Source organism: Mustela erminea, chromosome 6 (genome assembly GCF_009829155.1).
Source record: "Mustela erminea isolate mMusErm1 chromosome 6, mMusErm1.Pri, whole genome shotgun sequence".
In the NCBI taxonomy this organism is placed as follows: Eukaryota; Metazoa; Chordata; class Mammalia; order Carnivora; family Mustelidae; genus Mustela; species Mustela erminea.
In genome coordinates, this window is record NC_045619.1 from 138,190,566 (window position 1) to 138,334,744 (window position 144,179).

Here is a 144,179-nt window from a genome sequence, read left to right on the forward strand (position 1 = left end):
TTCTGTGATTTAGGAAGACACTTACTGTCTTCTGCAGTCGCATCTGTATCTATAAACGTCTGCCTTTAACAGAGATACCATAAAAGAGCCAGTGCCATCCAAAGGGTATAAGATTGTTATTGCCATTGCTGGTGGAACAATCATTATGAACATTCTCGAACATAGCTGTCTAACTGGTGTTCTTAATAGCAAGGGAGGCCAGGCATTCTGAAAGTCTTCCCCACTACCCCGCCACTCAGTCCTGGGTAGATCATGAGAAATATACTTGGCGATGGATGGCTGGGCTTGAAGGAAGGTCACAAAACTCTCCAAACAAATAAACAAAATAACAATAATGAGCTGAAACCAAACGTGGAAATAGAAAGCTAGGTTGCCCTGGGAACGAATTCTCATGCCAGTTCCAGGAATTGGATAATAAGCCTGAGGCCCTTTTCGGGGGCTGGGAGAGCTTGAGCTGAGACGCCATATTTCTGCGAGGAAACGAATACAGCCGACATAGTCCAATTTCTCCCTGGCTCCTGACAAAAGAGAACATAAATTCTCCATGAAGGAGAAAGCACCCCTGATTGAGGCCATTGGTATTTCCACTGACTAAGAGGAAGCAGACACGAGTTCCCAATCGACACAGAGAAAAACAAACCACCGTAAATGATAGCAGAAACAACAAAATCAGATTTAGGCTTAGATTTTGGTTTAAATGTAGAATCGGGTTTTAGGTTTGCAGATATTGGATCAAAAAGACAAAATATGAAATACCCATGTATGAAACGCTTAAAGAAGCTGAATGTTTTTTTCAGTTAGCGAAAGTGAAAGAGAGAGAGAGAGATTGATTATCAAAATAAAATGACTGGACAGGTGTATAATAGGCCAAACAGAATTTTAGAAGTGAAAGACGTGGTTAAAATTACAACATTGCTGGTTGAGTTAACGAGCATAGAGGACACCCCTGAAGAGTGAATTTAGTAAACAGGGTGACATATTGAAGACATTAGCCAAAATGCAGAAATCTTAAAAGAGAAGCTCAGAAAAGTGGAGGATGCAATGAGAAGGTCTCCTGCAAACCTGAAGTTCAACACCAGAAGGAAAGGCAAAATGGAAGAGAGGCAAAATCCCAAGGGATAATGGTTGAGGCTATTTCAGAAGATGAAAGACATGAATCCCAAAACTCAATGCAAAACAGCCAAATACAAAAGGAAGAGATGAATCGTCACAAAATTGTGGAACAGCACAGAGAAAGAACAGCCCTTTAAAACAGTGACAACGGGGGCACCTGGGTGGCTCAGTGGGATAAAGCCTCTGCCTTCAGCTCAGGTCATGATCCCACGCATCCTGGGATCGAGCCCCACATCGGGCTCTCTGCTCAGCAGGGAGCTTGCTTCCTCCTCTCTCTCTGCCTGCCTTTCTGCCTACTTGTGATCTCTGCCTGTCAAATAAATAAATTAAAAAAAAAAAAAAAAAAAAAAACCGTGACAACAGACTTCACAAAAACAGAGGACCAGAAACCCAGTGGAGCCTACACCCCAAACTGCTAAGGGAGACTAGCTAGTCACCTGGAGTTTTACATTCAGCAAAACTATCTCTCGTGGATGAAAGCAAAATAAAGGTATTTTTAAGTAAACAAGAACTGAAATGGTTTATCAGCAAAGACTTTCACTAAAACTGTGCCTTCTAGACGTTCTAGACTGAAAAATCCACGTGCAAGCAACTGAAACAGAAATCTACAAAACAAGACTTCATCTAATTAGGCAACTATTATACATTCTGATTTCTTAATTTCTATTTTATCTCTGCTTTTTAAAAAAATGAATAAGGAAAACAAACGGTAAAAAGAAAAAAAACACATAGAGAAAAAGAATAGAAAAGAAGGGACAAGTAGAAAGCATAAAGATGGTAGAAATATAATTTTCCAAAAGTGACTCAAGAAGAAATGAGAAACCAGAATTGTCAGTTAAAGAAGCTGAATCAGTCCTTTGAAAGAGTCCCACAAAGGAACACAAAGCATAACAAAAACCACCAGGTCAGACAGATTTATAGGTGAGTTCTAACAAATTTTCAAGGAAGAGAACATTGAATGCGTACCAAAACTCTTCAGAGAAGAGGAAACAAGTGAGCAGCCTCCTCCCACAATTCTACCAAATGAGTCTATCTTTGAACAATAAAAAGCAAGACAAGGAGAGTGTGACAAGGCAGTTCTAGAATTATCAATACTGAAAAGTCATACTGGTGCACTGTGCCAAGAGGAAGAATGAAAAGGGAAGAATTGTAAAACATAAAACTGATGGGACCATCTACACAGAGAACCGAACCAAAAATATTGACAGATGAAGAATTAATAAAAGAATTAACAAAGAGGTTACAGGAAAGATCAATTTATAAAAGTCAATTGTATTTCTGATCAAAGGGAACATTATATATAAAAGCTCACACCTAGGAATAAATCCAACAAAAAAAAACTGCAAGACTTCAAAAAAAAAAAAAAAAAACTTGACTGAAATGCATTTAAAAAGCCGTAAAAAAAAAAAAAAAAAGAGAGAGAGAGAGAGAGAGAGAGAGGTCCATGGAGACAAATATCATCAAGATATTAATTAGTCCTGAATTGATCATTAGAGTCAAGGTAATTTTAAACAAAATTCAAACACCATTTTTCAAGGAATTTGACAAGTTGTTTGTAAAATGTATAAGAAAAAGGAAAAAATTGAGAATATCCAAAACATTATTAAAAAAAAAACACAGAAAAGGGAAAAGCACTTTTGATATCAAATATCAAGATTATTATTAAGAAAAATAGCAATTAAGACTGAGTGCTCCTGGTGTGGAGATAACAAACTGGTCAATGAAAGAGAACAGAAACCCCAGAAACAGATAAATGTTTACATAAAAACTCATAGGGGTCAAGTGGCATTGCAGTTCATTGAAGAAATAATTCAATAAATGATACTGGCCTAAGTATTTATGCATATATAAAATGTGACACATATTCCATACCTCTTCTTGCCCATAAAAATAAATTCCTAGTAGATTACAAACTTAACTAAGAAAGACAAAATTTCAATCAGAAGAAAATCTAGGAAAAATATTCTTATGATTCAAAATTGGGAAGTTTCCTTAAATATATCCCCCCCTCAAAAAAAAAAAAAAAACAAAGAAAAAACCCACTAACCATATAAAAGAAGTATATACTCCATTGTAAAAGTGAAAAGTAGATATGAACTTAGAAAAGAATATTTTGCACACACACACAAAAAGAATCAACAGGTGTTTTGAAATCCAGAATATATAAAGAACTCCAGAACACAGGAAAAAAAGATGAACAGGCCAGTGAGGAAAAATGGTCGAAAGACAGAAATAGGCACAAGAGAAGAAAGACCAACAGACAACCTGTTCCGTAAGCAGGACCACAATGAGATGTTATTTTTACATCTATCATGCTGGCAAAAATTAAGAAAATAATAGGAAATATAGAACATTGATATGAACCCTGATACTATCCCAAGTACTTATGCACATGAACATAGTTTAATTTTCATAGAACCCTTAGAATTCTGCCACCATCCCCATTTTACACAAAGAAGAGAGGTAAACAAAGAATTTTAAGACCTCATCCAAGATGAACAGTTAGCAAATGCCAACGGCAATTTGGACTTCCGTTTCCAGAGTCCACACAACCACGCCCACAGCAGAGGTGGTGGGAGTCTGGGAGCAATCGGAGGGCTTCACCCCTGCTGGTGGGAATTACATGAGGGCCACCTCCGTGGAAAACAATTCCCATTATTACCTTGTGAAATTGAACATCTGCAGACCTTACAACTTCTAGGCAGGTATCCAAACGGAGCTTTTACCCACGTGTTTCTGGGAACATTTGAAAGCCATTCAAAGCACCGTGGTTTGTTCTAGAAAAAAGTAAAAACTGGAAGAAATGTCAGTCAATGACAAAATGAGTAAACTGTGATATCTTCCTACCAGAGAACACTTTGCAGTGGTGAAAATGAGCAAATTATAGCTCCATGCAAAAGGGGTGATGAATTGTAGATGTACGTACGAAGCAGAAGGGAAAAAACAAAATTCTGTAAAAGACTAAGTGTGGTACAATACAGTATAGTTAGTGTAACTATAACTATACAAATACATATATATGTGTGTATATATATATAATATAATACAATACAAAAGCAAGATTATTATTTAGGTTAAATATATGTGAAGTTTTTTTTAAACTATTAACAGAGAAATGACAAAATGCTTTTGGGAGAAGGGAGAGATTTGTATGTGATCAGGAAGAAGCATAGATTAGCTCAGATTTTTGGTATCTGCTTCTAAGATTTGTTTTTAATTTTTGTGCTTCATACTTACATTACTATCCATGCAAGTAACACATAATCAACACTTGTTTAAGCACCTCTGTGTTTATCACATGGTCTTAAATAACCTATTCTTTTTTTAAAACCATCTATCTTAAAACTCACTAACACGTGCATGATTTAAAAATTGCAATTTTAATCTACATTGAATACTTGCTCTTATAATACAATAACTCAAAGAAAAGATAGAAAATAATGACCAGAAGCTTAGAAATAAATTCACAGTCTTGCAACTCAAGGAATCTGTAAGCGATACACTTAGGAGTACAGAATTTTCAGTGCGGGGTGTCGAATATAAGGTTCCTTCCTGCACGCTTAGAACAGACACATTTTAATGAACTATTTCTGCAGTAGAGGTTAGCTTCTCCTCTGTTCTGAGTTAGTGAACAATATTTAGTTGTTTTGAACTAAAGGTCCAATCGTTTTACGCCTTACCCTTAGAGTCATTCAGAGTCTCCCTGTGTTTGTGTTTATGGAACATTCAGTGACTGTTTTCCATTTGGGTAGAGGAGTCAACTTATTCAACTCACATCCACACCAGTCAATCAGGGCTGCTTGGCAGGGAGCAGATAAGTTTCTGAGCAGAATGAAGAATTTCAGGAGATAGAGAAATCATGATTTGGATGAGAAACCACTGACTCAAGATAATTAACTCAAACTATGTGAAAATCAAGATATCACATTCCTAAAACAGGTCGCGTCGAGCTGCTCCCAGATCTACGTACCAGGCTTACAGCGTACCTTTATGGAGGATTCTTAATCTAAAACTCATAAGATAAATTTAACTGGGACCCAGGGCTTCTTGGAACGCAGCTATTCTGCAATGCCAACACCGCTCAAGTGATGCCGGTTGACAGCTTCCCTGCCTCCCTCCGTGAGACACAGAGGGAGGAAGGCCCTGCGTGGGAAACATGCTGGCCAGTCAATGCGGAGTAAACGTTTCTTATCCTCTCATGTTCTCTTTCATTTTTAGTGATTTGAACACTTTTCCCCATCTCTGCCTAGGGTACTGTCTCCACAACCCAGGCCTGCCCCTTCCTTTTGCAAGGTCAAAATCTCTGTTCAAAGATTAGATTTCAGTTTAGACATACCCTGCCCCACTCCCTTCAGGGATTGTCACAGAATGATCTTGTGGTGGCCTCTGTGTGTGCCATCAGATATCCCCTCAAGACTGAAGAATGTACCCCCAGCTGCTAAGAGCACAGTTGCAGGCCTTCTCTTTGGGAATAACACTGCTGAAGAAGACCTCCCATGCAAGGTCACTATCTTGTCCCAGCTCTGTGGTTCCGAGCTCCCTGTGGGTGTGGCTGAGTCACCACCTCAGTCCCTACCTCCCCACCTCCCCACCCCCTTGGCCTAATCCTGTGTCCTCCCTCTATCATGAATGTGGGTCCCGAAAGCACGCAATGGTAAATTTCACATTAATATCCATCTCAGAGTTGATGCCTCACATCACTCCACATGCCTTTTCAAAGTCCGGAGTAAGTATCCCTCCTACATGTCATTAGTTCCCTATGTTTACCAGTCACTGTGCTCATATTTTAACTGCAAATTGATCCCTCTGTCTCCTTATCAAAACCATCAGCTTCTTGAGAACAGGAAGCATACCTCATTTATATTTGTATCTCCAAGACCAAGAGCATATTAGGTGCTCAAGAAATACTTTTGAAAGAATGTGTCAATTAATTAAAGGTATAATATTTATGCTTAGGAAAATATATTAGTTAGGGCAAGGCTTCTTGCTATAACAATTAAGCCCCGAATTACAATCACCTAATACAACACACCAGGTATTGGCCAACTTTTTGGATAAAGGACCAGATGGTAAATATTGTAGTCACTGAGGGTGATAGGGTCTCTGTGGCAAACACTTTACTGTCATAGTGCAAAATCAACCATAGACAATAAACAAATGGGCACACTGTGTGTTCCAATAGAACTTTATTTACGAAAACAAGTAGAGGGCCAAATTTCTATCCCACTTCCTCACAAGAGTTGATCAGTTCTTACTCATGTCATCATCAGTACAGTGTAGTGTCATTGCTTAGTGGGCATCTTTCCTCCTTGGGGTAGTTTGGAGTCATGTTGCTTCAGTTCTGTGGCTCTACCTTTCCCTGGCATCTAAAGTTCTCCTTTTCCGGCTGTTGGCAAGGGAAAAAGAGGCAGCTGCTTCCAAAAATCTTTGCCCTGGAAATCAAACATGAAACTGCCACTGGTATCTCATTTCCAAGAATTCACTGTATGAGCCACAGCTGATGCAAGGGGTCTAGGAAATGTAACCTCTGGCAAAGCAATAGCCCCCCTCAACCATCACACCATATTACCAGGGAAACATGGATTTGTGGTAGGAGCTAGTTGTCTTGTGACAGGAGGGCAATTTCTCCATTTTAATAAAACAGTCCTAAGTGGATGTTTCTATTTCCTCTTCTCTTTTTGTTCTAAGAATGTGTACAGTTTTCGTGAACTATATTATTCATTCATTTATGTATTCTTTCATGGAGACTCAGTGATGAGCCCAAGACTCATGAACACCCCACTCTTAGGGAATAATATTGTCCAAAGAAATCCAATAATCACACCAACATGAACAACCAAAGCTAAGAGCAGTGGTAACCAACTTTCGTTTTGGTTTTGTGCATTACGCAAGAGGGTATCATGTTGAAACATATATCAGAAAGGCCACTTTGGCTCCACTGTTGAAAATAGCTTGGGGACTGCACAGAGTCCAGTTAGGGGACATTATAAAAGTTTCTGGTGGAGGTGATGAGATAATAAGGTGGCTGTGGAGACGGAAAAAGTGGATGGATCCAAAGATATTAGGAAGGTGAGATCAAAAGTATGGATCATTCCATATGCAAGAGTGAGGGAAGGAGAAGAATTAAGGGAAACTGGTGCCATATGCTAAGAACAAGTAAGTTCAGGAGAGAAGCAGGTCTGGGGGAGAAGACCAGGGTTCAGTTTTGGACACGTGGTGTTAGATGCACCTTTGAGATATTCAGGTAGAGGAGACAGAAAAGTGACCGTTGGCTTTAGCAACATGAATATCACTGGCAAAGTGTTTTAGGGAAAGCTTACTCAGTGAAATGATGAGATTTGTTTGAGGAGATGGAGAGAAGGTGAGGATCCATGGACATTGAGTATAAGGAACACTTTAAAAGAAGTAGGTGGAAGAGAAAGAAGTGATGGTGAATTTTTATATTACAAAGCTATAATCATCAGTGCAGTATGGTACTGGCACAAAAACAGACACATAGATCAATGGAACAGAACAGAGAGCCCGGAAATAGACCCTCAACTCTATGGTTAACTAATCTTCAACAAAGCAGGAAAGAATATCCAATGGAAAAAAGACAGTCTCTTCAAAAAATTGTGCTGGGAAGATTGGACAGCTATGGGTAGAAGAATGAAACTGAACCACTTTCTTACACCATACACAAAAATAGACTCCAAATGGATGAAAGACCTAAATGTGAGACAGGAATCCTTCAAAATGCTAGAGGAGAACACAGGCAGCAACCTTTTCAACCTCGGCCTCAGCAACTTCTTCCTTGACACATCTCTAAAGGCCAGTGAAACAAAGGAAAAAGTGAACTATTGAGACTTCATGAAGATAAAAAGTTTTTGCCCAGCAAAGGAAACAATTGGCAAAACCAAAAGACAACTGACAGAATGGGAGAAGATATTTGTGAATGTCTTATCAGATAAAGGGATAGTATCAAAGATCTATAAAGAACTTCTCAAACTCAACACCCATAAAACAAATAATCCAGTCAAGAAATGGGCAGAAGACAGGAACAGACATTTCTCCAAAGAAGACATCCAAATGGTCAACAGACACAGGAAAAACTGCTTAGCACCCCTCAGCATTAGGGAAACACAAATCAAAACCACAATGAGATACCACCTCACACCAGTCAGAATGGCTGAAATGAACAAATAAGGAAACAACAAATGTTGACAAGAATGCAGAGAAAGGAGAACATGCTTACACTGTTGGTGGGAATGCAAGCTAGTGTAGCCACTCTGGAATACAGTATGAAGGTTCCTCAAAAAGTTGAAAATAGAGCTACCCTAGGACTCAGCAATTGCACTACTGGGTATTTACCCAAAGGATACAAATGTAGTGATCCGAAGGGGCACCTACATCACAAAGTTTATAGCAGCAATATCCACAATTGCCAAACTATGAAAAGAGCCAAGAGGTCCATCAACAGGTGAATCGATAACAAAGATGTGGTACATATATACATAATGGAATATTACTCAGCCACCAAAAAAAGATGAAATCTTACCATTTGCAATGACGTGGATGGAATGAGAAGGTATTATGCTAAGCAAAATAAATCAGTTAAAGAAAGACAATGATCATGATTTTACTCATATGTGGAAATTAAGAAACCAAATGGAGGATCATAGGGGAATGGGAGGGAAAAAATAAAACAAGAGGAAATCAGAAATGGAGACAAACCATAAGAGACCCTTAACTCTAGGAAACAAATTGAGGGTTGCTTGAGAGGAGGTGGGTGAGGTGATGGGCATTAAGGAGGGCATGTGATGTAATGGGCACTAGATGTTCTATGCAACTAATGTATCACTGAACTTCTGAAACTAATAATACATTATATGTTAATTAAGTGAATTTAAATAAAATAATTTTTTTAAGTGATGGTGAATTTTTGGAGAACTGAGTATAATTCAACGTCAGATCCTGTTAGAGGGGAAGATGTTGAACATATAGGAGAAAGTAGGGATCATCAATAGTAGAAGTTTCCTAAGAAGATGCAAAGGGATGGGATACAAAGCAAAGTCGGGGAGGTTCGTTTTAGCTGGAAAATGGGCTAAAATCTGTTGAACTGGAGGGAAGGAAGACAAATAAATGCAAGTAGAGGAACTTTTCACCTTTGAGTACCAGGACAATGGAGAAATTGCCATTTGATAGCTTCCACCGTATCTATGAAGCAGGGATCAAGGTTTCCAGTTGAGGAGAAGGAGCAGCTAGAGATGGGGCGGGGAGAGCAAGGATGACCAGAGCAAGAGGGCACGTGATGTAATGAGCACTGCGTGTCCCCTCTAAGAGGGAAGAAGACTTGAAATAATTATTACGAGAAGTGGGACAACAAGCTGACCCAGGAAACATAACCAGGTGGCAGAACGGTGACAGTCCATCTGAGGTTAGGGACCCTCACTTACCATGCCATCAGTCTGGCCCATTCTTTCCTTTCTGCTGCAACACTGGAGAACAAGGTCCCAAACAAAGTGACCAGCAGAGACAAAATGAGAATATCTAATCGCCAGATGTCCAGTCCCTAGATATTTTGCCCAAGCTCCTTTCCCACTTAAAGGCAGAGTGGAGGAGAATGACATATTTTGAGCGGGGACATCTGCTAACAACCCAATTCTCACAGCCACCATGTGCAGTTAAGTCCTACATCCATTTTACAAGAGAAGATAGAAGATGAGTCTTGGAGAGAACCGTGTAAATTCAGAGCCAAAGCCCACGCTTTTTCCACACTGCCATGCTGTTTCAAAACAAAGTGAAACCGTGTGTGGATTTAATCACACCTCCAATCCCAAAGAAATGTCAAACCAGCTGCATCCGGAAGTTATCTAAGTTTCCACCTTAATGGCATGCTAGCAGGTAGGCTCTTCTTAAGACTAAGGAATTAATCAAACTTCACTGTATCCCTGACACTATCTTCTTTCCCCCAGAAGGGTCTCTGAACTGAATTCTGTCCAATCGTTTCCCAAATACTAACCGATCTCTCTCCAAGATGCAAAACTTTCCATTCACTTTCACAGAGTATTACAGAATTCATTGCTATGATAACTTCATAAGCTAAAGCTTCATAAAAACAGTGAATTGCCCCTCTCCTCCCCCTCCCATCACGACCCCCCACGCTCCTCCCCAAACAAAGGGGAACCATAGCCCTTGTGGGAGGTTTTTAGGAAAACAGCCGTGACTACATTGATATAGGTCAAAAAGCATTTTCACTTGTGCTCCCCATTCTGGCCATCCAAGGGTACAGTGACCTCTGGGGGACTGAGAAATGACACAAGAGAGTCCCTGGATGGATCGTGGTGATGTACCGTGTTTGTGAGCACCTTTTTAATTAAGGAGAGGACTCTCAAATGCTAGCGCTGCCTAAGGGATTGTCCCTTCAGTGTGTTTTGACTTAGACGCATCTAGAATGAAACATGATTGCTACTGTTACAAACTTAGAGAAAATCGAAGGTGGGAACTACTTGCTTTAAGTGATGGTGTGGAGAGACTGTCTCAAGCTTGAAGAGTTAAGATTGAATTCTTCTCTCCAGAAATCCATTAGTCATGCCCCTCTCTAAGTTTTTCTCCAGCAAACTTACCCAGGAGTTCCAGCTGTTGAAGCAAAGATCCCATGATGATGTGTCCTTGGTACCATGGTGCAGATGGGCAAGCAGCTCTAGTGAAGGCCTGGCCCCACCAACATCCTAACAACTTTGAGACTTCAAAGGAACTTAGACATTGTCCTTCTAGCCTAACACCCATCAGAAATGAAAAAACAGAGACCCGGAAGGAGACAACGATGCGTCCACGGCCACAGGGCTGATTAGCAGCTGAAATGGACAAGAACCCAGACCAGAAACTGTTACATGCTATTGAAGGAGACATATGTTCTGAACAGAGAGTAGCAGATGAGCAGGAAAGGGTCGAAGAGTAATTTATGACTCTGAAAATGACTCTAAGGAAATTAAAGAGAAAACTTACAAATGGAAAGCACCAGCAAAAGTTAAGTCTCTCTTCCTGACACGATACCCATAAGAAACAAAAATGTAAAGGTGATGAGTGTTAATATGATTGTGGCAAGCCAGGTGTTCAGGCTAAGGTAAATATTCCATTTTTATCTGTGGAAAATGGTCCGAAAGGGGAAAATAAAATGCCTTTTTCTTTACTCCCACAAATGGGACTCATACTTTTTTTTTTTTCCTCTTCAAAGGAAGAGGAGGAGGAAGAGTCTTTCTGTTTAAATAAATGTTTAAAAAATTCTCTAGGGTGATGAACCTGAGGGCCATTCCCTCCTCAAAACAGACCTGTTGTGCGTGATTTTTAATACATACGGATGGGCTACCCGGAGACATCACTTACAAATCCATCAAAAACCTACTGAAATCATTGTTGAATGACGCTGAAAATAGTATAAGGTTTTAACGTTTGATTTCTGGTTCGTTTTTCCTCAGTGAGGAGCCAGACCACAGACATTCCCTCATTATTTCCCACTCTCTCGTGTGTTGTGTTGTAACGTGTTCATGATGAAACAGTACTTTCCTTTCCCATTAAAAGAAACCTCTCATAAAAGGATTTAAAGGGAGTTTTACATCCTAGAGTCCAAGCCATGAAACTATTTATCTCCCTGCGAATGGACCCATCAGCTTGGCCCAATAGGTCGCTCCAAAGACACTGAAAGTGAACACAATTTTTTATCAGAGGGTTAAAAAATAAAGATGTTGAATCACTTGTGCCCAAGAGGTGAGGATTGTTGGACCAGACGGTAGTTCAGTATCTAATTTCTTGAGAAATCTCCATACTGTTTGCCATGAGGTATCTAACGTAATCAGATCCATAAAAGCAAAAATGGTGGCTGCCAGGATCTGGGGGACAAGAGGAAACGGGGGCTTCCCATTCAGTGGGTATAAAGTTTCAGTTACGAAAGATGAAAAAGTTTCGGATAACTGCTGTACGGAATCATGCTTATGGTGAATAATACTGTATTGTACATTTAAAAATTTGTTAGGAAGGTAGATCTCATGTTGTGTATTTTTTTATCACACACAAAAACCCGAAATTACTTGAACCAGGGATAAGTGCAGTAAATAAAACAAGGAAACCTATTTGAAGGTACTTGGGGGCATTCGTGTTTTGAGAACTTGGCTCAGTTAGTTTGAAGCATTCAGAAAGGAATCTGAAGTCAAATTCACACAAGGAAAAGCTTGTTTAGTCTGTTTACTTAATGTCAAAGGCCATAGCTCTTGTTGCTCTGAAGTGTTCTAGATGGTTCTCTAAGAGGTATGGTTTTCTGCTGTGAGGTCACAGGTGGAGCTATTTCTACACTTGCACTATAACTAAAAGTCAACACTGGGGACGCCCAGCAGAAATCGGAGAATGCAGACCTAGTCGGTCAGAGACCGAACCTAGATTATCTCCCCATCATGCGTCCAACGTACCATTACCGGAAGACCATCACGCCCGAGTCTGGTCTGTGGGCAACGCGTCCCCTGTGGGCCATTAATACATGGGATGAATAAGCTGTGTGCTCCCCGCTTCCCTTTTAGAACAAGAGGTTTCTGGCTTTATTTCTCCATCTCTGGCCCACGCCTGATAGGAATAGTTCCAGTGGCTAAAAGGACATTTACATTTCTCACTGATGGTCCCTTTTTCAATAAAATAGTCCTAAGAACGCATTTTCACCCCCATGAGATTTAATAAAGTTCTTTTTATGTTGGATGGGGAAAAACAAAGGAAAGACCATCAAACGTTTTCATTTTTTTCTGCCGTGGTCCTAAGATGGGTGAGAGAGGATAATTGGCAGGAAGGCAGAGAGAGAGGAAGGCAGGCAGGGCCATTCACAACTCATCTGTGCAGAAGTTAACAGATACATTTCCAGGAAGCTGATGGTTGCTTGTAGTTTGGCATTGGAGTTTTTTGAACGAGGGAACCAATCTCATCATTTTCCTACCACATGTCGTCTGTAAGTCTGTTTAAATGTAGGAAAGCACCATCAGGCTCACGCTGGCCCTTCTCTCCAAAACTCTCCAGTTCTGTGTAGGCAAGAAGTCATCCGTCTGACATGGCCTGAGAAGAGTCCTTCCTTTTGGTCACCTTCCACAACAAGGAATCTTCATAAATCTTCAACTGGGTACATTTTAAAAATTATTTTAGCGGGGGTTAAAGAAAAGCACTGGGAATTGACTGTGGGATAACAATGCACCGTCCTCACCCATTAAATATCTCACAGCCTCCATCCTGGCCAGTCCCCTTCTTCCCTCATCCGTGAAGGACCAGTTTGTTTCTCTCTGAACTGACCAACCTGTGTTCCCACCAGGAGATGAGCCTCTCGACTTGGGGGTAGAAGGTCCCGGCAGGGCTCCCAGCTTTGCTGAGTGACAGAAGAGGCAGGGCCGGCAGTCTCCCAGGGCTGTGCTGGGGCTCCAAGGAGGCAGGTGACGGGAACACCCCCTTGAAGGCTACCATACACCTGTGCAGTGATGATGGGGCCTTGAGGATACATTTCCAATAAGAAGCAAATAGCGGAAGACGTCTACCCTTTTCCATACCGATTTTCATCTCCAGGGCACGTGAGGTGGTATCCCACTATGTGAAGAGTTTGGACCCAGTTTTAAGAGGCCTGTATTGGAATGTCGCTGTAAGAATGAACACACACACACCGACACACCCCACAGAGACACAGAAACGCCAGGTTGAGGCATGGCCAAGAGCATGAGCTCCTGAGTCAGACGGTCAGAATTTGAATCCAAGCTTTGCCACGTCCTTCCTGTGCCTCCGCCTCCTCCTTGCAAAGTGTGGATCATGACCTCACACACCTTACAGGCTGGCAGGGGAGCTGCGGGACTGGGCAAAGCCGGGAGAACAGAGTCTGGCCCTCGGTAAACCGGAGGAGGGCAGCCCCCGCCCCCCCCACTGCTCCGTGGCCATGGCCGTGAGAATGGCCGACCCAGGAAGTGCTGGAGAAACAGGAGCAGAAAGGATGAAGATTCCCTGCAGCCGTGGGGAGCCCAGCCCCGGCCCCTGGCTAGTGCACCTGTCCGGGACCCCGCCAGTACTCTATAACCCGAACGAGTCTGGACCAGGGGGTCGCTAAGGCCCTCTCCAGCTGTTAAGAAGCAGGCGATTTTACTGTAGGTAGAGATCTCCGCGCAGAAATTCAAACTCACACACTGGAACTCGGCTGACTGCCTTCTATCCCTTTTTTCAGAAAAAAAGGGGACCACCTCCGGACTTGAGGCATCCCTCCCCATTCCCGCACCCACAGTGCGGAGGGGGAAAGAGACGTCCCCCTGCGGCCGAGAGCTGCAGGAGCGAGTCCTTCTGCGGGGGCACCTTCGGGCCGCGTCCGCGGGGGCGGCGGCCGTGCAGCCGGGCTGCGGCGGGGAGGGAGCGGGGCGCCGCGCGGCGCGTGGGGGCGGCACCCCGCGGGGCCCGGCGCTCGGTGCGCCCCAGGCCGGGGGAGGACGGAGCTGGGAGCGCGGGGCCGGGGCTGCAGCGGAGCCCAGCCTGCGGCTTCCAGCACGCTCCAAGCGGGCTGCAGCAGGCCGCGGCTCAGGAGTGCAGAGCTCAGCAGGTTTCTGCAACTGTTTTGACGATGCTTTTGAGTGTTCCCATCACTACCGAGATGCTGCCGCTCTCCTCATGACCACAATCTATTAGCTCCAGTAGCTTTTCAGCGACTCGGCCTCGCCGCAGCTTCCTGCTTACCCTGCGCTCCTGGGGCGCTGCCAGCCCCCCCTGCTCCCCCCGCCCCGCGGGGACCACGCGGTTAGGGGGCGATGCCACCCCACCCCACCCCACCCCACCTCCACCGCCCAGCGGCCTGACTCCCGAGAGCTGTTTCTTTTTAAAATGATCATCAGAAGCCCCTTGTCACCAGTTTCTAACAGGGCCGGGGGCGCGCAGCCCTCTTTAAGAAAGCAGAGCATTTGACCTTGTGCCCATACCAAGGGCATTCAGGCCGGGCTGCCCGGATCCAGGAAGGCCAAAGGCATGTGAGCTTCAGGAAGGGGCTGGCTTCATCCGGCCAATAGTGAGGTCTGGTGTGTAAGGTGTGGTGCTGACCTCTCCACTAGATATGTCTGTGGCTCTTTGGTGAAGAATTACACTTTGGTGTGTGTGTGTGCGTGTGTGTTGCATGTGTGTGTCTCACACAAGCTGGAGGGGGGAAAAAAGATCTTCTGGAAGATACATTGTAGTTAGTGTTTTGGCCCTAACTGGGAGGAATTTCAAAGAGAAGACTCTGAAATGGAAAAAGTAAATTCACTGAAAGAGGGAATACAATTTGCCCTAAAACACAAAACTCCAGCGTTTCACGGGGCTGGCCATGGAACAGACGCCGCCTCTCCGGACCCGGCAGGGGGAGACGCGGCGTTGGAGGGGCCGCCTGACTTCCTCACCTGTTCGAGGGGGTTGGGAAGAGGACAACCTAAGTCATCACTTTTGTGTGTGTGGCAGTTGAAACTACAAAGGCGACCAAAAGGAGGTCTTATCCGTTTCGCGTTCGCTTCAGTTGGGAACAGCAGGTAGAAAGCTGCAGTTTGGTTTTACTTTTCACCACGGGGAGCTATAAATAGACGGGCGTGTGTGCGGCTTTCTGGCTAAGTTACCTACACTGGCCTCCAACCTCACAATCCAGGCGGCTCCAACTCCCACATGACTATCTCGACTCACAGCCCCCGCCCGGACATTTTCCACAACACGTGTGTGACAAGAAGAAATGGCGAGTGTGCGTTTTGTTGTTATTTTTGTTTGAGCTTTGAGTTCTAGATGTCTTCCACCCACACGGCCAACTTGGGGAGCCAGGCCTCCTCCTCCTCCTGGGTGCCTCGAAGAGATAGTGTTTGTTGAAGGAAGAAAACCTTATGGTCTGGTGTGTTCCTTCTCCCCGTGTCCAAAAATACACCGACTTTCATGTTGTGCAACGATTCACTTGGTGTTCTTCAAACCGACCTGATAGGACTGGACGGCATGGACCTGCCCTCATGCATGTTCTCCAAACTGCCTTTATTCCCCTCATTTGGTGGAGAAAATTATTTTCTTGTTGTGGATGGCAGTCTGGGTATCACATGCCCTCATCAACACAGACACACACATGCTCACACGTGCGCACGCGCACACACACACACACACACACACACACTTTTTTTTTCTTACCTTTTTTTCTAATTCCACCAAATCTACCAATGAAATACCAATTGCTCTGGCTGTCCTATAATTTTGTCCACCGCCTCTCCTCCCCTTCCCCCCATACATCTCCAGTTTGAAGAAGAGTCAAATGCTCAAAACTGAAGTATATAGGCCAATCCATGGCTCTCTTCTCATGAGGTTCTAGAACCTCTTGGCCTCTGATATTTTGGCCATTCATGTTGAACTTCATGCTTGATTCTTTGTTTCAAGTCCATTATCAGTTAGCACAGCTGCTCGGGGCCTGACACTGATGTGGTCAGGGATGGTTCACAGGTCTGAGCACTACAAGCCAGTGCCTGCCTCTCAAGGCCATGACCACACACGTCACTACCCGTGGCTACAGTCTTGGAGAGGTATATGTTGAGAGCCACGGAAATACAGGGAGAGAGGAATTAGGGGCCAGAAGCCATCATTTGGACAAAAAAGACCATGTATGGAAAGTTCCTAGAGTATATTAAGTGCTTGGAAAGTGGTAGCTTTTACTATCCTAAGCCTTCAACTCCTCCAGCCTTCACCAGCCTGGCCAGGGCCATCAGATTCTCAAGGAAAGTGCTTCATCTTTTCCTCTGCGGGGTTATCACTGGAAAATATCCTTAAAGATATGGTCCAATGAAGCTCACATTTCTAGGTAAAAGCCACTCCAAAATTTGTTCTACTTTACCTGGGTTCAAAGACAATTATTAATCAAACAGACTCCCACATAGAATCCTCTAGAAGGAAGTGAAGCTAGAAATAACTCTCCTGATGTCTAAATGTGTTTTACGGGGATCACATCTGGGAACTTTGCCTGACAACCGCCCCAGAAACTGGAAGATGCTGAAAAATTAGCAATTATTCCACAATTGCTCGCTTTTCCTCCCTCTTGCCTGGCTTGACCCATTATTTGACATTCCCTTAACACATCCCATGTGCAGACGTCTTGACAATTAATTAACTAACCTTCACAAAACTCCTCTGAGGTGGACGGATGAAGGCACCATGGCTTTATCTCCACTTCGCAGGAAACTAAAAACAGAAAGGTTATGACTTACCAAAAGTCACACAGCAAGCTCACAAAAGGGCCGGGATGGGTACCGGGTGACTTCCTCCTCCAGCAGAACCCCCGTAACTCTCGTCCAGAGGAAATCTTCCTGACTCGCCACAAAATTCAGTCCGGTTGCCTAGACCAGGTTCAGCTCTCTGCGACTTCCTAGAGGGAGTAGCCTGGGAGCAGGCTGGCCAGGAAAAATAGAATTCAATTGAACTTAATAGGCAGAGAATAAGGACACGGAAGATGGTCAGTAAAGGATCTTTCGTTTCTCCAGCCAAGCTGCCAGGCTGTCAACTTAATCTGGCATTGCGGGGACAATGAATGCAGAACGATCCTCGACTAGGAAAATGTTAGGTTCCTGGTACTGCTGTCAGAGGAAAACAAAGACTTCTATAAACAAAGGCCAAGGTGTCTGGGGGCTGTTCAAGACAAGTTTACAGTCAGTTTCGAAGTTCGGGCTCCTCAAGTATTTTTGGCAGCAGCTCACGGCATTGTAGAAGGCCCTGTTCAGGCCACCGACTGTGTCACAGTCGCAACGTGACTCTGGTGGTGATGTATGGCTTCCTGTCCTTCTGTAGCTTGGATTCCATTCTCTGTCTCTTTCCACGTTATTCCTAAATTGTGCTAATGCTTGCACTCCTTACGTGAACGCCACAGTCCAGACTGTTCAAAACACCTTTCAGGACGATCGAGTTGCCACAGGAAGTCATTGCTCTGAGGGAACAATGACAGGACAGATTATTGCTTCACAGCATCTAGAAAGATTCCTGTTTGGTAAGAGGCCGTATTGTTCGATTATGTGTGATCTGTGAATGTGCTTAGCCACAAGAAGGCAACGTCCCTCGGAGACATTATACTTAAATCCTCTGACATTGAAATGTCCTCCCAAATGCAGAGCCAAATATAAGAATGCGATCTGACATCTCAACACAAACACAGTGCAAAATGGCCCCAGGATGATAGCGCATTATTTTCCTGCCTTGTAGGGAGCTGTGCTTTGGGTAGCCTTTATGAATTCGTAGGTGAGTTCTTCATTTTTTTCCCTTACCTGTCCACAAAGTCACATTGGAATAGTCATCTCTTCAGTGCTGGAAGATAAAACATTATTATTATTTTTTTTAATGTTAGGACTGCTAGGATGAACAGCAAGAAACAGAGAAGCCCAAGGCAAATGAGGGCTGGGGGGAGATTTCAATCTCCTACGCACGAAAAAGCAGAATCTGTCCGGCTCCTAGCACCAGCCACAAATCTAACCTCACTATGTGTAGTTCACTCGACGGAAAAGGAAAGTATTCTAAAAATTAAAATTTTAACTGCTGTCCAATGGGGTTACCCCAAAAGGTCTCATCCAAGACAAAATTTGAAGCTGACTTTTTTTTTCCCTAAGTTACCATTTTTGTTAAACTTTTGAGTTTTTTAAAAGGCTTGGCTAGGATATCAAAGCTGTCTTAATGTCTCAGATCAAATACGCTAAGTTCTGTGTTCTTGGTTCTGTTTTTCTCAATCTAAGACCCTCCTGGAGAATGATGCGGAGTCATGACGAGAAAATGAGGCCAGAGTAGCCAACAGCCCCTAGGAAGGGCCGGACTGGGATCTGAGACCCTCAGTCTCTGAGGGTCGCGGGGCATCTGCCTTCACGGTCATTTGGGATGGAAGCAATAAGGATGGAGAGGCTATAAGTCATTGCCTTTGGAAAGACCGGAAGTTAGTGGGGATGGACCGGGAACTCTTGGCTTGGAGACAAGTTTGAGGTGGATACACAGAAAATCATAGACAGAGCTATATTCATGACTTTATAGTAAATCATTATAACCATACACTTTATAACTTTCATAGGATGACTGTGTTTTTTCTGTGACACAGCATCCAGGGGACATCCTTTGGAGATATTGCCCTTAATCACTTCCTGTTTCGTTTATTTATTATGCAAACTTCTGATGAAGTGAGTGATTACATTTCCTATTATTTTTTCTGGCCTCCATCATATTTTTATTTAACACGATCACCACCTCTAATTGTAGTTCAGTGCTACTCCCTTCAACCTGTGGGCCTTTTACATTCCTTGGATCAATGACTTGAAAGGTGGGAAAACTCCATTGTAAACTCATTTGTTTGATTGTGGGTTTTTTTTGTTGTTTTGGGTTTTTTTTGTTTTTGTTTTTGTTTTTGTTTTTTTAAATTTCACCTAAGCACAAAGCTGCTTTCATACACCCAGTACTATCTGTTGTTTTTTCCCTTAATCACAATACCACCCTTTCCAGCTCCAAACCCCAGGCTCTCTCCTGAATATGGAAAAATGGGGGACACCTGAGCGGTGTCTGTTTCTTCTGGCTTCTCGCCCCTCCCCCCTCCCTCATCTCTCTCCCTAAGGCATTGGGTTCTCATCTAGCAGCTTCTGATTCTCGTTTTTCAAGATTGGCACCAATAGAAAAAGAGCTTATGAACACTAGGCTAGATTTTTATCCGACATGGGTTTTCTCTAATGGGGAGTGGGGTGGAGGGAGGCGACGGTGAACCACAGAGGAGGCAGGAGGATTCAGGACGGGACGCACCGTGAATCATGAGCCATTGTTCGGTCCTAAGGCGTATTGAGAACCAGGTGATAACAGCCATTAGATCAGACTTCTAAGAAAGTAGGCCACAGACACCTTGTCACCAGTGCTCCTCTGTGGTGGTCCCTTTTATAACTGTCCACACGTAGGAAGGATCTTGGCACCTCTGGAAGCCACACTCCCAGCTTTTAAGCAGTTAGGACCCCTTCTAGCCATACACTGTTCTATGTACCTGAAATGACTGTGGAAACTTGCCCTGTAGGCAACCGTGTTACCCGTTCCCCCATTCCTTCCTTGATGGGGCATTAGGACTTACCTGGTTTTCTGCTTTTTCCCCATCATCCACCAAAAACCCCTGGGATCCCTCGCCTCCAAAAAGCAGATTCAGGGGGGTTAAGCCTCCTTTTCCTACTCTAGGAACAGCGCAGGGTCAGGTGGAAAGTGAATGAAGGTCAAGAAGTGAAAGAATCTAATTCACCAGGAAAACCTGAAAAATTTGAAGAATAGCTTTTAAAGCATATGGAAACAATGCCCTTCTAACTCTGGTTTCCAGCTAGAAGGAGCCCACTATTTTCGTGAGGTTACGAAAAGGTCAGTGTTTTTAACAGACATTTCTAATGCTTCCTTTCCTGATTACATCAAAAAGGTGTTATGATTTCGTGGAAGAGCTGTATCTAACAATATTTATAAGGCCACAGAGGCCACTTTGGCAAGATATATACAAGTAGAGGTTTTTCCAACCCAAGTCTGAAAGTGTGTGAAATGTCGCCAAGTACACTTCCGGGGTTTTCTCAGATCGTTTACGAATTTCTTTGACCCATTTTATTTAATCGGAATCCAGCTGATGCTTTCTCCTAAAGCAATAAAATATGGTCAAAGAGGCAATCCACCTCAACTATGCAAAAGTTCGAAAGCTGATTTAGAGCATGAAACATCCAAGGTTTGCAAGGATACCCCTCTGCTGGGAGATGGGAAACTTTATAGTTTCTCCCATTTTAGGGTAGCTTACCATTTTCCTAAATGTTCATAAACTGAAGAAATCCAATTCGAGCTGGAAACGCGCAGAGGGGAGGCGTGGACGGGAAGGTATTTTGGGAGGTGTATATAAAAGAAGGGTAATTTAAATGAAGGATTCAAGACTTACTCATTTTGAGAATAATACAATGTCTTTCCTCAGAAGAGCTCCATTTGACTTCTGCCTAAGAGTGATGGCGCCATGACTCACTCATTTTTCCTGTTCAAAGTATCACCCTCAAGGCAGTGAAGGAAAGCAGGATCCTTTCATGAGGACAGAAATGATGGAAGAAAATGAGCAAATGAAAAAGATTTCTTTTAGTAGGTGAAATGGTGGAGCCAACTGATTTTTCTGGAGTCTACCATCAAATGGATGGTGTTTCTTTTTTTTTTTAAAGACTGTCTCTGCTTTTTGTTTCACTTTTTAGGTTTTCCTTTCTAATTTTTAAAAACTTAGTTTATTTTTTAAGTAAACTCTATACCTGACGTGGAGCTTGAACTCACGACCCTGAGATGAGGAGTCGCACAGAGTGAAGCATCCAGGTGTCCCTGGTGTTTCTTTTAGTGTCCATAAACCAATATCTGACATGTGTACACATACCTACACAAAATGTACATAGTTACAAAAGATTGCTTGCCTGTCATCTGTCACCTGTATCTCAGGACCTCACGTACATGCATATTTCAAAACCCTGATATAAACAGTCCACAGAGGGCCTTGAATATTTTTTTAAAAATCAGTTGCTTACGATTTAATTAGGACACAACGTGTATAAATGACATTTAGGATTTTAAAAACAGCTCGTTACCAAAGAGTACGCAAAATATTCTTATTTGTGACTTTGTGGTGAACAATTTCCTGTACTTTCCCTACCTCTTGGGGGGTTAGCATTTTAAAATTGAATGAGGATTCAAGGAAAGCTCTGGGCGTGTTTTACATACATACACGTATCATCCGTTTTAATGTGCGTAGTCTCACCTAGCACGTTATTCAGCAGACCTTTTCATTTAAAAACTTTGTGCTTCAATGAGGGGGAGAAAAGTCACCTTAGCAAACAATGCTGATTTCCAGATGATTAATTTAACTTTGGGTCCGAGGAGCTTAACCACCACCATTCCTGTGTCCCCTATCAGCTCGCCCTACCCCCCCCCCCAGAAAAAACCTGGGGAGCGACACTAGACCTGCATCCATCCCTCTGTCTGTCGCATGGAATCACTGTGCGGGGAGGCGAGTGGGAGAATCCAGAGTAAAAACTAAAAATCCGAATTGGGGTTATGGTTTGAACAGCAATGAACTCGACTGTACCGATGGCGATATTATGGGTTCCTGTGGAGCCCTAGAAAAATCCCATACGACGACTCCTAGAAGATCTTCAAGTGGGGCCTCGTTTGGGTCTGTCATCAAATCCAGGCAGTGGACGGCTCCTAAGGCAGTGTTTCGCCCTCTTGCTGTCGGTTGGCCTCTGTCTGCACGTCTGCGTGCTTTTGGGTTCCACGACTTTTTGGGTTCCTTTACCCTGCAGCTCTGGTTTTAGTGCTCTTATTACCCAAATGCCAAAATGGAAATTTATTCGTCTTAGAATTTGTGCCAAGAGTACAAACATAACTTTTACAAGCTCAAAAACATTTTTCTATGAAACTCATCAAGCGGGAAAGCGATCGCTTGTCCCCCTCCGTCCATCCGTGGGTCTCTTTCACACGCGGCGTTTTAGCCAACGTTCCCATATAGATTTCTCTGGCGGAAGCTGTAAATCCTACCCTCGTATCCCTCGCGGTGGGCAGACTCGTTGACTACACGGATGGTTTATGGCTTTCGACTTGGAGCAGGATCTACAAAACAGCCCCCGACAAACTTGATCACCGGGAACTGCCGGCCGCGGGGGCGAGGGCACCACCGAAATGGGAATCTGTCTGCTTTGCCTTCTCTGGGGCATTTCAAGTTATTAGGCAACACAGCTTATTTCCTTCCTTCCACCCAAGAGGTATTGTGAGCGAACAATGACAGTCCGGCTCTCTATTCATGTTTGAATCTGGCCATTGTGTGTCCTCCTGTGTATGTGTCTGCCTGGCACCACCAAAGTGCGAGATCTAATGTGTTTCTGGACACGGTTCAGCTCTGGTTACCTGATGGCAAAAAAACACAGGGCGGCGGGGGCAGGGGGGGACGGGGGCAGCGTGGCGGGGGACAGAGCTGGTGTCCATTTGTAAGTCTAACGAAGGACATTTCGCTTTGCCTCTTTTCGCGAGCTTTCTTTATGTGGTGAAACAAGCCTCTCCCCCCCCCATACTGAATTGTTCGCTCAGGAAAGATTCTGGCTCTCTTTTCACACTCAGGTTGAGTATCCGGCTACGTGCCCTTCGCCTTCTCCTAGAGCAGCCTGCCAACCGACGTAGGGCGTCCTTCACTGCGGGAAATCCATCAGGGAGAAAATATATGTATTTATTGTAACTTTTAGACATACAGAAAGGAGTTCAATAAATGGATTTAATGCTTACTCAAAATTTAAGAATCCATTAGGAAGTTCAGCCTTACGATGTCAGTGCGATACATTTCAGACCGTAATCATACTCTTTCCAAACCCCACTTAAAGTAAACCATTTATTTTTTCTACTTTTCCCACAAGTGCCTTAATGTAGAATTTGGATACCTTTCAGAAGAGACCTGTGAGGTAATGCATTTGAGAGACATAACAATATTTATAAAGTTTGGAAAATCTTTTGCTTTCAACGAATGGGGGAAACGATCTTTGGCTTTGGCAGAATGGGTAATAATATTGATACTAAATTTGGTTGTTTCCTATGACTTTCATAACAGATGTGGGGAGTGCGTCCTCATTATCATTCTTCAGTGGTTTGTAAGGCAAGGCTGGAATTTTAAGGGTTCATGGCACATTATTATAGTGCTAAAAAAAAAAGTCATGTTGTTCTCATTTGGCTAATATCGCCTTCTTTCCTTTGGTAATACAGCCTAAATGTTCATGAAATAGACAAACGAAAAATGCCTAACATTGGTCCTTGTTTTGCGTGTGACTTATACACTTGCCCCGGGGTGGGGGCAGGTAAGAAAAAGAACCAGATTAGACATTCACATTTACAGTCTCTGCCTGTCTGTTGAAAAGTTTACAGCAGGAGTCAGAAGTTTCCTTGAGTCCCAAGGAGGCATCTAGTCTCAAGTGAGCGAAGATAGGTCAGGTCTCTGTGACTCATTCAGTCCCTGGGCTGCTGTCACTGAAGGAGGGGACTGCAGCGTGAACACCTGTCCAGGAGGAACCAGACTTGAGATAACCAGCTCATTTCACACAGACCATTGTCCAGCCATCAGATGGTAATTACTTTTAGTCCCCATCAGCCCGGCCTGGATGCCAGCCAGTGGGCTGTGGGTGGAAGGGTCTGTATCACATTTCCATTCATCTGAGCCATCCAGTCTCTTTCTTGCTTGTTTTCAATTACATTGACATGGTGGCTTTGGCACATAGTAAGTAAATAGCAACGTATTCAAAAAGGAAGGTCTGAAAGCCAATATCTGAAAGATACTCTTGAGGTTTCAATGAGGACAATGAACCTGGCACAGAAATTCTGGCATTCTGACCCAAAGTCATAAAATACAATTAATTAAGTTAATTGTGGTGAATGTGTAGAATATTTCATGAAAGCCAAATGCAGCACAAGAAAGTCCAGAGAGCGGTAGAAATGTTACTGGATTTCCTATGAAATAAATAATTAGTAAATTCACTAAAACATTGATTAGATCAGAAAAAAGGCTAAGAGAAGGGTTGTGAGATGTAGTTTCATTCTTAGTGGGTTTTTTTTTTTTTAAGATTTTATTTATTTATTTGAGAGAGAGAGAGGGAGCGTGAACAGGGCGCGGGCCAGAGGGAGAGGGAGAAGCAGACTCCCCGCTGAGCAGGGATCCTGACGAGGGCTCGATCCCAGGACCCCGGGATCATGATCTGAGCCGAATGGAGACGCTTAAATGACTGAGCCATCCTCGTGCCTCTCATTCTTAGGATTAAACACCTACCTGGACAGAAGAAAATCCCCCTGGACAGTGTTAATATTCTAAAACTTCCCAGCGTTCATTGGAAGATGAATTCCCTTTAGCACGCTTCTCTTGCTCTTTCCCTGGTGGGCATGCATCCCTCTCTCCTTCTGCTCACATCCTGAAGTTTCCCACACCAGGACTAATACCCACAGCTTTGCATCCTCTCTTTATATAGTAGAAGTGACCAACATTAAAATAAAGGAACTACTGTTTTAATACACGACCCTTGTGTTCGATTCAACATCACTCCCCAGGCAGACCTCGTCATTTACCGTCTCTTCCTCCGCCTTGAATTCAGCCCTTGCGAGCTTTTCGTCGCCTGCTGGTTAACCTTCACCCAGCTCCCATTTCTCTTCCCCTTCTCCTCTTTCAACGCACAGCAACCTGAAAGTACTAAATTTCAAAATACCAAATACACAAGAACGCTATTTGCTTTTGCTTTGTCTTATCTCGTCCCCAAGCATGTGCTCTGGGATGCGAAGAAGTGTTTCCTGCCTTTGTAAAATCTTTTGAGAGAGTTAATTAAATATTTCAGCAAAATTTTATTAAAAGGGAAGGTGCAGGTATCTTGCTGGGCACCAACCCCAGGAAGACATTTACGGCATCATTTGTGTTCTCAAGGAGGTTAAAGTCCAAAAGACAGAGAGAGATACTTATGGTAAATAAATAAAATATCCCATGTCCTGGGTGCTTTCATGATATTCTAAAGAGAATGGGGGAGAGACATAGAGCTGGAGCAAATACTTTTCATAACGGTATTAGAAAACGATTTCCAAATGGCTGAAGGGATCTTGAGGGTTGAGTAGGGATCACCAAGCAGAGTGGAAGACGGGGTGAAGAACCCAGAGATACAAAGCTGCAAGGTGGGTCCCAGTGGTGGTTTGGATAGGAAAGAGGCCTTACGAAGGGTCTGCCTGGTGCGTTCCGCTAGGAAATCTAGACTTCTTCCAGTAGTCCACAGAGAGTCGTGAAAGGGTTTTAAGTTGAGGAACAAGAGTGATCAGATAGTTGTTAGTAAACGACCCTGTACCAGCACTGGGTAGAGAGAGGATGGTGCTGGTTGACCCCATTGAGGTGCAGGTAACACACGACACGATTCTGAAATACAGCTATGGCAGTGGGACCAGAGAGGAGAGGCTGGAACGAAGTACATTGTGATCTGCTCACTGACCGGATGCCACCACACGAAAGTAATGTGTACACAGATAAATGATGTGATATTTTTTACTGTTTTGTTTCTAAAACTGAGGCAGAAGTGCCACTGACGGTGAGAGTCCGTGCTGCCCTGTGAGAGAAATGAGAACACAGAAGTCAGAGAGCTTGAGTGTGAGTCCTGGCTCTTCCACCTTCTAGCTTTGCTACTTCTGATGACACATTTAGGCAGGTTGAGCCTCAGTGTTCTTGTCTGTAGAATGGGGAAGTAACGAAATATATTTTACAAAATGACCTGACACCCCATAGGCATTTGCATAGTATTACTCAAACTAATTATCTTTTGAAAGAGGGCCCAAGAACACTGCCTCATAACTACAAGGCCTATGGCTGAGCCACAGGATACTAGGAAAGAGTCGAAACAACCGGTCGACCAAGTTAAGAAGCAGCCATGAAGACGAGTGGCTATTTAGAGCTCATGCAACGTGCAGTCCATAAGATAAACACCACACACTCTATGCTCTTTGGTTATAACCACAAACCAGAGGAAAAATCCTCACACGGGTATAGGGTGAAAACAGCAGCTGGGAACTACACAGAGCTTTTTGGTCCCACCTGCATGAAAGCTTTACACCCCATATTACTTCATATACACGGGCATCTTCGCACACGAACGCCGTGCTTGGTAAAGACACTGTGTAGAGATCATTACAAGTTCAAATTGAATCAACTTTATCTGATTTTGACTTTAAAAATAAAGGTCTTATTTTAATTCAGAATGATCATGGTGTAGTCACTGCCTATAGACACAGACACAAGACTGATTTAAAGACCATATTACACGTGCGTTTTCCCTTGAATATTTATACATAAACAGCTTTCATGATCCATATCAATTAATGCAAATTGATCAATCCATTAAGCTAAAACTATAAAAGCATTAGTGCTTATCATGTGCTTATTAGGGATCAATTAAATGGTTGATCTTCATAAGACTACAGTTCACTCCCCAGTCCTCACAAATAATCAATCAGCGAATATGTATTGAATTCACTGTAAGCAAAATGCTATGTTAACTGAGGATACAATGATGTGTGAGATGTAATTACAGCCCACAGGAGTCTTTGATATAAAATGTAAGACAGCTGCCCAAGAAGTGATCATTATTTGAGCCAAAGGTAATGAATGCTAAGCACCAAATGACAAGGTTGGCCAGAAGTCCTGTAGAAATTCAAGAAAGAAAGAGGAATCCAGGGGTCAGGATGATCAGAAAGCTTTGTCGAGTGTGAACAATGATGAGCAGCTTTTGCATGTTTGAAGAGAAGAAAGAAAAAATAATACCCTTGTGACATCTACTATAATCCTATAATCCCACTCCATTCTAGACAACTATTTATATAAACAAACAAGCAAAAAACAAAAAACAGAAATATTAGGACAACCTCATGGGAAGCTGGAGTTCTTGCTTCATCACAAATAATGGTTAATATTTTTGAGTGCTAAGCATGCGCTAGGCCCTCTGCTAACTGCTTTATCTGAATTGTTTCACTTAATCTTTATGATAACTTAGGGGGAGTTGTCGTTAATAATCGCTTTCAGAGATGAGTGAAACACGGTCTAGAGTTACACAGCTACGGTGGTGAGACCAGGCAAAACTTCTGATCACTTGGCTCTACTTCTTGCACTAACAGTATGAGTTTACGGAGCTTGTTTATGGCCTATTGTGAATGACAAAGTAGTCATTCACTCAAGAATTTATTGACTGCCTCTAATATGCCAGACACATGCCAGATACAGGAGATATAAAGATATCTAGACAAGTCACTGTGCTTATAGTCCAATGGTGAAGACAGAAAAATAAACAAATTCTTAGAATACAGAGTGAGAAGCCCCCAACACAGGAGGCCATGGAAGGCTTATTCCTCTAGAATAGGGAAAAGTGTGAGGGAAGCCTATCTAGAAGAGATCCAAGTGACTGATTTTAAAGGGCTCACCAGGCATACATAGAAAGACATCTTAGGAACAGGGAACAACAAGTACAAGGAAAGAGAGTTCAGAGAGAGTTGATGTGTTTGGGGGAAATATAGCATCATTCAAATGGCGAAGTTTATCTAAGCAATCCCAACTCAACCCCACAAGGCCAAGTTATTCGAGCCATTGCTTCGCAGTCTCTCAGTTCATAGCAAAGCTCTGTAATCGATATAAAAAATATTAATTTTACATTATTTTCGTGTCAGATCTTCAAAATCTGATGTGATTTTATATTTACAGCCCACCTCAATTTGAACTAACCAGTTTCAAGTGCTCAATATTAACAGATAGCTGATGGCTTTCATATTGACAGCTGAGGTCAAGGTCACTCATATGTTACATATGTAGGTGTGATTTCATGTCTTAGCTCCACAGTTACATTGAAAGCTGCTTGAGAATTAGAATGATAAGTCAAAGTTAGAATAAGAAAAGCAAGTAAAATTCAAAGAACATAAAATAAAACAATAAAGATCACAGAAGAGAATAGTGAAATGGAAACAATTGTATAATAGAAAAGACCAGCAAAGCCAAAACTTAGTCCTTTGAAAAGACTAATAAATTCTGGCAAAAGTGATCAGAAGAGATTGAGAGAGGAGTGACAAAAATATGTCATAAATATAAAAGAGAGCCCATAACAGATTCTGCAGACATTGCAAGGATAATAAGACATTATGAACAGCTTTATGACAATAAAACTTAAAATCTAGATAAAATAAATTCCTAGAGAAACACAACTTTCCAAAACTGACCAAAAAGGAAGAGAAAATGTGAATGATTCCATTACAAAAAAGAATCTATAATTTAAGGAAATCCCAGACCCAGAGAGTGCCACTTGAAAGGAAGAGATCTTATCACTCTTTTTAAATGCTACATGACAGTAGAAGAGGCAATATCCCCAAACTCACCCTTGAACCTAACATGATGTTGATATCAAAGCACATCAAGGACATTTGCAAGAAGGAAATTTGAGAGCCAATCTAGTCCTGGTCAAGATATAAAAATCTCAAACAGAAGATTAGCGAAGAAACTCCAGAGCTATTTTGAGAAAATAATACAACACAACCAAATAAGATTATTTTAAGAATGGAAAATTGGTTTAACATTCAAAGTCAACCATGGTTAATTCTTCACATTTACAGAAAAAAAAAAAAAGTGTTTCATAAAAGCCAATATCCATTTGTAGTTTTAAACTCTTAGTAAATTCTGGAAAACAGTATGGAGGTTCCTCACAAAGTTGAAAATAAAGCTACGCTGTGACCCAGCAATTTCATTACTGGGTATTCACCCAAAGGATACAAACATAGAGATCTGAAGGGGCATGTGCACCCCAGTGTTTTTAACAGCAATGTCTACAGTAGCCAAACTATGGGAAAAGGCCAGATGTCCATCAATAGACAAATGGATAAAGATGTGGTCCATATATACACATGCATATATATATATGCATATATATATATGCAAATGGTAAGGTTCCATTTTTGATGGCTGCATAGTATTCCATTATATACATATATACATATATGCATGCATATATATGTATATTATGGAATACTATGCAGCCATCAAAAAATGGAACCTTACCATTTGCCATGACGTAGCTGGAACAAAAGGGTATTACGCCAAGTGAAATAAGTCAATCAGAGAAAGACAATGATCATATGATTTCACTCATATGGGAAATTTAAGGAACAAAACAGAGGATCATAGGGGAATTGAGGGAAAAAATCAAACGAGATAAAATCAGAGATGGAGATAAACCATAGAGATTCTAAATGATAGGAAAAAAACTGAGGGTTGCTGGAGGGGATTGGAGTTGGGGGTTGGGTAACTGGGTGATGGGCATTAAGAAAGCACAGGATGTAATGAGCATTGGGTATTATGTAAGAATGATGAATTACTGAACTCTATTTCCGGAACTAATAATACACTGTATGCTAATTAATTGAATTTAAATAAAGAAAAACTCTCAGGAAAAAGGGAAAAAGGGAAACTTTCTCAAACTGATAAAACAATTCTACAAAAAAAAAAAAAAAAACATGGAAGACAAAATCTTTCTCCTTGTAATCACACACAAGCTAGAAGTGTCCAGTATTACTACTTCTGTTACATCTTGCACTGAATATTTTAACCAATGCAATAGGGCAAGGAAAATTAATAAAAATCGGATTATCAGAAAGATAAAAACTAAGTTGCCATTGTTTACAATCGGATTCGGTTTGTAGAAAATAGGAACAATCGGCTGATCAATTATTAGAATTATTAATAGAGCAAGATTATTCTGTAAAAGATCAATACACAAAATCAATTATATTTCCTTATGCCAAAAACAACTAGGAAATTGAAAATTTTTCAGAAGACACTACTTATAACAGCAGGAAAACATAAAATATCTAGAAATAAATCAAATACACATATGCATATATGTATGCAGAAATGTGTTTACATGTGCATATATATGCAAGATATCATTAAAAAGAATTTTGGAGGCTTAAAATAATGGATGAATATACTACACTCAAAAATTGGAAGTCTCAGTACTGTAGCAATGTTATTTCTCTTCAAATTAATGAATCCATGGATTCTAAATAAAAGCAATTTGAAAAGCCCTACAAGATGTTTTGCAACCTTGATAACGTGATTTATGAATTCTATGAAAATGCTGCAGGGGCACCTGGGTGGTTCAGTGGGTTAAGCCTCTGCCTTCGGCTCAGGTCACGATCCCAGGGTCCTGGGATCAATCCCCACATCGGGCTCTCTGCTGGGCGGGGAACCTGCTTCCTCCTCTCTCTCTGCCTACCTCTCTGCCTACTTGTGATCTCTGTCCATCAAATAAATAAATAAATCTTTTTTTTAAATGCTGCAAAGATGAACATTGTGAAGCATCCTTGAGTTTTGCATTCCTCCTTTCCATTCCATTCAGTCTTTTCCATTCACTTTGGACATTGGCCTAATATATTCCACAAAAAATAAGAGAGGCTCTAACCTATGTGAAAGATCATCCCAACGTGTATCCTAAGCTCACATTTGGGGGCCCCAAAAGAAAAATAAGCTCCAAGAAATTGACCCTCTGACCTATACTTTCCAAATGAGTGGCTCTCCAGTGGAGAGCTCCCACACACACTTTCCGTGGCATTTGTGGTACGATTTTGAGTCTGAGAAAGCCACTGCCCTCTAAAAAGCTGTCTCCCCCTTTCTTCCTCTTCCTGAATCTTCCTGTGCTGGAGATGTCAAGGCTCAGCCAACTTGATTCAAATGCCTTAATAGGCATGATGGCAGTAAGACTAGCTCCCCAAAGACAAAAGGACACAAAAAGGGAAAGCAGGGGAAGTCTACAAAACAGAGTGAGACGCAACCCACTGTCGACCTTAGCCACAGTCTGTTTCTGCCACCCACACCAGAAGAGAAAGAGCTGGGCTGCCTACTTCATGCTTTACCAGTAGTTTCTTATTACTGTAGAATGAGCTGTCTCTGAACAGATCCAAACCTTATAGGGCAGATGACTTTTCCTCTGGTTATTCATATCATCACCATTTGTTATGCCTAGACATGGCCCTCCTAATTATTTTCTTTCTGGCTTTGTTTCTAATATGAAGCATTCAGCCAATTAAGAATATTGTCACCCTCACTCCACAGGACAACGGGGCCAAAGAGTTGACCTCAAACCCTGTCTAGTGTCACCTTCTCCCACACTGGCATGTGTAAGCCAACCCTTGTAAGGGGAGCTGGTAAGAATCTGGGGGAAGACTCTCTTCAAGAAAGTAGACGTGAGGAGAGGAATCTGGGTTGAGATTTCATGGCAATTTGTGGTCCGGAATGAGGACTCCTCTTCTGCCCCACTCCCGCCCCCATCAGATACCTTTTGCTTCTGCTGTACGGTGTCCCAAGCAATAGGAGGGGCCGTGGATTTCTGTTTATGGGAAAGGGTAAACCTAGCAGTTCCCAGCAGGACTGATGGGTAGTTGGGGGAATTCTAACTCCCTTCAGTGTTATTTTGAATCCGTCCATTGTTCACAGATTGCCAGGCTGAGCAACGTCTAAGCCATGGCAAAAACCAATGTTATGTTCCAACTCTATGAAACCAGCACCTTCGGGATATATGATGTGCGGTAGCTCTTTGAAGAAGTCCCATGGCCCAGTTTGAAAGACTCCATAATGGTCAGTCAAACACTTCCATAGTGACAGGAAAAGGATTTCAAAGTTACATAAACTGCCTACTCCATCATTACGTCTAAGAAAGACAGCCTCTTTCTGCCATTTACAGCTATACAGTGGGATTCAGCATTTCTGACTACTGATCGTGTTCCTATTACAGTTTTTTCCAAAGTGAAAGCATTTTCCCTAAAAGAATGTTATGCAGCATTGCAGCATTGCCTACAGTGGCCCAAACTGGAAGATACTTAGCAGCATTCTCTCGATTTTTACACAGATTCCAAACACTTTCCCATTGCCTCCTACTTGTGAATGGTTTTATTATTCTTGTTGATTAATTTATGTGGCTAATTACCAAACTCCACTTCAGTTTGGGAAACGTAGACTCATTTTTTTAATGTTGATAAGGGGAGAATGAAATATATACACTTGGAAAAAAAAAAAAGTGTTTGAGGCTTGAGTGGTTAGCAACCACAGTTCATGACTTTTCTCAATCTACACTGGCTTACAATTAATATTCTCTGACAAAACCAGGCAAGGAGGACTCTATTTTCATACAGTGATCTGGTCCTTTACGAGACAGGTTTACCGTCAATCTTCTTCAACCAATCACCTCTTTCCCGACCAAAATGCCAGAGACCTTTCGGGTTGGTAGGTAGCAAACACGCTTTCAAGATATAACAAAACTGCCTGCTTTTCTTCTTAAAGAAATAAGGCTAAATTGCCATGCTGTGTAACTAGGAAGTGGAGGGGAGAAGTGCGTCCTGCTGCGCAACTTTTTAATCCTCATAGAAGTCAAGATCAAATCCTAGCCTGGAAAGACCAAAATGCAGCCCAAACCGGCCATAGCTTGACATCCAAAGCCAAAGCAGAGAGCACCTTAGTTTTAAAGCAGTGTTCTGGAAGTCTCCTAAATCGCCTGAAACCCCATTTTTTCCTGCCTCGGAAGATTAAGCGTTGTGTCAGTTCCTATCGCAAAGTAGAATCTCTACTTCCAAGAAGTCAGGTTATTTCAAGCCTGCTGCCATTGCCTTGCTGTGTGTCCAACCCTGAAAGCAAACTTTTCTCTAAGAATTATCTTTTGAGAACTCTTGTACTTATTCTTTTCAGACTATTTCATTATTTTACTTAAGTCCTTACTCTATTGACTACCCTAGTGCAACCCCACCAGCACCATGAGGAAACTGTTAAAGTCATTTCACACCACTCTAGATAAAACAGTGCAATTTCTCCTTTTGGATTGAGTTATGGGCTAACTAAAAATTTCAAATCCATTCTTTGCTTATTTTAATAAAATATCACTAGTCTCTGTATACAGTATACAATAAAATCTGTGAATTATTCAAAAGCTATTTGTCAATTTCTAGATTAAGCTGACCCTTTGGGGCTTTTTGTTTTTGGTTTTATTGGTGGTGGTAGTGGTATTTACCTTTTTGGGTTATTTTAAGAATCCTTTAAAAATGGGCAAAAACTCTAACTTGAAAGCATTTGATGCTAAGCCAGAACAGCAAATTTAGGAATCTCCTAAAAAAAGGCAATGCTGTGAGTCAGGCATTAATCATCACTACACTAAAATGGCCAAATTCCACTGTGCTTCTCAGAGAAATGCCACCATGCTGACTGGTTGACATAACCAAACTTCCTCAAAAAAAAAAAAAAAAAAAAGAACCATGTTGATTGCATTCACCACCGCCCTGTGGCCTGGACACCTGACACCAAAGTTCTCTTCTGAAATTCTTTGGTGGTACTGTAAAGACAGCCCATCTTAGGACAAGCCTGTGGCTATGTGAATGCGTATCTCGGAAGAAATGGGATTGGAATAACTAACCACACACCATCTCGCTGGGACCAACGGCACTTTTCCTTTACGTTTTGAGGGTATGGAGGTATGTGTGTGTGCACTTTCTCCCTCCAAAGGGTTGGCACTCTCTTGTGGCCATGTTACTGATAGATCCGGGCACTTTCTCACTTGAGATAATAACAAAAAACGATGTGATGCTATTTAATAAACAAACCCTAATAAACCATGTAAATCCCAAGAACAGGGCCCAACACCATGGTGTTCCTCCAACACTTAACTGGGATTTGCTCCATGGCTAAACACAAAGCACCTAAGCCAGCTAAGTGGCTTGCCGGAGTTGTTCTGCCCAGATGACATCATCACTTGGCTTTCCCCAGCGCACCTCTTTCGCTCTGGCTCTACTGGCTTCTTTCCATGTAAACATGGCTTGATTAATGCTGCAGGAGGACTGTGAATCACGTATTCCACTCTTGTATGGGAAGTCAAGAATGTCAATTTTTCCTCGTTCTGAGCACAGAGCATTGGGATATTTAATGTGGCCTCCATAGCAACAGCATGGAGACCGCCTGGATGCCTCGCTGCCAGCTTCGCGACACATTTTATGTAAGAGCAGCTGAGGGAAGTCCTGCACCTCCACACGAGGCCGCATTCACGGGTCTGACCGTTATGGCCAGATCACAAGCACATGACAAGCCCTCCCTTTGATGCTGAGTCAAGAGGAGTAAAAAAAAACAAAAACAAAAACAAACAAACAAAAAAAACAACAAAAAACAAAAAACAGTCCTCACTGTGCCTCCAAGAGAATAAACAAGATTGTGACCACGTAGTCACAGATGTTCAGGACTGATCAGGTGGGACCTTGTCCTCCTCGGGTACCTTTTACCACCCCCAGCCTCCAGCCGGCAACCCCACTGAACATATCTGATTGCTAGATCAAGTAAATCCAGGCGAGCCGCATGCAGATTCTCTCCCAGCAGAAAGAAGAATGCCATAGATGTCCATCTTCATAACCCTTTAACAAAAAGAGTTCAACTGATGGAAACAGTCCAGAAATGACTTGGAAGAATTCGTGCGGGTAGCCCGGAAGAACATCCCGGGGCCAGGCTGGGTCTCGCTGCAGCAGGTGAAACGCTTTAGTCCGTCAGCTTTAAACGGTTGACTGGCAGGTGTGGGTTGGTTATGTAGACTTGGTTGTTGGGTAACAACTACTCCTGATACATGAATTGCTTCTCTGTGATGACTAACCATACAGCTTCCGAAAGCGGAACATGACAAGTGTTAAAATAGCAAACTGATATGTGTTTACTACGGTTTCCTCCCTGCTTTGCAAAATTAGGAAACTATAAAGCATTAAGAGGAGACTTGCTTCTTCATTCCTCCGAAAAATATTTGAACATGGCAGGCATGCACCACACATTTCTTGAAAATTTTCCAAAGAACTGTGTCATTTTCCATTTTGATAAAGCCAGGAAAGGAGGTGGGGTTTTTACCTTGATTCTTGAGGTCATTTAAACAAAAACTACTCAGATCAGTCCAAGGGAGGAAGTGAATTTTCATGTCAAATCCTGGGTTAGTATTTTTCTAATGAGAGTTACCCCCAAGCTTGCATAAATAACATGGAAAGGTAATGAGCAAATGTTCCAAAGTTCGCAAATCACTTTAGTTCTTTTAAAGGGCCTGAAAAAGGGCCCCTGGGTGGCTCAGTGGGTTAAAGCCTCTGCCTTCCGCTCAGGTCATGGTCCCGTGGTCCTGGGATCAAGCCCCACATCAGGTTTTCTGCTCAGTGGGAAGCCTGCTTCCTTCTCTCTCTCTCTCTCTGCCTTCCCCTCCACCTACTTGAGATTTCTGACTATCAAATAAATAAATAAAATCTTAAAAAAGGGGGGGCCTGAAAATTTTATAGTTCCCATCCAACAACACACACACACACACACACACACACACACACACTCACACACACACTCCGCTAAGAATCTAGGAAAAGGTCATTCAGAGGAAGGATTTTAGTGATCTGGACAAATCAATTTAGAGTCCACAGGCTTCTAAAGAATTTATAAAACAGGCCTGGAAACTTGAGTCGCCAATCTAGCAAGACAGAATTTGCTTGGAAGTTCGGGTATCAAATGAGTGAAGATGACAGCAATGCTTCAAACACCCCACCCATTCTAGAAGCAAAGAGGCAGACTGGAACCCATGGGACTTTCGGGAATCCATAATCACACCTGTAGAATTGCTTTGCACTTCCTCACTTTTTTTCAGGGACGTTCATTGCCCCATGTCCTGTCTTACAGATAAAGCGGCTGCAAGGGTCCATCATCTTGGGCAAGACCCCAGAAATACACACACCCCCACTGCGTAGCATCTATTTTCATGGTCCTGCTGCAGCACCGTTACGGTGGTTTCATGGATGCAACCAAAGTGTTTTCCTGCATCAAATTCCAAAATTAGAGTTAAAAAAAAAAACTGTAGTTTTGTTTTTTTTTTTTAAGATTTTATTTATTTACTTGATAGAGATCACAAGTAGGCAGAGAGAGGCAGGCAAAGAGAGAGAGAGAGAGAGAGGAAGCAGGCTCTGCCATGCGGGGCTTGATCCCAGGACCCTGGGATCATGACCCGAGCCAAAGGCAGAGGCTTTAACCTCCTGAGCCACCCAGGTGCCCCAACACAGTTTAGTTTTTAAACATGCTTCCTCTCCATGATTTCTTATGGCACAAAATTTATAAGAAACTTAAACTAAAAACTTGTCCATAACTCAGAAATCTAGAAATCCGAAGATAATATATTTTTAAAATTTGGCTTGTAGACAGGTTTCAAATCTTCCGGATAAATAAATGCTTATGTGTATATACATGTATAAATACATATACGTGTTTAAAATGTAAAATAAAAATTTCAAATTTTACGCACTGAAGCCATTATATAATGTGACTGAGAGTTTTTAGAAATTTGAAAAGTCTAGATACTCACCTTCTCTGATGAGTTCAGGTTCTCACTTTCCCCATTTGTATATTGGTTTATTAATGAATTCTCTGGACTTTCTAATTCAAAGTCAATGATTTCTAAAGTCATAGAGCTCAATGTATTACTTAGGTTTAGTTAGGCTGCATTTAACAAGTTAATTCATAAATAATACTGATTTTTAATGAGACACAATTTATTTTTCTCTCACCTAGAACCAGGTCCAAAAGTAAGCAGAACAGAGGCTGGTACTCTACAACCATCAGTGTCCCAAGCTCCTTCTATTTTGCTTCTCTACCAATTTTAGCATTTTGCCAAGTGGCCTAAAGTGGCTGTCAAGCACCAGCCCTTACATCTGCATCCCAGCCAGAAGACACAAGGAACTAGGAGAATGGACCCCTGGATTCCTTCTCAGGACTCATTATCTAGGATTTGGACAGATAGCCACACAAAGTTGCAAGGGGAGCTGGGAAACATCATCTTTATAGTGGATGACCACATATAAGGCTAAAACAGGGCATTCTGATTTGCAGATATAAAAATAAAACCATTTTTTAAAAAGACAACAGCAACCTCTGCCACCAGTATTGAATATGTGAAGAGCTAATATCTAAAACTTTTTTCTTAAAATATTAAACGTATGTTTATTTCAAAGTTAATGCCAGGAGAATTTGGTGATAAATAATGTATATATATAAATGATTAATAATGTATACATATAGAAAGTAATATATAAACCATGGGTGTATATCATTGCATCACTGTGGCATATTCTCATTTTCCGATTATTGCAGCTAAGAATTGAAGTACAAACAAAAGTCTTCCTTTTATAGTGAGAGTTTAGAATAATTGGAAGAAAATACAAATGTAAAGAAAATGGGAAAGAGGCAGACTTAGTCATTAGTGACGTTGGTTCAACAGTGAAACAATTATGGACTTGAGTCTGACCTGAGTCCTGGCCTTGGCCTTCCCACAGACTTGCTCTGTGACTTTGGGCAAGTCATTCAACCTCTCTGATTGTGGTTCATTGTCTATGAAATGGATATATGTGATGGGCTTGAGGGGTTAGTGCCTCCAAGAAAGTAATGAGCCCAGGCTATGCAACAAGGCGGGCCAGAAGGCCCAGAAAATGACAGCAGCAACAAAGTTCAAAGGACCCAAGCAAGGCAGAATAGAAACCATAACGACCTGGAAGAAATTATTTCTCATATATATTAAAACTTCTTTTAAAGCAGAAAAAGATTTGAACCAATCCCTTCGTCTTTATATCAAAGCTCAGAAATTTTCATATGTGTGTGGTCGAAGAAAGGGGACATTCCCTACAGCCTAATCAATCTTCCTGTGACTGGCTTTACCATAATTTCTAAAGGAAAATAATTACAAGACCAGAGACTCCTCTGTTAGTACTAAATTGGGTTAGGAGTGCCCGGGTGGCTCAGTAGGTTGAGCATCTGATGATTGGTTTTGGCTCAGGTTGTGATCTCAGAGTCGTGAGTTCGAGCCCCACGTCAGGCTCTGCACTGGGTACAGAGCCTGCTTGGGATTCTCTCCCTCTCCCTCTCCCTCTCCCTCTGCTCCTCCCCTGCTGCTCACTCTCCCTTCCTCCCTCCTTCTCTCTCTAAAATAGAAAAAATTTTTTAAAAAGGCAAAAAGAGAGCTAAACCGGGTTAGAACTAAATACGTGGTTTTGCGCTTCTTTCTAAACGTTAAGGCTACTTTTAAGTACACACATCAATGCTTCAAAGACAAATATTCAAAACTTTGGGAATGGATAAAGGCAGGATGTGATGATCGCACGTAAGTGTATGTGGAACCTGTCGACCCGTGAACCGTCTCCATCTCTGCTCATGGATTGTCCGTGCAGACCAGGGGAGACCTAGCCCGCAGAGCAATCGTGATGAAACGGGGTTTGCTTGCTTGTTTTTCCCATAGTTTCAAGATTTTCTCTGCTATCGCTTGTCCTTGAGTCAGAGAGCTCAAGTGATTGAATCATGATGATGTCCCTTAAAGATACAAACAAACTTCCAACCTTCAAGGCGCTTGTCCTTGGACTAGGAGAGGCCCCTCCGTGAGTGACTTGGAAACATGGTGAGCAGTATTATGATGGACAGGACAGTTCTGAATCGATGGTGAACTGTGAGACACCTAAGTCTTACCTTCTGCACTTATTTCCAAGAGGCACAGTCTTCCTGAGCCTTGTTTTCTCATCTGTAAAATGGGATGTTAATAATACATATAGGTTTGCTTCACTGTCCGAAGCAGGACAAGAACTCACTATTTGTTGGCATGTATATTATTATTGTTGTCATGGATGATATTATTATTAGCGTGATTACCCTAGAAAGATCCAGAAGGAGAGACTTGACATTACAGCGTACCCTTGAGCTATGTGCTATTGCTAAGGAGAGGAGTCATCTCTTTAACCGTGACTGTTTGACCACAGAGGACTGACCCAAAAAAACCTTGGAAGTCTGGAGGTTACAGACCTGTTAGCTCCTGCATCAGTACGGGCTTGGCATAAAAGCCAAAGAATAAAAGGTTTGAGAGTCCTCCTTAAATAAAGGTCTCACCATTCGTTGGATGTTGGGCAAAAGAGGAGGTGGAGTTTTGACAGGTTCCTTCTTGTTCTACACCCAAACCTCTCACCTACATGAGCCTCTGGATTTCTAAATATAACTTTGAGAAAACTAATCACACATTTTCGGTACGGATGAATTACTTAGTTTCCGTATTAATCACACTGAGCAAGTTAACATTTAATCATGCACCTTGACCATGACCAGCCCTAAAAGCAAAGCAGCCGAAAACAGTTTTCCTCTGAAAAGAAGATGTTTCAGCCCAATGGCAAGGGATAGGAAAAGTCTGTATTTATAGCCAAGCCTATTCAATAACTCAATTTTTCAGAGACTGGTGTTCCTTCTTATAAGGAAGTCAGTTGCTGTTCTCAGGCCTGCTCAGATGGAATGGTTTTTTTGTCATGTTAAAAGTATGAGTCAGTATTTCACCCACAATAGCCACATTTCAAAACCAGTGGGCAGCTTTTAAGGAGCAGCTAGGAACTCAAAAGCCGGGTACCCAACTTTCAAGACTGATCACCTTTGTAAGTTTACAGCTAATTAACTCAAAAACTTGAAACACACATTTAAATACCGGAACATTTCAGAGGTTTTAAAAGTACTTGCTCCTGGGTCTCTCGGGCACCTCTCCTCTCCCTCCCCACACACCTTAAACCCCCACCAACCTCCTACCCTGGCAAATTTCTACAAATCAGTTGTCACAGAGAACTAATTTTGACAGGGATGCTTGACGTGGTGGGCTGCTGAGTCATCACCGGGAGCTTCGGAATGTACATGGGGGTGTGTGTGTGTGTGTGTGTGTGTGTGTGTGTTGTACGTGTGAGCACAGACTCAGAGATGCTTGTAGTGGAAAGTGACTCAGAGAGGCAAAGAGGGAAAACGGCCACTTACCAGCTTCTTCTAAAAATATCTAAGTATTCTGCACATATCATCAGCCCACAAACCACCACAAGCATCCTTATCATCATTATCAGTGACTGAAGACAGCCCCCAGCTTTGATCCCATTTCTAAGGATGCACACTGGCCTTTTCTTCACTCATCTCTTTATCATCAAGCAACTACCTGAGGTCGGGTGCTGGGTGGGCTAGGGATGGGGGATGCTCTTTCAAACGTGGTTCCTCCCCTCCAGGTGCTTTTGTCCCATTGGACCAGACGGTTACTAACCAAATTATCAGGCATGTAGGTATCGCACTGCAATTGTAACAGAGCCAAGCAGAGGTGTTGGTGTTGCTATGGTAACTTAAAAAGAAGGCTTTGGCTAAGGAAGGTTGATGATGACTCCCTTGAGGATTTGATTCTTGCCTGAAAGACGAGTAGGGGTTAAATGAGGGAGATGGGAAGATGACCACAGCAAAGGCTCCAGGACAGGAACAAGAGTGGGAAGGAGGGAAAGAGAAAAGGGGAAAGTGATAGGAGATGAAGTTGAAGGGGTGAGTGCAGACCACGTAGGGCCTGATGGTCTCATCTGTTTGTCCTTTATGTAAAGACCAGTGGAAAACCACTGAAAGTTTCACACACAGTTGTAGCCCGATTGGAGTTAGGTTTGGAGAACATTGTTCTGGCCCCAATATAGAAAAGGATAGAAAGAGAAAGCAGAAGGAATCTTAGCTGTAATAAATGGTCTTAAGAGGTTATGGTGGTTTCTTTGCTGCTTCGTGTGCCCTTGATTCCCCTATTCATTCTCTGTATTTTTATTGAGCACTTACTATGTGCCAGACATTGCACTAGGCCTGTGCACAAAAGCAGAAGTTCAACCTGATGCAGTTTAACTTTAAAGAATATTCCATTTACCCCAGTAGTGCATGTACAGAATTATTAGATCAGAAAAAGGAAGAGTTGGGTAGGGTTCTCTGGTCCAAAACCCTTGCATGGAGTCCAAGCTCGCAGGCACAGGGAGGATTTTACATGATTTAAAGAGGGAAAGGAGAAGTAAGATTCCAGGCACATATCCACTGGTACTTGCCACTGATGCGCCACGTTACCTTGTCAATGAAATTGAGAATGGTCCTCAAACTTCTGGATTTTCCTCTGCATTACAACATAACCTAGGGCCACCTCCCGTGAATTCACAGTTGCCAAAACTAAATTATCATTTCTTTAAAGTATTACACTTCTGTGCAGTAGGTTTTAAAATTTTATAATGTCTTACCAAAGTGGTATATACCCATTGTTTCAAAAGTTAAATGTAACTACAAACCCTAGAAAAAGAAACATTACCCTTTGCCCCAATCCTTTCAAGGCTGAGTTCCATTTCCTGGAGGCAACCGCTTAAAATTGTGCAATTCTTCTGCTCTTAGTTCTAGCATTCACCTTCATTTCATAAAACATTGTCATCTCTAGATTTTCCGTTTTTAGTCATCACCTGTTTTGACATCCTATTCTGAAAAGATTTTTCCTTCCAAATTCACCCTCTTCCCCCCCCCTCCTTCCAAGAAAGTCACATTATAATTTTGGTTCCATCAGAATTTAGTGTCTACCTCATTCTAATGCAAAAATGTTCAAAGCTGAACCACAGGAATGCACTACAATTGCATTTTTTTTTTTCTTATTCAAGTTTTTCTTTTTCCTAGAGTTAATTGTTGCCTTGTATTTCAGGTGTTTAGTTTTCTGTGAACCTGCTCTAACTCTGATCTGTCCCAGAGAATACCAAAATTTCTCTCATAATCTTCAAACTCATAAGAACTTAATTTTGGGGGTGGGGAGACATCCCTCTTGGGGTACACAGTCTTCCTGATCTTATCTGAAGACTCTTTTGACTTCCCCACAGCTGACAGACTCATGAGTCCCCTGGGGGTTTCCTCCCCCTCTTGGGTTGGTCCCCCTTTCCTGGTTCCCAGGCCTTTGTCTCTTGAGGTATCCTCACTTTGTTTGCTGAACACCTGCTCCAGGAACACTATGGGGGGTGGAGAGTAACACTTTTGAGAACCTGCCTCTCTGAAAATATCTCTGTAATATTTGCACATTCCAATTTACCACTGAGAAAGACCCTTCCAGACGATCACTTCATTTCGTCCTCACCGTAGCTCCACACAATCTTCCCATTTCGTTTTGCCCCCTGAGAGAGGTAAAACGACTCCCCAGACCCCATCGCTCGTCTGTGAGGAGAGTTGTCTCTGCCAACACCTCCGGGAACAGCCAAAGGAAGCTCAAATTTGGGGAACACACGGCGGATGCTAACAGAGTGCATGAATTTAATCAATTCGTTAAGAAGGCACCTGCTAACCAGTACATTATACATTTCTTTATAAGACTTTACCAGCAATGTGATGGTGTATAGAATTAAATTTGGTCTCATATGCTTAAAAATGTTCATGGTCCAACAGCATTGAGGCAAAAGTGTTTAGGAAAAGGCAGTTTTGTGAGCAAATTATGGGATCAGTGATGACGATACAGTCCACGCCAATCTTCCTGTCCCACTGCCCCCCACCCTGTCGTCAGAGCCCCCCACTTCTGTCCTGCTTTTTTTGATTTCTCATGCCTGAATCAATGCTCTGGTTTAGAATGACTTGAAAGCAGATGTCCTGAGCAAAGGTACCAAGGGGAAGAAATGTCACAGAGCAGCCATACAAAAGCGCATCTCTGAAAGGATGAACAGATGGCACCGAGTGTCCCTTAACTCCATGGTGAGGACGCTTGGCAACAACAAGTACGCTGACAAAATTGGAGCTGGTTTTGCTGCTCCCTCCTTTGACGATGACAACAAAACCAAGATCTCCATTGTGTATCTGTTTATGCCTTGGCTCCAGGAATCTCAACAACTGCTTCCTTTGAAAAGTGGAAAGTATTTTCCCCAATTTAGACTAACTGCCCAACTAATTTTCTTGGGGGTAAGGCGGGGGGATGGAAATTTAAAATCCAGTTGTAGCTGACAGGATGAATGTTCTTTCTTCCACTTTAAATGGCCGTCACAGAGTCTTAATCTGCCACAGCCTGAAAAACCTCACCCATCACCGGGAACATCCCCACCTTTGACACATAAGGAAGCTGGGGACCAGAGGAGCAAGGTCACCCAGGGCCACACACCTTGGGGGGGTGGGGAAGGGGAGTTGCGCAGTGTCAGGACCCGAACTCACGTCAGAGTTCTCTCTTTGAGTCCTTAGTTGTTGTAATGGCTTCTTCCCAGACAAACAAGTTTTAAATAGCAATAAAATAACACTGTGGTGCCAGGAAAAAAAAAAAAAATGACTGCAATTCAAACCTGTCAGAAGAGAATCAAGGCTATCACTGAAACAAAATGGACTATTGGCTCTTTTCTTTTCCTCTTTCAAGAGCTCTTTGAATTCCCACCCCACAATCATCACTCTCTGCCATTCTTCCTTTGCCTCACCTCTGCGGACCGGCCCTGTCTGTCGGCTGGTCCGCTGTCACACCGTCCTGTCTGATGCGGCACCCACACCACCGTCCCCACAAAAGCAATTTTAATTTACAGTAGGAAAAGGCCAGATACGGTGAACAGAATGTTCAGAACGTGCCGTGAGCACCTGCTAACGCAAGCTTCAGAAATAATTTAATTCCAGGTGAAGAAGAGCCTTGCAGCCGAGCCAGTCACGGGACAAGAAGAGGCATGTGGCCCATCGCTGTTTCACAATGTCCCGGCGCTGATACCGAATCTCGTGGCATTCTGCTACTCTCGACACCCGGCCCGGGACCCCTTAAGGGACGTTGCCATGGCTACAATTTTTGCAAATACCAAATAAATATTGATTGAAGTGTATGTCAACCTCTGTCACCAAAACAAAAGTGTTTGTGTGAGTTTGGCCGTGTGCGACCTTGTTACTACACTTTTTTGTCTATCTAAATCTTGAGTCCATGGTTTGCAACAAGTTCACTTGAATATGATTTGCTTGACTTCTGCAACAAAAAGGATCTATAACTCAAGAGAAGACCAAAATGATGCCTGCCAGGGTGACTCTCCTGAAACAGGTTTATTTCCTTTTAAAATCACAAAAGCACAAAGGACCCAGAGTCTCCGATAATGAACGTAATATACGATTGCCATAAAAAGTTCACTCTCCTTTCAATTTCAATTTACCCCACTATAAATCAGCAATCCACTTAATCAAATATTCTTCCACTTTAATTGTTTTATCTTGCTTTTATGTTAAATCTCACCGAGTTACTGCTGGCTCCAGTCCTCACATTATAGAAAAAATGTCAGTTGTTGGCCCTTAATTAGTCTAAAACTCAAACACGGGTTCTGAACATTAACCAGATTGGAAGAAGCCCTCACAATCTCACCGGACCAGCGAGACAAATCCAAGTCAGAAAGTAAACCAGGATTAGTCGAGCTAGCCATCCATCTGCTGTCAAAATACGGAGTGTGGGCCCCTGGCTTTCAAACTAACTGGAATTTTTTTTTTTTTCATAAATGTCTTTCATTATTATCTAACAGGGCATTAAAACTCTATTCGGTTGTCTCTTAAATTCTCCAGCCTGAAACTGTCCGTTTAAGAATTGCAGATGCTTGCCCGGACTGGCCCAACGGTTCCCATGAGAAAATACACCCGTACAATGTACTGAGCAAGGCCACAGTCAGCCTGCGGTGTTTGCGATGAAGGGCACTTCCTGGGTATTGTACAAGACGAGAACTGTCCCTCGTGGGGAATCCGGTTCTGTAAACAAGGAGGGAAAAAAATGAAATCCATGTTATTGATTGATAAGCCCCTTTCCTACAAGGTGCAGAGGGACGGCCCCACAAAGGTACGATTGAATGCGACATGGACTGTGCGAGGGCCCCGGTCAAATGCTGTTTGGACATGTGTCCCTCGTCCTTCCCACAGATCTCCGATATAATTTTTTTTTAAGTTAAATTTCTAAAACTCTTTTTAAAATAAAACTGAGTTTGAAGATCTACCCAAACCAGCCCATCTGCTTTTCCCAGGATGTGTAAATATTTCCAGAGCTAAGAAGCTTCCTCTGGGGTTTTGTGTACTTGTTTTGAATTTCAGAGATGAGTATTAGAAAATAGAAGTCATTTGGGGGCTAATGGAGCCACATGCTGTTTACAAGGCTTCCTTAAAAATAATCTATATTTTAATAATTATTTATGCCTCCTGACTTGTTTGATATGGGACTTGCGCACACGTAAAAATGAACGCTGTTTTCACTATAACCCTCTAGCTCAAAAATAAATAAATAAATAAATATGTATATATAGATATTTAAATATATTTTTACATATAGATATATATTTTTTTCTTATTAAAGGAAAGTCAAACAAGTTTTCTTAAAATCTGAGAATGAAAAAGAGCCTGAACTCAGCCAGGAAATGTTAACTCTGCTTCAGGAGTAGCTATAAGCATTCATCAGCATCAAAAAGCATTTTTTTAAAGGATTTCTTACAAAGGTAAAAAACAAGTCAGTTGTTCAAATGATAGCTGAGTGAGCACCGAGATATCAAAATGTTTAGAAAGAACTTAATCAATCATGAGAAACCTATTTACCGATAGACTTCACTTACGCAACTGTTTATAAAGCATTGTGATGGGTTATTACAGTAACTAATTCTATTTTCAAATGTATCCCATCAGACAGGTATGGTGAAACAATATATCTTAAATACATAGATGTAATAATCACAACAGGGGTCTCTGGGTGACTCAGTTGGTTAAGCATCTGCTTTCAGCTCAGGTCATGATCCCAGGGTCCTGGGATCGAGTCCAGTATCCAGGCTCCCTGCTCAGCAGGGAGTCTGCTTCCCCCTCCACCTGCCGCTCCCCTTGCTCATGTGCTAACTCTCTCTCTCTCTGACAAATAAATAAAATCTTTAAAAAAAAAATTATCACAACAGAGTGAACCTAGGGGAGGAAAAAGACAGGAAAAACATCCCATTAAAGAAAAAAGCCTTTATATGAGACATTATTCACTTTTCTGCAAATGGAATATTCTGATTAACTGCCATATATTATATTATTTGAATAACTTTAGGAAAGATTAATTCCCAAGCTCTGTCCTCTGCAATATTTTTTCCAAGCTGAAATTGGGCTTTAAAACAAAACGTCAGCTATGCGAGCCGACCGTTCAAGTTACGGGTCCAGAAACTTCGAGTGCAGGCAGTTAAAAGTGATTTAAGAAATGCAAAATCATTCTTTCACCAATGTGGATGCTAAACTTGTAAATTGATATATCAAAACCACAACCGGAATATAGCAATTTGTCTCTCTTTGCCCGCTGTGGTGTATCCCACAGCTGCTCGCTAGATAATATACTGATTGTAACTTTCCTAATTTACGGAGCCTGTAAGTCTAATCTCCCGGGCCAGCCTAAAGGGCTTCTTCATCCATTGAAATGCCAGAATAATTGAAATTGTCTTCGGCAGACAGTCAGGCAATAATGAATATTTTCGCTGCTGATTGCATGCCAAGGTTACACACAGTACCGCAAAACAGAAGGGATCCCAAGCCAAGCCTCTCGAGGGAGGCGCAGCCTCTAACCTGTGGCACGAGGCACAATACCTACGGCTTCCCTTCTCACACGCTCCTGCGGTCAACGACGCCCACCACGCTTCTGGACACTGAACAAAGGCACAGTTGCCAAACAAACAATGCTCCCCTGGCTTCTCTGATTCTCCAGGGGCAGATTAAAGGGTGGGAAAGGTTGTGGGTATGGATTATCCGATGGGGACCACAGGACAGATGAGCAGAGGGAGCCGTTGTTGGGATGGGGAGGAAACACAGAGGTAGTTAATCAAAAAAAAAAAAACCCACCCTGCATTGATGGCGCATGAGAAAACTCTTGCCTGTCAGCCCTGAACAGTCTCTCTCATACCTCAGAATGGTTTTTGTGAATGCTGGGAATTGATTCCTGCTTTAAAGTCAGTCCTGCTGCAACCGAGTCTTAACGATGCTCTGATTGAAATTAAAGCGCGCAACAGCCAAAATGAATCAGTAATATCTCTGAAAAATCTAAAAACTAGTTTAACCTGTAGCTATAGGAAGATTAACGATTTACATGCCAAGAAGTTTGAAATAGAACTTTCATTTAAGCAACTAGTCTTGGATCCCTGGTCCTCCTATGATTTGCTCTATAGGATGAAATTTGGGGATGAGAAAGGAACTGCCCTAGGACACTGTACCTTTAAACCACCCAGCAAAAGGCAGATTTTTTTTTTTTTAAGGCATCACAAGTCACATGGGGAAGGGTATAAAACATGGTGTAACATGACACCTGAGTTTTAATATCTGAATTACTAAGTAGCAATGTGCCAAACATCCTGAATACATATTTGTTATCTATCACAGTTTGCCAAAAAATTACCCCCAAATCATAGTGACTTAAGGCAACCCTGGGCATTTGATATCTCCCACAGCGCCTGTGGGTCAGGAATTCAGGAGCCCCTACACTGGGTAGTTCTAGCTCAGGATTCTCATAAGGGCCAGCCAGAATGGTGTCATCTGAAGGCTGGAGTGAGGCTGGACGACTCACTGCCCGGTGCCTTCCCCCCTCATCGGTGGCCAGTTAGTTTTGGTGGTCAGCAGCAGGTCTGTTTCTCACCACGTGGATCTCCTTAGAGGGAGACAGTGGTTGACGACATGGCAGCTGGCTGTGTCTCAGAGCAGGTGACCCGAGGGGATCAAAGTGCATGGAAGCACAATGTCTCTTGTGCCTAGCTCCAGAAGTCACACACTGACATTTCCACAGGATCTCCCAGCTACACAGTCAGCCCTAATTAAGGAAGGGAAAGTGGAAGGGAAGCGCATAAGGACACAAACTCCAGGAATCGCCCGCTTGGAGGCTGACTGCCCCCCGTATATATTATACAATCACACAGATATACCAGCCTCCCTGGTAAGAGCCCAACTACAGCTCTCATTCTCCACCACATTTTCACACATATTCTTTGATCCAGAGGAGGAACAGGGGATCTATATCATTAAATATGTTTCCCTCCTGGGGTGCCTGGGTGGCTCAGTGGCTTAAAGTCTCTGCCTTCAGCTCAGCTCATGATCTCAGGGTCCTCGGATCGAACCCCGCATCAGACTCTCTGCTCAGTGGGGAGGCTGCTCCCCGCCCCCTGCCTGCCTCTCTGTCTACTTGTGATCTCTGTCTGCCAAATAAATAAATAAAATCTTTTTTAAAAAAAGCCTAGAGTGGTCTTCTAATTCCACACCCCCTATCACAAAATCCTGATTCCCTGGCTTCCTCACTCCCCCAAAACAACAGTCTTCCACTGTGCAGCCCTGTCCTCTGGGAAGCCCTTCCAAAGAGCCCTGCTGGAATAAAAGCCTCATGTATTTTTTTCAGATTCAAGCAAAACAGGAAAGAAGGAAGGAAGGAAGGAAAACTCTCACACATATTTAAAATATGCTGAAGACAATATAGAGAATTGGTTACACAAGTGATAGAAATTAAAAGCCAGAGGCCTGGGAGGCACCCACTCCCATCCTCAGATTGGAAACACAAGACCGGAAACAATGTTACCAAAGGGAGTGGCCATTTCCGGCAGAAGCAGAACCATAGTGGGTGTGTGCATGGGTGGGAGCAGGAGTCCCTGAGATGCTACTGGTAGAGCTAGAGACAAAGGGGAGGAGAAATCCCCTTCCTCCTGCTCCCCAGGTTTCTGCCATGCCTGCACTGACAGAATGCAGCCGGAAGGTCGCCGATGGGGGAACCAGCAGCAGTCAGCACCCCATGTCACTCAGAGCAGAGTGGGGAGGCCAGGGCAGCAAGACCAAGGACCAACACATACATCAGGCTAAAGCGTGATGCCGAATTCTATTTCTTCACTTAACATTTGTATGAAAATCTGCATTCTACATCGTTTCTATCATCCTTTTAAGTTTCTCTGCATCGTTCTACAATTATCTCAACGCTGCTGGATGGCATCATTTCCATACAGTGGTATCTTTGGGTCGTTTCCAATTCTTTATTATTATTATTTTTGAAGGGAGAATTCAAATTAAGACCTACATTTGTTTAGGGTTTTTTTTTTCTTTCCAGAAATATTCTTGGAGTAAATTCCCCAAGATTATGATGGTCAGATTAAAAAATATTTCAACATTCTTATGTCAACAGATACCTGTATTCGGGCATCAGTTTTGACCTTACTGCTTTCCGCAGCGCTTCCGACTAACAAAACAAAATGACTGCAAAAAGGTACAGGCACATAAGGACTCGTCTTTCTGAAGACAAAGGAGACATTCCAGCACTTTTATAAAATCTATCGGATTTTATAAAAATCGCAACGGCTGTGGCGAAACGTCGACTGAGACTTGTCAGATGCTGAAGAGGGCTCTGATTAACTTTGCAAAGGATGGCTGACTTCCCTTGGATGTGACTAGAATATTATTTAGTCTAGTGTTTTTCTTGAACGAAAATGAAAGCTCATCCTTGCTTCTTGGAAACAGCCAAGAGCCTGAAGCAAATATCAGATGAAGAACTCCTTCCCAGAAGTTGGTGTCCCCTTCCGGACTGTCATGGAACTTGGATGCCTTAGAAGAAAAAAACAAAAGTGTACGATGATGAGATCTCTGTCAGTCTCTCATAAGACAACCAGAAAATCACCGAGGGCCCATGTGCATAACCTAAAAAGACATTGAGAGGTCATGTGTCTAGTCCTTCTCAGCGTGGGACCCATTTATGGGCTTGTATCCAGTTGGCAGCCAGGAAAGTAGGAAAATTAAAAGCAAGCAATTTGACATTGCAACCAAACTTGTATTATATTTACCAAACTATTTGTCTACAGTGGATTGGGGGAGGGGGAAATAATCTTTCACCAAGGATAGTTGGGCTATCACAACGCATCCGGAAGAAGGATCTTAAATTTGCCCATGCCATTGGCCAGAGTGATGTAATATACGTCAAGAATTCAAAACAAAACAAACAAACAAAAAATAAGCAGCTAAGACTGAACAATGCACCCCAGACTCCTAGTTTATAGTACTCAGTATTCTATGGGCGGTGAAGTCCCTTGTTATCAGATTATTCCACATTCCAAGATTACCATAAGTATCAATGGAAGGATTCGCCTTAATTAGTTAGGGAAAGTTATGTTCTTTAGCTGACATAAGTACGTTGAGGAATTGGGTGATATACGGGGGACTAAAATCTCCTTATTTAATCCTGTTTGTTGCTCAGTAACTTGGGTTACGTATTGAAGAAGTCTCCCGTTTTTGTGACAAGATACCCAATCTGGCCAAGGGGCTGGATGGAATTGCTTAGAGCCGAGAGCTGCGAAGTTTAGCGCAGAGTGGCCGGGTGCCTCGGGAGCCCACGGTCAGGGCGCCCTATTCATCGGGGGTTCATCTGGGTCAAGGTGAGGTTACGCACTGAGTTAGCAGTAAAGAACAGACAGATACAAAGCGCTCCAGACGGTGCTCTGACGTTTGTCCTACCTGGCTTTTGTCCTGTACCAGCACTGCTGAGGGCAGTGGCAACGCAGCCACAGCTGGGGGATGGGAACATTTATTCCAGATCCTGTGTGGCCGCTAGTTCTGGTGGGGTCTTCCACACCGAGAGCACCGGACCCTCTGCTCTGGCTCTGAGCAGATGCCCAGGAACACACACTCGGTTTTGAGGTCTAACCCACTTGGGTTAAAATTCCAACTACTCTGTTCATTGATTGGGCGACCTTGGGGGATGTATTTAACGTTTTGGTGCCTCAGCGTCCCTATCTGTGAGAGGGGCTGATAATAATATCTACAACCCCAATTTTATAATCGGGTTGGTGGGAGGATTAAATAAAACAGCTCACTGCCCAGCTCACGGACATCCCAGTGTTTTAAGATTTACACCTCTCCTTAGAGCCAACCTGGTTACGCTTCCCATCAATCGAGTCTCGATTGTTTCCTGCCAGGACTTTCTCTGAGAATAAGAGTACTTGGGGAATTCTAGGAAATCAGGAGACCTAATTATTTATAACATCGTCAGGAGGCGTAATCATCGTATAGTATAAGTGAAACACACTCCACTCTGTAGTAGGATGTAGAGTAACTGGAGTTAGAAACATGAGACACACGTTTAAAAACCTACTGATGAAAAGTGGTAACCCCACAGAGTGGGTAAGTACATGTCAAAGGTCGTGGAAAAGCGAAATGATCTGATGCCCTGGGGGGTGGGATGCGGAAGGATGATCTCTGTAGAGTTTCCATTAACAGTGCTGTCGCGTGAGAGCTCGGTTAACACGTCAGGAAAGCGTGTGGGCTTTGAAGCCAGACTGAGTTCGAATCCCACCATTTCCCTGACGAGCCGTAGGATCTTGGGCGTGCTTCCGGTACTCCCAGTGCTGAGGTATCCTTATCGGTCGCAAGGGGATAATAATAATATAAGATAACCTCATTCGGCTGTTAAAGGGATTACGTGAATTAATATTTGTAAAACATTTACACAACGTCCAACAAATATTAGCTATTGTTATATATGTATAAAATTATAAAATGTAATACGTAAGGCACTGAGAACCTCATATGTCAGTATGTGAGGGCAGCTAGAGGAAGAGGAGCTATTTTTAAAGCAAATGACCCCCCTGTGGAATCATGTTTGTTCGTGTTTGGGGAATATCGTCTATCTAACAGTGCTTCCTAGACTCTAGAAAGTCCTTCAGAGATACCCTTATTCAACACATTTAATGCCAAATGGTAATACAGACGTGTAAAAATCTCACCCACTCAAAAATCAAGGACTGACCGAGGTTATAGTGACATTAGGATAATAATTGAGCTTCTTGGGCACCTGGGTGGCTCAGTGGGTTAAGCCTCTGATTTCAGCTCAGGTCAGGATCTCAGGGTCCTGGGATCGAGTCCCGCATGGGGCTCTCTGCTCAGCAGGGAGCCTGCTTCCCACACCCCCCTCCACCTGCCTCTCTACCTACTTGTAATCTCTGTCAAATAAACAAATAAAGTCTTAAAAAAAAAATAATTGAGCTTCTTATAGTCCCTTGAAGTTGCTCCCATTCTATCCGCTTGTAAGACTGTTTGCAACACAAACTCATGCTACCTCCAGAACACTAAGAATGCGTCTCCCTGAGTGTGGGACCCTAGCCAAGCTCTCAGTGCATGGGGGACACCTCCACGCCCCCTTCAGACACTCAGAAGAGTCTCTGTCTCTCCATCCTCTTCACCCGCACCCATCTCATGAAGTTGTATAGATTCCTCCTTCTCAATACGGGTCTTTCTTTTGTCCCCACTGTTTACACCCTGGTCCTGGCCTCCAGCCTCTCTCACAGGGATGATCAGAACAAGCCTGGAATCCGTGTAGGTCCAATCTGGCCCTCTCCAAACCAGTTTCTACCTTGCTATCAGAATGATCTTTCTAAAAACATGTACATTTACCTAATCAGCACGCTCCCTTGTTTGATGGTTCCCTTTGCCCTTAGGATAATGGGTTGGCCTGCCAGCAGAAATCCTCCTGGGCCTGGCTCCCGCTTGCCCCTCACATGCCTCACACACGTCACACCCCGCTCTCCACTGTCGGCCCCCCAGAGCCTGAACCTCCCTCACCTTTTGCCTTCATTTGTGTTGGCTTCTAGGCCAGCCATGTCCGCCTCCCCTTCAGGCTTCAGAATCTTCTCCAACCCCCAAAGACAAGGCACTCCTACATGCTCCTAGCAAGTAGGGTCTCCTTCCCTCTCTCCCCAAAGAAACAGTACACCTTATTCCTATGGGTCTCCCCAGACCGAGGACTATGACACATGGCTGGCCCTTGACATTTACTTATGGGACGAATGGATGAGAAAGATCATTGCAGCTCTCTTCAGGGGCTTGATTTGACGTGAATCCCAGCAAAAGAAAAGATTGTAGGCACCCAGGCAGATGACAGAGAAGATTACAAGTCACCAAACATTTTTCCCCCCAATCAGTCCAGGAATGGGCTACATATTTGATTCAGGGTTTAGGGCAATGATGACACGTTAAACGCTACTAACATTTTCCTAAAGTTCCAAATTGAAGTTATTTTTTGCAATGAATTCTAAATCTCAGACAAGAAGACAGCAAAGGAAAATACTTATCACACAGATCTTCCTGATCTGAGAGCGCAAACACTTTAGCATAGCCTCTGCTTTGCATTTTCGACCCATTGTTTGGGGCTGCTCCCTTATTCAGAAAGTTTCCAGATTAACAGCTAATTTGCTTTAGACCAGCCATGAGGAGCCTATCCCCTCCTTGGGCTTTGTTGTTAGCCAAGGTAAAGTGTCCTTTTCTGACTCTTCCTAACTCCTCGGTTTGAGACAATAATCCACTCAGTCGCCTCTTAATTAAAGCAAATAGTCCCAGGTCACAATGGTAGTTCAGAAGGCCAGCCTGGTCTTCCAGCTCCCTCCGTGCAAGGAGCTAATTGATTTCCAAATGATAATGGTGTTTACATTAGAAAGCCAACCCCCTCTATTGAGTCTTAAATCTTCCCAGTCTCCTGAATATCAAATGGCCAGAACACTTCCCATTGTGGTTGGTGCCTCTCAAGGGGTCAGGCTTCAGTCCCAAAATATTTAATGAGCTAATTGAGTGATTTCTGATTTACATGTTGGGCTCCTACACTCCTGAGGAGGGGTGTTGCTTGGAATTTGCAAGGAATTACCTCTGTTCCTTTATAGTCTCATTGTCTTGCAATAAAGGCCCTTCGCCTCCCCCAACACACACACACACACACACACACACACACACACACACACACACCAGGCAAGATCAGGGGCAGTGGGTGGGCTGGAATTTTCAGGATGATTTTAGAAGCCTATCCATAGGACCATTTATGGGAGGAATCTATAGGAAACAAACAATTCAGAAGCCCAGAGACACAGGAGCAACCGTTCATGGCATTGAAGACAACATGGTTGACATGACCCCATGACTGACATGATTTTCCTCTACGGTCCATGCATCTATGCCTAAGGACGGATTTCTCTGTCCTTCTTTGGAAGTCATGGGAGCATCACTTCATAATTCACGTTCTGTATTTCCATGATTTCTAACAAGTTTTTTTTAGCACGTCAGATTTCAATTAAGTCCGTAGATGTCTCAAATGTCCCTGCTGAAAAACTCAAACAATAGCAGAAGCAAATCCTGGTTAGTATTGATTATGCCCTCGGCCTTCCCCGGAACTTCACGCGAATATCGAAATCCCTTTTTCATCACAACAGGTTCAGGCGAGGTCCAGGCGAGCCTTCCACGGACTGAAATGGGAACCGGCCACGCAAGGCGGGAGTAGGAATTTCGTGTTACTGAACCCGAGTTTTGTGTTTAAACACCCCCTTCTCTAGGACTCCGTTCTTGATCACAGTAAGCTGCTCAAGCAACCCAAAAGGGGAGGGGGGTCGCGCGAAGCTTCAGTATAATCACTCGCTGAGTAATTAAAGCAGTAACTAATTTCTCTCATAATTAAAAAAGTTTGTTCATTGGCACACACATCTATCTTAATGCCATATTTAGCAAATACTTTCATTTTTTAAAAAATATCGCCTCTCATGCACCATACCCTCTCCTATCAAGAAAGTCATTGCTGGGGGGGGGGGGCCTGGGGGGTGCCTAGGGGGTGCTGTTGGTTAAGCATCGGACTTTGGCTTAGGTCACGATCTCAGTGTCCTGGGATCGAGTCTCCCTTCAGGCTTCCTGCTGAGTGCGTTGTCTGCTTGTCCCTCTCCCCCATCTTCCCCCCAAATAAATAAAAATCTTAAAAATTAAAAAAAAAAAAAGGCATTCCTGCACTTTATGGAACACTCACTTCCCTTTGGTTCTTCCCTCAACCTTCTGTCCTGTCTTTGAGTCACTGCTTTTCAGTCCCTCTTAAAACATTGCCCCTTTCACTCATTCTTCTTTCGTAGCTAGGGTGGGTTATTGCACAGGTCCCTCAGACATGTCACTGAGATGATTTTTTTTTTAAGATTTTATTTATTTATTTGACAGAGATCACAAGTAGGCAGAGAGACAGGCAGAGAGAGAGAGAAGGAAGCAGGCTCCCTGCTGAGCAGAGAGCCCGATGCGGGGCTGGATCCCAGGACCCTGAGATCATGACCTGAGCCGAAGCCAGAGGCTTAACCGACTGAGCCACCCAGAAGCCCTGCGATACGTGTATATTTTATATATCTACACATACAGCTCGGGACTCTGGTGCAAGAAGTTGTACAATAGCCACGCTCACCAGCGCTTCAGGAATGAGAGTTCACAGACTCAGGAAAAGGAAATTGTATCAAAATTAATCGATTTACCCAAGATCTCTCAACTTGCTGAAAGCAGAGCAAGAACCCGAACTAGCACATTTTCTGCCACAGACGCTGTTCTTTCAAAGACTTCTAAACCTATTTAGTATCATGGTGAGCCTTAACAGCAAACACATGTTTGAAATGTGTTTCACTTTCTATCTTTAGGGACAGAAGCATGACTCAACAGGTCAGGTCCTATACTAAGAACGCCGACGGTTTCCAAATTCCTTGGGGAGGGAATTCTGCATTGCCAAATACTGTTTTAATAAGTGAGTCACTGGCTGGAGCTGGATATTGTTTGGGTTTTTTTTTTTTTAATTAGAAAGAATGTTCCCTTTAATTATATTCTTTCACAGCATTTGTCATGTGGGTGCTAAAATAATAGCAGGTGTCCCGGTGTGCCCAGGGCAGAAAACAATATGTGAGAGATGTGGTCTTTGCCCTCAAAGGGCTTATAGGAAAGAGCAGGAGCCTTGAGCATGGAAATCAACAAGCCTATCTCCATCCCTGGTGTCCCCTGGGTGAAATCGACAGTCACCTTACCAGACAAAAGTCTGCCCCTGACCATGAGGGATTGGCATTCGGTCCCTCCCTGATGGCCAGGGGAGATTGTTAGGAGCCTTGAGTGACACACCTAATGTTCCCTAAATGCGTCCGGAAGGAAGGGGAAGGAAGAACAGAGGGAAGAGAAAAGGGAAAAGGCACCGCCACAACCCAGAGCAGGTCCCGCTCGCAAGGAGATCCGTTCTCGAGAAGTGAGCCGTCAGTGTCGCTGCTCTGAGAGTCTGGAACACCAAAAAGCAATTTTCATCACCTCGCAAATATAGCTCTAAAGAATCAAACGCTTAAACCGTCTCTTACAAAGGAAACTCTCCTTTGAATGGATTCCAGAAAAGCATGAAATGCTGTTGATAAGGCTGTGCCAATTTGTAAAGCGTACCACAATCTCCAGCTCACGTTTTCCCCCCCTTTTTGTTCTTTTTCTTTAAAAAAAAATAATTTTTTTTCCCCTAAGCTTTGTGAGCCCGAGAGCCTACAATGACAACACCACCACCAAGTATTTACAAAGCTCTAGCCTCTCCCACACACACAACAAGGGGGCCGGCCGGTTGAAGCATTTGATTTATTCCTCAGAAATAATGTCAAAATAGCTTTTGCAAAGCCAGAGTAAAGATTTTTGACGGAGAGCTCCGGTAGGGAGGTGTAAGCTAACTCACAAAGTTTCTCGGCCTTCCCCACCATTGTGTTCCGGATTAATTATAGGTTTGCTGGAATCTCACACTGCACGAGAATGTTTACCCACCAGGACGGGGCTGGCTGATTGGCTTTTTTCGACTAAAGTAAACTTTTAACCAGTGAAGCCTTAACAATCTTACTGTCTTGCTTACCGGTTGTTTTAGGTATTTTTCCTCCTCCGTGTTGACCAATTATTTTCAATTAGACTTATAATTGCATTGTATGGTTAAAAGCTCCAATTAATATCTTTAGAGCAACAAAGCTAAGTGGTATTTAGTGGAAATTTTATATTTAGCTGTCAAAAATAATCATGGCTTACATGTGCGGAGCACCTTTCATCCTGAAGGGTACCAAAGTGCTATTACAAATTTCCTACGCTCCTTTACTAATTATAGGTCAGAACCACTCACCCCAGCAACTATGACATCCAGTTGTGAAGGTGAGGGTGGTGACGGACTCAGGTGGCAGTGTTTAAGAAACATTTTGAAAGTCTCTCACTTAACTGGAACGGGAAAAGCCATGCAGCCAACAGAATGGAGCGTTCTGGGGATTACCGCAGTCTGGTTCTCCTACCTCTGCTCCCTCCAGGAGAGAGGTACAGCGAGTTGCATAAAGGATTTACATGTGAACCCTGAACCCCCTTTTCAGGGACGAGAAGGGTGATCCCAGGATACCGCGGCAAGACTGTGATTTCTTGCCTTCCAACCACTAAAGCAAATTCATCACCGCCCATCGGCGTCGCCAGCCTCTGACGGGCCATCCATCACGGGGGAGGCACTCCCTCGTCCTCACTCAGGAGCGTGTGGCCGGCTGGCTTCCGCAGAACCTGAGATGCCAACTGTGCGCACTAGCCAGGGAAATCTCGAGTGTTCCCTTCACAGACCTTAAGACACGCTTGAACAGGGGAGGCAGGAGTGGGAATGGGGGGTTACAGGCAACACACCCAAGTGTGTTGAGAGTAGATAAAAGGGCTGAAGTGTGAATGTGGTCTTACATATGCTAATATTCCCACTGATGAAAATGAACGTGACCCCTGCGGGCCAGTCGCTGAGGTCTGGCACCTGGTTTCAGAGACAAGTTATACATGTATTGTTTGACAAACACATGAGTCCCTTCTAGACGCTCAATACTGATTCCATCCCCGGGAAAAGAGGAGGAAACACAACACCCAGAAATCACTGCCCTCAGACATGCCCAGATGGCAAATGATGGAGACCCCCAGGAAAGCCAGTGCCTCCCTCCATAGAGGTTTTGGTCCAGTGTGGCACGCACACTGGTCCCAGATTCCCACGGGTTCATGGTTCCTTCAAAAGAACTGAGTGCGGTAAAGGGGAAGTGCCTGATGTGAAGCGATCCCAAAACAGGAGCAGACAACAGATGAGGCGATAGCGGTTGTGGAATTGCAGGAGTAGCCGAGAGGAATGCCAGCTGACCAGAAGGAGTCGGTTAGAAAAGAAAGAACAAACGGCACCTTAGGGAGAATTTTTCCAGAACCTGCAGAGGAAAGATTTGATAAAGAGGAGTTGGGCAAGAATCCCGGGGAAGAGGCAGCCTCTCATTCTTGGCTCAGGTGACTGTTTCCATCTGCAACCAACCGGTGAGGAGGGTGGGGAGAGGCAAGAAAGGAATGATCTGGAATGCCAGGACCACCGCAAAGGGGCGGGGGTGGGGGGGACCCAACATGGGAACGAATCAACCCCTTAGCGTTGGCTCACAGACATTTGTTTCCCTGAACTCAAGTACCTAAAATGGGCTGACTAAGCCTGTTGTGATGGAGGGACACCAGAGAGAAAAAAGAGGGTGGTCATAAAAGAGGCTTCTTTAAAAACAAATAAACAAACAAAAAAAAAGGTTTGAGGGGAAGAGAGGAAAAGAAAATTGTATTCTTTCCAAAAGGCACCCCAGAAGCCTTCTGCTGGTGAGGAAGGAGTCCATTTCCTCTCTGTGCTAGAAAACAGAAACTATGGGGTAGGGAACAGGAAGCCCAAGCTGAAAACCAGGCACGGCTCCGCGAATTCCCATAGTGCCTGTCTCTATCCGTGAGGTAGCGCCCGCAATCGCATGGCATCCAGAGACCCAGCTCGTTCTCCATCATGGCGGCGGCGGCTTTGCAGTACTGACCACAGGAAAGGTCAGGAATCAGGATATTTGAAGTAGTTGAAGTAGGAGTCTCATCTTTGGTGATATCTGAGTTATTCCTATTAATGACAGCATTGCTCTTCCCTAGTTACCTTTAACTTTTCTTACTCTCCATGAATAGAAACTTCTAGCAATGGTCATTTTTGGCTGAAAACGATCTTTCCTCCTACCATTCCTTGTAGCTCAAAACTTCATGTCCTAATGTACCTGGTCAGGCAGACAAACAAAGGTAAACAAAGTCTGCTATCTAGAGTGACTCATGGCAAAGGAAGCCTTGGCCTGAGGCTCATTCCTTTCTGGACAATCCCTGCAGGCCTATTACTTCAAAGGGTTCCATCTTGCCCCCTTTCAATGATGTTGCTAGTGGGAAGGATAGTCTACTTCACATAAAAATGGTTCAGATCCTAAAATAGTAAGGACATTTGACTCCACAATGAGTTGCATGATAACTTCTAAAGATTCAGAGTCCTAACAAATGTATTAGCAGGTATCTTCACCACATCTCTACAAAGTGGAGAAGAAATGGGTGTTTTATTTCTACTGTAGAGATAGAAAAATTAGACTCAAAACTTGGCCGTTGGTCACCCTCTCACTCTCTGAGCCCAAAGCTCTGACCTAACGTAATGATAATGACAAGAGTAATAACACAGCAGGCACTGGGGCTAAGTTCTTGTATAAAGTAGCTCCTTGGATCATCACAAGGACCACAGGAAGGCAACACCATCATGAGGTTCCTTGGCTGACGCTCAGGGGGTTGAAGCCAGAAAATGTGGGCATCACCATTGTTGCTAAGCTGCCTTGTTCCAGCACCCAGTACTTTCACTCGTGTATTACACAAGCATTTACTTAAAAATATTATAGGCCGACACAATTTGGTTCAAGTGATGGGTTAAAAAAACAAAACAAAACAGAACAGCTTTTCACTCATACTCTCATTCTCTAGAGAAAAATGACCCCAACAAAATGGCAGCCTCTAGACGAAAAATACACAGGAAAGCTGTGGTAGGGCGGTGTGGGGGGGGAGCAAATTTGATTTTAATCCAAAGGCAGAGACAGAAGAGAAGGTATGAAGTGAGGAGGAAGAGGAAGGGGAGCTGAAAAGAGCTCTGAAGCAAAAATAGAGACAGGAATTGTGAGGGGTGTTGGCATGGAGGTGGTACCAGAGGGAGCTCGAGCTCCCAGTGCCTCACGGGATGACGGCACAAAGATGCCCACACAGAGGCTGGGAGACAAGAGCATTTTCTTCCTCAGCTTGAGACGTCCTGAAGTTTGCTTGCTCCTCTTAACGCTTCTGCCCACTGGACCCTCCATGCAAGCCGGTCAAACCCCTGGACATGGTGCCCCAGGTCAGATGTTACTATTTCTGACAAAACATGGCCACAATTTCAGTTAGTTTCTGGATTTAGGGTTGGCTTATGATTAGTGTGACGTACCTGGACAGCACTCGTTTTGAATTTGGAATGCTCTTAACCCCTGACAATATTCTCCACACCCCCTTCAGGCAACCAGTCCCCCCAGACCCTACTTTCCTTCTTCCCTTCTTCCCTCTTTCTTTCCCTTGAAATGTCTCTCCCTCGTCTCCAAGTCCCTATTTCCTTCCTGGTAAGTCACAGCTGAAAATTGTCCTGTAATTCCAATTTCTAAACAACTCAGCCGCTCAGCAATGCTCCTTGTGTAATTCTGAATATTGGGCTCTAGGGAAAATAACAGAGTGTAAGACAAGGGGAGAGGGAGAGCGGTGCCCTGAAGGAATTTAGGTAGGGAGATAAAACATAAAAAGTAACTCTGGAATTTTAGGAGAAAAATGCCTCTGAGCTTATTGTCCCTCAATAGCCACATTCATAGTATAATTGCCTCTTACTTACTCCTTTCAATTAAACCCCATTTAACCTAACATTAAACACCCAAGAAAAATCCTGAACATTCCCCCACTGGCCCAACTGCAGTCTCCAACCCCTACCCAACCCTGTCCCAACGATCACCAAACATTTTGCTTGATTCTTTGCTTCTTTCTGCACTGACATATCCGAAACCTAAAATGAGGCTCATTTCAGCGTGCATCCAGCTTGGAAAGCTTCTTCCTCACAGAGACATTTGCAGACTAATTAGGTAATGTTGTTAAAGCAATTCAAAAATCCTTAAATTATATAATCCCTGGTTACTTTTCCTTTAATCTCCTTAAATTACTCTAATTTTACGTTTTTCCTCAGTGGATTGTATTACCCAGAACTTCTAATGGTAGGTCTTCGAAATCATCCCAGTAGCAATGGTGTTTTTCATTTAAAAGTCACAGTGGGCTCTCATTTATGTGAACGCTTAGAGGATTTTTCTTCCCTCTCCCCTAAAAACAAGTTCCTAGAGAATATTGCTTTCCTGCTTTCATAGGGTCTCAGTGACAGTCAGTGTTAGTGACCAGCTACCAGGTCGGCTTTCCAAACAAGTTTGTTTTTGTTGTTTTCCAATCCTGAACTGAAACCTACAAGGGTTATCACCAAATCTGTGCACGCAGATTGCAGAAAACATTACATTGTCCTGGAGATTACATCGGACAACCTCTCCTCCTTTTCTGTCTGTGGCTTATCATAGCTCAGGTGAGCGACGGGGCACTGAGACAAAGGAGAAAGGGCATCAACTGTTTGGGAAGATCACCAACAAGAAGATTTCTAGGTAAGCTTCACCTGAGAACCACCGCGTAGACATTATGGAACCCTAAGAGCGGACGTATCGGCATCAGTATTCAAAGATTGTTCCAAGAAACCTAGCAAATCTCCACTGGAGAGTCGAGGAGAGACTGACTCTGCCATCAAGAGCTGAGCCACCATGGGCTTGTCACTCGATTTCCCTTGGCTTTACTTAATCTTCCTGATAACAGCCCTAAAGACCATAATCGTTGAGATCTTTTCTGGCTCGAAAAGAGACTGTTATGAATAAAGCTTCCAGAGAACAAGATATTCATAAAGGGGACATGAGTAATTCATTTCAGAGAGATTTTAGTTCCCTCTAGGCAATTAGGCAAAGTTTCAGCTGCAATATCAAACCATTTTTAAATGGGTTTTTTAAACTCCAAGTCCCCAGATCATACACTGGGACAAGGTTCTTTTTAATAAAATCCAAACTAGGCTGAGGAACTGAGTTTGGTGAATTTTATGTGGACCAGAACATTTGTAAAATCATGTCAGTAAATATAACTTTGGAGTGAAAGATTGAAGGGCTCCAAATACAGAACCCAACCAGGCCTTCGGGTTAGCAACCCCAAGAGAGCAAAGTGCTAATGTTCAAGGTAAATATTCTCTCCTGCTTTCCTTCCTTCCTCCCTCCCTCTCTCTTTCCTTTTTTCCTCCTCCCCTCACCCCGCTTTTTTTCCTTAACATTGGTGTATTTAAGTCCATAAGCTCATACAGGCAAAAGATCAGAGATAAAATCACCCAGAACCAACATGAGACTCTCACTGTCTGTGATGCTATTCAGTATGGTAGCCCCTGGCCACACATGGGCATTTATATTTATATTTAAACCAATGAAAATTAGCTTAGAATGTTAAATCGAGTTCCTCGGTGTACTAGCCACACCTTGAGTACCTATATTAAAAAGACCCAACTGGCCACTTGCTACCATGTTGGACAATGGAGATGGAGAATGATTTCGTCACGACAGAGTTCTGTTGAACACTGACACGTGGCTGCCAGTTTGAAGGTTTAAGAAGTTTCCCTCAGAAAGTTCTTTTTGCTTTTGTTTTGGGGGAGAGACAAGCTCTAAAGTCAGGCTGCCTGAGTTCAAGCACAAATACCACCACCAGCTTAGCTATCTTGGTATTTATCACCTAAGTGCTCTAAGTGTGTTCACCCCTTAGCAAACTAGAAATGGTCATCATACATGGCTTCTACTGACCTTCTGGGGTTAAATGAGATAATACTCCCCATGAGATAATACTCAATGCCCAGGAGCTAGTAAGCACCCAGGAAGTGTCAGGTATTGTTTTAATATTGACCTTTAGAGTAAAAAAATGACCCTTGTTCCTTTCAGAATGAAAAGGCCCAGTGTTTTCTGTCAAAACACTACTCTGTCTTCATGCAGAGACTATCTGAGAATTTTTCCTATAGAGGAAAGTCTTTCTCATTCCTTGTCCTTCTTCAACCCTTCCTACTTTCCATCGACTCCCTATGCAGAATCTTAAAAATCCTGGTTTGGGCCTTTAAATTATTTATAATTTGCAGATATAGGACTGAAGGCAGAGAGCTCACACATAATCATATCTAATTATCTACCCGATGACTGAAAACCTACGATCAGCTTTTCGCTCAGGCAAGTTCTAGAACTTACCTCAAAAACATTATATGATACATGGGAGAAATAAATCTTAAAATAGAAGGTCAATCCATTTTTGGCATTCTTCTAAGGAATACCCTCTCTCCAGTGAAATGCATTCAAGGGGTATGATATTACATGATATTACATGATATTACAAATGTTCTGGTCCACTAATATTTCCAAGATTTTTGAGGTATGGACTCTTGCTAGATACTTCTACAAACTCTTCTACCTCCCGCCCACACTGAAACCATGGACTTACATGGTGTCTATTCTAAATGTCCACTCACTTCGGAACCATATTCTCTGCCTACCAAGCAGTTCAGCTAACCTCTCAGTGAGAATCTGGCCAAGCAGGAGCCCTGCTCCCGGCTTCCTGTGTTCCTAGAAGAAGGTGTCCCTCCATAGTCCCAACTGCACAATGTGGACAGGCCCAGAGCCCACACCCACAGTGACACTGGAGTGTCCACACTCTGCATAAGTGAGTGAACTGTGGGCAGAGGGCAGCCTGGGAAGACCTGCATCTCGAACTCAGGCTCAGCCACAAACATTCTGACCTAGAGTACGTTGTTCTTTTCTCTGAAAAGTAAAGGAATGAAACTAGATAATCTCTTGAGCCCCTCAGGCAAGCTATTGTTTCCATGGCAAGATTCAAGTTACACAGAATCTCAAATTGCTGCTCTTTTTGGTGGAGAATTTTGGGTGAATGGAAAGACAAATCCATTACAGCACAAAATCCAAACACCACATGGCATCAACACCTAGGAAGGAGGTTCCCACTCTCCACTCTGGTTCTAAGCCCTCTCATGGCTCCATCATGGGCAGAACATCCCCACTTCTCTGGTGGGCCAGTGGCCCCTATATACACATCCCAGAACCCTCACTTAAATCTTTTATTATGCATTAAGTAGTAAACAACTGAGAAATAAAAGACATCGCTTTTATAAACTAAGAACCAAACCAAATTCTTAAGCTAAAAAGATTATGAATACCATCCCAAGTAGTTAGGAAAAAGAGCTCAAGAAGATGAGTGCCTTTCTCCAAAATCTTATTCCCTGAACTTACTCTACTTTATCTAATACGTTTTTCCATTTCCTTCACCTCCTTAAATTGTAGACAGAGGAAATCACTGGGTTATTTATTTTTTTTAACAGTGTTCTTTTTCATAAAAAACATTCTTCTTTTCATTGTTCTCCCCATTAAGAGACAGTTTCTTCACACATTCCCATGAATGCAGAGTATAATTGTTTTTGAGAAGTTGCACGTCGGCAGAAGGGTAGAGAAGAACTTTAGGTTCACAAACTAATTGTCACCTATGCCAGTGTAAATAGTCTCTTTGGCGACAGTCTTAATTTTCAGGTTCCTTCATCACCCACCCACTCAACATCGTACAAAAACAAGATAAGTAGTGACTAAAAGAAAAATTTTTTAAAATCTGCCAAATGGTTCATTGGTTGACCATCACATACTAGAACAGATTGTCATCTGCCTTGGTCTTTGCCAGACACTAGAGGACTCTTGTTGGCTTGTGAAAGAGGCAGAAGCCACTGCCAGAAACTACAAGTCCCAGCATGCACTGGTCCACACAGATCAAAGGGACATAATTGGAGATGATGATATCTTCATTTTAATTAAAAGAATTTTCTTATCTTCAAAGAGCTTTTCAAATACTCCCAGCACTTCATAAGACCCATACCATTATAAATCCAATTTAAAGATGGATAAGAAGGGGGAGGGGTCGATGTGATTGGACTTGACACTAAAGGTTGCCCATCGTGGGAAGCTGCTGGACCCCACAATTGCTCACGAGGTTCACATTCTCCTGGGGTTTTAGTTGCCAAATGAAACCCAAGAGCTTTGGTAAACATTGCTTTACCATGTAATCAATTACTTTCTGGGAAAAACAATCCAGATGGTAGGAAACCCTGTTCTTCAAATCTGATTCTTCAGATCCCAGGGTCTCAGTGTTACCCTACGAGGGGTGACAGCTTATGACTGGAAACAAGAAAAAAGCTTTTAAGTTAGAGCTACATTGAAAGAGCCCAACAGTAGGAAAACGGGAATGATCGAGAATGCTACAAGCTAGAGGGAGAAATTGCTAATCCCCAGGAACCACAATACGGGGCTGCCTGAAGTGAGCCACCAAAACTTACTCCTCACCAGCCATTACTAGAACCAAAGCATTTCCTGACATAGACTATTTGCTTTGCCCAGTGAGGTGAGATGGCGTCACATTTACCCTTCCACAGGTCATCCGTTCTTCATAATGATACAAGGTTAAAGGCACCCAGAAAAGATCCACCAGGAACCGCCCAGAAGAGACCCACCAGGAACAGTGCACTGGCATCAACACCCTGCTTATTACCTAACAAATCCACTCACCGTGGGCATGAAGTCCTTAATTCCCCACACCCTTCCTCGCGTTTTCTCTGTATTTTTTTTCCCCTGATTCGGTTATCACTAAAATACACATTTTAATTGAATTATGCGAGATTCAAACTTCCACAGCTTTGAACATTTCGGTAAACACTTCTCCCCACTTACCTACAGCAATGCCACAAATCCTTGCAGAAAATTGAGGGCAGTGCTGACAGCTTCTCAGTGAGAACTTTTTAAAACTTATAAATGAATTTTCACTATAAGCTACTCAGCCCAAGTTCAGTTTTTCTCTTTTTTCTACTCTTCTGTGTCAACTCCCTACACTACTTTCTATCCCTTCATCTTTTCCTTTGTGATTCTAGGCCACCCATAGGCTCAGGGGCAAGCTGGAGCATCATGGCTTTGCTATGGGGCCTCTTCCTTTAAAAGGTCAAGCATCAAAAAAATAAAATAAATAAAAATAAAAGGTCAAGCATCAAGGTTAACTCTGTCTACTTCACTCCTGCCACCAAGTACATTAACTTACCTTGCCTTTCTCTCTAGGTTCCTGTAAGATGTTCACATGTAACTTCTCTTAACCACAGAGCTTTGGCTTCTCCTCAGACTTGGTCCAGACCTTCACAGTGTCTCAAAGACATTGACTGTCATTTCCTCCAGGGAAAGGCCTTTCCTTCCTAGGCTTTCACGTTCTCGTGGTTGTTTGCTTTCATGCAATTATCATTTCCAATGCATTAACGTTTTATTTGAGGGTCCCTTCCAAACTCATTCACCTTCTAAGGTTTTCTTATAGAGATTGCGAGGTGAGAACAAGAAACAATAGTTTAAAGTTGAATACAGAATTGCATTGTTAGGGAGCAAAATTAATCCATACCCAAAAGAGTTTCTGACTAAGCCAGTTGTCTCCACGGGTGATAGCAGAGTCAAGAAGACTGATCAGAATGCGGGAAACTTTTTAGAGGGAAAGGTCTTTTGTTTGGCACCCACAAACTGAATCCACAATCCCAGCAAACATTGCAAAACTGTGTGTCCTTTGGTTATAAGCAGAGGGTGAATGAGAAGATCATCGGAAGCCTTGCACCCATCACAGCTAGAGGAGGGAAAAACACATTTCAGAACACGTCCCTCTGTGTGCTCTTTCACTTGTGGAAGTTCATACGTGTAAGTCACTTTGGAGAATAAACTGCATCACAACATTGTATCTCTAATTACTGTGAGTCGATCCAAAGCTCTTGTTGATTCAAAAGCTGGAAAGAGAATGACCAGAAGACTTTTCAAGTGCCTACCGACTTGAAAGTTGATGTCTGCTCAGGTCTCGTGGACTATGATATGATCATGATTAACATTTAGGGGCTACAGATTTAGTGCTAGTCAGCATACTATGCACCTGCACAATTGCATTTAATCTTCGTAGTACAATGACTATTCTGGAAAGCTGATGAGTTAACAGAACCAAAGTCCTTCATTCACATCCTACGATACAGGAAATGCCCGTCCACCCCTATCCTAAATAGCTCGGGGCCCGTATACCAGTGTGCTTGAGTTCCTAAGAGGTACAGAGAGATTAAACTCTGACAAAGTATGGTTAAAAGGAAATGAGGATGTTTGGCCCGACTCCAGGAAGATCTGACCGTGTCTTAAAATGTCTTTCCAACTGCCATGTGCCAAAGGGATTCTCTTTGTGTTGTATGGCCCCAAGAAGAGAGCTCAAGTCACTAGAGGTATCCACACTGATGCTGAATTGTATTAAATAATAATTACTCAACAAAGATAAATTAAGTGCTTAAGGACTTTGCCAAGCGCTGGTAATAGGATGAAGTAGATACAAATGAGCGTACAGTGAGAATTGAAGAATTTGTTGTGGTATGTTGAGATAATAGGGACCTAGACGAGGCATTCAGAGAACACAAAGAATGGTCAAGACTGCAGCTCAAAGTTAAAGGATGAGGGGAACAGCGGGGAAATGAGACAGAAGGCTTCCTGGGGAGATGGGGCCTGACCTGAATCCCAGAGAATGAGTTAGTGAGAGGCTGAAGTGGGAGGGACACACCAGGCTGGTCACAGGATAACCAAGCCTCCAGAGATAGAGCGATTACACACATAGGATGAGTGGTTCGACGTGTTGACATCTCTCGCCTGATTTTGATTCTACAACTTCTAAAACTGACTAAGAAATCCATCACCAGTGGCAGAACTGATTCACACAGCCGGCTTTCCCTTATCTCTGAAGAAGGAAGGGAGTCGCTTAAGGAAGCTGGGCTATGGCCCAGAACAAACATCCAATTCCCTGTCTTTCCACGAAGCAGGACAGAGAGAATAGGTAATGAGGTATAAGGAGGACAGTCAGGAGAGAACGGAGCGAAGTCAGTAGAGACCCCAACTCCAAAACCGCGCCAGCCAGTGGACCTGAGAGGGAACCATTTACACAAGAGAAAAGGGGACACCTGAGAAGCAGGTATGAGAAAAGAAATCACACAGATGCAAGAGAAAAAAGAAATCAACTTGTCTAACCCAAATATTATGAAAACAGGGCCCAGAGAAATAAGACGCCTCGCCCAAGACCTCATGGCTATCTGAAAAGAGGGTGCGCAGCGTTCAACCCAGGGGGATTTCCATTGTATCTTGTGGTTTCGTTCGCTTTTTCACCCTCATACAAAAATTGCTATTTATGCTTCTTTGAATTTTCTTCTCCAGGGACCAGGATGGTGATGATTTGTTTGGATTTAAAAGATGTTACCTTTTACACACCATAAAAGACTCTCACAAAACAAACTGAGGATTGCTGGGGAGGGGGCGGGGAGGTGGGAGAGGGTGGTTGGGTTATGGACATTAGGGAGGGTATGTGCTATGGTGAGTGCTGTGAAGTGTGTAAACCTGGCCATTCACAGACCTGTACCCCTGGGGCTAATAATACATTGTATGTTAATAAAAAAATTTTTTTCATTAAAAAAATGTCTATACTACCCCCAAAAAACAAAAAACAGACAAACAAACAAACAAAAAACCCACAATTGTTTGTCAAGTAAAGGTACACAACTATTAAAAAGAAAAAAATAAAAAGATTTTACCTTTTATAGCTCTTCCTGGCATTGGAGGCTAACTATGGGGGACAGAGTATGGAGATAGTGGTGAGCAAGTGATGATGCCAACCAGGGTTTTAAAATAGATTTTCACACAGCAAATCTTTGGTGAGAACAACACCAAGTTGACCACATGACCACAATTAGTTGCACTCAGTTGTCTGAAGAGGGTTAGTGCACAGATCATATAATTAGCTTTATGGTTTTCTCAATGTATGACTTTATTTAAAAGAATAAATACTTTTTTTTAAAACCACTCAGCAAAAAAGATGACGACTACCCTGCCATGACATTTTTCTAGTTTTTATTTTCTGTTCGTATTTGGTTCAAAGAACAGATTTGTTTTATATAAACTCACCAGCAGGTAGAAACTGGTAAGTGACATTGAAGAAGAGATTCAATGAAACTTTCACGGGTTTGAAAGTCAATGGGCATGCCTCAATAAATAAGGAAGTCAGTGGTTTTCTGGCATAAAACTACCTTGTGCAATTCAACAGGGATAAAGTCTAGCTGATGGACAGACAAAATTGGTGATATGTAAGCTTCCAAATCACCACCTGCATTCCAGGGACAAGTATCAATGGGGAACCCAAGGGAAGGTGCCTCACCAGATCTTAAATCACAGTAAGAATTACTATATAAACTTCTTAGTCTTACTCATTGAATTTACTATGTATCCAAGTGTCCTAAAGGAAAAGATTCAATAAGAGCATGGCACCTAAAATTCTTTTTGTCAAATATGATCCACACTAATGATTTAGTAAACTATTGAACATAAAGGTTATTCCAGATTAATAAAAATGTCAAATAACACTGTCAAACTAACCTAAAAGTGCAGACTTTGGGATGCCTGGGTGGCTCTGTCCGCTGAGTAGCCGACTCTTGGTTTCGCCTCAGGTCATGATTTCAGGGTTGTAAGATTGAGCCCCTCACGGGGCTCTGCACTCAACTGGGAGTCTGCTTGGGCTTCTCTCCCTCTCCTTGGTCCCCTCCCAAAACTCACATATTTCTCTCTCTTTCTGTCTCAAACAAATAAATAAATCTTTTTTATTTATCATTTTTAGCACAGACTTCATATTTGGTGAAATTGTGTCAAAAGTTTCCTTTTATATAGAAGGGGGCCTTTTCAATTTTCTAAAATACCTGGCTTCTTTAAAAATAACTTTACTTTAAGGCTAATTACTAAAGGTTAATCATTTCTCCCAAGCATTAAAAATCAAAACACAGATTCTCATATTTTCTCAAGTGCAATATTTTCCCTTTGTTTCTGCTTTTATTGAGATATACTTGACATATGCCATTGTGTACATATAAGGTTCCAACATGATGATTTGATACATGTATTTATTCTGAAAAGATCATGACAATAGGGTAAACTAACACTACGATTACCTCACATAATTACCGTTTGTGTGTGTGTAGTAATATGAACATTAAAGATCTCTCTCTTAACAACTTTCCGGTATATGTCACATTGTTAACTGTAGTCACCATGCTGAACATTGGGTCTCCAGAGTTTATTCATCTTCCAACTACAAATTTGTACCCTTTGAAAAAGTTATACTTATTTCCCCCTCTTCTCCCATCCCTGGCAACCAACAGTCTACTCTTTGTGTCCATGAATCCAGTCTTTTTTAGATCAAATGGTTTGAGGACAGAAAATAGAAGAGCCAGCAGAACATTAAGAAGCAGGTTGTAGGGGCACCTGGGTGCCTCAATGGGTTAAAGCCTCTGCCTTTGGCTCCCGTCATGATCCCAGGGTCCTGGGATTGAGTCCCACATCTGGCTCTCTGCTCAGCAGGGAGCCTGTTCCTCCTCTCTCTGCCTGCCTCTCTGCCTACTTATGATCTCTGTCTGTCAAATAAATAAATAAAATCTTAAAGAGAAGGAGGAGGAGGAGGAGGAGGAGGAAGAAGGCGAGGGGGAGGGGGAGGAGGAGTTTGTTGTACAAAGTCCCCGTCCTGCTCTAAAGTCATGGTCAACAAGCCAAAATATTCATTTCATTATTGGTCTACACCCATGCATTCTAACATTATTAAGTTGTCTATTTTTATTTTTATCTTAAAAGGGAAGATTCAGCCATGTTGAGATAATCCTATCAGTTTGAACTTTTTATGCTTATCCTCTCAAGGTAAGTTTACATGTGTCTTCATTGACCAGTGGCTGGAACTGGTCATGTAAATATAGTATTAGTACTTAAGTGCCCATTGTGTTTCTCACTTGCCCATAGTTCAAGAAAAAATTAACCATTCTCAACATTCACACAGTTTCATAAATGAATTTGTTTATTTACCCTCAAGAGATGGTTTATCACCCATTTGTTCAAAAAAATATTTACTAAGTACTTAGTAGGTATCAGGGACCATTCTAGGCAAATGGGATAGAGCACCCAACTACAGATACAAAAATATGTGTCTTCAAAGAATGTATATTCTAGTGACAAATGATAAACCTGGTAAATAAATAAGAATATGGGGGTGCCTGGGTGGCTCAGTGGGTTAAAGCCTCTGCCTTCGGCTCAGGTCATGATACCAGGAGCCCGCATGGGGCTCCTTGCTCAGCAGGGAGCCTGCTTCCTCCTCTCTCTCTCTGCCTGCCTCTCTGCCTACTTGTGATCTCTGTCAAATAAATAAATAAAATATTTAGAAAAAAAAAATAATATGGTGTTTTAGAAGATGACGAGTGCTCTGGAGTTCAGGGGATTGAGACAGTCAGAGGATGTGTGTGTTGGGGAAAGAGAGTTGGAAGTTTAAACAGGGGATTCAGGATGGACCTCATTGAGAAGATGACATAAGATGGAGGTGTTAAAGTTGACCATGTAGATACCTAAGGGAGAATGTTTTAAATGTCCTAAGCAAACAGAACAGCTAGTGCAAAGGCCCAAAGATAGAAACATGCCTGGCATGTTTGAGGAATCCCAGGAACACTTGATTGGCTACAGCAGAGTGTGAGACACTGAGGAGGAGATGAAGCCAAGCTGGTAAGGAGGATTGGGGTGGATCTTGTAGAGTCTTAAAGAACACCACTGGGATTTCTACATTCTACTCTGAGTGAAATGGGGAGCTGTGGAACAGAAAATGACATGACCTAGATGATAATGTTGCAAAGATCATTTAATTACTATGTTGAGAGTAGACTCTAGGGAGCAAAACTTGAAGCAGGAAGACCACTTAGAAGACTATTACAGTAAACTAAGCAAGAAGTAGAAAGGACTTGCACCAGGATGTTACACTGGGGGAGTGAGAAGTACTTGGATTCCAAATATGTTTTCATGGCAGGGTGATCTCACATACCAACCATTGAGTCTGAAGAGAGAGGAGAGCCAAGAATGAATACGCATTTTTGACTTGAGCAATGGAAAGGATCAGCAGCTTTTTGTGTTGAGAAGATTCAGTTTGGGTGGGGGTTAGGGAAATGACTAGAAGTTTAATTAAAGAAATGCTACACTTGATATATCTCTACACACATCCACAGGCAGAAGTCAAATTGGTAGTTGAACTTGAATCTAAAGTTCAGAAGAGACGTCTGTGTGGAACATATAGATATGGGTGTCATCAGCATTTACATCATATTTAAAACCATGGGACTGCTTGGGATTCATATGAAGGGAGTGTCGAGACAGAAGAAAGGGGACTAAGGAATGATCTCTGGGATGCACCACAGTTGAAATTTTGGGGTGAAGAAGGGAAGCCATCCAAGGAGAGCAGGAAGGAGCAATAATGAGACAGAAGGGAAACCAATGTGGTGTCCTGAAAGCTAAGTGACAGAGTGAAGTCTTCTGGGGAGTGGGAAGGCCTGAGGGGCAGGCATGGAGGTCATGGGGCATCTTGATAAGAGCAGCCATTACAGAAAGGCAGAAGCAAAGAAAGGGACACAGTGGGTCTGGTTAGACAAAAGAAAAGGTAATTAGTTCCTCTAGAGCAACAATTCTCAAACTTTCTAGTCTCAGGACCCCTTTACACTCCTAACCATTCTTGAGGATCCCAGTGTGCTTTTTGATGGTATGCGCTACACTTATCGACACTCCTCTATTAGAAATCTGAAGTGAGGAATGATTAGAACACAAAAGTGCACAAGCTCATTTTGCTTTAGCCACTGGAGGGATGAAGCCATCACACATTGTGTAGCTTCTGGGAGCCTCCACTCTGCACTGGTGAGAGAAAGAGCATGAGAGGTGAAAATGTTTTAAGACTATTATGAAAATAATTCTCACCTCGTGGACCTCCTGAGGTCCCATGGGATCCAGGCCTCCTGTTGAAACCACTAGCAAGCATGAAAGGAAAGCACAGGATTGAGGATCCAGGGGGGTGGTGAGGAGGTGACCGTCTGTGAACATCCCATGTTCCCAGGAGTGAACACAGCCATCACGAGAGCGAGGGTGGGAGCTGGGAAGAGAACTGGGGGCTGGAAGAAAGGAGAAATGGGAAATAATCTAGAACAGGAGTAAGTATTGGGATGACTACAAGAGGTAGGAGGGAATCTTGTGTTGCTGGGTTTAGTTGTTTCAGTTTTTGGTGGTGGCGTATCGTGATGTGTTTGTGCATATGTGATTAAGAGAGACAGAGAAAAAGAGACACGTCCACCCAAACTTGTGTTCAGTACATATATGTTGGTGACAAGAATGTGTCTCAACCTGACCTGGGGGCCTGGGCGGCTCAGTTGGTTAAGTGCCTGCCTTTGGCTCATATCGGGATCCCAACGTCCCTGGATCAAGTCCTGCGTCAGGCTTCCAACTCAGTGGGGAGTCTGCTTCTTCCTCTCCCTCTGTGCTCTCTCTCTCTCAAGTAAATAAATAAAATCTTTAAAAAAAAAAAAATACATCTCAACCAGATTATTACACTTTGCTTCTATGGGTCACAAAGCAAAATTGTAAGGCTGTTGTTATGTATTCATTTATTTGTGAAGTCATTATAGAACACCCACCATATACCAAGGAAACCAGACTTTGGGAATTTAAGACTGAATAGGCATGGAGTCATTTGACCAATGGGGCTCGTATTCTTATGTGAGCTGCACATGCTAAGATCTACATTGTTCCAGAATTTCCCTAATGTACGAAGTAAGAATGTGATTTCTGCCCTTCTATTCAGGTCCTAGGTAAGTTGAGATTATTTGCTTCAGCTCTGACTTCCACGCTTGCAATAACATACCAAAGCCTTCTGAAGACAAAATAATTAGCACACCATCACTTAAACATGCACTTCCTTCTTTCCCAGTCTTTAAAGTTCTCTCTGCTTGGCCATTTTGTTTGTGCAGTGAATATAGAAATATTTTAACCCATCATAAGTGGAGGCAAAGCTGTGTAATTTTAAAAAATACAATAACTGGGGGGGAGGGGGCACCAGGGTGGCTCAGTCGGTTAAGCTTCTGACTCTTGATTTCAGCTCAGGGCATGATCTCAGGGTCGTGGGGTCGATCTCCACATCTGGTTCCAGGCTCAGCGCGGACTCGGCTTGTCTCTCTCCGTCTGCTCCTCCTCCTGCTCACTTTCTCTCTAGAATCAATCAATCAATCAAACAATGGCAGCAGAGAAGAAGAGTATAGATCTGCTGGTATTGTCACCTAAACATACCTTCATGTTCGCAGGTATTGGGTCAAAAATATATTTGGGAAGGGGCATTACTTTGATAACTGGGAAGCCCTTGTCTAGTCCCCCAAAAATCTAGATGCCAAGAAAATGAGCGTTTCCCCTTAGGGTGAACATTTTTTTGTCTTCTGGATAAATTGTATCCCAGTATTCTGGGTTCCAGAGACAGAACAGGATTACTACAACAGATCCCATTTTATAATTCCTGAAGTAGTGAAACTTCAGCTTTCTCCTACTGGACATTTGGAGAGAAGAAGGAGAAAAATCAAGAAATGACAACTCAAAGGGAAATTTTCATTTTAATTAATTTGTTGTATAATGTTCTTTATTTGGTGTGATTCAAAGTGGATTTTACAATCAATTACATTGCATGAGACACTTAACAGGCACACTCTAGACTCCATACCACACTGCCTAGCCTTTATTACCTGGACGGTAAACCTAAACAAATGGATGTATAATGATTTGTAGACAATTCCCATGCAATAACTCTATTATTAAATCTAAGGCGTTATTAAGGGTTAATTATATTTTAAATTATTGAGATTTTACAATGATGTAATATACGGAGAAGATATTTATCTCCTCCAGTTTGTCCTATAATTACTAACCTCCATGAACTTCTCTCTTTAATTCTGCCTTTCTCCTTGCTAAATAATCTCTCTGATGGAATCCTACGCCTACAGCCCAAGACGACTCTTTCTGCTTGAGACCTTTCATATCGTCCTTATCCATCTTTCTTCTTCTCCATCTTTACCCGAGATCTTGTCACTATCTTCAAAGGGAAAACTGGCTTTTTAAGGCAATAGTTCTCACCCCTCCCTTACTTTTCTCCTCACCCAAATCCCTCTCTTCACTGCTCCTTATCTCCCTCAAAGTTCTAGACATCTAAAGCACTAACTGCGTCATTTCGTCCCCATCAAGGCTGCTCAGTAATTTGACCTCTTTTTTCTCCCGTGCTCTTCGGTATTTTGCTGTTGTTCTGTTCCTATTCCCAGCTATCCAACATACATGTTTCCTAAACTGTCACCATTTCCTAAATTGAATTAGAGTGAAAGCTCCAAGGTACCTTTGTTTCCAACACTTCATCTCTTTCTTTTAGCTTCCCCTACAAACTCCTACAAATATATTGGACCTTCATTACTTTTATTTTTCTCCATTAAAATGGGACCTAGTCTCTCCCTTTTGAGGCTGTTTTTAGCAACTGCTAACTAGGTCTTTTACATCTTCCTTTCTTTTCCTGCCATGCAGTTTTTGTATTCTGATGCAAATGTTCACCTCTACCTTCAGAGATCTCTTTAGACATCTCTCCCACGTCTTCTCAAGACTTCTCCTTTTGCAAATGCAATAGTTTTTATTAAGTACCTGCTGTGTGTCAGACACTGTTCTAGACCCAAAGGCTAGAGAGAACAGCAACGTAGTCAAGATCCCCATTCTCATGGAGCTTGCAAGTAGGGAGAAGCTGACAATAAAAACTATATAAGGGAAAATAGTAATCATAAAAAATAAAGAATATTACACATTCAGAGAAGAAAATCAAAGTGGGTAATGCCATAGAGAGTGACCAGAGAAGAGAACAGCCACTTTAGATGCCATGTGCAGGGGAGACTTATCTGAAGAAGTGACATATAAGTCAACATTGAGTAATGGGAAGAAGTCGACCATGTGACCACAAAGCCATAAAGGACCTGGAGGAAGAATATTCCAGAAAGCAGGCATGGAAAATTCCAAATCCTGGTGGTTGGAACACGCTTGAGTTATTCAAGGAACAAAAGGAAAAGGGGAAGTGTGGGAGCTTTGTGAGCCCCTGGGGGAGCAGGAGAAGACTGCCCAGGTAGACATTGCCAGCTGCATACCACGTACAGGCTTGGACTGGATCACCACTGTGGCCTATGTCCATCGACTTCAGCCCTCCCGGCACTAAACATGGCGTCTTCCAGGTTCCATAACCGAGTACCCAAATTTCTACAAACACATTCCACATTTTATCCAATCCCAGAGACCAAAGAACAAGGCCAGACATCAGTGTCTTCCCACTTTCACATCGACATCAAAAGAAACTAAGGAAATACACCCAAATGTTACAATACTTAACTCTCACTACCAGACACTTTTCTTCAGCCTTTCTGACATTTTCCAACTCTTCTGTCATGCGCGCTACTTACGTAATCACAAAGCCAACGCACGATTTGAAAATAGACAGAAGCTACGAAACATCTTTGCCTCTTTGCCTCTTGGCATTTGTTATTTCTCATCAGCGGGTTCATCCGTTTTTCATCCTGAAAGTAATCGCGTGCTCTTTCTCTGAAGTCTCCTTCGTCCTTTACAATTATCTTGGAACACCGGGGTGAGTTGTTTCCCCAGGAACTCAGCGGTTGCATGGGTGCACAGGTAGGACTGCACCTGTGGGGCAGACACGGGGCCTGCGGTCACATGCTGCCAACTGAGCTGAAGCTGCTCCTGCTTGGTGCTCAGGATACCATCCTCATTTAAATGGTTAAGAGGAAACAGGATGCTACATGTAAAATGAAACTTCTCAAGCCTTTACCTGACGAGATAAGGCTGAAGTCATAAACATCAGACAGAGTGCAGAAATGAAATCTGGGATCAGCTCTGGAGGCCTGGGTCTGGATCCCCTGCAACCCTAGAAGTTTCCAATGGGCCATTGGCAAGCCAAGGGAACTGCCATGGACTGGAAATTATTTTCCAGCCATTTCTTCCAGGGGTCCCACCAATTTAAAAATTCTGTATTTATTTGGTAAGTCAGAGTGAGTGAGAAAAAGAGAGAGAGAAGAATGGGGGAGAGAGAGAGAGAGAGATGAATCCTGCCAAGTCTAGGGTCTCTATTAAAAAAAAAAAAAAATGCCCGAAGTACGCCTGTTCAGCCACAGCACATCTGGGAATTGTTTGAAGGATAATGACAGTAATAATTATGATTACTTACACTTAATTCTCCCTCACAGGGGCGCTGTGAAGATTAATGAGTTAATGCTCGTAATGTGTTTTTGGTTCCTTGATGAAAGCTCCCATAAAAGCCCAGATTATTATTATGGTTATTGTTGTTTATATTAGACCATTCCTGTGGAAGGCTTTCCTTCCCTGTCATCCATACGTTCCCATCATAAAGCACAACCGCTTCTCTAATAACAGCCCCCCTGGCTCCAGGAGCAGTCACATCAGGCAAGAAGGCCCCATTTCAAGAAAGAAATGGCAAGCAAGATCATTGTCGGCCGCTGCCTGGGTCCCTCTTGCCTGCTAGACTTCATTCCATACTCTTAGCTAAACCATAAGGAAAGTAGTAAGTAGTTTCATGGCCCAGATGAGAAATATACTGACAGTGTAAATATCTTCTAAAATCGAGAGTCTGAAGACAAATCCTGTAGATTACTCACCAAATCAGTAGAGAATTCTTTAAAATGTTTAAACAAGGCTCATAGAATAGCTTGCTCAAAACAAAAAGCACATAAAGGTAATCAATCAATGGATTGTCATATAACACTTGTTTATTCATTTTCTTAAAGAAAAGCATTGCAAACCTGCTTGTTCCCTACACATAGGCCTATCCTGAACACTGTTGAACAAGACAGGGTCTCTATCCTTAAGAAGATGGTTGTTGAAAGGTATCATATGAGTCACCTGAACGTGATCTGGTCGGGAGAATAGAGCACTGTTTCAAAAGCAGCTATACCTCTGGAAAGGAAAGGTGACACATTCCCTAGGGTAAATCTCCAGTCCCCATCTTTAGTTGCAATCAAAAATGGCAATTTACTTGCTCAACAAAGAAAACATTTTTCTACAGGGCTAAAAGAGGAATGAGACTCCATAAAATTCCTTTTTGCATGGCACATATGTAAAGACAAATGTATGTAATGTATCTGACTCCTTAAAGATGCCCGATAATATATAAATGAATGCAATTGTCCCTGAAAAAAAGAAAAAGATGTCAAAGAAGAACTTCCTTTCCTCTTCTACTGTAGTGTCTCATTTCTCAACTTAAAAAAGTCATTCCTGGGGTGCCTGGGTGGCTCAGTGAAGCATCTCCCTTCGACTCAAGTCATGATCTCAGGGTCCTGAGATTGGGTCCCTCACTGGGCTCTGAGCTTGACAAGGAGTCTGCTTCTCCCTCTCCCTGCCCCTCTGTCCCTCCCTCCAATTGTGAATGCCCTCTCTTTCTCTCTCACTCTCTCAAATAAATAAATAAATAAATAATAAAAAGTCTTTTTTAAAAAAAAACTGTCATTCCTTAGTTCTGTAGGGTCTTGTAATCATGAGAGGAGGAAGAAACTTAGGATAAAATCAAGACCCTCCCTCCCTCTGCTTCGATATCTTAGAAGCTGCTAGTTACCTACTCACTAGCTATTCTCCCTTCTTCCATACAACAGAATCTTAATTTTAGTGGGGCACTTTGCCACTAGGAAAACAAGACCACGTTTCCAGCCTACCTTGAAGGTAGGTGTGGCCATATGACTAAGTTCTGGCTAAGAAGAAGCTGGCAGTGAAGTTCTGCAGGAGCTAAGTCAGTTGGCAAGCATCTCTTCTATCCTTCCCACTGCTTCCTCTTTCCTTTTGCCTGGAAATTTAACCCAACAGTAGAAATTATAGTAGTGATTTAGGACCATGAGCAGAACTCGAGGATGAAAGGCAAAATAATGCCTTCAACAACGCTGTCTATGTCCAAATCCTTGGAACTATAAATAAGTGATGTGTCATGGCAAAGGGGAATCAGGGTTGCAGATAAATGGGATAAACATTACTGATCAACTGACCTCCAAGTAGAGAGATTATCATGAATTACCCAGGCCAGTCCCAAGTAATCACAAGAATCCTTAATAGGAGAAGTGGGAAACAGAAGAAAACCTGAGAGATGGCTGAGTAAGGATGATGCTGCTGGCTTTGATGGATAGAGCAGGAGACCATGAGCCAAGGAATGCGAGCAGCCTTTCCTTGCAAAAGGCAAGGAAACAGAATTTTCTTTAGTGCATCCCAAAGGAACGCCGACCACCTGCTCATAGTCCAGGAAGATTTTGAAATCTTGACCTCCAGAACTGCAAGGTCAATAAATCTGTGCTGTTTTAAGCTCCTGGGTTTGCAGTCATTTGTTATAGCAGCTACCAGAAACTCATACACTAGTACTGAGGACAGTAGAGCAAAAGAGAGATGGCCCTGTGTCCGCATGACTCTGGAGAGCTGTCATCCCAGCCCTGGGTGACCTAACTCCAGGCTCCTTTTATGTGAAAGAGTAATGCCTTTTGTGTTTAACCCACAGTTATTTGGGGCTTTCTTTTATATGTAGCCAAAAACAACTCCTGGCTGATGCACTACATTTTAGAGATTAGAGATTCAGATCCCTGGGGCGTCTGGGTGGCTCAGTCATTTAAGTGTCTAACTCTTGATTTCGGCTCAGGTCATGATCTCAGGGTTGTGAGACTGAGCCCCGTGCCTGCTTAAGATGCTCTCTCCTCCTTTCTCTCTGCCCTTCCCTTTTATCTCTCTGCCTCTCTAAAAAGAGAGAGAGAAAAAGAGAGAGAAATCCCTGAAGACTGAGAGATGTTTTATTTAATGCCATTAAACCAATATTCAGAATGAGAAGAGCCCAAGCTCTCCCAACCCCCGTGTTTATGATTTGTCCAGCCTGCACAGCAGTGATTCTCAAACTTTAGCTTGCATTGGAACCATCAGGAAGGCTTGTTAAAACACAAATGGCTGAGCCCCACCCTAGAGTTTCTGACTCAGCAGCCTGGGGTAGGGCCAAGGGACCAAACTTTGAGAATACGCTACCGCTGGACCAAACTCGGCTAACTCCTCTTCCTCTTCCATGGCCAGACCCAGAGCCAAAATCCAGCCCTCGTGACCACGTACTGGAATGTCATATAGTTGGCCACCTTGTCCCTGGGGTCCCAGCTTATGGACACCACCCCCCAACCTAACTAATTTTGCTTCCCCACATCTTCTTACTGTTTCAAAACCCTGATAGCTTCCTACTCTTTATTCGATGAACTCCAAATCCCTCTGCGGGACTTTTCAGACTCACAATCCCCGGCCCTCTCTCCTTACCTACCCCCAACCAGCCATCCCTCTGAAGGGAGAGGAAGCAACATTTCTCTTATTTTATAACCCAGGGGACTGGGAGCACGTCCAGAGAAAAGCTGGCCAGGTCCAAGCCTTTGACAGATCCCAGCTGGAAACCAATGACCATTCCCCTTCTCCACAAGCTTCCTGAGAATGCCCATCGCCCACCCGAGGGAACAAGGCCCCCAGTCCCTTGCAAGAAGCCCATGGCAGGTTCTGCTCCAGGGAAGCAGCAGCAACACCATGGAAACTCGGGCTGAGGTGAGAACATAATGTGCATTTCAACTAATTACTCCAGAAAGGGAACGCAGCCAGGAGGACCTGAGATTGTTTGTGTGCTGTTATTCTGAATTTTGAAAGAGAGGGCAAACTTTGAGGAAATTGGCAGCAACTTCCCCAGGCTCCAGCCAAAATGGCATTCTGTCCTCCCTAAAGCAGCTGTGTGGCTGCGGGCGGCAGTTCTTGCCTTTCTTTGTGTGCACAGAAGGATGCAAGGCATGGGGCACCCGGGAGGCTGCGGGCAGCTCCCAACTCCCAGGAGGAGGGACAGGGCGGCGTGGGGCAGAGGAGCGCCACACGATCCACCAGCTCGAAACCTGGTGTATTTTAGGGTCTCTGTTGTCTGCTCTCCTCAACATCAGTCTTCAAATAAGTATTAGCTGTGCCCTTGCCAGGAAAGCTGGTACCTGGATCACTGAGGGCTTTTCTCTGAGAAGGAGAGCTTTTCATCTGTGGATGGCACGTTTTTTTGCTCCGGCTCCATTAAAAAAGAATTAGTTCTTTTGTGTCTTTGTGCTCAGTCTGGTCTGCTTTCTTCCATTTCTCCTTCGTGCTATTTATTCATGGAAACCTTCCCTCGCCCTAAAAGGGATTTGCTTCTGCTTGGATTTTTTCATTGCCCCATCTGCACTCCCCTGCCACGTCCCAGAACGACCTAGAGTCTGACGCTCCCCTGCCTTCAAAACCATACCACTCCCTTGTGAGTGCGCACAAAACTGTGGCTTTGAATGGCGACTCTTCCAACAAATGCTCGTCGAGGTTCCTGTCTTTTGTGGGCAACCCTCCCTGTCTTGGGCATCCTGGAGGCAGCCTCACTTGCTTGCTTTTTGGTTAAGGGTCCAAAAAAACAAAAACAAAAACAAAAAAAATCCTCTCTCCCACCATGGGGGGCCAGCAGGCCAAGGTACGGGGCTCCTTCCCAAGTCTCTTCCTCAGTGACCCTGCCAGGATGGTTTGGAGGGAAGAGACACAGCTGCAGAGCGTGATAGAAACTCGAAGATACAAAAGGTATTTACTTTTATTGAAAGTCTCTTCCCCCATGTTCATTGACTCAACCCTCCAGTTCTTCCTTTTCGTCACCCAGAGACCTACTGTTTTTGCTTCCTCGGAGTGACTAATCTCTGCACAATTTCAGTGGGAGGAAAGTGAAACCTTTGCCTTGAGTAATTTTAGTAAACTTTATATTCTCCTACCTGGATTTCATCATGGGAAGGTAACTGGAAGATCACCACTCAAAAAGAGGACGGGGGCGAGCGAGATGGGGGGAGAAAGGAAGGAAGGAGAAACAATCTGAACAAGGAAGGACCTGAACACAGAGGACAGAGTCAGGTTCCCCCATTACAAACATCCCCAGAGAAACTTTGGGCTCTGTAAGCTGCCGGCTAACACACCCTGAAATGGATGGTAATTACTCGGTAGTTGTTGAGGCTTCCTTTGTGTAGGATGTCGAGGGAAGGAGGGAAGAGGGTAGCTGACTTTTTATGGGGGATGGAAATTTCAGGTGAACTGAAAGCCCCTGGCAAGCAGGCATCTTTTCTCGGTGTTTCCTTGTTTTTGCCCCAGACCGGGAAGCCATGGCCTTCCTGGCTCTTTCATGGAATTTCTGTGTGGTCTTGGTCTTACTCAATTAACCTCTCCTCTTCTGCATTTCATCATGCGTGTATGGGTATAAGATCAACTTCAAAGAGGTCCAGGGCCTAATTAATGTCTCTAGGGTGCCCAGAGACTCTTGGATGGAAAAAAATAAAACCACCACCTATATGCAGAACTGAGACTGCATGACAGCAGGTGGAAATTATTACTATTAAATGTGACTCCATGTCAGAATACTTGGCAAACTCCTCCTCTAGGGCATGAGAAATGTCAAGCTGATGAGAATAGGCTTCCTCTGTGACTGATGCTTTCTCTCTCTCTCTCTCTCCTTTTCCTCTCTCTTTCTCTGTCTTTTTAACTTGTGAGCAAATGACCATGCTACAGGAGGAAGCAGTATAACCAACAGAAAATGAAAAGTGAGAGTAAAACACCAAAGAGCGTGATGTAATTAACAGCTTCAGGAGAGGACAAATCCGCTTCGCAAACACGACTTCACTCTACCATGTCGGCTTCTTCATCCATCTCTCCTCTCCATGCATCAGTAGGTCTCCCCAGGGTCACAGCCATGCTGAAACTCAGTGCAACATGGATGGAATGAAGCTTCCGAGGTCAGGAAGATAATCCTTTACACTAACTTCTCAAAAGAATCAGTCAAAACCTTTACCAATCCTGACCATCTTCCCATTAGTTACTTCCTGAAGAGTCAATTAATGGCAATTAATTAATTTTAAGAGTCAATTAATTAATTTTAAGCCCTCCAACTGGCCTTCATCTCATGTCAATGGACAACAGTACCATCTTTGCTGTGAGCATAACAAGACTGCAGGATTTTCTTTCAGGGAAGATGGCTGGGTAAAGTCAAACCTACATTTGTTCAGTCATCTATTTAACACATATTTATGGGGTTCCCTTGGAGTGATGAGCACCATGTTTCAGAGCACATGGGGACACGAAGACAAAGCAGACAGATCGTTGGTGTATTGGACTAGCTGAAAATGGGTTCCTAAACCACTTACACAGCAGGATAGATAGGAATGTAGTTATTAAGTCTTATATGATGGAGATGGTCTCGGTCAGGGATTTTTTAAACTCAACAAAGTAACAAAAGGGAGAAAATGGCTGAATGTCATTAGGTTTGGTTGGTGCTGTCTGTTTTTTGTAAGGTATCCTTCCTTTCTGGATATATTAGGATCCCTTTTTATACTACACTAACCTCCAGGTCACCTTATAGACAAAATCTCCTCACTCTCCCTGTTATTTCCTATATTCTTATTGGCTTTCTATTTTTCATGTAATGTGTATTGGAACTCACCAATAACAATCTTTTGAGTGTTGAAAACAGACAAGCTAAAGTAATGTATCAGTCAGGGTTCTCCAGGGAACCACAGCCAATCAGAAACATATGTATATATGTTTCTGATTGGCTGTATATATGGCATATATATATGTTTATATATACATGTGTATATATGTATATATATATATATGAAATCAGGAATTGACTCACATTATTATGGAGGCTAGCAAGTCCAAATTTTCAGGGTGGGCTGGTAAGCTGGAGACCCAGCAAAGCCAGTCTGCCAGTTTGAGTCCAAAGGCTGTCTGCTATAGAACCAGGAAGAGCCGGTATTATAGGTAAAGTTGGCTGTCTGCTGGAGAATTCTCTCTTATTTTGTGAAGGTCAGCCTTTTTGTCTTCAGCTGATTAGATAAGGCCGACTCACATTATGGAGCACAATCTGCTTTACTCAAAGTTCTCCATTTTTTTTCTTTATTTTTTTTTTAAGATTTTATTTATTTATTTGACAGAGAGAGATCACAAGTAAGCAGAGAGGCAGGCAGAGAGAGAGGGAGAAGCAGGCTCCCCGCTGAGCAGAGAGCCCGACACGGAGCTCGATTCAAGGACCCTGGAACCATGACTAGAGCCAAAGCAGAGGCTTTAACCCACTGAACCACCCAGATGCCCCAAAGTTCACCAATTTAAATGTTCATCTCTTTAAAAACACTCTCACTGGAAGACCCAGACTAATGCTTAATCAAATATCTAGGTACCTTGTACCCTAAGCAAACTGACACATAAAATTAACATCATAGGTAAAAAGCCCTATACCAACACAATTTTTTGACTTCTTTTTTTTTCTTTATATCTTATGTGAAGTGTTTATTCATATCTTTTGCTTATTTTTTAATGAGTTGTTTGTTTTCTAATTAGGTTCTGAGAGTATATACATATATACATAGATAGTTTTTAATTTTTCAATTAAAAATTAAGTATGTGATTTGCAAATATTTCCCCCATCTGTGGTTTGTCTTTTCATTCCCTTAATAGTACAAAACTTCTTGATTTTGATGAAATCCAATTTATTAATTTTTTTCTATGACCAACTTTTTTTTTTAATTTATTTTCAGCGTAACAGTATTCATTGTTTTTGCACCACACCCAGTGCTCTATGCAATCCATGCCCTCTCCAATACCCACCACTGGTTCCCCCAACCTCCCCGCACTGCCCCTTCAAAACCGTCAGATTATTTTTTTACTTCTTGTAGTATCTTTCCCTATCAGAGTGTTTATAACTATCCCTCTCCATTTCATAATGTTACGAAGAAGATAACAAACACATGACTAGTGAACAAATTAAATATTCTAGGTTCAGTCTTATTCTATCTGCTACCATTCTTGATGTATTGTCATACCATTTAAGTATATTTCTTAAATGCAAAAGATGCTAGCTCCAAACATGCTTCCAAAATCTATTATAATACCTTAGTGCTACAATTTAAAAAAAAATAGATGGATTTCTTAAATACCTGAAAAATAACAGATTGCCCTCCCCCCCTCAAGTTCCACCCAATCTTCTCTTTTGAAATCAAGAAAATGTCAATGCCTCAAAGAGCTACTGACCTACTTCATTACTTGATGTCCCACATACACTGGGGAAGGGAGCAGAGCATAAATCACGGGCACTCCCTGCTTTCAAAAAAGGAAGCTGGCTTTGGAAGAAAGGAGCACCTCACTGCAAGGAAGTTGCATCACATACATTTAATCTGCAAGAGCATTTGACCTCTTTTGAAGTAGGCAGCAAATAATCATGATTTTCATTTGCTTTGCAGGTACAGATGATGTTGTGACAATGACTTCAGATAAAATTACACACCATAATCATTAACTACAAGTTACAGATTGGCAGCAGGGCCATAAATACAGTAGGTATACAACAAATGCTTGTTAGAGTTACATTTTGTTTTTCAACAGATAGTTTGAAATGAGTCATTGCAATACTGATGTTTGTTAATTCATTTAACCAATATACATGGTTGAGTACTTTTTGTAGACTAAGCTCCTTTGAGAACATAAAAATGAGTAAGCACTTATTCCTAGCCAGAGAAGTCCAGAGCCTGGTACACAAGATAGACGAGTCAACAGAGAACTAAAAGAACAAGATGAAAGATGACACGCAGGGGTATCTACTAAGGACTATCAAAGCAAAGAGGAATGACTTTCCCTAAACTGCCTTCTTTGAGTCATCACTGTGTAGATCATACCTAAAGTATTCTCACAAAGGATAGCTAGGGGTTGTATTCCAAAGTCAAAGCCATGATATATCAGTGAAGAGACATGAGAGAACTAGTAAAGATACGGAGTACTGATACTGCAGTAATCACTGATTACTCTTACGCCTGGTATCTACAGTCGGATAACAATAAATTATTTTTTCATCTCAACAACTTTGAACTAAGAATAATTTATATCAGAATTGGCGATCACACACGCTTTCCCTAGTACACTGCAACCTACTTAAGAGCTACGTTACATCTCTCTCTGACTAATCACTTTGTAGTCTGTGGTCAATAAATCCTTCCCCTGCCACATATGGTGCCAACTTTCACACAGTTCAAATTTCCAGTTGAAGGGCGGTAAGGCCCAGCAGAAAATGGTCCTCATGTGAGACAATAGGTGACGTATCAAATGACTAGAGACCATTCTTGGTAACCGGTTGAGTTTTGCAGCAGGAGGTATTACATATACCCTATTTGTCTACTATCCTAGCACTCCTTGATCCAATCCTGTGGATTTGCTTTTCAGATATCAGACCTGGAAACAAAATCTTGAGCTATAAATGTTCCTTCAAGTAGCCTCATTATGCAAGTAAAGAATCACAGGCCAAAGTAACTTACCCAAAATGGCACAGTTAGAAAATGATGAAGCCAGAACTATAGTCTAGAGTTTCTTATTCTTTATTCTTATTCTGTCAAACTCTGAAGGCACTATTTGATAAAAATGCCATCCTGAAGGCAACATTAGTAACTGCCACTTGAATGATCTGGAATTCAGGATCAGTTATCAACAAATACATTGCACGTGGAAAACCAAAGTTCCCTGAAAGAAATTGGGGACACTGGAACAATCTGTAGGGATGAGGCAATGGTCATACTGTGGGAAATACGCAAGAACCCTAAGAGAAACATGGTCTTCTACAAAGCGTGGACTCCGTGAAGACAAGTGTTGTGTGGATTCATTTCTCTCCACAGTGCATAGCAACACCTGGCAATGGACGATCAACAAAGCCTTGTATGCCCAAAATGAGTGGCTCTGCACGGATCTTCACAATGACACAAATAAGGGGAATGCTCATGTGAATGGGTTATCGATATGGAGCACAGCACCTCCCTGAAGGTTGCACTATTTACAGAAACGAAGGGGAGTTGTTGGCATTCCCTCTGTTGAGTGATAACAACAGACCACACCTCATTGATTTGAAAGTTGATGGCCTTATTAAGAAAGAAATAGAATGTCTCAAACCGGAAATAGAATGTCTCTCTTTCCTTCAGATCTGCTTTAAAATTCACCTTTGCTGACCACTAACACTACTATTATCTCTTGTCATGAGTTTCATGAATGCATATGATTTTCACTTTCTGGCTTGAAACAAGTCCTCCCTTAAATGACCACTGGAGAGAGAGAGAGAGCGCCTGTGTCAATCAACCAACTCCAAATAAAACAGTGAACTTGATTTCCATTTCTAAGAGTAACATCTTAAGGCTCAAAGAACCATGGGAGTTTGGCCAAACTTAATAAAACAAGGAGAAGTCGACCAGCTCCTGGACTACCAGTTGTACAGGGCACACAACTGTCCAAGTTTTCAAGAGACACCTGGAAGCAAATAAAGAGAAAAATACTGCCAGTATTAATTGCATTAAGATTCAAGATTACACCTGCCATCACATCATAAATGCTCATTAGGTATTTGGCAACAAGAGCTGATATAAATGAAAAGAAAAGTGACATTCTGATTAAAAACCAAGATTTAAAAGACAGTTAATATCATGAAAAACTCTTCGAAATAAATTGGGACATGGAAAAGAGCTATATGATCCCAGCTGTACAAAAACTCTAAAATGTGTTTGCAATGCGTCATCTAACACTGCGTAACAAACTTCTCTAAAACTTAGTAGCTTAACCCAACAGGGCATTTAGTTTGTCCATGAATCTGTAATGGGGTCCGAGGTCGGTGGAGACAGCTCCTTTCTCCTCCACTCAGTGTTGATTGGGACAACCTGAAGCCTGGACCCAGAGTCATCCAAAGTTTTGTCCAGTCACATAAGTCGTGGTTGATGGTGGCTGTTGACTACAGCCTTGTGGGTCTCTCCTTTCAGTCTTCCTATAAAGGATAGTTTGGACTCCCTCACAGAATGGTGGCTGGATTGAAGAGCGAGCATCCCACCAGCAAGAGCGAGTCAGCCAGGAAGTAGCTGGATTGCATTCTCTACCCTCACCTTTGAAACCACACAGCATCACTCCCAAGATTTCCCAATAGAAGAGTATCAATGTTACCTTGCAAAAAGAGCATGTAGGATGGAGTATGCTTTGAGGTGACCATTTCTAGAATACACTCCACCACACAGAGGAAAAAACAGAGAGTAGATATACCAAAATGTTCTGATTTTTCTTCAGTGTCCTGATAATGGCTTATCTACTTTTTTCTATCTGTTTTTCCAAATCTTAACAATTGGCATGCTTTACTCTCATAATCATTGCTCTATCATATATTTGGTGGGAGTGAGGGGCAGCAATGGGAATGTAATCACTTTTCCCATAAGAAGCCTTTATTACTAGCAAAGTTTAGATTCTGAGATCCCCTTATCCAAGAGTTTAACTCATTCATTATGTATGCACTAAGCTAACCTTCCCAGAGAAGGTTCTGATTTAAGGAATGCTTGGTGCTCAGAAAAACAAAACAAACAAACAGAAAAAAATGTTCCATATGATTGAAAACCTTTCCCTCCTAGATCTTATCCCTGAGGGAGATAACATGCATGGAAACATTTTAAAGGCTCTGGACTAGTCTGCTACAAAGACATTATTAACCCCGTTTACCCAGCATTTGAGCCCAATGTTTGTGCAGTTGAAGACACTTGAAGGGTCTCCTTCCCTAAACCAGGATTTCTCAACCTCAGCCTCATTGACATTTTGGGCTGGATAGTTTTTTGTTGTAGAGAATTGCTCTGCTAGAATTCCTCCCACTAGATGCCAGTTCCAACACCCACTCCTATCCCAAACGCGTAAAAAAAAAAAAAAAAAAAAAACCTCCAGACATTTCCAAATGACCCCAGAGCACAAAATCACCCCTGGTTGAGAACTCGTTCTTCAAATTAATGAGCAAAATTGGTTATTTGCTTGCCAATTATGAAGAAAGAAAGGAAGGAGAGGGAGGGAGAGAAAGGAAAGATGAAAGGAAGAAAGAATGAGGCTTGCCCAGATAATTCAAGAAATCAGCGGAAGGTTGCTGTGGATGAGGTGACTAAATACACATGTGGGAGTCACCTCCAAAATCAAGCACACTCACTGACCAGAGATCCCTTCCACTAAGCAAGTAGCAAGAGCAAAACCAAAAGTATTTGCTTCTATAGTTCTCATTTTTTTAAAGATTGTATTTATTTGTTTTAGAAAGAGAGCATGAGTGGGGTGCCCGAAGCCTCTGCCTTCGGCTCAGGTCATGACCCCAGCGTCCTGGGATCAAGCCCCGCATTGGACTCTCTGCTCAGCGGGGAGCCTGCTTCCCTTCCTCCTCTCTCTGCCTGCCTCTCTGCCTGCTTGTGATCTCTGTCTGTCAAATAAATAAATAAAATCTTTAAAAAAAAAAAAAAGAAAGAAAGCGAGCATGAGTGGGGTGATAGGGGGAGAAGAGGGAGAGAGAGAATCCCAAGCAGACTCCTCACTGAGCACAGAGTCCAATGCTGGGCTCGATCTCATGACCCATGAGATCACAACCTGAGGCTAAACCAAGAGTCAGACACAACTGACTGAGCTGCCCAGGTGCTCTATAGTTCTCATTTTTAAAAACCTACAGTCATGGTGTGCCTCGGTGGCTCAGTCAGTTAAGCATCTGCCTTCAGCTCAGGTCATGATCCCAGTGTCCCAGGATCGAGCCCCACATCAGGCTCCCTATTCACTGGGGAGGGTCCTTCTTCCTCTGCCCCTCACCTGACTCATGCTCTCTCTCTCTCTCTCTCTCTCAAATAAATAAAATCTTTTTAAAAATAAATAAATAATAAAAAGTTCTCATCAGATCATGCCTACCCAGTCTAAATAAAAGTTCTACCATGTTTACAAAAAGACTGATTTCCAGAATTTTTAAAGAAATAAACTTCTTTTTTTTTTTTCTTTAAAAAACATCCTGGGTTTGCTGCAAAGTTGAGCAGGTTTGCCAACTAGAAATCAAGGAACCGACTTTAATAAGTTATATATATGTTATTAGCAAATACATTATTTACATTTAAATAATGCCTTCTCTTAAAAATAGTTGATCTAGCTAATGATCTTACTTACAGAGCAATGTAAATATTAAAGTTTCTTCAAATTCATATCCACATTGGTGAGAGCCACAAATCCATTAAACGCCAACTCTTCAGAACTACCCAAAATATCCGCCCTTTTCCACGGGCTCTTCAGATACTGCAAATACCATTAAGTTCTCTAAACTTAAACAGAATCGTCCAAAAAAGAACAATAATGACAAAAAAAGATAGCAAAGAGCTGGAAAGAACCTGAAAAGGGATACCTTTTGAAATTTTAAGAGCAGGGTAACATCAGAGATCACATGCCCAGCTTTCTTTGGAAAGCAACCTCCAGGATGAACCCTGTGTTCCCTAAAGGTGTTCACAAGGACACCTAAAGATGTTCCCTGGGCAATCCCCTCCCCTTGAGTGGGAGATCCGGACATCTGGTAGCTGCTTCTACCCAGTAGTTTAGGGCAAAAATGATGGAATGCCACTCCCAAAATTAGGTTCTGTGTCCTCTCTTGCTTGTCCTGCGGGAAGCAGCCGCCATGTTCTGAACTGCTCTGTGAAGAGGCCCAGGATGTTGGGAAATGAGGGAGGCTTCCACAACCAACAGGGAACCGGGCTTCTCAGTCCAGTCTTGCACAAGGAACAGAATCCTTCCAAGAACCAAGTGAGGAAACTTGGCTCCTTCCCTGATGGAGCCTTTCGGTGAGGTCATTCTCCGATGTTGGCTTCACTGTAATAAACTCTTGAGAGGAAAGCCCTCCGCCTTGTTGCTCCTGGATTGACGCCCCACAGAGACAGTGAGGTTCCACAGGTTTATTGTTTGGGGATAATTTGTTTTATAGAAATAGATAATGTTACGGAGGGAACCATGTCCCTCAGAACGCGTATCCTCACGCCCTCTACCCCCAGGACCCCAGAGTGTGACTGTATTTGGGGACAGGACCTTGAAAGAGGTCACTGAGTTAGAATGAGGCCATAAGGATGAGTTCTATTGTGGTTTGGTGTCCTTGCAAGAAGAGAAAGAGAGGCCAGAGAGGCACACACACAGAGAAAGACTGCATATGAGGACACAGGGAGAAGGCAGCCATCTTCCAGCCACCGAGATAGGCCTCAAGGAAAACCACACCCGCTGACACTATCATCGTGGTCTTTCCCCCTCTGGAACTATGAGGAATAAATCCCTGCGGTTTAAGCTCTTGGTCTTTGGTAATTTTCTGTCAGCCCTACCAAACCAATATAGATAATTAGCACACTTTCTTTTTCTTAACAGGTGGCACGTAGACTAGCCCACGGGTGGCAAATGGCATGGGCCAAACCTGGCCTTGCTGCCTGTCTGTGTAACAAAGTTTCATTAGAACACGGCCATGCTCATATGTTTACTTATGTCTTCCCCTAGATCCCTACCGCAAGGCTGGAGTCGAGTGGCTGTGACAGAAGCCATATGGCCCACAGAGCTTCTAATATTTACTCTCTGGCTCTATATGAGAAAAAGTTTGCTTGCTGACCCCTGGACTCAACAGTCTCCAAGGAATCAAGTATTCAGACTGCGCAATGTAGGCTTCTAGAACCCGGAACCCCTGACACCAGGATGACAATCTATACAGTTGGCATCTCAAAGGATGGTCCCAGGCCCAGCATCAGCAGCATCAGCACCACCCAGAAACTGGCTAGAATGCACATTACCAGGCCTTACCCCAGACCCCCTGAATCAGAAGTTATTGGGGTGGACAGTCTGTGTTTTCACAAGCTGTCCACATCACGGATGGGAACCATAGCACTACATCATTCTCCCAGCTCACATCCTTGCATTGAAAACGTGGTAAAAATAGTTTTACTCTTTAAAAAAAAAAAAAAAAAGAAGAAGGCAGATAAAAATGATGCCCACAAAAAGGGGGGTATTTTCAAAGGATGTAATCCAATGTTCCTTGATTAGAATGAGAAATGAAGGTGATAATAGGTACTCATAATATGATTTCTTTTTTTTTTCATAATATGATTTCTTGATCGCTATCATTTATCTCCCTTTGTGGAATTAGAAAAAAAAACAAACAAACCCACAGCTGTCAAAATGTGTGTTTACTTTAGCTGTCAGTTAGAAATGTCCTCTGCATTGTACGCCCTGACAGTGCCAACCTCCTCCAAGGAGAGACTGTTTTGCGTCCTATACTTGCCATACGCTGAAACAAAAGCAGGTTCAAAAATGCTCCTTCCCAGACCCAGTCCATAAAGTCTAATTTTGACTTAGATATTCAAACTGACCAAAGTAACAACACAAATTCAGGGCATTAAATCTATTTTCTAAAGGTAAGGGCTTAAAGAAAAAAAAAAAAAAAGAGAGAGAGAGAGACAGGAAATGATGACGCCCACACACTCAGAAGAGGAATCCCAGGACCAAAAACCCATTTCCTGCCCTGCGAGGTAACAGAAACGTCTCCTCTTTATCTATAATCTGGTCCCTGTGCCACTCAGAATCAGGGTTGGCAGAAGAATTCTGTTTCTTCTTTTCCTTGAAAAACACAGAACTAGAGTGGAGTCCCCTATCTTGTCTCTATGCATGAAAGAGGAGAAAAAATCATTTTCCATTCATTCCCCGTGAAGCCCTCGGCCCCACTCCTGCTCCGCTCACCCATCCAAGCTGACCCTTCTGTGTGTTCGGCAGGTATGTCTGCTGCGAGGGCAGACCAGGGAGCGGTGAACCAGGGTTTTGCGTTCAGACTCGGTCCTGGTGCCCTCAAGCAACCTTCAACGATGCTGGGTTTTCGTCAAACCAACAAGATCCAACCGCCCTATCAGTTCACTTTGAGGCCAGATGGATATGATTAGGAAGACAAATCAAGGTTTTGGGATCATCTATTTCCTTGGGAGTGTGAACAGCTCCAAAGGGTACCACTTGAGGAAACCTGCTTCTCTTTTACCTGCTATTTGACTTTTTCCCTCTGGTGTCAGGGCTCTAATGCTCTGTATGGAACCAGGGAGTGGGGGAGGGGGCTATTGATTAGCCAATATGTGGACCAGGGCACACATAATCCAGTTTGATCAATTTCCAAGTCTCGAACAAGGAAACGTGTGTCAAATTATTAGACTCTTTTTCAAATCTGCCTCTAATCTAAGCTGAACTGTTGGTTCAGGGTAGAAGAATTCTGTCTTCTCCTTCTTTTTTTTTTTTTTTTAAAGATTTTATTTTTTTATTTATTTGACAGAGAGACAGATTACAAGTATGCAGAGAGGCAGGCAGAGAGAGAGAAAGGAGGAAGCAGGCTCCCCGCTGAGCAGAGAGCCGGATGTGGGGCTCGATCCCAGGACCCTGGGATCATGATCTGAGCTGAAGGCAGAGGCTTTAAACCACTGAGCCACCCAGGTGCCCCAGAAGAATTCTGTCTTCTTTGGGTTCTCAGCATCATTGTGCTAAGGGAAAGAACGCTGTGTTATTCCATTTACATCAAACTGCAGAAATTTCAAGCTAATTGACAGAGACAGGAAGTCGATCGTGGTTGCCTAAGGTTGGGGGCGGGAGGAGGGAGGACTTCAAAGGAACATTAGGAAACTCGAGGGGGTACATTCACTAGTTGGAGTGTGGAGACCGTTTCATGGCTTCACACACATGTCAAAACGCACCGGGCTGTACACTTGACACAGGAACAGCCCACTGCGTGTCAAGCGTAGCTACATCACTATGATTTTGTTTTTTTTTTTGTTTGTTTTTTCCTGGTTGGATTCCTACCTTCTTTTCACTGCAGAGCCCAGATACGATGCAAACTGGGTATGTACCGTCCCTTCGCTAAGTGCTTGGAGAAGTCAGATCAGGGATCACTTTTAGCAACAGCATCAGGCTTTCCGCTGAGACATGTCGTCCTCCTCACTCTGGATTCCCCCCATCCCCACCCCAAACCCAGCTGTGCCCCAGAAGAACTCTCCGTCTGTGATTCCACGGTCATAGACTTCTCTGATGTCTTCTCTCCAGGACAGGAAAGAGCTGACAAGGGCCACTCTTCCTTTCCTTTCCATGAAATCAAAGAAGGGGACAAACCCAAGGTGAGAGGTCAAGTCGCCGGATGCCCGGGACCCCATGCACGCCACAGAAACCAGCCACCAGCAGCAATTTACCTTGACCTGGGGATAGGGGCCTTTTGAGTGGGTTGAGTCTAGATCTGATCTCGGAAAACACAGAAAAGTGAGAGAGGGGAAAATCACCTGGGTAGAAACATTTCCCGCAGGGCCCTGACCTCGGGGGAGACCCTTTGTCCTTCCTGACCTCAGAGGAAAGCCCCCTGCTTCTCCAAGCAGCCTCGCACCCGCAAACAGATGCTGACCAGGAAGATGCCACGCCGTGCGAAGCTGCAGGTTGCAGTAAGCTGCCTTCCCTCAGTTTACACACTCAACTAAAGTCGTTCACCAGCAACAACAAGCACCAAGCCTCCTCACAGGGCCCCCATCTGAGAGCTAGATGACTCCCCTAGCCGCCCATCAGGTGTTGCGGCGATAACCTCTTACTCTGCCCCTGTTGCTCTTAATGGCTCCCACCCAGGTCACCCCCCACAAACCCAGCTGCTTATTTCTGCATGTCCACTATCATGAGATGAGTCTTGGATACGGGTCCTATCCGAGATGAAGGGAACAAGCTGCGGGTGCCCCTCCAGGATGCATACCCTTCTTGGACCACAAGGTTCCAAACTGAGCTGGTGTTTGGGGGTGGGCGGGGCAGGGGTGGGGGAAGGGCACGTGATGCCCATAGGGCAAACATTCATGACGTCTCCTGCATTTCGAGGACTCTGAAGCTAATTTCTAAAGGGGAGTTGCGGGCATATCATTTCCAGTCAGTCCTAAATCAAAGCACAACTACTGGAGATTCCATAGACTTTTCTGTTTAAACCTTTAACACCTCTGAGATTGCACTGTTTGTGCACCGATGTCCACTAGAATATAATGACCACGAGCGGTTTCTTACAAAATGCTAAGTTCCTATATTTAGTATAAAAGCATAGCTCACAACTGGAGAGATTTTCCCAATGTCTGGGGACATTTTGGACTGTCAGCCCTGGAAGTGGGGGGAGCTAATGGCCTCTGGTAGGTAGAGACCACGATGCTACTAAGCCCCCCACAGTCCTGAGGAGAGCCTCCCTCAGTCACACACACACACACACACACACACACACACACCAAAAATTATCTCCCCGAAAATGTCGGTGGAATGGAGGTTGAGAAACCGGGACACACAATGAAAAGTTGTATCTCTCTGGGGACTCGTTGAATTTATGGAAAAGCAAGCCACCCCCATTTAAAATTCGGTTTCCAGAGTCTGGTGTTAGGCAGAGCATCTGACTTTTCTGCCTCGGTTTTGCAGGTGTGCGAAACGGGAACGCTCCGATGTCAAAGATTCGCCTTCCCTCTGTCTTCCTTCCTGAGAGCGGCTAATGAAGGTGTGCCGAGTACTTTGAAGATTTTAATTACTGTTATCCCCGGTTATCAGTTCAAGGCTGTACAGCTCCTGGGAGTCCTGCAGATGGGATACTGAGCAAAAGAGCTCGTCCTGTCGCTGCTGTTCCCGCGTATCCCTCTCGGAGGGCAGTATCAAGCCCTTAGGCTTGAATTACTCAAAGCCGAATTACTCAAATCAACTTTAGAATCTACTGAAAGAAACCAAGGGTTCTCACAATTAAATCACAGCCTTTCCCAAAGTCAAGGACTTCTACTTGCCAGCAAGCAAGATTCAGAAAGTCTTCGCATGTGGCAAGGATTCAATAGATCTTGGTTGATTGCTAGCTTGAGGCATAATTCACATCAAATGTAGAACCAAATTGGAGATATTAACACGTAAATTTCTGAGGATCTGAAGCCATGAGGATCACACACATTATCTTTATTTTTTTTTTAAGATTTTATTTATTTATGTGAGGGGGAGAGAGAGAGAGAGAAAATGAGCAGGAGGAAATGGGAGAAGCAGACTCCCCACTGAGCAGGGATCTCAATGAGGGGGGTTCGATCCCAGGACCCCCGGATCACGAACTGAGCCGCAGGCAGACGCTTCACCGACTGAGCCAACCAGGCGCACCCCCATACACCATTTTTAAAAACTATTCCAATGCCTCACGTATATTAAGCACCGCCCTTTAAAAAAGTTTATACTTCAAAGTCCGCTGGAGGACCGAAGTGTCCTCAGTCCCTCACAAAGTTGCGGCCATGCCGCCGGTCACCTGATGGGGTTCACCACCCAAACCCCTTGGCCTGAGAGAGGACGATCCTCTGAGCCTCTTTTCCTCGAGGCCCCGCTCCCGGATCCCGAGCATCTCTGTGCAGAAATGACGGCGGCCCTCACATTCACAGAGCCGGGGGAATGAACCTGCGGACCTCCACGGGGCACACGCTACATAAATCAGCCCCGTGAGAGCCGCCCTGAGACTCTGAAAAGAGGAGGGCGTGTGTCTGTCATCGTGGAATGTCCAGCTGACCTGAGAAGTCAAGGCAGCGTCGAATTACAGCCAGCTCACCCTGCCAGGCATGCAGACGGGTTCGAGTGACTAGCATGATTTATAAGGGCTCGAGGAAAATGCAGAGGGAAAGACCCTCCCGGAGAGGCCTGGGTGGGCTTCTTGGATCTGGGGGATTTAAGAGGGCCTGAAAGCAAAGTAGGAGCTCCGGAAGGCAATGCTTAAAAAAAAGACAGCCTGCCTGCTTGGCTCTTCTCACTCCCCTGCCCACTGCAAAGTGATCGCTCTGATTGTTCCAGGCAAAATTTTACCTCCAGCCCTTGGTCTGGCTGAGTTGGATGTTCCATTGCTTGGTGACTCGGCCATAAACTAGAGCTTTTCCCCGATTGAGAGGGGACCGAAGCAGACCTGGGGTTCTCACACTGGAACCTGCATCCTATCAGCTAGAGGGCTTGGTGCGACACGGCTCCTGGGGCCCCCACCAAGAGCTTCTGACTCAGGGCTGGGACCTGAGAGTCTGCATTTCCATCCAGGCCCCAGGCCATGCTGCCGTGGCTGCTCGGAACTTTATTTGGAAAACGGTTGAAGGAGAGTGTGGACCCCTTCGAGCAAATACAAGACCTCTTTGGGGAAGCTGTCCATCACGGCCTGTGCCGGGATGACGTCATGTTATCGGAGGTCCAACATCAAGAACTCAGGAAGGCTCAAAGGCCTGGCTCTGTTCAACAAACATTTCTTGAACCCCTGCCATGGACCAGGGTCTTTGCAATGACATCATCTCACTGACATTTTTCGTCCCGGTTTGGGGGGTCAGAGTTAACTGATGCAAAAATGCTTCTGTGGGTTACCGTAAAGAAAAAGAGGAGATAGACCAGGGATCTAACAAGAGATTTCAAGACACACACACACACACACACACACACACAACCACACCCACACACACACCCTGAAGTGACCTTGCACAGGAAGGGGTGGAGGCCAGCAAAAGGGACCAGAGAGAAAAAAACAACCCAAGGCAGACAGCAGATAAACTCGTCTGTGGTCAGGTCCAAAGCCTAGGAATTGAATCAACTCTGGAAAGTGGTCAAACCCCCCTCTCCGCCGCCCCCCGCCCCAGATCTGGCACATTTTTAACTGGCATTTTCTTCATTTTTAAAGCTGTTTACCACGCATGGCCCCTGAGAATGCATCTGAGGTTTTCAGAATGTCCTACAGAGTCCGGGTAGAACCCAGATTCTTTCGTCCATGTCAGATACATGTTCCTCTTTGCAAAGAAGACCAGGGCGATTTCTGCCAGCGGCACTACGTTTTATTTCTTTTTAATGAGCGAAGCTGAAAAATAAGTTCACCAGTTGAAACTGTCAGGGAAATTTGAGATGGCAAATGCGATTATTAACTCAGTCGAAATGTATTATTAATAATAATGCTTAGCTCTGTTGTAGCATTTTCTGTCTTCAAAGCCATTTATAAACATCAACTAATTAATCCTTACCTCAGCATGGTGAAGTAATTAAGTATTATTATCCCATTTTACAGAGAGGGAAACTGAGGCACCCACAGGGAAGCCCCTCGCCCAGGGCCACAGAAAGGGTCGGATGTGCTCTCAGAGTCATGGGACTTCTCTGACTTTTTTTTTTATCAGACCCTGGGAAGGTCTCACTGCTGGGGAAAAAGAAGCTTCTAGAAGGAACCATGCCTCCCCCCCAAAAAAGGGATGGATAGAGAAAGCCCCTGGACCCTGGCTCTGCATGGCACCTTGCTACAAATAATCAGAATTTTATTTTTCTTGAGTGTTTTCCTTCCTCATTAACTTTATAAAGCCATACTGACTCAGGGGGAAATGCCAAAGCTTTTTAATGATGTATGAAATTTTAAAAAAAGAGAAACCCTCCTGCCCACACAGAGAGAATACAGGCCCGGTGCCGGGCCTCCCGCTTTCTCTCTCTCCTTCTGCAGCAGCCCCGTTTCTGGGCCCTGTCGCTCAGCTGCAGCCAGGAACTTTTTTTTTAAGGGAAAGAAAACGTGCATCGAGACTTCCCAGGCTCCCAAAGAGCGGAACTTGCTTCTAATTGCCCTTTTACCAACTTTCTCCTCACTTCCATCCCCGGGACTTAGGTCAGAGCCGGCGGCCCACCATGGGCGCCCGCCTGGTGTTTTCCTTCTCTTTGGTCTCCTGTTCCCTCGCTGGCCCTCCTGCTTCCAAATCCTCTCTTTAGCAAGAAAGGCGACGGCTTGGGTCTGAGCGCGGGCACTCTCTAAGTCTCTGCCCACAGTCTACAGCTTCCGCGGTTGTTCAGGAAAGGTCTCAGACTAAAAGTGCCCCGTGTCACCGTGTGACGGGTTCCTTCTGAGCCCGGGGCTTCCAGGGGCCCCTTCCTGCTGGGTCCTTGCGGTAGGAGCCTTTCCCCCCTTGGTTGCACGCCCACAGTGTGCAGGGGGAGTCTGGGGTGGGCGGGACTGAAAGCAGTTCGGCTCCGCTCCTGGCCTGGTGGAGACCCCCCACCCTGCACCCCGGGTCCCCCCACCCCGCCCTTGATTCTGCCCTGCCAGCTTCACCTCGTCTTGCTGTGTGAACCACATCACCGTTTGTAAGCATGTCCACTGGTGATTTTCTGTCTTGTGGGTTCATGTGAAAGTCATCTCTAGGAGCTGTTAAATCCCCCACACGGTGTAAAAGACATCTGCAAATTTGAGGGGGGAAAAAAAAAACTGCAATGTCAGACTTTAGTGATTAGGGACACCCATTTGTGTGATAAAACCATAAAGAGAAGCCCAGAAATGATTACCATATGAAACAGGTTACTGGTTACTTCTTAGGGTGTGGAAGGGCTCTGAGTAAGGGGCATGGGGAGGGCCTCTGGGGTGCCCAGCAAAGACTTCTCTCTTAACGGGGGGGTGTGGTTACACGAGTGTTCGCATTACCATTCATTAATCACTATGTAATATGGGCTTCTGCAGTTTTCTCCGGTTCTGCTCTAATTTATAGTTTTTTTTTAAGTTCTAAAAAAATCTGTGCCACTACATGGACCTCATTCAGAGCATATGGGCAATGCCCCAAGAGCACTGGTGGGTTCTACTGTACTTTGGATTTAATAAAATTATTTCTATTTCCCCTCATTAAATCCAAAAGTATCTCTTAGAGTTCCCCCCAAGAAAAGGTAACAAGTTTTGAAGCTTTCCCTGGGTGAATTGGTCTTTGAAATGTGCCCGGTAATAGATGGAAAGAGTAAAGTTTCGTTTCTTCTCTTCTGCTGAAGTTGTTGAGGGCTCCAAGTCTTGGAATGGGGATGGGGGGCGGGTAGGGGGGTAGGGAGAACCTCAGTCCCAATAGGACACATTACGGGGAGCCCCGATTTCCCACGGCCGGTTTGGAGGACCAGCGCCCCTCAGGAGCCCGCACAGCCAGCCTCACTCCTGGCCACCTGCCCTCCCACACCACACCTGCTCCCACCGACGGACCCCTGCTGCCTCTCCCCGTCCATCTGCAGTGGGTTCTTCTTCTGGAAATCTTCTGTTAACCCTCAACTCAGCCACGTGTCCCCCCACACACTGTGCCTAACCCCATTACATGGAAAGTGTCTCTTGGCGTATCTGTCCCCTTCACCAGACTATGAGCTCATTTAGTGTAGAGCGGGGTCTTATTCATCTTGGCCTCTGACACCTGGCGTCGCCCCCACACATAGTAGGTATTTGGTAAATGTTTGTTTAACCTCAGCAAAACTGAACAACTGATTGGTTAGACACTGCCTTGTATCAAGAGGGGAGTGACCAGGGCACCACCCCCACCCCGGCCCTGTCCCCGCCACTGTCTTCCATACCCACCGGCTCTCTACGTCCAGCAAATGACCACCTGGATCCCCTGCTGAGGTTCCTGCGCCCTCGCACGGAGATCCCAGAAATGTTCCTCCACATAACTCAGTTATGCCCTCCAGGGTTTGGGATCACCGCTAAAATCTGGTCCGAGAAATCGGCCATGATGTCAAAATGATGCTGCAGGAGACACGGACATGAAATCGTCACATCCATGTAAAACACTGGACAAGCCGTGCCCTCGCAGAGGGGAAAGAGGGAAAAAAAAAAAAATTTTTTTCATGAACAATGGAATTTTAGAGTTTTAGTACAAATAACCTCAAGCAAAATAAATTCAGTCAAAAACTTAGCCCCAAATCCAGAGCACCTGTCAAATAAACCGTTTCTTTTCTTTCAAGAAAGCAAAAGGGAAAAAAAAAAAAAGTGCAGCGGGTCTCTTTAACTGAAGCTACAAACTCAGGTCTTTGGCAAATGCCAAAATATCTTCGATAACATATTTACACACCTATAAAAACAGAAAGTTGGGTCAGAAATGCCAATAAATGATTTTGAGCCCATATTAAAGCCATACAGCTGCAAAAACATAAAATATATCTCGGGTTTGTCGGGCACCGGCTTCAGAAAAAGGCCAGTTAGTGAGTCTAAATACAATGACTTTTTTGAAGTGTTACTGGTAAAAATGAGAGTGTTTTCGACTTGGTACCGTGGGTATTTCTCTTCTGGGTGCCAAGCCGACGTCGTCGGGGGCGCAGATGAACACTACAAACCCCCCAGGAGGGGAGGGAGGGGGGAGGAGCTCGTGATGAGGGCTGGTGGCGAGGTAGGGTATGGGGCTGGAAGTAGGTGGAACATTCTGGGCTCTTCCAAAGCCAGGTGTAAGACACAGGCCCCTGCCCCCCAGAGCGGTGCTGAGCTGGGACAGGTTTGTTAGCACAAAAGACGTTGGCCGTCCTATCCTTCGCGGTCGCCCTTGGGTCCGGGTCTCCCGAAGCCGGTTTCCAGCTGCAGCAGGTGGTGTCTCTCCCCAGTTCTGACCCGGCTGGAAGTGCTTGTTTGTTCTGCTTTTCCCCCTGGGCACAGCCAGAAGTTGCTCTGTTGTAATTCCAGTTCCAGCGAGCCTGGTGCATCAACAGTTCCCGTGTTGTTATTAACTTAGTGACTAACTGAGAGGTGTTTGGCTTTTTGAAACGGTGCCATGAAAGCTTCTCTCTCATCTCTGGGTGATGTCAGCCCCATAAACGGGAGACGTAGAGGAAACAATAGAGGTTTCAGTGCTAAAGTTTAATGGGGGGGGGGGAACCCTGATTTCCGCCCCCAATCTAAAATCATCTCTGTTTTATGCACCAGGCAGGGAAAGGCATCAATGAAAGAATTTAGGATGTGAATTTAGATTTGAGCGTAGTCTTGAAACTTTGACTTTGAAATTCCCTAAGAGGGGGAAAAAATAATGCTTTTTTGCATGTTTTTGACAGTTTTTTACACTCTCCACCAGCAGAGGATTTCAAGCAAGTCATAGGGACTTTATGAAAAGAAATTACTGATTTCCCAATGCACCTGACGCAGATCCCAGCAAGCATTAAAGCAGCCCTCAAAGGCAGGAGACAGTGAGGTTAGGTCCAGAAACTAAAAGACGTGAGCCTTGCAGCACCTCAATTCAATGCCCAGCAAGTCAACCTCTTCAGGACCCCCCTGGATAGGGACTTAGATTCTTTCCAAGTTCCAGAAATAGCCTTAGACATCAGTGTCACTGAGACAGCTACGCGTCCCCAAAGGAAAGACACATCGTAATGATCTTCATTGGGAACATACTTTTAAATCCACGGGTTAACGTTAGGGAGCAATGGGGAAATCAAGCACCCATGTTGACCCACTGACAGCTAACTCATGATATTAATTAATGGTTCGCAGGAACCTGGCCAAAACCTGCTCTGAATGCTGCTGACGCAGCACAATCTCTTCAACGGGTACAATTAACTTTTCACTTCTTTTTTTTTTTTTTTTTTATGGTAGCCTCCAACCAAGGCAGTGGAGAGGCGTTTACCCGTACGACTGGCAACAGCTTCCCGGTTGCTCTGGGATCTTCCAATGCAGCAAAAAAACAAGCTCTCCCATGCTAAGTGTTGCAACGTCTGGCTCAAAATAGAGTCCAGAAGCTCGGCCAAAAGCTGCGGGTGGGGGAGGGGGGTGCGTCCTGACTTTCTCAATTCTGAGTCTGTGTTGTTGCCGGTTTACTTCATGGACCGCAGTGCTCAACTCACTTTCTCCAATGGTGCTTAGGCTTCTAGAACAGTTTGCTTGACTTGGAGTCCAATTCCAAGTTATCAAGAGAAATGAGTACAAGTCTCAAGAAAGTTTTGTTTATGCATTATTCCTGTGAGACATCCTTTGCCACTGCTGATTAAATGCCCCATGACGAAGCGGACCACGATGCCCAACAAAACAATGTCCATGGGTTGATGACTTGTTTACTCAAAAATCACACCCCAAGTTGAGACTTTATACCACAAAGAAGTGAAACACCTGTTCTATGCTTGGGAAAGTCCATTATTATCATCCTTGATTTTCTGTTAGCATTCTTGCCTTTTTTCATTGGGTTTCGTCCCAATTTCGATCTCAAGAGTTAGGAGTCGGTGCAGTTAGTGGTTGGCCAGTTTCCAAATAGCACTTTGGGACCTAGACTTTGGAGCCAGGCAGGGATTTTAAACCCAGATCATTATATATCTTCCCATCAAATAACAGAACCCACATTACAGTGTAATAAGCATCATCTTGTTTTATAACGATCTTTCAGTACATAAATGCATATCTATCACCCCCAAGAAAAACCATCACCCCCAAGAAGCAAATCTCTCTCCCTTCATGCACAGATAACACAGCCCTTGAAGCTCCTTTGATTTTGAGCACTAATAGGAAGAAAATACTTGTAGCCACATTTGAAACTTGTCTTGACAGGTAATTCCCAGTCCATGGAGTTGAATTCCAGAAGCAAAATTGGTGCAAGTGCACAGGTTAGAATATTTTTTTTAAAGATTTTATTCATATATTTGTCAGAGAGAGAGAGAGATCACAAGCCAGGGGAGCAGCCAGCAGAGGGAGAAGCAGGGTCTCCGCTGAGCAAGGAACCTGATGTGGGACTCAGTCCCAGGACCCTGGGATCATGACCTGAGCAGAAGGCAAATGTTTAACCAACTGAGCCCCCCAGGCGCACCACACAGGCTAGAATCTGAGTTATGCATTTTTTGAAATAATGAGGCTCTACAGACCTACCTATTATTGGTTCTTCTTCCTTTCCTGTCCTTCTTGCTCTAATGGGAGTTGTAGAGCGTGGCTGTTGGTGGAGAAACTGTGGGCACGCAAAAGCTATTTAACAGATACATATGGGTTGTTCCTTCCAAAGCTTCCCATCCACTGCCTCAAGACCCTATAAACTAGAAAGCAGCAGAGACATCACTACCAGCTGGTCAAGGACCTAGTCCAAAGACTGGTCCAAAGTTTAACAGCTCACCTTTCACTTACGCGAAGGACGGGGATCTCTTTATCACCCGGTACCGTGCAGGCGAAGCAGGCAAAGACAAGCCTTACAAACCATGTCCTAAGGCAGGCTGGCTTTACAGATATGAAAAATTAGGCAGAAAGATGTAAAATGATTTATTCAGTCTAAAGAACCTCCAGCTTCACCTTCTCTCATCCATTGCTAAATAAGCCTCACTAATTTTCTCAATCTGATAAATTACTGATAAAATCAAAGAGAATGTGAATCTCGGTGTTCTTGTCTCCCAGAGGAGTCCTAAAATCTGTGTTTGTTTGCATATGCATTTCCAAAATGAGTAATTTAGAATTGCCTTGCTTATGTCATTTGGTACAGTCTGCCTTCGGGCACAAAAAACACAGGCTGGTTAGTGACAAATGTTGCTTGTGTCACCTGCCCCAACTAAACCCTCCGAAGAAAAGCCAGAGGAAAACACAGTGAAGAGGTTGGAAACGTTGGCCTGAGGCAGAACCTCCGAGTTCTTTCCTGTGTCATGGACTCAAGATCGAGGGTGGGCAGGGAGGTTGGTTAAAGAAGGGTGAGTGTGTACGGAAGTCATAACTTCCTCGCACGACAGAAATCATCAGGGAATGGTAAGTCATCATGGCATGGATAGATCATGCTCAGGGTGGCTTATCCTGAGTGTAGAGAAAGTTGGGATCACCCGCTTTTATGATATAATTGGCCTTAATCAATGCAACAAACTCACCAGATCCTAGCTACTATAGCATAATAGTCAACAATGACTACCCGTAACAACTCACAGTGACTGAGCATTTATACAGTGTCGGACACCGCAGTACGTGTGGATGTGCATTGTCTGATATCATCCACCCCCTCAAAACTTTGTAAGCTTGGTAATAAAAGAATCAGAACCAAATGGACCAGGGGATCCAGGTGAGGTTCCCTCACTCAGCGGTTGTGTGATGTTGGGTAACCAACCTCATCACAAAAAGCACAGATAATCATGGCGGATGCCTCACAGAGATTGTGTCAGGATGAAGGGGACCAATGTGTAGAAAGAACAAGGTGTCTAAGTGCCATTTACTTTTGATTTTATTGTTTGTAGTTGCTTCTGGCTTATGCTTACGAAGTAAATTAACACTGAGAGCACAGTATCTTTCCAAAAACAGCAAGTATGATCTTTTTACCTGAAAAATTGAAACTTCAAGAGTGTAATTGTCATCTTATGGATCACCAGGGAGAGTGCAGCTTCTTGGCTGGGCTACGGAGAGGTTGTCTCCCTCCTTCACTAGCCCCAGGTAGTGTTTTGCTCTTTGTCCAGGAACCTTTCTGAGTTAGACAGAATAATCCTTTGGTCAAATACATACAAGCCCCCCTGCTTTCCTGAGAAGCAGAAGGAAAGACTAAGGAATGGCTTGTCTTCCTCAAGCCCAAGTTCAGCTCAGGTACTCCTCGAGGTGACTCCTTTAGCTCCCTGTGCATGCCCATGGCAGGGACCCCTGCTACCAGCCGTGGGCTCTTCAGGCCCTTTCACGCTCAAACTTCTGCTGGTGGGCAGATTACTTTATGCCTGTTGCCAAATACCAGAGAGAAGGGGCAGCCAAGAAGTCCTTTCCTTGGCTTGATGATGTAATCTCTGAATTACCATCTTATTTCCATTGTGACTGCCTCGCTATTCCAAAGTACCAAGAGCTGACCTTCCATGGTACATTCCCACAGTTAGAACGGAGGCCACACAGCCTTGTTCTGGGCTCATTGCCATTTTTAATTTCACTTGAAACGTTATTGTGTTTCCTAAATCCAATCAAAGACTGCCTCCTCAACGAGAAAGTGACACAGAAAGGGCTGCTTTTCCTATTTTTAAATATTAAAATGAAAGCATTCTCTTGGTGAAAACATCAGGCTTGGGCTGTGGTCTCAGATTCCCTAAAGACGGTGGTGGCCCCATCATCCAAGGAATATGTAAGACTAAACACACCAAGCGAGGTTGGGTTGTTCATGCTGATAACTTGGTTCTCTCTAGAATTCTGCCCGTGACTAAACCCATTTCCTAGAAGCAGGAGAAGTTGACTATTGGCCTATGGAATATTTAGTTGTCTCCCACTTACTTCTACTCCTTGGTACCCCTCCATGAGGAATAAGCATAGAAAAATGTGATTTCTGTTATATGCAACTGATAAATTATTGAACACTATATCTGGAACTACTGATATACTATATGTTGGCTGATTGAATTTAAATTAAAAAAAAAGAAAAATGTGAATTCTATGAAAGTGAGCTCTTGGTCTCTGTTGAACACTCAAAGCAAAAGGAAGGAGTAAAAACTTGGTGGACACATGTTGTGCTTAAAAGGAGAATAAAACTCATATATTCAGTGTTCCTATGTAGGCAGAGAAGGGGGAAGAGTGTAGTGAGGGGAATTTATCATGGAGAGAAAATAATATTTCTTTTTTTTTTTTTAAAGATTTTATTTATTTATCTGTCACAGAGAGATCACAAGTAGGCAGAGAGGCAGGCAGAGAGAGAGAGAGAGAGGAGGAAGCAGGCTCCCTGCTGAGCAGAGAGCCCGATGCGGGACTCGATCCCAGGACCCTGAGATCATGACCTGAGCCAAAGGCAGCGGCTTAACCCACTGAGCCACCCAGGTACCCGAAAATAATATTTCTTAATTCTTCTTGCCAAAGGAAGAACAATGGGTAGGACTGTGGTTATCTTCCAATTTTGGAAGCCTTCACAACGGTGATCCGGATGGAGGATGTTGAGATCTAGATGCATGGGCTCTCAAAAATCAAGGAAGCAGGTGCCTGGGTGGCTCAGTTGGTTGGACGTCCGCCTTCAGCTCGGGTCATGATCCTGGAGTCCTGGGATCGAGTCCTGTGTCGGGGTTCCTGCTTGGCAGGGTTCTGCTTCTCCTTCTGACCTTCCCCCTGTAATGCTCACTCTTTCTCATTCTCTTTCTCTCTCTCAAATAAATAAAAATAAAACCTTAAAAAATTAAAAAATCAAGGAAGCAAGCAAGAACTAAATTTCTCCTCCTGTTAGAGGAGGGATGGGCTCAGAGAACAGGGATTTCAGTCTGTGGTTCTTTCAATATCTACCGGCTGTAGAATACAACTGATTCACTGACATCTTAAGCAGTCTCTCTGTTTCTATTCACCCACTTATGCAAGATATGAAATAACACATACTTCCCCTTCCTCCAAGGGATGTGACAACCCAATATAATTAAGAACAATGAGGTTTTGGCATTAAAACAAAATGTAACAACAACAACAAAAATCCCCCAAGAGGGAAAAAAGAAGATCAGGCTTCATTACTACACCTGTCTTCAACCCCTGAGTAAAGGCACAACACCCTGTTTGTGGCTATGGGACAGACAACGCTGGTCTCATGGGCTCTCCAATTCAACCACCCATCCTCCTGCCCTGATTTGCTGGGAGCCTGGCAGCAATTAACTTAAGCACCCCATAGTTCAGCTTGTTCATCTGTAAAATGGGTATAATCATGCTACCTCACTCATGTAGCATGGAACAGTTAATTAACGATGTGTAAAGCTTTTGAAAATATAAAGTGCGATGTATGTGCTAATTATTATAAATCCAAAAAAAGCACCACAGTTCTATGTTTAATTACCTATATATTTTATTGAAAATATATAAAGCATGTAATAAAATTAACCTCTCTGTCAAAAATTACTACCAGCCTGTGCCGTCTTGTTCATTGCTCTGCCAGAAGTACAACAGCAATTTCCTAAAGTAAAGTAATAATTTTATTCAATGGGAGAAGTTCAACCAATATGACCAGGCCTAACCGGTGATTTACTGTGTCATAAAACAACATCTCCCAGCCTTGCCTCAATTTCCCTTAGTTATTATAACTCAATTACTGTAACACTAGGGTCTGTTACCAAAGTGTTATAACAAGATAGGTAGGTGTCATGTCAATTTCATGTGAAAGGGTTTAAACACTGCAGGATTTTGTATTTAGGTCTTTGACGAATGATCCAAAATACCCCATCAAGAGGGAAAGAGAGCTCAAAAGTGATTTTAAAGTCTGAGTTAGAATGAGAAAAGTTGAAGCAGAAGGAGAAGCAGGAAACTTACAGGAAGCAGCCCTGCCTTCTGATTCTCCCCAGCCAGAGATACCAAGAAAAGGAAATGGCATCACCTTAGTCTCTTGCTTTCCCACCACAAAATAGATTCCTCCACGATAGCAAGGCACGTTTCTCCTCTCCAACAAACTCTGGGGGTGTCCTTGTTTGATAACGTCCCAAGGACATTCAGAATTTCAAGAGGGACAACCAGAGATGCAAAACATAGTTTGGGGTGTCATTCGCTGTCCGACCGGATTATTCGTCCCTGCTGGAAACAGTGACAGTGACAGTGATCAAGCCGTGAAGACCAAGAGCAACTGCCTCAAACTCATCACCAGGTGGGAGGGACCCGGGACAAAAGTTTTTATGAACAAACGTGAGACCATTCTGAAAGCCATAGGTAAGAAAGTTACACGTAGTTGAATGAACACAAGACTGGAAAAATGATTCCATACATCCATGTCATTACCAAGGGAATTCAGAGCGAGGAAAGGTCTCCCTGAGGAATTCCGGGAGGGGACAGGTCCTCCAAGGGGCCACGGCCAAAGGTGCAGCTGATGGGGACAAAGAGGCAGTGAAGCAGAAAGGTGAGTGTGTGTCTGGGTGACCCAGAGCAAGGGTCCAGCAGGAGAATGCCAGATGTTGGCCTTTTCCTAAAGCCAAGCCAAGCAAACCGGGGACATTGTTCTGAACCCCATCTGACTGGATTTTATGCTGCAGAGAAGCCTCCAAATCCCATGGAGCCAACTTTTCCAAGTGCCTCATTCCCATGCACCATTCTCGATGAGCTCCTTCCTGATTTGGAGATGAGTATTTTCCCAGAGAGCTCAGCATATGTGAAAATGAGGGAAATTCGGTTCTTTGCTTTTAGCAACAAACGTACTCTCCCCTGCTTGGGAAAGCTGGCCCTCGTCTCTCTGTTTGTTCTGTCCCAGACTGGCTTCCACGCCCGGCCCCTTTTCTGCAGCTCACTGGCTTCAGCAGACGGGAGAAACACAATGTGTAGAGTTGGACTGGCTTCAGGAAAATGCTTCCTGCGACCGTGTTCCGGCCGTGGTTTAAGATCACACCACCCGTGCGGCTTGGCACACACCCGCGGCATGGGGGGCTGGGGGACGGGGAGAGGCACAATTCGACGGGACAGTCGTATGTACACCATTAGGAGAAGGACTTCGTTTTCCTGGAGAAAGGGTCTCCCCTACTTCATACAGGGGCAGGCTGAGAAGAGAGATTTAACAGCTTCCTCCAGAATTGTTTGGGTTTTATTTAAGAGCTTGATTATGATACATATGAAACATTTTAAAGTTTGAGAGCTACCTATAAACCTGTTCCCTCTATGCTAATTGCTCCCCATAAAACTTGATCAAGAACGAGTCTCAGAGCCCAGGGCAAGTTCCAGCACGCCTGTGGGCCCAAGTTCAGAGCGCACGGGTCCTATCTGATGAGGCCTTTGGGAACAGATAGATAGCCTGATGGATAAATGATAAACAGATACATCATATTAATAGGTAAGTGATCTTGCAAGGAACTCACGGTGATGGAAAACAGCATACAGTAAACAGTTTGTCATCGCGTTTCATCAGACAAAACCCTTTGAAGGGAGTAGACACCTCGTTTCGGCCTATGTGATTCATCAGCCCCTGCGGGGACTCACACCAACCCGCGGATTCCTTTGAAAGGGAATCGGAACAGCCCAGTGAGCAGAGCAGGGGAACCCCAAGGGAGCGGGCGCGAGCGAACCCTAAGAGGTCAACCACAGGCTCTGCTTTAGCCGAGGTCTAGCCGCGGGAAGGACCCCAGGCCACGTCTGCCTGAACCATCTCACTGAGGACTAGAAAACAACAGCTTGGGCTTGCTGGCCACCAGATCTGACCTCTGTCCCTGCCCCGGGGTGACTGACTACACGTTGCTGCCTGCACCCTGGAGCTCAGCAGCCGCTCCCCCCCACAGGAGCTGAGGAGTATAAACAACCGAATGCCGGGGCTAGAAAGGCCCGAGCAGCTCCCTGCCTGGGTTTGGGATGGCAGATGAGTTGGCCTCCCCGAGGTGTGCTTGGTCAGGGTATCCTTAATGCAGAGCGAAGGCCTCCAAGGCCCTCTTTCTTCCTCGCCCCACTATCGAACCAGCCAAAGAAAGGGTTGTGTCCTGGTCTGCGGGCTGCCTGCTTGATACACGCTAAGCCTATGTTCCCGTATTGTACCTTAACTCTTCTTACAGAAATCCCTTTACGGACCCTCAGTCAGAAGATCTGCTAACCCGTTTACAATCCTGCAGCTTTCTCTGTGAATGGCAATTAGTGAGATGATAAAAAACCAATTCCTTTGGCTTAAGCCCCCGAACACTCGCAGGATGGCATGATTTGTGGGCTAGATACCATTGATTCAATCCAGGCCATTCACACACTATCACAACACGCAGGGTCAAAGCTCTTCCGAAGGCCTTTGAGGAATTCGGCCCTAAAACGTTGATTTATTAAAGGTTCTCTCCAAGCAGCGCACCGAAGGCTGGAAGGAAGGAGTGTGCGCGCCTGTGGGAGCAGGCGTGTGTGTGTCTGTGTGCATGCGTGTGTCGCTTTGGTGGAAGTGTCAGCACCAACCCTTCTCCCAAAGGCGAATTCTCCACTAACAACTCTGAAGCAGAGGTAACTTTCCCAGTGGTTGTTCTGCTGGGACTCCTGATGACACACACACAAGGAATGGAGCAATGGACTTACAAAAATTAGAGTAACCAATCACATGAATTTTAGGGTCACGAGAGCGAGGTAACTGACTCTTATCTCTCAGGGGTTCCATCAGAGTTTTGCAAACATTTAAAAGATGGCCTTTGCACGTCCTTGAAGACGCATTCCTCAAGAATTACAGGAGCAGAGAAGAGTTCTCCAGGGCTGGTTGCCCGGCCCCTGGATGATTGGGGAGCACCTCTGATGTGTCTTATCGCTAAAGATTAAAAGAGCATCAGAAATCATGTCTCTCCCACTCATTTGGAGAAGCCCAATGTATACCAGCTCAGAGAAAATAATGATGACTGTGTTCATCTTAGCACCTGGGTCATATTTTTGGCAAGCCACAACAGACCTAGTTAGGAATAGACTTTATTAATTTGTGAGGCTACATTCTGGTTTCGGTGGGATTTTCCCCTCTGACTTCAATACTCTTGCGTTTCTTGAGAAAAGGTCTCAGTATCTCACTTCTTACAAGCTCAACAGGTTAAAACTTGTTTCTGTTTTTGTTTTTAGTTGAGGAGGGACAACTTAGAGAGAACATTAGGGAATGCCAGCGTTTCAGTGGGGCTGATGAGAAGCAGAAATAGCAGCTCTTCTCAAGCAGAAAAGAGTGAAGTTCTTGACCATGACATGCTGAATTGCATGGTCCTGCTGCCTTCCCCCCACCCCCAGAAGTCAAGCATGGACGTGATTCCTCAAGAAATCATAACCTGGGGATGCCTGGGTGGCTCAGTTGGTTAAGCAACTGCTTTTGGCTCAGGTCATGATCCCAGGGTCCTGGGATCAAGACCCACATCAGCTCCCTGTTCAGCAGGGAGTCTTCTCCCTCTGCCCAATGTTCGCCCTGCTTGTGTTCTCTCTCTTTCCCCTTCCGACAAACAAATAAATTAAATCTTTAAAAGAAAAAAAGGAAATCATAACCTGGGTGATTAATAGTGTTACGGAACTGCTTACTTTAAATTGATTGCCTTTCTTTGAAGAAACAAAGCTACTTAGATAATTGAATTACATGGGATAGAATCCCGGGATAGACCCCCAAATTAGTTCTAAGACAGGCATGGATTCCCACTAGGCGTGTGGTGTGGAAGGAGCTATGTCACCGCACTAACTGGATGAGAGTTAGAGAGGTCGTGCTCAATAGCCACATTCAACATAAAGATCGTATCCAGAAAATAGTCATCCTAAAGTAATCCTTCCTCAGTGTTTTTACCCCTACAGATTAGTGAAATTCTCACCCCTAAGTTGAACTATTTCAACTTCATCTGACTCAACAGATTAATCTGGAAAATCAGGGGAGCAAAGGGAAACATTGGCCTATTTTCACCAGAAGGAGAATCTCAGACCTGTGCCTTCTTCTGTTGTCCTACACACCCAAAGCCAAGTGAATACTGTAGGAAAATAAATATGTTTTCAGAATAACAATTTAAGGCCAATTGAACCTAAACTAATGGGACTAGGAATAATATTTTCATAGCTATTCAAACTGATTCTGAATCCCACGGGAAGTTGTGGATAATTCTATCACACATCCCAGCAATCGCGGCTTCAGTGGTGGGAGGAAATGAACATTTATTCAGAATCTTACATGTGCTAAACACTGTACAGGCATTTTAACTTGTTCTTAATCCCCACAACCAGAGCTGACATTCATCTGGTCTGCCCCAACACAATATACTGGTTGGTATCCAGTACAATTGGTCAGAAATCATTTCTGATGGGTCTGTCCCTGAATGACCTTTCAAGAGTGCTGTTATTACTATCTCTGTGTTCACAAACGAAGAAACCGGAGTTCATGTGGATAGTATGTCCCTGAGGGTCACACGAATGTTAAGAGGAAATAAGCATTCCAGTACAACCCATCTCTTCGTATGCTTCTTTGATTTCCATATAATCTAGTTTCTGTTTTTTACCTTGCTAAGAAAGTTGAGGTTAGGGTTGAGTATAATTTTTTTCCCCAGGACACATTCAGGAATGCCAATAGTATCTCTCGAGTATATAAGAAGTAGTCCTCGAGGGTCCTGTTTACCAAGCAGTTAAGCGTAGCTTTTTACATATATATGAAAAGGATTTGTATTTGTTTAAAATATTTTCAGCAATATTGAATGTTTCTTGAAGGTTCCCAGGACATGTCAGATGGAGAACATTTGCCAAGTGCTCATTCACAGTGAGAGGAATATTGGTACATCTTCTCAACAATGACAACGTGGCTGAGAAGCACTTTCTGTCTGAAATGAAAAACAAAACCAGACTTAGGGGGCACTTTGACATTCCCCAACGTGTCCCTCCAGTCCTGTCACCGATCTGATGCTTCAGTGTTCTATACAATATTCCAAACAAATGACTTCTCAGCCCATATCTGAATACTTGCCAAGGCATAGGATGCATCTTTGGATAGCTGCACCTGCCAAAAAGTTCTTTCTTATAACTTGATATCATTGGCCTTAATTTGGAAAAATTTTAATCCCTCTTCTATGTGGTAATTGTTTAACTCTTTGTAGACAGACAGTTTCTCCTATCCTCCCATCAAACTTTGTCTTTTCCGGGAGAGGTGGCCCCAGCTCTTCAACATTTTCTATGTGGAAATCATATCAAGGTCCCTCATGATCTTAACAGGTCTCTTTCTAATGCACCTGACTGTATATATTCCTCTCCGTGAAAGTGCCCTGACCTAATTCAACATTCCCTATTCAGTCTGGCTATAAGAGCACAGAGCATTTTCTTGCAAAATCATCAGGAATACAGAACACACGTAGGTAAAAACTACTCTGAAAGCATTGCAAAGTGATAACAGTCAAATGCCAATTGATATGGTAATAGCTATAAATATTGGGCCAAGGGGTTACCAAAGGATTCAAACCACAGAAATCTTCTTAACAAAGAAGACTTGTGATCAAATATACTCTATGAGATTCACAGAGAAAAGTGTGGAAAACATTTGGGAATGGGACAGCGTTGGGGAGGGCATAGTACGTGGTATCCAGAGGTGAGAAAACAGATTTGTTCAACTGGGATCGAGACTGTCTCTTGAAAACTCATGGAGACTGGAAAAATCCAAAAGGAAGATTTCGTGGGGAGGAGATGAAGGCAAGAACTGAAATGCGTTCACTCTCTTCCACTTGATAGGGGGCTTACATATTTTATTTCACTTGATCCTCCTACTGAATCCGCGAGGCATAGCCATATGCATATTTTAGATGAGAACAAACATTAACAAAAGATGGAGTCAGGAATCCAGCAAATGTTCATGGCCACAAAGCCTGGGGCCTTTGCTCTACAGCCCATGGAAAGAGGAACACCTAGTATGAGCCTTCACATTCCAGAATGAACTCAAGGAAGCTGTGATCTTGTTTCTGTTTTGTGACATCCATGATAGGATGTTTTCTTGCTGGCAGTGGAGGTGGTGGGTACTCGGAGTTTTAGTCTTACCAAATTCACACATGTCTAAATGCTAAATGAGTTAAAATTCCTAATCATCACAAATTCTGGGTGAATACGTATGTCCGAAACTGTTTCCTTCCATCACATACGGTTCCTCTTCAGATCCCAGTTCTATGAGTGAAAATATACAGCAAAATACTCCCAAATGAGGTAATTTAGATAAATGGTAGCTTTTCTGTCTTCACTTCTCACGAGTGAACCATGGCATTTCATGAGCCTCATGGATCCTATCAAGTTTTCAGTTTCTTTCCACAGAATCCCAGCCACCCAGAGCCATTACACACAGGAAGGGGGAAGTGATCCTGGAGCTCAGCCAGCTCCACATGCTCTACAAAAGAGAAAACTGGCTAAGACAGGCCAAGTGACTCACCCAAGGTGACAAAGCCCGTGCTTTGTGTGAAGTTGCACCAAACCAAAGTTTGCTTCAGCAAAGTTGTGCCAATAGCACAACTGTAGCACAAATCTAGGCTCTGGGACTCCACAACTCTCTGCCACCTCTTAGGATGAGCATAAACTAGACCAAACCTAGAGCGATACCTTCAAAATGTCACCTACATCCAATAGAGATGTAGAATAAATCCAGTCCTGCTCTGTTGCATTGATTTTCTTCCCCTGGACTGAGTTGCTTCTTGACTAGATTAATCAAATTGGCCGGCTTCTGAACTACTCAGACAAGACTTGGATCAGACATCCCCATCCCAAATCCGTGCTCATCCCCCTAGGACTCCATCCTGAAATAGACTGAACACAAATAAGAAAGACTGGTGTGCGGACATACACATCCCGAAAAGATGAACTGAATGTTTGACTTCCTAAGGATTCGAAGGTCCTTCCTGTTAGGATCGTTAACCCACCTTAATGAATCCAAAACACATACATTCCTTTCTCAGAGAAATAACCATGAAATAAGAAGCCCTACAAGGGTCGACCTGTTCTGAGTGAAACTCGATTGTGCCTCCGTGGGGTATCTCTTCCTAATTTCAGAATCAGCCTGAAAAAGGGAAAGTTGACAGGTCAAAAGGGCAAACTCACCCTCAGAGTCACTTCTTGGGGTCTTCCTGTCCAATGCAGTCTTTTAAGTGGAAATCAGACCAAAGAAACCTTCCAATAGCCCAAAACTCTCCTACACTCTGTCATCCCAGATCACTGAAGCATACACGATGAGAATGAAAGGTACTAACTGGTTTAGGTTTTTTCTTTTTTTTTCTTTATTTTCTTTTCATTTTATTTTTAATGTTTTGCATCAAAAGTAAGTTTTGGGTTTTTTTCTTGTGTTCTTAACAGGTTTTAATTTTATAAAACATTGTGGAACCAGATACCTTAGGGAACAGTAATTAACTGGGATTATGTTTTCATTTCAGTGAATTCTAAATGAGAAGCGTAAATACTGATTTTTGTCTATCACCGAATGGGAAAACACACAGTGTCTCATTCCTTAAGTATATTCCTTTGCTTACTATGAATAATTTCCTAATGATATTTGCAATTTGCCCCTTGCTTAAGCAGGCCTTCCCCAGGAAATGCAATGGATTATTCAAAATAATGGAAAAAGTTAACTTTTAATTGTGATACTTGTTCCTGACAGTCTTCAGTCCACATTTTTCCCACCAATGGCTGGTCACTTCCCCAAAAAGGGGCCAAATAGTCACTTAACAAATACTTCTTGTGCATCTACTATGGGTCAAACATCGTTTAGGCAGCCAGTTATCATTGTAAATACAGTGTCATTTCCAAGTTAAAGTCAAGTTCATCTCAAAATGAGAACAAGGAGATGAAGGATTGGAGTTATACTTAAGTAATATACATGAAATATGAATTCAGGGACAGAAATGGACCTAGTGTGATATCTCTGCAGTGTGATGGTTCACTTTGATACAAATTTCAGTTCAATCATTCGTTAGATTTTGACCTCGAGCAGAGAATTTTTAAGTCTCTCTCCTCATATGTAAAAGGGGAATAATAATCCCTACCTTAAATGGCTCCTGTAGTTTTTAGTAAAATACTGATACTTAGAATATAGTCAATCAATAACTACCTCATCTACATCGTCATCACATACAGAAAGTGACAAGTAAACTGTCAAGCATGCCAAAAATAGGCCCTAGCCAGCAGCTGTTGCACTCCTGCTTACACAATGAGAAGCCTATGTTGGCGACCTTTCTTTCTAGAACAGGTCCATATATACAATTAAGTTAAGATGAGCTCTTTGTCTCTGACCTATATCCCTGGCACTTTACACTAAAACATCACAATAAAGGCTTACTTTGGATAAATTCTGTAGTACGTCGGGAAATAAGTCATTAGTTATGGATGTCCCCAAGGGTGACTTTTTTTTTTTTTGAAGTGCCATTTTATTAATTTCAAGTTCACAAGGCAATCAACTAAGCTGGGATAATTTCTGTTGTAAGTCCTTAGGGAACCCCTTTTGATCAATAAAGGGAGAGATGTGTAGTTAATCTGTCATTGCATCTCTGTATGGGTCCCCTTGCATAATACTTCAGGTTCTTGAAACAAGTCTGTTTTCTCATGTGCACTATTATTTGCATTATTTGCAAGGAGTTTGCTCTACAAAGACACAGTCCATCCTGATGCCTGTCTGAATTTTAACACAATTTTTCTTAATGAAGCTCTAGTCTGGTCTCTGTACTAAGAAGACAAGCAAATTCCAAAGTGATTTTCACCAATTAGAATAATTATCTCACAAGTGGCATGAAACTTTCTTGTTCGTGGTCTCTTGAAAGGAAATACATCTGTTAGTCTTGGTTGGAGGAGACTTGCACTGAGGGAAGGAATAAAATAAATACCGTTTAGCTGAGCACTCATTGACTCTCCTAATGGAGTTGGGTGGCTAGACTTTCAGGAAGTTCATAGGTTCAGACAATTCAAATGGGTCTTTGAAAAATGGGCCAAATGACTGATGTCCAGTGTAGAATGGAAACAATGAATGTGCTAACAACAAATCACTCTTATCTACTCATTAATGTGGGTCCCCCAAGGATTTCTAAGAGTCCATATTGCCAACTTAGGTTGGGTTACTAATTCGGTTGTTAAATGAATGTTATAAAAAGGCATTTATTCCAATAAGTCTCTTTTTCATGTAGTTTTAAATGAAAGCATACATACTCCAAGAAGCAAACCATTTTGCCACACTCTATGAAATATGACCGTAAGCCATATTCCTTCCCCCAGATTTCTCTCCACACTATCACTATCAAAGGCTTAGGTAGTAAAATAACCCCAATTTCAAAACCATTTTCTTTTTCTGTGTTCCTCCCTTGAAGTTTTGTTCTCTCTTAAGAGGAAAAGAAAAAAACCCTATTTGTTGTTTTCAACTTGCCTCACTGGTGTAATGTCAGAGAGAAACAAAGGAAAATATTTTAGGATAGTATAACATTTTGAAGTTTACAGGTACAGTTGATTCTTGAACAAAGTGGGGGTTGGGGGCACCAACCACCCACACACGGTCAAAAATCTGCCAGTAATTTTTGACTCCCCCAAGCTTAACTATTAATAACCTATTGGTCACCAGAAGCATGACTGATGACAAAAACAGTTGATTGACACATAGCTGGAATGTGATATGTATTACACACTAGATTCTCACAATAGAGTAAGCTACAGAAAATAAAATGTCAGTTAAAACAATCATAAGGAAGAGAAAATGCATTTACAGTAATGTACTTTAGTTATCAAAAAACAAAAACAAAAAATCCTTGTATAAATAGGCCCCTACAGTTCAAACTAGTGTTGTTGAAAGTCAACTATAATTTCACAGAACAGGTCACTTGGCATGTTCATGCACAAAGTATCTACTCAACCATTGCATTGCAAGGACTATTGTGGGACGCTGGGGATTCCAAAAAGAAAGGTGGTGTCTGTCTTCAAAGTGTTTACAGTTCACCTTTGTGGCACATAGCCTATTGTTATCCTATCCATTGTTTTACACAAGGAGGTGAAGGGCCTTGCCTGAAGTCACAGAGCTAGAAAGCAACAGTCCATGGTACTTCTTCAGCAGTACCATGTTCATTATCTTCTAGAACACTGCCTTAGTGGAGGGACTCTCTCTGCCTCTCTCTGATGGAGACCTTTTGCATCTAGACTAAACAATGATAGGAACCTGACATGCCTGCATGCTGCAGTCAGTTGTGTGCCCCATCCTTGATTTTGGCTCAGGTCATGATCTCGGGGTCATGAGATCAAACCCGACCTCTGGTTCCACACTCCACGTAGAGACTGCTTGAGATTCTCTCTCCCCTTTCCCATAAATAAATAAATAAATAAATAAAAACAGATAAATAAATAAAATCTTTATTTTAAAAAAGGTGGTAACTTAATAGAGATTCGGCAAAATGGAAGTTTCTTCCACAAAAAAATGTTTGTCATGTTTATGCTCCAAATTTCAGTAAGGCTCAAGGCACTGTAAGCTGTGTGCTAAGTGTAAAAGGTTTTAAGGTTCTTTCAAGATTTGGTCCACCATGAATGTGGAGGAAAATGTAATAAAATCGTGTTTCCGCCTTAATTGTGTAGATTTTAATAGGCAGGGGACATTATCTTACTTGCAGACGTTGATTCCTTATGTGACTTTCAAATATTTACTCACAAGGGTAAGTATGATAGCCATTGTCATATGCCCCAAAATATTTATTTTTAAGGTGGTGGAGAGAGAGGAGGAAGCAACTTGCTCTTTCATCTGGCCACAAAATGATTGTCCAAGAAAAGATTCATATCTAATCAAGGGGTGAAGCGAACATCTCATTAATTTGAGTAAGACTAATAGGCTCAATCTTAATTGTACTGCAAAGAAAATAGAGATAGGGTTACAGGAACAGGAAGGAAACCCCCATGTCCTATAAGCTACTCTGTCACAAGAATGCATTAAGAAACAGGAACTTTCAAGAGGGAACAATTACCTTCCCAAGTCAGGGGCTCCCAAATGCATAAGCTTTCCTATAGCTTAAATGGGAATTCCTTTTGGGGAAAAAAAAAAAAATGACCTGCTTATCAATTGTGTGGTCACTCTAAAGGCATGCTTATAGCCTCTAGTTTCTCTTATACTTGTAATTGTGGAATGTACACTTCACGCTTTTGTGCCCTTTCTGATTCTGGCCACGAGGACTTTCAACATCTGATTCATAGCATCTCCTGTTTTCACTGCTATCTTTCTGATACAAACAAAACAAAAGAATGGAGACAGAGCAGGGAAAGGGCTATCCAAATAGACCTTCAGGATATCTTGATACTGTGTTGAAATATCTCCTGCCATGGGAACAGGTATAGATCCACCCAGAGGAGCTAGTTACCAAGAGCCTGTTCTTCTGATGGTAGCTACAGTTCTGGAAGGGTGGGGAAAGCAGATAGGACCAGGCTGAAAGGAGAACAGTGACTGCCCTTGTGGAAGGGTGGGCAAAATTGGATGATTGCATCATCCAATATGGTGGCCACTAGCCACATGGATCAGAGTTTTCAGAATGTGGTTAGTCCAAAACAAGATGTGCTGGAACTGTAAAATATATGGAGGGTTCAATATCCAAACAAATGTAATTATCTATCAATAATTTTTATGGTGATTATATTACATGTTAAAATGATATGTTGGTTATGTTGTTAAATAAAATATATTATTCAAATTAATTTCACCTGTTTTATGTTGCCTTTTTAATGTGACTATTAGAAAATTTAAATTGCATGTGTGGCTCACATTATAATTCTTTTGGACATCACTGTTACAGACTATTTAACTTGGCTTATCCTTACCCATCTTAAAAACAAAGCTAATGCATCTGAGCAGTAGAAAAAATAAGACACATTTCTCTGGAAAGTTCTATCTTGACTGAGAGGTCCCAAAGGGCAAACGACAGAAACAAAGGTTTGACTAAGGTTTCTTTCACTGGCACTCACCCATTCTTTTTTTTTATTTTTCCTCCCAAAGGGAAATAGCCTCTTGAGTGTTCTAAGGAAAGCTGTTGTCAAAATGGCTTCTCTTGCCCTGAATAAAAACCCCAAATCTTGAGATAACCTCAACCCTTAGAGAATTATTAGCTTACCTGTTCAGATCCAGGACATTCCAACAACTATCTGAACTTGACATTGGGCTGTCTATCCAAAATGACTCACTAAAGATTGAAAATGCTATTTCTAGATCTGGGAATCACTTAGTTTAGTGCTATTCTCTGTGTCCTCATTGCTATTCAATCTTTGGAGGTACATCAAATAAATGACAGACTAATAACTCTCAAAGCACTTTTAACCCTGTTGGGATAGTTTGGAAAGGGAGTTTCTTTCTCTTTAATGTTATGGAGAAAGACATCAATGCACTTTCACTAGTAATTATTCTGGAAAAGCTGTAAAGTAGCTTTGGCTCTAATTAGTGACATTTGAAATGGTCATCATAGTCATTTGTAGTTATCAAATTTCCATCAAAGAATAAGACTAATACAGAAATCTAAAACTCAGAAAAAGAACTGGTTATGCATTCACTTGATTACAGGCCACAGAAAAATCTGGCACAAAAAGTTTGGGAGTTTAGGGCAGTGAAACCACTTTGTAGAAAACTGTAATGGTGGATACATGTTATTGTAAATCTGTGCAAACCAGCAGAACGTACGACAGACACTGAGAGTGACCCTAATGTAAACTGGGTGATGACGACTGTATCAGGGTAGGTTCATCAGCTACAACAAATGTACCACCTGGTGGGGGCTGCTGATAGTGTCGGGGGTTGTATATGTGCAGGGGTAGGCAGCATATGGGAAAATGCTGTGAACTTAAAATTGCTCTACAAAATAAAGCCAAGAAACTTTTTTACATTCATAAAAAATTAGGGCCTTAATCTTTTCCTCACATAACCAGAAATCTGCAAGAGGACCACTCACAGATAAAATCACAGCTCAGTGCTGCCATTAGGGATCCCGACTGCTCAATCTATAGATCTGCTCAATGACATTTAGCCTGCAGAGCTTCATCCTTCTATTTGTTCCCTTGTGGTTGCAAGATGGCTGCTAAACATCCGGGAATTTCCGTGCTCTTCCGGAGAAGAAGAGCATGAGGCAGCAGTTCCTGTCTCAGGAAAGCAAAAACCCTTCCCAGAAACCCTCAGTCTTGTCTCATTGGACAGAAGTATGTCTCGTGACCAACCCAGTTGCAAGGGACGCTGAGGAAGTGAGTGTTTTTGGCTGGACTCGTTGCTACTCTGGACAAAATCAAAATTCTTTTACTAAGGAAAAGGGGGATGCGCTTTGGGTGGGCATTTAGCAGTCCCTGCCACGGAGGGATCTGGAGTTTCTCTCATCACCTTAGACATAATGAAACTCAAACAACTGATAACATTGACCTTTGACAAGCATGAAAAAGCTGAAGAAAAGCATACAAACTTTCAAGAAGCTATCACGTTTATAAATCTGACCAGAGGCAAATAGGACTGAGAACTATTTGTTGACTAACCACTTGAAACCAATTTTTGTTTATTATAATGATGTTTTTGTAAACAGTAGGTACATTGGTACAACTATATTTGAATAATAATGGGCTGCTCCCGATGGCTATCAGAATAATACTGAGCAAATAGCGCCTTTGACTCTAAAAGGTCACCTATGAGCTTAGCGGTGAAGAAAACAATTTGAAAACAAGAGTAAGGAGAAATAACCTATTTGAGTCCCATTTCTCTGCAAAACTGTCTTCCAAATGGAATCTCTAACTGATTAACCGCCTTCTCCCAAGGAATATATAAAAAATCCCTTCCAGTATGGAGAGTAGAAAGGAGTCTGTTGAATCACTGAGAGATCACTAATATTGTCAGCCTACCAAGAGGAAATGACATCACCCATCCAGTCACTCAACTTGGGGCTTTATGAGATGTGTCCTTAGAGATGGGATGAAATAGAGTAGAATAGAATAGAATAGAACAGAACAGAACAGAATAATAGAAGAAGACTACATCATTTGCAATAAGGGTGGTATTGTTCTAAGAAACTTCTGGTTCAGTCATATGTGAATGTGTGTACTGGGCACAATGTAAAACGAATTTCTGTGGGTTGTGGTCAAACAAGTTTGAAAAGCCACTATCTTAGCAGTTTCAGAACACCTAAGAGCCTCCATTAACAGATCACCAAAAAGAAAATACAGCCTTAAAAACAGCACGAGAACTCAAAACAAGAAATGCACCTAAGAAAATTAAAGTCAAATGTAGAGTAATGCCACCTCCAGATCTGTGGAATGCATTAAAAAAAACCTGCAGGAATGGCAATGATGGGGGGTGACGGGGGTATCTGTAAAAAAAAAAAAAAAAGTAGCAAATCTTTTTTTTTTTTTTTAAGATTTTATTTATTTGACACAGAGAGAGAGATCACAAGTTGGCAGAGAGGCAGGCAGAGAGAGAGGGGGGAAGCAGACTCCCCCTGAGTAGAGAACCCAGTGTGGGGCTCGATCCCAACACCCTGAGATCATGTCATGACCTGAGCTGAAGGCAGAAGCTTAATCCACTTAGCCACCCAGGCACCCCAAGGGTGGCAAATCTTTATCCTGTTACAGTTATTTTAGCTTGTGATGAGTTAGAAAAGACATTGCACTTGGGAACAAGGGACAAAGACCAGATGGCACCCAAGAAGGGAAAGATACCAATCTGAAAGGACTTCAGATAAAGCAGTAAGACTGATTGTGACCAACCATGGACGAAAGGTGCCACGTTAGAGAGAAAGCATCAGCAGTGAAACAAGATTGTGCTTGCAAAAGTCACATGTAATTAGTTGTGTTTATAGGTCTAAATTAACAGTCCCAACCCTCTGTTGTTTTTATTATTTGCAGGTAATTACTTTTGTTGTTTTCTAAAGTCACAAGTTAAAGAACACTGTCAGTAACTTTTAATGCAAATGCCAGGTAATGGTAGGCTTGGTTTGTTTTCTGGAGTTTACTGTGGGAATGAATGCCCAGTAAACAAGGGCTCCATGACCAGCAGTGGTCCTGATAATTTTACAAATGGCACCCAAACCGGAAGAGGCCCTTGATCCAAACTCTACGTGGTTTACCTGAGCCATGTGAGTGCTTCAGAAAGGGTAATGACCTGGTGTCTCAAACCAATATTCTGTAAACATTTGGTTGGTATTTTTTTTTCAAGATTTTATTTATTTATTTGACAGACAGAGAGAGCACAAGCAGAGGGAGTGGCTGGCAAAGGGAGAGGGAGGGGGAGAAGTAGGCTCCACGCTGAACAAGGAGCCCAGTGTGGGGCTCATACCCAGGACCCTGGGATCATAACCTGAGGGGAAGACAGACACCTAACCAAATGAGCCACCCAGGCACCCCCGTTTAGTCAGTACTTATTTAAGTGAGAGTGGAGTACTGTGACAAACTTGCGTCCCCATTCAGCAAGTGCAAAGCTCTACAGCTAACCAGATCCTTGTTGAGCCACTACCTAAGCCTTGCACTCACCTCAAGCAGCGTCTAACCAATAGCGCATTCTCCGTGAGAAGAATTCTAGCGTCTCCAGTCATCTCCAGCTGATCACATTTCCAGTGATTGTCGACTTCCTCTTTAGTTAGATCCTGGGTTCCCAGCTCAGCCTGTTCCTTGATCTCTCTCTCTCTCTGAACGTTCCACCACTTGGGGAATGACCCACAACCAGGCTTTGTGTGAGACAGGACAGTTACTGACGAAGGGTAAAGAGATCGCAACATCTGATCATCAAATATCCACAAGAATGGTCCTTGCCATCATCACCACGGCAGAAGAGGGAGTGAGAGGAACCCCTGGCTCTCTCTTTCACACATATCCTGCCTGCTGGCCTTTCTTTTCCTCTTGTTTGCTCGACCAGACCTTAGCTGCCGGAAAATCTTTGAGTTAAGTCATGATCTGTGTAAGTCCTTTCCTTGCTTTTACTTTCCTTGAGAAGGCTACACTCCCCAAAATAAAACAAAAGCTTCTAAAAAATCTGGAGAAGTATAAAACCACTTAGGTAGATGTGTAAATGAACCTTGGGAAAAATCAGGCCTAATGCAAAGAAAGAGCCTTGTCAAATTCAAGGCAATGGAGTCAGATTTGTCTAGTGTTGTGGACAGTTGCTGTCTGTGTGGTTAGCTCCCCCACCTCCTGCACCCCTACATGTACCCCAGCCTTTTCCTCAGGGAACTGCTCCTCCCCTGCTCTAATATAACTTTGCTCAAACTGCTAATCAAATGCTCAGAGCTCCCCACCATGAGAATGGGCCGATGACAGTAGGGGTCTATCTCTGAGATTGTTTGAACTGAAGCCTTCTGATCAAGAGGTAGATATATGTGAATTAGAGACTGTTGGTGGTTATCTCCTCTATTATGAGCAGAAAATCTATCTGAAGTAGAAAAAAATAAAAAGCAAAAGGAGAGCCAAAAGGAGAAAGAAGAGCCCACCGAAGACCTTTAAGTCTTTGAATGAAGTTTCCCTGGAACCAGACTTCCCACTCTATGAGCCAATACATTCTCTTTTTGCATGAGCGAGGTGGTGTTGGGTTCCTGCCATTTACAACTGAGTTCTGACTGATGCTCCAAGGACATTTCTTCACCCTAAGCCCATTGTTTATTCTGACAGATGGATCCAAGAGTGAACCTTGTATAGGGTTATATATATCTAGGGTTTTATTGCCTGGCTTCTCCTGGCCAAGATTCAGTTATCATGTTTCTCCCTCTAGAAAGCCTTCCTTGACCTTCCTGGGAAGACAAGCATATTCTTCTTTATTTTCCCAATCTGTTTTATGCCTGCCTCTTTCACAGCTCTTCTCCCATTCCTGACCTCTCTCATAGACCCATGAGCCTCTGGAATCTAGAAAACGTGGGACTGGACTGTCCCTCATCTTTGCTTTGCTAGCTCCAAGGCATGGCTGGTACATGAAAGGTAGAGTAGATATTCAGCAGAGGTCTGACAGATAATGCAACTGCCATTATGAAATATTCAGAGAAAGCAATAGCTTTTCATAGAATCACCACTAAATATCTTCTGATTTAAAAATGGTAGGCTAAACACAAACATCTCCCCGGGGAACTACACAAGGTACGGTCTGATTTCCACCTTATGGACTCCATAGCACAAGGAAATTTCACTTTGTAGCTAATTAACTAATACATTCATTTGTTCAAGAAGTATGTACTGAGTACCTAAGATTCAACTCCTTATCTCAAAAAGCTGATTGCCACTCAAAATTGAGTTTAGTTCTGAATTCTACTGGATAAAAGAAATTCGGTTGACCAAATGTAATATATACGATCTAGCATTTCTCTTCTTTCTTTCACACTTTAAGGCTTTCCAAATCCTTTTTAGAATCTCCAATACCAAAAACTGTGTGTATGTATATCTGTTCTCTAGGGACTTTTGCATTATAGGAAGCTGAGAAGTAGGCAAATTAAAGAAAATAATTTGCATCAGTAAATGTTGGCAAAATCATTATAAGATTGGCAACCTATGCATCTGTGGCAAGCCCTGGGACTTTTTTTTTTTTTTTAAAGATTTTATTTATTTATTTGACAGAGAGAAATCACAAGTAGGCAGAGAGGCAGGCAGAGAGAGAGAGAGAGAGGAGGAAGCAGGCTCCCTGCTGAGCAGAGAGCCCGATGCTGGACTCGATCCCAGGACCCTGAGATCATGACCTGAGCCGAAGGCAGCGGCTTAACCACTGAGCCACCCAGGCGCCCAGCCCTGGGACTTTTAATCCACATGCACTGCTGACATTTTTTGATGCTTCCATTTCAAGGCAATAGACAGGAGTCTGAAGAGTATCTTCATAAAACTGTCTATACACTAGATAGTTATCGCTGGGATTTCACTATCTCCATCACATGTAACCAGACTCATCTATGTATCAACCCACTCATCACGGTCGATCCCAACAGTTAGGTGAAGAGTGAGACAAATCTTCTCCAGTTCATCAGGGCAGAGATGTCAGTCTTAGTGGGGAGGAAATCCCTAGCTGTGGAGACAACATAGCTGTGTTATTTGCTTGAATGATAAACCAACAAACATTTCTGGAGATTGCAGGGCGATAATTAACCCAACGGTAAGTAGAGATCTCAGTATCCTCTAAGGATCACTCTGTTTCCTTAGCTGGAAGACAAGTGATTGGCAAAATGAACCTATGTTTTCGGAATGCAACTCTAGGTAAAGACAAAACTTCCAGGAGCTAACCAGGAGAATCAAAATCATATAATTAATTGTACAAAAGTCTATTGTCCTATGAAGTCAGTAACACTTCTGTGGACAGGTAGAGCAAGTTTTGAATAATTTCTCAATACAGAGTTCACACTTCTAATTCTGTCATTATGTATGCCAGCAGTTGTCCAAGTGTGGTCTGATGAACTCCAGAGTCCCCACGATCCTTTTGGGGAGATCAGAGATTTTCCCTTTCGCCCACCACATGTGTGTGCTGAACTCAGAAGCAAACATGAGATGCTAGATAGTTTCCTTAAAGAGGTATGTAAAAATATAAAAAAAGATCTCTCTTCTCACTAATTTTGCCTTGGAAAATAATTATTTTTCATAAAACATTTTTTAACATATCATAGATTCATTGTGGTTATTTTTAATACTCCATTCTTAGTTTCTAGTCAAATAAATATCACAGATACAACACATTAAAGAAAAAAAAAAGGATTTGGGGATCCTTCGTAATTTTTAAGAGGGTCGATGAGTCTTGACAACAAAATGTTTGAGAACCACTGATATATACATTCCAGTTAAGTTTTTCAGTGTTAGTCGACACACCCTAATATTTCTTAAGTCTATTTTCTTTCTTTGTGATTTTATATTTCATCAGTTCGATGAGTAGTAAAAAAGCATAGAGGAATCTTACTAATGTGGCAGATTAAGTCACAACAAATGAACAATGATTGAGAACCTACTGCATGCAAAATGGTATGGAAATACACAAAGACCAAGAGAGATATTCCTTCTATTGATCCCTCCCCAAAGATATTTGAGCTACACTAAATCTACAGTATATCGTACAAAATATACTCTCACAATTTGGGATTATAGGGTGGAAGTGTTTGTCTTTGAAATCATCCAAGAGAAAGGTTGAACTTTCCTAGGGCAATTGACTCTTCGGTTGAATATTAAGAAACTGATTCTTACTCTCCATGGTTTTGTAAAATGCATGGCTGTTTGTTCCTGACCATGGCAACTAATGCTCTTTTTAATCATAACAGAACAACCTGGAACACTGATTTCAAATTTCAAATAATATCAGCACACTTCACACGAAGTTGGCCATTACATATGGCTTGTGACATTCTATTGCACATCATGCTTACAGATAGGCGTAACCAGTTGTCTTACTGCAAGGGTATTAGGAAGATCAGAAAGTAGCTATGCATAAAACAAACAGGAAATATGACAAATAGCACTCTGGGAACAAAATTTCATCATTGGGCCTTTAAACCACGTTGTCCAATGTCTTTAGGGTTATATCCTTCTCAGGTCTGGTTTAGAGGATTTCAAATAATTCAACTAAAGCACAGTGTGTATTTGCCAATTCATTACCACAACACCAAAAATATTGCATTAAGGAGTCTACCTAATCAGAAAACCTTTGTACCAATATATCCTCCCAATAAGCCCTTCACGTCTCTTTAAATACATAAAGAGATGGCTGATGATTTTTTAAAACAAATTATGGGCAATTAATAAGTTCTAACCAGTTGGTTACAACTGCCATCTTGTTTTAAATTATTAGTGAAATAAGTTCTGCCCATGCTTCTGTATGGATTTGTGTATTTCATTTTGTTAAAGGAACAGTCTATCAATATTTCCCTGAGACTGCAAACTTCTCCAACATAATTACACTATTTGAAATCATTTCAGATAGCATACTTTGGATAGAATCAAGGAAAAAGCAGGTATTACAAACTTTTCACATAAAAATGACTTATTGTTCATTAAATGTAACTATTTAACAAACATAATTCATTAGTGGTGGTTCAGTGGGTTAAGTGTTCAACTCCTGAACTCAGCTCAGGTTTTGACCTCAGGGTCATGGTTCAAGCCCCACATCGGGCTCAGTGCTGGATGTAGAGTCTACTTTAAAATAAATAAATAAATAAACAAATAAACAAATATAATTCATTAAGTAATAAATATTTTCAATGTATTAGGTGCAACACTTGACTTGGTGCTAAAAATTTATTGGTAACTACTTTATTCATTATCTGCATTTTAATGCCGCAGATGTTAAGATGAAAAGAAATTACAATGACACAATAAGCCCCATTCATACCTCCTGGACAAGGCCACCTTTGTTATCTAAGGTGGTTTTCCATAGAAATCATGCTTAATCTTGGGAATATGGGAGGAAATTCAATTGACTCCCTTTCTTCTTCCTCCTCTTTTCCTCCTTATCCTTCACTGTGTCCTCTTGTGTTTACCATTAAGTAATATTGGTGAATGAGTATGCTTTGTCTCATTATGAAACCCATAAGCTGTTCCCTGTGCTTCCCAAGTAGGAAATGGGTCCATGTGCCACATTTACAGAGGGAAGAGAAACCCTTAGCATTTGACCAGGCTCAATCGCAGACAAAGACTGGCAGAAAGAGAAACTCACTTCTTATGTCCAACAAAATACCCCTTACCACCCTTGCACGTTAGTGTGACGTCATAAAATATCTCATGTCATTGATGGCGGCAGTCAGAAAAGGGAAAAACGATTTTCAGTTCTGGAACACTGCCAACAGAAGGTAGGATTATGCTTGGATGAACCAATGAGGACAGCACAAACTTTTATACTTTTTGAGAACTTTGTCTCAGCTCTCAAAATGCTGAGATTTCCCTCCTGTTCATAAAAGCTCACCAATGAATACATAGGTAAAAATCAGTCAAGCCCTTTAAACCATCTGTAGGGAAGCAAGTGAAACCATGAGATTAAATCTGTCAAAAAAATAAATTTTGAAAAGTCAAATCAAAAGTCAATAAAGTGAACACCTTTCCATTTATTCATTACAACGTCATAACAGACACAACACGTGTGGCACTTGTCACTTGTGAGAGAAAACTTTTGTAGAACTTAGAACCCAAGCTTATTTTTCTGAAACTTTTTTTCACAAAAAGAATTGAATCAATTTTATAAAGAGCTCAGGAAGAAAATCATTTTAGGGCCTGAATTATATATAGTCTATATTATATGGGGGAAATTGTTTACTCTCCAAATCATTTAAATGAGAAGTTCGATTTGTTCGCTCACGTAGGAACATCTCTGAAATGTTCATGTTTGAGGTCATCAGAAACATCAATGTCATAAGCATGCTATGAAGAAAACTCAACCAGCCAAGCAGTAAATATTTACTTGAGCGCCTACTATGTGCCGTCTGTGACATGAAGCACAATGGTCGCTTAGATCTTTTATACAGAAGTTCATCCCTTCTTGTTTAAAAAGCTTGTCAAAACTTATTCAAAAAATAAGTCTTTAAAATGCTTTAAATCTTCAAAATGCTTTATTAGTCATAAAAATGATAAAAATCTTCAAGCTGAAATGGACCTTAAATATCACGTAGTCTACACTCTGTTTGACAAAGTAAAGTTACCCAATTATTTCCACAGATGTGTAGACCAGACGTACCTCAATGCTATTTTCCAATTATAAGATTGTAACTGAGCTGTAGAAATATCTTACTAGTGACCTTCTGAGAGTCTTCAGAACAAAGTATACAGTCCCTGAAGCCCATATTTTAAAATGTGTACATAAACTCATTAGCCAGGAACCAAGTATTGAATTACTCACATTGGATTTTCTTGGCAGTGGTGCTCAAACTTTCCGAGCAGCTCTGCCGAAATCTTGGGCACCCACCAGGTGTGTTTCCTCAGAAAGCCATCGCATCTTCCTCTCAGTTGACTAAACAAAACAAAACAAACAACAACAACAAAAAAAGGCAGTTTTTACAATCAGGCAAGTAACCTGGAATACTCAGGAGACAGGTTACTGGGTATTTCATTATTATTATAAATTAAAGTATGAGTCTGGTATTTACAGAAAGACGTTACATAGAGAATATTTACTTCTGAGCATTGTTTCAGAGTTCAAATCACAATAACCTATTTTGCCCAAAGGCAGTATTTATTCTAAAAACCTCAGTGCTTTGAAAGTCACACACACACACAAAAATCATTAGCACTGTTTCTGTCTAAATTTGATGAAATACAGCTTAAAAAGAGAGAATTTTGAAAATCATAGGCTTTTTTTTTTAATTAGATGGTGCCAAGTGACTGAATTCATTGAACTTTTCAATTAGTTATTTGGGTAGCATTTAGACATGTGCTAGTTTGACAAGGAATGCGTAATGCATATTAAAGATTCTAATTAATCATTCCAGGTTTGAGATCAAGACCATTTATGCTCATGACTTTTCTCCTGCCTTCCAGGAGGAACAAACTGAGATTCAAATAGAGTGGGGAAAGATGATGGTGTTGTACCAGGAGGAGAAGATCAACAGTCTTGGGTAAATTTGCTGAAAATATTCAACAAACACAGAGGTAATATTAAAGAATCCTACCCAAATCCTGTGAGTATCTACTGCTGAATGTACTGCGTATGTTCCGGCTCTGTGCCTTTGCTTGTCCTGTTTTCTCTACTCAGAATTCTCTTTCCCACCTGGTGAACCCCCTACTCTCCCTTCAAAGGCAACACAAATATTGCTCCTGTAAAATATTCTTTGATTCCCTCAAGTCAGTGTCAATTATAAACTCTCCTGAGCACACATATTTACGATAACCTTTGCCACATTGTTCTATAATTATCTGTGCATTGTCTTCCCTCCTTTCACAGTACAATTTCCTTATTCATCTTCGTATCCTTGACTGAGGGACACGCCTTCTGCGGTAAGAGGAACCTTTCTAAACCTGTAGGGTACTGGTTTGCACATTGGGGTCCTGAGGCCAGCGGCATCACCGGATTCATCTGATACCACCTGGGAACTTAGAAGACATGCAAATTTTCAGGCTCCACCCAAACACCTCCTTGAATCAATAATTCTGATGCAGGTAGGGAGGGGGTGAGTGGGGAAGGGACAACAATGTGGGATTTTAACAAGCCCCCCAGGTAATTCCAATGCCTGCCAAAATTTAGACTTTATCTCTGACAGGAAAATCCCAAGGTGGGGAAATGGAGCCTTGAGAGGACGCTAAGCCCTTTCCCCTGACCTTAAACTTGTCCTTGGGATTCTGTCTCTCCCCCCACCTGCTACCAACACGCATCTCCCTTTAAAACTCTAACCTGGGTGGCTCAGTGGGTTGGGCCACTGCCTTCGGCTCGGGTCGTGGTCTCGGGGTCCTGGGATCGAGTCCCGCATCGGGCTCTCTGCTTAGCGGGGGCCTGCTTCCCTTCCTCTCTTTCTGCCTGCCTCTCTGCCTACTTGTGATCTCTCTCTGTCAAATAAATAAATAAAATTCTTTAAAATAAAATAAATAAATAAATAAAAAACTCTAACCGATGGCAATTTCCATTAGTTTAGCTGACATAGGCTATGATTTTCAGAAATGTCTCTAAATTCAAAGAACAAAGACTTAAAAATGAAAAAAGGATAGGACACAAAATTTGCAAAGCAACGCGCTCATCCTGTAGTTAACTTCAACCAAAGGCAGATAACAACCCACTCCACGTCCTGCCTGAAAAAACGGTCAGTTCTCATATTCTAGAATACCCTCACGACATGATATACAGCAGACTGAGATACCCCCAACACCTTAGAGAGCAAACCCAACGGGGCAACATGGGCATAGCCCTGAGGGTACAGAAGTCGGGGGCCAGACTGGCCAGCTCTGAGACCTTAAGCAGATTATCAAAATTTCTTTTCCTCCCATAAAATGGAAGATAATACCATTGAACATATGGTCATCTAAGAACGAATTAAGGTCCTCTCTGGATAGATGCTTTATAACCTATAAAGCATTAAAGCACCATATATATGTCTCAATAGGATATCGGAAACTATATTTATAATTATACTAATAGTAAGGCTGACTCACTATTAACGCTATGTCACAAGTGTGAATCATGTTGCCAAAGATTAATTTAATCAATAAAGCTTATAAAATAGTAACAGATTTCAATTCCAGATAAAATTTCACTTCCGTAACATGTCTTACGTTTTCCTTGCTTTGTTTTGTTTTGTTTTTTTTTAAGATTTATTTATTTTAGAGAGAGAGAGAGAGTGAGCAGGGGGGAGGGCAGAGGGATCAGGAGGGAAAGAATCTCAAGTAGACTCCCCAGTAAGCACAGAGCCCGATGGCTTGAGGCTCAATCTCTCAACCCTGAGATCATGACCTGAACCAAAACCAAGTGTTGGATATTTAACCAACGAAGCCACCCAGGCGCCCCCTGTTTTCCTTAAAGTGATACCTCCTTATTGGAGAAATTTCAGAAAATATAGAAAAACAAAAAGAAAAAAGGAAATATTGCTTGTGATACCCTAACCATAGTTAAGATTTTCCATTTTTATATAAATTTTTGGTATAAAATTTTAATCATAGAGGGCATAGTATGTTGTAGTCTGTTATATTCACACAGTGTGTATCATGAATCGTTTTTCAGTTTGGAAATATTCTCCAAATTATTTCTACTAGCTACAAGTAGTCCCTCTGTATGAAGACACCAGAATTTATCTCACTAGTGTTCTTTGTAGACATTTGGGTTGTTTCTAGGGCTTCAAAAGTATGAACGTGCTATTTGTATATTTATCATATTAGCATCTCTATTTCCTGAGAACATATTCTCTGAAACAGAATCGAGAGGTCTGTGCTTATGAGCACTTTTAAGACTTTGGAATCTTAGTGCCAACTTGCTTGACCAAAAAGTGGTGTAAATTCACACTCCCATCGACAGCAAATAATAGTGCTTGATTTTCCCCATCCTTCACAATATAATATGATTATTTCTTTAAGCTTTGCCAATTGTGCAGGGGAGCAGGGCTGTCCCATTGTTGTTTCCATTTACATTCAGTTCTTGACTACAGAAATTGGTATAACTAAATCATTGAATGCATTTTTGGAGTTAATACACCTCCAAAGAAGACTTAAAAGTCTAAAATGGAAAAATCATGTGGGACATTGGAATTTCAGGTATCAGAGAGAAATGGGGGAAATAATGCCTATTGTTACTAAAATCAGAAATAACTTAAATCTTATAAGTACAGATTGTAAATAATTAAATTTATATTACTGATACACATATAAAATATAGATTATACGGATGCCAATAGATAGAGATCTGTATCAGACAAAGGCAAACTGCTGCAAGAGGGGTGGGGGGGTTGCCTTTTATTACCTTCATGCACATCCAAATCCATCCTTCAGATCACATGCTCTCTTAAAGTCCTCTTTTAGATAATTTTATGGAGGTTATCCTCTTATAGGTATCTTTCATGCCAATTCATAAATACCCTCTCATAGGCTTATATCAGAGGAGGAACAAGAAAGAAAATAAGAGAGAAGAAATGAATAGTGGACAGTAGTGGTACCATGATGGTTTTCAAACTGTCGTCATAATAGTGATTTCCTTCATTCGCATTATTACGATTTGCCCGTTCTTTTCCAAGTGGACTGTATCTTACTTGCAGCTAAAATAATGAATCCCCATAATTTTTACTGCATTTCTTGGAAAGTGAGTTCTTTCCATTTCTTTTGTCTCTTCAAGACCTGCCAAAGTCTGTCTTCAAGGCACTGCTAACAGGTGCTTGGCACTGGTGCAGAATTCTCCCTCCGCAATCCCCTGCCTTAATTGTTAAGAAGAATTTTGTGTCTTTACAGGTGTGGTCCAGCTTACTCCTAAGAAGGAAGTTCCCCATCTTCCCTACAAGGAAGACAGTCCGCCATTATCATTTTAATGAGTGTTTACCAATCCCTTTATTGTCATTCTTGGTTTCCAATATAAAAGAGCAAAGGTTGACCATGTTTCCAGTAGAAATGTTCTCTACTCGTTTAGTGTTTTCATAAGCTCCAAAAAAAAGTATGAAAAATAAGTCTCCTTCCCAGTTTAGCTACTGGATATGGCCTAGCATTGGACTGGCAACTCCACTGGGAGGAATAATTCAAGATGGAAGATCTGTGAGGTTAAGGTTGAGAAAGAAAACCTTGAAAGTAAAAAAGAAAAGAAGTTTATCAAGATCTACTATGTGCTAAGTAACATGCCTGTGGTTTTATGTAAATCAACCGGTAATTCAATGTTAGTTCTGTAGGGACCATAACATGAGTTACGCAATCTACATATACACACAATAAATACCGAAGGGTTGTTTCTCCATAGGATGACCTTTCTTTTAACTTTCCTTTATTTCACCTGTAGTCTCCAATTTTTATACTGTAAACTTATACGAACATTTTTTTAAAACTATTTCTTTTTAACTACATCTCAGAAAGACATGTCTGGGTGGTCGATGGTCCCACATTACCGACATTGCCTAAGCCGCCTAATAGCTGCCAAGAGAGGAAGTCTTTCCTACGCGGGCACACAATCCACTGGAAGAGTTTCTAGCTCTTCTGCTCTCCTCTCCTCCATTCCCTGGCCTGACATCACAGGGACTCCTTCCCTCTCCCCCTCACTTAACTGCCCACCACTCTCCATGTGGCAACCGGTGGCCAACACTAACCGCTTAGAGCTATCACTGCTCTGGGTGTTCTTTCTCTTGACTTAGTCGCTACTCACACTGACTACTCATTCCCTCTCTTTCTTCCCAACCTTCAACCAGTTTTATGTTTTCCTTCCCATCTCATCTTCCACTCTTCCTTTCTGATATATGTTGGAAGTCAAGGGGACCTGGGATATAACACTTTTCCTTCCAACTGAACCCCAGGAATGCTGTGAGCAAAATGGGGAACCTCCAAGAGTTTGCTCATTCTCTCACGTCACTCCTTCTCTTTCATCAGAACTTAACTCTTACCTTTGGCTCCACTCTTTCAGTCAAAAGACAGGCAATTTGAATCTTAAGTCCAGATTTAAGAGCCAATAAAAACCATCTTTAGGAGCCAAGAAACTTTGACTCTGGAGAACACTGTGTGAATTGAAATAATTTACTCAATAAAGCAGGCTTCTAAAGGTTTTAGGAAAGTATCATATTTTATCTCTAATTTGCAGTGAACCTAAAGGTCAACATTTCAGCATTCAAGCACACAGGAAAGGAAACTAAGTTGGAAAAGTTCTGCTCTGTAAGTATTATAACTCATATTAATTTTAGTATTAACTCTGTGGTAAATTATAGTAATAGTAAGACCTATTCTCCCAAGTAGATCTGAAGTACATAAACAACAGAAATCCTGATTCCCCTAACACTTGGGAGCCAAATTTCTCCAATGCTACCTGACAGCATTTTAAGCATTTTTTAAAAATACATTGAAATTTTCCAAGGTGAGTCTTTTCGGGCCCTTGGAGTTCCTACCTGGGCAGATACAGAAGCTGAAACATGTGCAAATAAGTACACTTTAGGACACAGCTTGCCAAATCACATCGACTAATAGGTGGGTCTGTTAGCTGATGAGTTCGCCGGAGAACAGTATTGCTCAAACACAAACCCTTGCACCTTCCTTAAAACAGATTGGCTTTAATTGGATTGTAGATCTTGTACAAGTGGTCTATCAACTCCCAGCATTTACTTGAGTTACTAAAATGCCCTTATGACTAAGCAATTCTGACTGACATCTACCTACTGGAGAAGGCTACAGAAAGGTAATGGGTAACATACCTTAGCTGTTCCACTGTATGGAAGGAAGGGCTTTTTATTCCCATTGTAGGCTGGTTTAATTCCATCTCTCAGGAAGGAGGAACTTTCTCGAAGATAACCAATTCTCTGCATACTGAACTTGCCACCCTTGGTGAAGAACCCTGGCTGCATACAGGACAGCTCGTGTTCTGGAGAAGGACCTAGGAGTGGGCTCTGCCCCAAAAGCAGTGTGAGATTTCACCGTCTTACTTCCTGAATTCGGGGTGTGTCAGGATTCTGAGGCTGTTTTTGTCCGCCAATGTGGGCGCTCACGATAAAATAGCAAAATAATGATGCTTATAGCATTCCACTGGCTAGTCAGAATTACAGAATTTTAGAAATGGAAAGAATTTAAGATATTGTCTAGACTGATGATTTTGTTTGCAGATGAGAAACCGACATTCAAAGGCTCAGACTAACTCAGGTTCACACAGTAAATGAGGGAAATCGATCCTTAGTTCTATATTAAGAAAGTGAAAGGCAGATCAGATTTTAAAATGGTCTGCCCTAAAGGAGCCCTGTTAGAGACATGTATTTTGTGATTAGTTTGGTGAAAATCAGGAAATTGCTATTTAAAAAAAAAAACAAAAAAAAACCCAAAAAACTAAAGTAGACGTCCCTTCAATGGACTTTTACTCCCCTCTCCCCTTTTCTTTTTTTTTTTTTTTTTTTATTTTTTGGTTCTTATTCTATGAAACTAAGTAATTTTTAAACTTTTCATTATGAAAAATCTTAAATGTATACAAAAACAAAAAATACTCATAAAACAACCATCCAGTGTACACATCCAGGGCCGTCACTCATCGTCGATCTGGGACCCATCCTTCACCTCACTATTTCTGAAGCGGACATCAGACATTATGTCATTTCATCTGTAAACATTGCAGAGTGTGCTTACAAAAGATAAGGACTCTTTTTTCCCCAAGATTTTATTTATTTATTTGAGAGAGAGCACAAGCAGGGAGAGGGACAGAGGGAAGGGAAAAAGCAGACTCATGGCTGAGCAGGGAGCCTGATGAGGGCTTAATCCCAGGACCCTGGGATAATGACCTGAGCCAAAGGCAGGCGCTAAATGACTGAGCCAGCCAGGCACCCCAAGGAGTCTTTTTTTAATAAAGCATAACCACAATATTCATCTCACCCATAAAAATTTACCAATAATCCCTTAATACAAATAGATTCCTAAAGCTCGCATAAGTTATCCTTTGTCTTAGAACAGTTTTGGGCTCCAGTAAGTTGCTAAATGCTGTTTCACTGATTTATTCCTTGAACAAAACAGGAACCCAGCATTCAAATAAACATCCGCAAAAGTTTTGTTTACACAGAGGGGAAAGGAAGCACAGATTCTAACTTTCTGAGACGTGGTAGAGAATCAAACCTGGAGAAGAACTTCTGGAAACAGACAGAATTGGGTCTATAGGTCAGTCTCACTTCTTACTAAATATGCAAATTTCTTCACCTCCCAAAGGCTCAATTTGGTGATCTGTAAAATGGGGACGAGGAAGCCCATCCCAAAGGGTATGGGTGCTGAACGAGATGAGATGCTGAAGTGACAGAGCCTGTAGTAAGTCAGCCCTCAGGAAAACAGCTCTCGCTCTCTCTCAGACTTGTTCAGTAATGTGTAAATACAGAGTTGCTAATGTCCATTTGACCAAACAGATTTATCAGCTTTAATTAGCTAATGGGATGTATAAGCAAATGTTAAGGCTCCTTCCTCTCTTTCTGAGTTGTACAAACAGCGCTTTAAAAAGGGGAGAAGGGTCAGGATGCCTGGGGGGCTCAGTCGGTTAAGCGTCAGCCTTTGGCTCAGGCTGTGATCCCAGCGTCCTCGGATGGAGTCCCTCATCGGGCTCCCTGCTCAGCGGGGAGTCTGCTGCTCCTCTGCCTGCCGCTCCCCCTGTTTGTGTGCTTTCTCTCTTTCTCTGACAAACAAATAAATAAATAAAATCCTTTTACAAAGGGGGTGCGTAACTATTTGGGCCCAGATTCCTGAGCACTAAGAATTCAGAGAATTGTTTGGCATTGTCAGTTCAATAAACGATGTTTGATGAATGAATAATTGAATAAAAGAAAAGAAAACTGGAGACTCTCCTCACTTTCCTCCTGTATTTTAGGATAAATGTTCAGCTCTTTACAACGGACCTTTCGAGTCCGTGCTTTGCGGAGGTTCCTGAGTCGAGCCCACCTCTGCGGGCCCGTTGCTAATACGTGATGCACCACGAGGGTCGCACCCCCCAGGGCTTCGTCCCCTGTTGGTGGAATGCAAACCTCAACTGCCAAGCCCCAATTCTGCCCCAGCGCTGTTTGGGGGTCAGAGGGTCTGCTGCTTTCCTTCACCTTTCTGGGTGACCTTTGGATGCCTTGTCTCCGCCCCCTCGAGAGGCTTGGTGTGAAGGGTGTCTCCTCCCTGCTGTCGGTCTTCTGTACCTGGCCATGCCCTTCTACCAGCCCCAGTGTCTTCCTCTTCTCCCCCTCGCTCTGCTACTCCTCCCTTTTCCCTCTCCTTCCCTACTGCCTGCGTTCCTTGACAGTCACTCCTTCCAGCCCATTCCTTCTGGCCTCCTGTCCCATCACTCCCCTGGAACAGAAGTCTCCCAGCCTGGCTTCTGCCTTGAGTCCAAAGGCAAAATCCCTGGATCGCCTCCCCTTGTTCTTCCTCTGTTTCCCTCATGGCCGTTCCACCCTCTCCAATCTTGCTCCCCGCTGCTGGCCTCCTGCTGCTCTCCCTGGCCAGGGTAGCCCACTCTGCCAAGGGATCAAATGGTAACGATTCTGGAAGGTTTGGCTGAAGACCCTTTCTCTTCTTCTCCTTGGCTCTTTCCCTAAGCAAGCTGACCCCTAACCAGTGAGTTGTTAACTAGCTGAATCACCGATAGGTCCATGGTTCCCAAAATTACATCTGCAGCCCAGACCCCTCTTTAGGTTCTAGACCCACACATCCAGCTGTTACCCCCATTACCTTAATGTCCCCAGCATCTGTACCCCAAATATCTAATGGTCCTCCCTGTCCCCGTGAAAATAGCAAAAAAAAAAACCTCCAAAAGATTGCTGAAGTGGGAAAGTGAGGACCAATTTTGGTCTTTCTCTCCCTTTCCACTCCTTCCCGGAGCCCTATCACCATCATTGCCCTTCAGGTGTGTCCCGTCCTCTTCACAGGTATTCCCTGAACTACCCACTCTCCACACACACCCCTGCCAGCTCTCCCCACTCCAATTCATGCTCCACACTGGAAACCACAACCTGATCTTACAACTCAGACATCCTCCTTGAGCCTTCCCACGTCTTCCTGTCGCTCTGAGCATAAAGACCCAAAACTTCAGAATGACAGGCAGATTGGCCTCAAAACCCACAGGCAGATTCATTCTGCAGCGCCTGCCTCTCACCCCCCAGGCTGGGTCCCTGAGTCCCAGCTTCCCTCAGCCTCTTCCCTGCCCCAAGTTCCCGTAACCTCCAAACACCCTCTGGCCTCAGCTGTACCCCCCTAAAGGTCTTTCCTAACCACAACCTACCTTCAGCTCCTAAGCAAATACTTCCAATCAAACCACAGCTTGAAGATCATTTCCTCAGGGAAGCCTTAGATGATATGATCTCCCAGAGGAGAGCCAGTACTCATTCTAAAATATAATTGCTATCAACTCGACACCAAAATGTTTTATCTCCTTGCTGCTTTTAAACTTATCAAATGTACAAAAATATGATAGATATCTTTATGTTATGTTTTTGTTAGATAAACGTTTATTACCCAGATACATGGGAGATAAATATATGTTACATCCATATGCAATTCAACATGAATATAAGATTTGAGTTGGCTTTTTCACTGATGGTTTGAAGATTAGAATAGGCAAGAGTGTCAATTATATACCATTTGATGATTTGCCATTATTATGAATAGTAGAAATTGGACATTCTTCAAATACAAATGATGGTTTCCAAAAATCAATTGATTCGAGCACCCCAGTTGGTACAGAAATTCTAAACCTGTCTCCCATATCCAGTTCGAGCAGTCCACAAGTAAATGAAACAAGACGGAAACTCTTTCCCCTGAATGCAGTCATGCAGCATTCTATAAACCCAGATATAGAATCCCATTGGCTTGGCAACTTCTCTGTGAGACATGGAATATCCCCCCCCCCCAAATGGAACCTACGTGGCATTCCCTTTCCATGATGCACCAGGATCCCAGACCTGCTCTCATTATTTTTTTTTCATACAGAAAATTAGAATAACCAAATATCATCACTGGAAGAGACAGTAAAGAGTCTTTAATTCAACGTTATTCAGCCAGGTTTCCATAGTGCCCTAGTGATTAAAGCCAGGGGACAAGAGGCCCATCACCAAGACTGAGGGCTCCTTATCTCTGCTTCATCTCTGTCTTCACTAGGGAACTCTTACTGTGATAAATTACCATTCCTAGAAGGTTGTTCCAGAGGATATGAGCCTGGGGGGTTGGAGTAACTGGACAATGGGCATGAAGAGGGCACGTGTTGGAATGAGAACTGGGTGTTCTATGCAACTGATGAATCACTGATCTCTACCTCTGAAACTAATAATACACTGTAAGTTGACTGAATTTAAATAAAATTAAAATAAATTTAAAAAATAATAAATAATAAAGTGGTTTGAAATACCATGTGGCCAGATCAGCTATTTTATGATCAAAATGAGGAGACTGAGACCCACAGACAGAAAGTCCCAAAGTTCATTGACTGTGTAGCTGAGATACACCTCATCCACAGAGCCACATTCCTGAGAACCTATGCAGAACGGTCCATTTGCACCTGAAGAAGAAGGCTGTTTGCCAGAAGCACAAAGTGGGTGAGTTGTTCATCACGAAGAACAACAGGTAGGTTGAGATACAGGGCGTGTTGCGTGTTGTGAAATGAAAGTTAGATATAAACAATTTGGGAGATGATATACAAATCTCATTTTAGTGGCTGCCATTTTTCAAGATTACAAAACCCCAAACTAATTCTCTCTTCAACCTCTGTTTATACAAAGATGTACATATCTCAAGTACATAGCCTAATCTCAATAACTACAATAAATATTGCAAGAAGCAACTTACCAGATCAACAAACTGTCCTTAGTACTTAGTGCTAGCAAGGTCTTTCAGATCCAAGAAAGGCAGAGGAATAGAATACCCAGAGAGATAAGGCCTTGTCACTGGTTAGTTCAATGGCCAGGGTAGAGGGTCGATAGGCACTGTGCCTACCTGGAGCTTCTATCACCTCTCTGTTCCATAGCTAACTGTTCCTTAGTCCTTGCCAACAGATGTGATACTGGACCACCAACTACCAAGTGCTCCCTACCCATCCTTCAAGGCCAGCTCAAGCACTGCCCCAGTGTACCATCCTCTGTAAGGTCCCTCCATCTGCCTTCTCCTAAGTTTTAGTAGCCACCATATTCAGTCAACGTTGATCTTAGGGTGCTTTGCAATATTATTTAATTTAGGAGCATATGTGGTCTTCCCAATTAGATTACAAATCTCTCTGCTCCAAAGATGCCTTGTGCTTACTTGTCTCCCCAGGGTCTGACAATTGTCCAACTAGTGATAAGTGCTCAATAAATGTTGATGATAGTGATGATGATGTTGGTGATGGTGATGATGATGATGGCGGTGGTAATGACTACAGAGGAAGAAGCATGTGTTCCTTATTATGAGAGCAGAATGGACACCATTAAGGAGAGGAAACACACGCGGTTGTTCTAGAGCCTACACACATTATCTTACATGATGGCTACTGTCATTTTCCCCATTTCTTCCAAGACAAGTGAAGAGCAGAAGAATTAGGTGGCTTTCTTGTGATTTCCAAGAGGCCTTAAAGAAGGGAGAGAAATGTATTTCTATTGGCACAGACCTGTAGGAAAAGGAAATCCATCACTGAAGACATGTCTTTAAGTCAGAGAAAGACAAATACCATAGGATTTCACTCATATGTAGAATTTAAGTATGAACCTAGGAGAAGGGAGAGAAAAATAAAATAAGGTCAAAAACATGGAGGGAGCCAAAGCATAAGAGGTTCTTCCCTCTAGGGAACAAACTGAATGTTGCTGGAGGGTAGGTAGGGGGTGATGGGCAAGAAGGAAGGCACATGATGGAATGCGCATTGTGTCTTCTTTGCACCTAATGAATCTCTCAATTCTACCTCTGAAACTAATAATACACTCTATGTTAACTAAATTGAATTTAAAATTTAAAAAAAGAAAAGGAAAAAAAGCCAAATAAATACTCATGGAGAAATGAGTCTTAAGCTGAGGCAAGCATGTTCCGGTAAGACAGATTTTAAGGACAAGAAGCACAGAGCCACATCAAAAATCCCCACGCCTGAGATTAAATGAAATGAAATGAAATTAATATCTGAAAAGATATCCAAGTGCTGACCTGAAATCCTTCCGTGAAGACCTTTTTCTTTCTTAACCATTGTCTAAGGATCGTTTTTCTCTTGGAAATGACAGAAAACTCACTGCTTCAGTTAATGTCACCTAATCACTCTGAGCCCACACTTCCCTTCTTATATGAAGACCACCCTCCCTGCAAAGTCTTGGTCAAAGACCTAGGAGCTGGGTGTGAGAGCGAGCAAGGAGAGAGAGATCCTTCTTAAGGAGTCTGATCTCCTGAGGCATCTTTCTGTTTGAGCACAATATTCTTCTTTGAGTAGTGAAAACTTATCCCAAGGGCTGCTGACCTTTTTAGCAAACTTTAGTGATGTCCCCATTTTCTTTTTTCTGGTCCTTCAGCATCACTGTGACTAGTGGCAACAGCTCATCTCCTAGCTTCAGACCCCCAGGTGCTCCACAGAACCAAAACAGGCAGGTGCTCACTGGCTGGCGGATGCCACAGTCTTCATTTTTGTTCTCTGGCTGTGTCCTGGATTCTCTTGCAAACATCTGGGCCTCTCAATACAGCAGATGGTTTGCACATGAGCCATTTGACAGCTGTATTTTATTTTATTTTTTTAAGATTTATTTTTATTTGAAAGAGAGAGCAGGAGGAGCAGGAGGGAGGGACAGAGGGAAAAGGAGAGAGAGTCTCAAGCAGAGTCGTGCTGAGCAAGGAGCTGAATGCAGGGCTTGATCCCATGACACTGAGATCATAACGTGAGCTGAAACCAGGAGTCAGAGGACGCTTAATTGACTGAGCCACCTGGGCACCCCCAACACCTGTATTTTAACAGCACACCACACTAGTTGAGGTATTATGCTATCAGTAATTCATCCAATGACTATATAAGTGCCTACCATGTACCAGTATTGAATAAAAATAGCGCCTGACTTCTAGACAAGAAGCCCAGATTTCAGTCTGACTTTATGATGTACTATCTAAAGAACCTGCTCTTCACTTTTTGCTTTTTAGTTTCTTTGCCTACAAAATAACAGTAATTAAAAAAAAAACTGACCTCATGGGTTATTCTAGATATGAAAAGATGAGTAAAACATGGCGCCCAACTTGACGGCGGTCACAGGGTGAAATCTCCAGCCCAGGCCTAACAAAGCTTCTCAACAATGGCCACCCTAGAACAAAGAGTTGCTGTGGTTGTTCCGGCTGTTCAGTTAGACAAGCACAAGGAATGGGACACTAGATAGGAAAGACAGTGGTGATGTAGTCTCAGAGATCTATAGAGCTTCGAGGACCCATAGGCATCATCTGGTCCAAGGGTCCCCACCAATTTTTATGAGGAGATAGCACAGGTTTTACAGATGGAGACTCTAGGGTTCAAACCCTAGCTCAGACATTTTGTAGTTGTAATGGTGACACACTGCATCAAGGACAACCTCTTAAAGCCTCAATATCTCCTTTCCAAAATAGGAATAGTAATGATTCCAGCACAACTGGTACATGAATTAAATAAAATAGGGTATGAAAATCCTTTGGAATGTAGCAAGATTTTAACAAGTGACTATTATCTTTATGATTTTGTTATTAGTTTATCTTTTTATGATCGGAGATCTTTGTCTAGTTTTATGAGAGATAATTGACAGATTGCATTGTATTAGTTCAATGTGTGTAGCATAACCCTCTGACAGATGTTCATTTCGGGAAATGGCCAACACAGTAGTTTGGTTGCCATCCATCACCCCACATAGTCACAGATTTTTTTTTCCCCAGTGATGAGAAATGTTAATTAAGATCTCCTCTCTTAGCAACTCTCAAACAGACACTGCAGTATTATGAACGAGCATCACTGTGCTGTGTATTATACCCCGGGACTTATTTATTTTGTCACGGAAAGCTGAGATCTACTTATGCCTGGGTGGGGGAGGGATGAGGCACATGGTAACCAGAGAGAGAAGTGTTGGAGCTAAAAATGAAG

At 42.8% G+C, this 144,179-nt stretch overlaps 2 long non-coding RNA genes across 3 annotated transcripts; one reads left to right on the forward strand and one right to left on the reverse strand.

Annotated features, from left to right (window-relative positions):
• Positions 1–6,273: 6,273 nt before the first annotated feature.
• On the reverse strand, positions 6,274–91,706 carry LOC116594412. Of its 2 annotated transcripts, none has more exons than XR_004287210.1 (4): positions 91,575–91,706; positions 68,868–68,895; positions 17,337–18,423; positions 6,274–6,545 (listed from the first exon to the last, which is right to left on the reverse strand). It is a non-coding gene; the product is annotated as an uncharacterized LOC116594412 (long non-coding RNA). The 2 variants fall into 2 exon arrangements; XR_004287209.1 differs by lacking the exon at positions 91,575–91,706 and adding an exon at positions 72,130–72,185 and having other exon boundaries at positions 68,868–68,899.
• Positions 81,703–87,315, forward strand: LOC116594413. Its single transcript, XR_004287211.1, has 3 exons — positions 81,703–81,822; positions 85,518–85,610; positions 86,491–87,315. It is a non-coding gene; the product is annotated as an uncharacterized LOC116594413 (long non-coding RNA).
• Positions 91,707–144,179: the final 52,473 nt, after the last annotated feature.